Genomic DNA, 144179 nt, shown 5'->3' with positions numbered 1-144179 from the left:
CACAAGGATATGATGAATGAACAAAAACAAGGTGTGATTCCGTCTGAATATAATTACTCCATATTTATTTAAGTAAACTTATAACATATATTAAAATGTGTTAAAATACAATCTCAATTCCATAATTAAAGAGCTCTAAAATATGTTTAAAAAATATATGGGCCGGCCCTAAAATAGATTATAAAATGTTTCATCAAACATAAATAAACAAACTCAATTAAATTAAAGAAAAAGAAATACAAAGCAGTATAACAATCCCAATACTGATTGGTTAGAACGAAAGAGATATTTAATTCTTATTTCTTCGAACGTAGTAATTTAAAGGTGGTTCCAAAAGGTTTAAAAATACTGTAGGACCGAAATTCGGTTGCTCGCTGCCAGGAGTTCAGCAAACAACATGGTGCCAGGGCGCCTGTTTGTTGAAGAGGAAGCGTGTGAAAATGCTAAGTCTGCATCCGGCTCTTGGACCCTGTCTGTGAACAGTCCGAATCAAACATGATCAGAACTGATACACAGACAGTGAGCAAACTGGGCAGAAAATGCCCGCAAAATATAAGGGGAGGTCGGGGAATAAAGCTGATAGTAACTCACCAGACAGGGAAGTTGGCTCCTAGGTTCTGAAGCGTAGCAAGTCCGGATCTGAAGATCGCGGAAACGCGGGAGGCGCGGACGTTTCCATCATTTCAAAAAAAATTACTTTAAAAAAATAACTGCTATGCTGAGTACTGTACAGACGGACTAAACTACTTAAAGAATTAATAGGGATAGCATCCCTTGTCTAATCGACTACATTGTCGGTTACGGCCGGACAGAAGTCTTGTAGTACGTCTCGCCGATCCGCAGATAATATAAAACAGTCCGTCTGGAATCGCGACGCAAAGTATCCGCGGAAGGGCCACGTCTCGTAATTAAAAGGTATGCTCAATCAAAAAGGGGGGGGGGGGGGAGGGGACCAGGGCGTCCGGACCGAAAGGTTCCGAAGTTCTCCGAGTGGGAATCACAAAAAACTCTGACTTCGATATCTCGAAGGTGGTAGCACTGGCCGATTTTAGTGCTACCTATTGAGGGGTGTCTAAAACAAATAGGGATCGACTACCCCGAGGCGTCTGCTCCAGCCTGGGCCTAATGGCACAGTCGGTGCTGCTCTCTGGCGGCCTACAGGGGAAAGAAAGAGGAAGGTTGGCAATGTCGTCACCAGGTGTCGCGGGCGTTAGCTCCACTCGCTGCCGACAAGAGAATAAGTTACTATTTCTGTCGCCAGATGTCGTGTGTGGTACATATTTGCACATATGTTTTCTGTGGCAAATTGTCCTTGAAGTCGGCCATTGCCTGCCGAGTTCATGTCAGGGCAATGATCCTGGGTTAAATTCTGAGAACCGAAGGGAGCGGACTGGGAGTTGAGGATGGACGAAAAACGCAACGAGGCTGGGAAAGAGCGTCCTAATGTGACTTTCTATGAGTGAACCTAAGACGTATGCGTGACGGTAAGAGCTGTTGTAAGCTCGTCTCTGAGAAGTGGTAGAAACTCGTCCAGCGCTGTTATGACAAATTTAGTCATGCAGGGAAATTATGTTACAGGCCTGCGGGCGTGACTGCAAGCGGGAGAAATGTCATCCGGGCTGCTAACGTCTTCATTAGACTTGCAAAAGATCAGATTGGCCCCTGAGAAAAGGGTCCTCGGGCTACTGGCGCAAAGTTTAACTAAGTAGAGTACACCAGCCTAACAAAGTGTAAATCACCCTTGTGTAACCAAAAAATATGAAAAACAAGATTTCCAAAAATAATTTAAAATTATAATAAAAATTTAAAAAACGTGCCGAAATACCTAATTTCCAGCACAGTGTAACCATTTTTACTGCAACATTGTGCTAAATTTTTTTTTTTTTTAAATAAAATTAGTATCCTCAAATCAGACTAGGGTGTGGGTAACTTTACGATTAGCTTCTGGGGGAAAATGAGGTTTTAAAATTTTTATATAACATTGTTTAGCAAATTTTAATTTATAGTACTGTGCTAATACATTTATTCTTAGCTATACAACTGAAACATGTTACAGAACAACATGTAATAATTAAAACTGCTTAGGCAAAGGCATTAATTTGTAGGCTTCGCAGTTAGTTGTGACTCAAGGGTTTTACATGTGGGTTTAACAGACTAAGTATTCTCAGTGCAATGTCTGAGGTCTATCTGCATGTAATGAGCAGAAAACATAAAAGCAATCAAAACATTTTTAACTCACAGATTGGAGTTCATATTATGTTTATAATTCTTGTTTCACAGTTATTATTGCCTCTAAACAGAGGGTTTTTTAAATTCTGAATAGGGGAGGCGGTAGTTCAAACAAGGTCAAGCTGTCCATAAACAAATTAATTTCAAAGTTAGAATAGGAATACAAAATTCATCTCTGTGCAGCACAATAAAGTGAACTTCACTTAGTGCCCATTTAGAAAGGAGTAGGGAATAAGGCTAGCCCCATAAGTTACAGGCAGTAAATCTCTCATCTTGTTTGGGAAAGATAATATAGAAGATTGTGAATAGTTGTGAGAGAGGTTGCTGGATGATTGAAAGCATGGGTTTCACAGAGTTTTCTTGTGTGTGATTTGGTGGAGGTTGAGGCTTGTTATTTATGTGCAGATGGGTTGATAAATGATGATAAAGGAGGATAGTGTGTTGGAAGATAAAATGTGTTTGAATGTGTGGGGATGAATTTTAAGAGAAGCAAGCAAAGTGTTGGAGTTGGTAAGAAAACATCAGAGGAGGGCAGGATTATGTCCAGGGTAATACAGGGAAGTGTCGTGACCATCTGTTATTGGTTATGATAAAGAATAACATAGAGATGGGGATGAAGTGTGCTGTACAAAGTGTTGGAGAATAACAACACCTGAAGAGGACTTGAACATGTTGCACCAATGAAGGATGGTAAACAAAATGAAGACCAAGATTGTAAGATACACAGGAAAAAAAACTCTTAGCCCATCTATCATGTATGGGTGGGGAAGTACAGTAATATAAGTATCTGGGGATGTCACTGAGGGCAGACCATAGATGGGGAAACCAGATGCGAAAGGTAGTGAAGAAATGTGTAGGGCATTGTGTATACTAGAGGGGTGCTAAAGTACACAATAGAGCAGTTAAAAGAAAGGCATATTATATGTCTGATGTTGCCATGAACTATGACCTTTCCTTGGAAATATAGATTAAGGAACTGAAAGAAAAAAGTCCCTAAAGGCATCAAAATGGGTGTGATGTAGAGGGGTGAGGGAAGAATGGCAGTTTCTTACAATCCATTAGTAATGGTTAGGAAGCTGGGCTTCAGGAGAGAAGCTACATGGAAAGGTAGGTAAGGTCATTAAATTATATGGAGAGGAATAGAAGAGGGAGAGAACTTCAGAGAAGGTTGCATAAAGGATTCTATAGAGAAAGGAGGAACCATGAGAGAAAGTTGTGTCATCTAGCAGATGAAGGAAAGGTTATAGGGAGTGTGAAAATGGGTGGGAGAATATATTGGGCACCAGTCTGTTAATGATTGGAGCCTGGCACAGACTCTAGTCGGTAGAGCAGAGAAGAAGTTGTGAAAAGTGTAAGAGTGGGGTCAAGCCATGTGGTGTTGGCCACCTGGGATAACATGCTGAATAACACAGAAACACTATTTCAGGGCAGGGTTGGGAATACATTAAGTTTTGACCTAAAATTACACTTGAAGTTGTAACAAAAACATTTGTTAGATTGCCATTATAGCACGACAGTGTCAATATTGGGACACTACACACACTGTTACTTTCCCGACGTGGAAAGAAAATCACTAATGGCTAGTACAGAGTTTTTAACACAATGTAATTATAAAAAGATTATAGTGGTCACAAATCGGCTTAAATGATTCCAGATTCTATACAGAGCCAGGTGATACAAGTTCCTTAATGAAACAGACAAACACCACACTGCATAGGTGGGAAAAGAATTAATTGAAATATACATGTTAAATGTGAGCTGTGGTCCGACAGTGTTTTGTATTAATACGATGCTGTGATAAACTATGATGAATTAAGTTGACAAACGTTTAATGTGCCGACGCAAACTGGTCCCAAATCCCGAAAAGCTGGCCAATAGTCGAAAAAAAAAGTTCTTTCTAGGAACATTTGATTGTTGCAATAGTAGTAGTGGTACCTCTAGCACGTATTAACACCGTTAGGGATGGGTAAGGGTCCCTACCTGACTCAAGAATTTAGTTTGTTTCGAAGCGTCGAGCATGTCGCTTTGTTAGCGTGTGACGCACCCAAACATTCCTAAAGGTGAAACATGTATAGAAAAGTGAAAAGTGAACCGATTAGGATTCTGCAAAATGGATTATTCTCCAGAACGTAAGTACATTTCAGATGTGTTGCCCTTAATTTATATTATTAATTATTTTAATAACAAATTAATAATAAATGATGACATGATTTCTATATCACTTTTGAAGAAGTTTTTAATAAAAGCCACAAGTTAAAAGTCCCACAAGATCCCACTCTGAAACCAAATGGCATTTGTAGATCATTAATATTTTTAAAACATGTCAAAAAATTAGCTGCAACTAGCTGCAGCTTTGGCTTCTGTTATGATTTTTATTCGATGACATGGATGCACTGTCAAACCCACATTTTTCACATTCAGTTTTGAGTTTTTTTTTATCAAATATTATTTATAATAAATTGTGACGTACCGCCTGTGATGGTGAACTCCGGTCTCCACCTCGCCAGTACCGGACCCTGCTGCGAGACCGCACCCCTAGCCTAGCCTATGCAGGCTGACACTGCCCCCCCCCCCCCTCCTCGGCCGGCCGCAGTCAACGGCAGTCGACAATGGGTCATCAACTATAACGGACGTGCCGTTCCCCGCATTTCCCATCTGTTCAATATCAACCGTCAGGTAATTACGGGCGTGTGTATTGTGTTCAGCCACCATACCCTAATCAATAGCCTAGGAGCTTAGTAGTGCACGCTGGGGCCGACGACCCACCACATCAACGGCTAGACGCTTTAAGACTAGCCTGGCGCCCTCCTGGAGAACAAACACCTAAACAAAGACACCAGCAACTACTAGGCTCACCCCGGGTATCGAGCTCAAGGCCCCAGGTGATGGCAATTTGCGCCCATGCATGTGACAAAAATTAATAATTTCAGTGTTTTTCCATGATCCGCCAACACAAAGGAAACCAGTGCGCGTGAAACGGCCTTCTTGTGCGCGTGAAGGAATTGGGGTTAGACAGGCAGGCGCGACCAAGACAGCGAACAAAGGATACCCTCCCTTTCACTTCTGGACATTCCAACAGAGCGAGACCAACCTCCCCTTCCACCCGCCGGAGCTAACACTCTTCTCTTTGTGCGACTGTCCGGGCAACAACCCACACCCCTCCCCACGCACACCACTTCCCACACCGAGAACTTCTTTACCGCCCAACCTGCTTCTCCCACCAGCCGGAGCTATCACTCTACTCTTTGTGCGGTCATCCGGGCAGTGGCCTACCGTGCCACCCCTCCCTCCTGTGCGCGCGCACGAGTCCTCACCCCTTCCACATCAAACATCACCGAACATTGTGTGAATTTCTTTTATAGTGGTAAAAATTGTTACGCGATCTAATCCTTATAAATTATATTAGCTACACCACATCAACTCACACCTACCAGTGTTGTCAACAGCACAATTGCTCACCGGTAAAATGTTACCACACATTTCAACCACAGTCTGTGCAAACTGCTACCTACCTAAGGGCATGGACCTATTAACAGGGACACTACCGTGGCACAACACATGCCGATGCGCACCCGACACCTTAAAATTCTCGATCAAGCGGGAAACAGTAAAGCCCACATGGAATATGCAATGGAATACTGTGTGGCAAGGGGAGAACGAAGCAGGGCTACCACCAACTGCACCGCCTGCCCTAGTGACCACAGCACCAATCACGCACACCACCACAGGAAACCCATCAGATAAGATAAAAACAACAGCATGTGCAAACTGCACACAGCGCGAGCAGAAGCAAAGGCAGGCACGGGAACACACATCGCTGACCGACCTGAGCGCCATATGGGGGGCACCGCGAATGGTGACGAACACGGGTAGAACAACACTACCGGAGTTCAGTGGACTGCCACAGGAGAACCCGGGCGAGTTTCTACAGCAATGCGAGGTGAGCTTAGCGAGGGCGGGAGTACTACCTGGCGAATGGGCTAAACGTGCGAGTGAGCAGCTGCGGGGAGTGGCACGTCACTGGTGGAGCCTCTGGGGCCAGTTCGGAATGCTGTGGCCGGAGTTCACGAGCAAGTTCACGCAGCATTTTGACACCAGAGAGGCGGTGGTACAGTGTACCTCCCAATTCTACGGGAGACAGAAGCAAGACGGGGAACCAGTGGAGCAGTTTGTCGCCCACAAGCTGCAGCTGTTTCATTCCGAATGCAGAACCAACGGCAGTGCTGCCGACCATCACCACCCTGTTGCATGATGAGCTTCAGCCCTTCCTCCGCAGCTACCGACACACCTCAGTAGAAGACTATGTGCAACAGGCAGTGGCCACTGAAAAAAACCTCCAGATGGTGAGGCCCCGAAACTCATCAACAACAGACCGGGGGAACCACAGCCTAGCGTTACCGGGCTGACCAGTGACCAACCAACAAGCCAGGTCGAGTGAGCCTCAACCATCACCCAGGTGGCAGCGGGCCATCGAGGATGCACTGGCATCACACCAGAGCACCACACAGCCAGGCCACCGGGACAACCAGTCGCCACGCAACCATGAGCGGCCACCTCAGTGCCAATGGGGTTTCGCCATTGGGGCATATCACTGGCACAGTGAATGCCCACTTCCCCCACCACCACGCCAGCCGCAGACAGTGCCGCAGTCGGGAAATCGACCACCGGGGGTGCGGGACTGAGGGGCCCACCCCCCGCGAGAATGGCACCATCTGCCACAACCTTCTCGACACAACCTTTCACAACTCCCTTCTTGGCACCACCTGCCACAGCATTCTCGGCACCACCTGCCACAGCCTTCTCGGCACCACCTGCCACAGCCTTCTCGGCATCACCTGCTGCAACTCCCTTCTCTGCACCACCTGCCACAGCCTTCTCACACCACCTGCCACAGCCTTCTCAGCATCACCTGATGCAACTCCCTTCTCTGCACCACCTTCCGCAACTCTCTTCTCGGCACCACCTGCCACAGCCTTCTCGACACCACCAGCCACAGCCTTCTCGGCATCACCTGCCACAGCCTTCTTGACACCGCCACCAGTGCCACTGGCACCATCCTTACCAACAGCATTACCAGCCACAGTACCAATGCCCTCGATGCCACCTGCACCACCACCCATCAGGATGAGGCCAGGTACCACACCGATGCTGCGCCAACTGTTCCGGCCACGTGACGATCTGCTGCGCATCCCGGTGGAGGTTAATGGCCAGCCGACAGAGGCACTGGTCGACACATATGCGAGCCACGTGTTTGTCGCCCCAAGACTTGTACCCCCAGGAGCACTCCAATCCCACCGCGCCGAGCTGCGCCTCTCGACCACTTCACAACCAGGGATGACAGTGGGCCAAGCCGAACTCCAATTAGCCTTCGGGAAATGTCGACCACAGTTCTTGCCCTTGCTGTGGAGGACCTGCATGAGGACCTCGTATTAGGACAGCCCTGGCTAGCAGAGCATGATGCTGTGGTGGAGCTGAAGACTGCACGAGTTCATGTGGGAACCCGGGAGCGATACAAGGTGTATGCCACAGGCCTCGCACCCGAACCATCTGACGAACCGCTAACACTAGTGCAACTGCGTCACGATGTACCCCGCATGATCAGGCAGCTGTGGAAAAGGTGCTGCAAGAGAGGCAGGATGTGTTTGCACTCGCCGACCCCCTTTAATGCACCACAATGGCGGAGCATCAGATCCCAACCATACATGATGAACCTATTCATGAACCACCCAGGGGTTATGGCTTCAGAGAGCAGCGCACCATCAGAGAGCAGGTATCCTTAATGTTACTGGATGGCATCATCGAGCCCTCCAATAGCCATTATAATTCATGTGTGGTGTTGGCCCCGAAGAAGGACAGCTCGCTGCATTTTTGTGTGGACTTCCGGCCCCTGAACGCCATCACCACCAGCTCACCTCCGCCCCAGATCAGTGTCGAGGCCGCCATCGCAGGCTTAGGACGAGCAAAGTGTTCAGCACGCTTGACCTCAAGGCTGGATATTGGCCCGGGGACCGAGGTAAAACTGCTTTCACAAAACCAGATGGCCGGCGCTTCCAATTCAGGGCCATGCCATTCGGCTTAAAGTGCGCGCCAGCCACTTTCCAGGAGATGATGATGCGGATGCTAGAGGGGTATGTGGGACAGATTGCCATAGCCTATCTCGATGATGTCATCGTGTTTTCCGAGATAAGGGAGGACCACATCCGCCACCTTGTCCTCGTCCTAGAGCGGCTCGCGACACATCAGCTAACAGCAGCCCCATCCAAGTGTCATGTCGGGGCAATCGAAGTCGAGTTCTTAGGGCACTTGGTGGATGCAGCAGGCAAAAGCCCACAACCAGTCCACCTGCGGAAAATAGCGGAGGCGGAGGTGCCGAGGACCCGCAAACAGCTAAAACGTTTCGTGGGACTCGTTAACTGGTTAAGGGGCTATATACTGAACTTTCAAATATCATTGTTCCACTCACAGAACTTTTATCACCACAGTTGCACTACAGGTGCGATCGCACAAAATGCCTTTGACCACATCAAGGCCGCATTCAAGAGCTGCCACACATTGGCATGGGTGGACGCAGAGCCAGGGGTGTAACCAGGGAGGTTAGGGGTCCTAACCCCCCCCCCCCCCCTTAGACACAATTATTTTTCTTTTCTGAAAGCAGGTTAGCTAAAAGCCTGGGTGTCTTACTGCTATCACCGGCCACTGCACTGGAGGGGAAGAGTAAGCGAGCCCTACCGATTCTCCTTCCCTTCCCCTACCACTGTCACGAGCAGAAGCTATAAGGTTGTGACGCCGTGACGGGTCCCAAGTTTTCAAATATATTACACCTATTGTATTTAACCAGTGTGGTAATTATAAGCAGGTTGTGACTGGGTAACTCTTCAAGCTAAAGCTAATTGTTTCCAGGAATAGGCCAGTTCTGCCGAAACCCAACCATTTTTTATCCTTTTTTTTGTATTGTCGAGCTTCGAGCATAATTTATGATTTTGAGTGGACATGGACAAGCCACTTGGATTGATTAAAATACCTTTAATTAATTTCTTACTTCATCACTCAAAACAATTTTTTTATTCAAAAATTAATAATATTTTTACCATTACAATATTTAAAGTTAAGTACCAAAAACTGCTAAAATAGCACTATTTTACACCTTAAAATCCTAATTTTTCTGGGGGAAAACCACCCGACCCCCCGCTTTAATAGGGGGGGAACATGCTTCTTAACCCCTTCCCCCCCCCATACACAAATCCTGGCTACGCTACTGCCCAGAGCGCCGCCCGTACCTGTAAACCGATGCTAGTGCCCTAGGGGTGGGAGCTGTTCTGTTCCATCTGGACCAGAATGGAGACGGACAAGTCATCGACTATGCGAGTGCGAAGTAAGGCTCGGCAGAGTGTCGTTACCACAGTAACGAGCAGGAGTGCCTGGCTGGAGTGTGGGCCGTGAATAAGTACAGCCCTCACCTGGAATGAAAACCGGCGACGATGGGGGAACATGACACCTGGTGTGTACGAGATGGGACAGTGTGGTGCTGTACACCTGGACACCAAGTGGACTGGAAGAAGTACTTACCACCTGAATCCCGGGAAGCTGTACTACGGTTCTACCATGACCACGACCTAGCCAGCCATCCCTGTACTGACCAGACAAAGCTGGCTGTTTGCCAATATTACCACTGGCCCGGAGTCGCCAGCGATGTACGCGAGTACGTGCGCGAATGTCAAGTCTGTCAATCATGGAAGGCACGACGGCGAGATGGGGAAGAGCAGCAGCGGCCGCAAGAACCCACCACAGCCTTCCAGACAATAGCTCTGGATGTGATGGGCCCATATCCACGAACACCGAGGGGGAACACGTTCTTGCTTGTAGTAACTGACCTGTTCACACGGTGGATGGAGGCCTATCCCTGTCGAAATGTGCGAGCCCCTACCATCACTAAGATCCTGGCACACTAGTTCTTGCCACGCTGGGGCTACCCGCAGTCGGTCCTCTCCGACAATGGCAGCCAGTTCTTGAGCCGACCGTGGAGGACCTGGTGCGACGACCACCAAATACAGCACCACACCGCACCTGCATACCACCCGCAGGTGAACCCCACCGAACGCCACAACCAGGAGCTGAAGGTGCAGATGTGCATACACCTCAGCTCGGACCATACACAGTGGGACAGGTACATTTCAGATGCCCTGTTCTGCACGCGCCGTCGGGTGAATGCGGCAACTGGTAGAACACCCGCCGAGATGATTCAGGAACACAATCTACCCCTGCCCGGCGAATGGGCCACCCATGGAGTACCACACCCGACAGAAGACCGGAAGAGTGTGACTGCCGCTGCACAGCCAAGCACGATGAAGCATGCCAACGGCAAAAAGTCTACACCATGGAAATAACACCAACAACGAACCACACGCCACCCTCCGTACAAGCAGGAGACCAAGTTTTTGTGCATTTCCATCAACTGTCGGGCACACCACGTAATTACTGCCAAGTATTGGCACCCTGCTGAGGAGGCACCTACACTGTACTGAGATGCCTGGGCCAGACCACATACCTCGTGCACCTAGGTGGACGGCAGGTGAAGAAAATTCATCATTATGACCTGCGCCTTGCCACACTCCCGGGAGACAGGCTCCCAGAATTGCCTATAACACTGACTCCACCAGAACACCCAGCACCCAGGAGAGAGCTGGAAGATCCGACCACCCCTGAGGGTGAGGGGGACGAGGACCAGAATGGTGAGCAAGCCTCATGTTAATGACAGCCCAAACACAAACAATTACCACGAGTAACTATCACTGATGTCTCGGCGGATGAAACGACATCCGATGCAGACAAGGCACCAAGTACATCACCGGTCGTGACTGAACCGAATGAGACTGACCCCGACGCACCTGTGTCACTGACCCGGGGCGCCTGGGTCCACCTAGCATCTCTGGAGGACGCCCACTTCACTCTTCATGTGAGCGAGCCGAACGACGAGGCTGACAAACAGCCCTGCCGGCCAACCCAGCACCCGTGTCACCTGGATAATAATGGCCTCGATGAGCCAATGACCCCACAGCGACAAATACATTGACAAATACGAACAAGACTGTTCACAGGTGCAGACTCCGCGCCTGATAGGAGCAGCGACCACGCACTGACACCACCCGCAACGGAACCAGAGGAGGACCAAACCAACCAGAATTCGAGTGGTCTGGGATTTCCGAGAGGGAGAGACAGCCGTACCGACTACAACCATTGCAGACCACCCCATAAAGTGAAGAGACCACATCGGCCACCCAAACTGACCTCCGCCAACATGACAACCTGACTGGACGGCCCCAATGGGTCAGACGGCCATTGGGATACCTCACAGACTATCACCTGGGAACAATCCAGGGCGCCTGGTATGCTGATGCAATCTCCGGGTACACACAGCAGGATGATCTGTGAGCAGAGCGCAGGCCCTACCAGCTGCTGCCACGCCAAGTGCCTCCAGCTTGGACCTGCTGCCAATGCTAGGGGTGCAACCATGCTGCGGGGTACGATCGCAGGGAATGCAGGCTGACACTGCCCTCCCTCCTCGGCCGGCCGCGGTCAACGGCAGTCGACAACGGGTCATCAACTAGGATGGTCGTGCCGTTCCCTACATTTCCCATCTGCTCAATATCAACCGTCAGGTAATTACGGGCGTGTGTATTGTGTTCAGCCACCATACCCTAATCAATAGCCTAGGAGCTTAGTAGTGCACGCTGGGGCCGACGACCCCCACATCAACGGCTAGATGCTTTAAGACTAGCCTGGCGCCCTCCCGGAGAACAAACACCTCAACAGAGACACCAGCAACTACTAGGCTCACCCCGAGTATCGAGCTCAAGGCCACGGATGATGGCAATTGGTAAAAAAATATTTTTGTTAATAACCTTTAGTTTATAATTTTCAGAATCTGCAAACGATACCAAATACATTTCTTGTAAGAGAAAGGAATTTTTCTATTTGTGAAAACTGTATTAAATGAAAATATTAACATGGTGAATGAAATTGTTGAAACAGAGGTATCGAAAAAGTTTAGACATCAATAGTTGTTGCCCCAAAATTTAAAAGATGTCATTGCGAAATTGGTATCGAAGTTTAGAAAATAGTGGAAACAGGTTAATAGATTTGAAAGAAATTTCTTGGAAAAATTCGATATTTGGCTCAACATTCCTGTATATTTCACATTTGAAAATAAAGGTTCGGAGGCTTCCGCGAACAAAGCAATAGGGCGTTCTCCGTCAAGTTGGGATGATTTGAGTAACATGTCAAAAAGGAATAAAACAGAAAAGGTTCGAGAAGAACATAGCGTCAAAGCACTGGCTTACACTACACAAATAGGTCTCCGGGCTTAAGGAAATATACATGCTTCAAAATTAATTAAGGATGTCACAGAGACAGTCCATCAAAATGCATGAAAGTACCAGAAAACTATGCAACGTGTTACAGAGAATACACTGTCAGGCAACGAAGCATTATCATTAGTTATAGAAAATAAACTGTCCAAAATTCAGTATCAAGGAAGACGTTCTTTAAGCGTAGAAAAACATTTTAAATTGTACCCGCCTTATAAATATGTATTGGATTCTAAAAAGAAGTGTTACCCTGAAAATTCAGAAATTTCTGTCACTGAAAGTGGAGCTACAATTACACTTCAAGCATTGTTAAATCATACAATTGAAAGATTTTCAATGGTACAATCAGAGGTAGTTAAAATTCTTCCTGAAAACGAAGTTGTTAATTTAGAATTAGTATGCAAATGGGGATGTGATGGCACTTCTGGTCAAAGCACATACAAACAAACATTTAGCGATGAAGATGGCCATAAATCGGATGCCAACATTTTCGTTATTTCGCTCGTTCCGTTGTAAATCTATGATAAAGTCAGTTCACATGTCATCATTTTACTTATGTGGACGTTGACATCGTCCGACCGAAGGCCACCCTAAAGCCCGACCTGCAACCGCCAGTATTCAACCTCGCTAACGGAACGCGCCCCTAGCCACGGCCCACCCGAGTCAGACGAGCCACTAGCAGACAAGGTAGAACCCGGCCCCATAATAAACCGACCGACATTACAGTCGATCACTTTGATAAAACACACACAGAATATAAACAACATTATGTATAAGCTAAACGTTCGCTTAATGAAAGTGTGATGTAGGAGTGCCTGGGCACTCACGTGTGAAAATGTGTCGATACGTGTGTGAGGGTTCCCCTGGCGGCCTTCTGCCTAGATTAGTTAAGTATTTCATGTGACATAATTATTAACCCTTGTGTTTCGTTATTACCCCCCACCGGAGCAGTCCGGCAAGATACGAACAGTCTCTGGTGTGACGTATAGTTTAAAAAACATAATTCGTAAACATACTAACTCAAAATTGTAGAAGGGATGAGTAATGTTAATTTAGCCTTAATAATTAATGTAGGAATTTAGCACCCTTAAAATCTCTTATTAACATGTTAAAATGGAAAATAACGTAATGAGGTCAACCCTGGCGCGAGGGACACCGAGCCTCGGCCGGACGCCATGACACAACGGCAGTACAGCGCGACTCGTACACCGGGTCGGACGCACGTCCCACGGAGGGACATCATCAATTGTCTGCATTGAACTCACTTCTGGTAATTATAGTCACTTCCTCGAAACCTCTTTTTATTAATCTCTCCGTGCGTACCCGGTCCAAATTTTCGGTCCAGGACTTAATCCGGCCGCATAAATTTTACAACCCCCTGCACCACACTTGGTCTGCGGGGTAGTTTTCAGTATACGGCACGGGCCGCCTCCCGAACCTTAGAACTTGAATTAAAGCCAGTCGCCTCGGCGCTGACACCACCCCGTAAGGGAACTTGGACGAATTTAGCTGCGGTCCGCGCTCCACTACAGTGGACGCGAAAACCGCCTCGAGACATAGATATACGGGATTGGCCGCCTCCAATCGCCCTTACCCCTCTTTTGTGTAACCATGCCCAGAACCGCCTAGTGCCACGCTAATACGTAACATTTTAGTAATTTTGTGCGACGCCTTGAACCTGGAACATTCTTGAGTAAACTTGTGCAACGCGCCACCACGTAACATTTTAGTAAACTTGTGCCACACCTTCATTACGTAACTTTTCAGAATAACTTTGTGTAATTGTGTAACTTATGTATTGTGTGACGTCACCCTCTGTACGACGTGGTGTGTAATCCACTGTATTTTACCAAGCCCACAGTCGCATGAATAAACGATGCACGTCATTTGCCGCATTAATTCGGCGCCTAATCAATTAACCTTACAACTCCCAACCACCACCAAGTAGGGAATCCCTCATATCCCACGCAACACCGCCGACGGTCCTAGTCGGCCACGCAGGGGCAACCGACCCCACGACCCACCTATCGGCTAGAAATAGAGCTAGTCTGGCGCCCACCCGGAAACACTACATCGACAACAGCCATTCCCGCATTGAGCCGCACCGGGACTCGAGCCCGAGACCCCGGGCGACGGCAACGTGGTGGAAGGATGCATTGTGCCAACGGGAACTGATAATGGTGGTGGGGAGACTGGGCTTTACTATCATAGAAGGTACTATGGGAAAATCATGTTACGCTATCAAAGTTTATTTTATATTCGGTCTGAGCTATCTCAAACATTTCGATTTTTTTCTCAATTGTTAAATTAAAGAATGCATTATGTTGCTGGATTGAAATTTTGAACTTGTTATTATGTTTTTGCATTAGAGAAAAAATTGAAAATGAATAAGTTAAAATCACAATGCCGTCACCCGCGGTCTCGGGATCGAGATTCGGGCGGTCCTAGTGGTATCCAGTGGCTCTAATGGAAATCTCTGGTGGGCGCCATGTTATTTTGAGGATTAACCGAGGTGGTCGTGGTTTTTTGCCCCTACGTGTTCTACTAGGATCGACGGCTGTTGATGGTGGGAGGGAGTCCCTACTTCTAATAAGCACTGGCCCTAAACAGTATAGAGGACTGTTTCCTAATTGTTCAGGAGGCGTTTGCGAAATAAAGAAACGGTATTTAGGTGCTGGTTGTTTAATCTCGCATCTCACACAGTGTGGATGGAGACACAAGTTACACAAATACACTGTACAAAAATACACATTCGCACTACATACACTTGCACTGATAATTAATTACATATTACATGGATGTTAAATTGAGGCACTTGCAAACAAGGTCCTTACATTTATTTGTGGGTCGACTAAGAGTTTAGGTGGATTAACGGCCACTCCCTTGATAAGCTGTAGATATATTTGTACCCGGGCTCACCTGTGCCCACCCCTGGAGAAGCACGGCCTAGCCCGCAATATACCCTGCCACGGTTTGGCACCCCTAGCTCCAGCAGCCGATGCGTGAAGGCGTCGCCTCGTTACTTTTGTGGCAGTATGGCCGAGGGGCGGCGTCGTGGCGCCTGTGGAGGCCAGAGTGAGCGTTTCCTTGGCTGCTGATGTGGTAGGCGGGCCGAGGGGCGGCGTCATGGTGACTGTGGAGGCCAGAGTGTGTGCCTTCTATCTCCGACAACAGGTCAACTCAGGTGGTGCTCGTGGTTGGTAGACCTGGCCCCTTGTTCTTGGTTTGTCCCATGTTGAGGTTATTAATCGGTAGGGCCTCCTTTTCCGTTCCTGGATCCCGGGTGGGTCGTGTGTCTCTGCCCCCTTGCCTTCCAGTGGGCTCTCAATAAATGGATCCTCTCCCCCTGTTGTTGATTTGTGTGATGTGGACTGTTACAGCCTCCTCTCTTGCTCTGGGATGCCGGGTGGGTTGTGCGTCTCCGCCCCTCTGTCTTCCCGTGAGCTCCACATGTATGGGTCCTCGGATCGGTGATATCGGTTCGGTCGTCGCCATGATCTTTTCTGTGACTTCTCCCCGGGCAGATCGATGCGCACACGGAAGGTGGCGTCGGCGAGCGAGGCGAAGTGCCCCCATGCGCCACATGTTGAGGACTTGGGTGTCATCATATTCTCGTCTTCCGGTTCTGAGATAGTGGGGTTGGGCTTGAACCCTCCTCCACCTCGGGCCTGTCCAAGTTGTGTGAGATGTCTGTTATTGTCAGTGACCCTGACCGTCTTCGGTGAGGACACCGTTGGGTTGGTGTGGCTTCCAAGGGCGAATTCCCTTAAGTGCTGCGGCTGGCATCAGAGACGACGGGGGCGAGGCCTGGTCCCCTCCTCAGGATTCTCCCTGTGGCTCTGGTTGATGGTGCTGGCTGGCAGGTTGTGGTGGCTCTTGTTTTCGTCCACAAGGTCCCTGGGTGCCTCTGAACTTGCCTTTCGGGGCTCTTCTTTCACTGTTGAGGTTCTTGTGGTATTGTCGGTACCAGACTCCACCACAGTTACTGTTAGCTTTTGGAAAGTCAGTGGGTGTGGCCGACCTTGTCCGCGTTGGCATTGGCAGGGTGTCTGGTATGGGTCTGCCCCCTCTTCCTCGCACGCTGTGTCCGAGTCGGGGATGAGCGGTGTCCCTTCATCCGGGAGCCCTTTTCCTGGCAGACGGGCAAGTCGAAGGTCATCCCGGTGTACCTTCTTCACCTTCCGCCCTCCGAGGCATACCAGATAAGTTGTCCTACCCATTTGGCACTGCACAGTGTAGGAACCTCCCAATCGCAGTGCCAGACTGGCATAGTAGGTGCGGGTTGCTGCTGATAGCGGGTGTAGCTGTGCGAACACTTGGTCCCCAGCCTGTATGGTCGGCGGCGGGTGTAGGGTCACGGGGGTTATCTCCTCGACGTAGGCCTTTTGGCGGCGCCGGGCGTCCTCCTGGGCTGTTGTGCGGCGCTGATCGTGCTCCTCTGTGCTTTCCGTGGGGTGTGGTACCCTGTGAGTGGCCCACTCGCCTGGTAGTGACAGGTTGTGCCCCTGCACCATCTCAGCTGGTATCATGCTGGTCGCTGCGTTCGTCCGGCATCGGATACAAAACAGTGCGTCTGCCACGTGCAGGTCCCATTGCGCGTGATTCCCACCGAGACAGATGCGCAATAGGGCCTTCAGCTCCTGGTTACGCCGTTCGGTGAGGTTCACCCTCGAATGGTAGGCGGGCGTGGTGTGGTGTTCGATGTGTTGGTCGTTGCACCAGGCTTTCCACTGGTGCCACAGGAATTGGCTCCTGTTGTCCGTGAGGATGGACTGTATGTAGCCCCAGCGTGGAAAGATCTTGCTAGACAGAATCTCGGTGATGGTGGCTGTTCTTACGTTTCTACATGGGTATGCCTCTGTCCACCTCGAGAATAGGTCCGTGATTACCAGTATAAATTGTTTGCCGCGGGTTTTGCGGGGGTTCGGGCAGATTACGTCTAATGCTATGGTCTGGATAGTGGTAGTGGGCTCCCGTGGTCACTGCTGTTCTTCGCCATCTCGTTTGCGCTCCTTCTTCACTTGACTGGTCTTGCACTCCCGAACGTATTCTCGAACGTCGTGGGTGATGCCGGGCCAGTGGTAGTGCTGGCCTACGGCTCATCGCGTCTGATCCGTCTTTGGGTGGCCCGCGAGTTCGTGGTCATGGAAGAACCTTAAGGTCGCTTCCCGAGCCTCAGGTGGTGCGTAGATCCTCCAGTCGTGATGGCTTTGGGGTGTCCGGGTCATCACTGTACCGTCTCGCATGCTCCATGCCTTGTGGTCTCTGGCTGTTGCTTGCCGACAGCGTCGGTCAGGGTCCCGTGACATCTCCTGAGCTCTGAGGACACGATTGTGGACGTCGGCCGCTGTACTCGGTGGATCTTCGTTGCTGTGCACGTCGGCGGTGATGCGCGTGCATGTTGAGTCCGGTTGTGTTCGTTCGCCTTGCGGGCGAAGGGGCAGTATCCCTTCGCAGTCCTCGCCGTCTGTCATCTGGGTCTGGGCGTCAGGTTCTCGTGACAGTAGATTGGGTTGCTTTTTCTCGGTGCCAGGGACGTGTTCTACTTCGAAATCGAATGACTGAAGGAACAGCTACTCTGGCCACGCCTGCCTTTGTGACCCCAATCACTTGTTACTCGCAAAATGGCCGCTTCTTGCCCATGCCGTGGTCTGTTTGTAGAAAATGGTTGGAAACTGTTGAAAATGTCTGGTTTTCGCCACACGCAACTGGCGCCAAATGCCATCACCCGCGGTCTTGGAATCGAGACCCGGGGTGGTCCTAATGGTTTTCAGTGGCTCTAAAGAAAATCTCCGGCGGGCGCCAGGTTAATTTGAGGATTAACCGAGGTGGTCGTGGGTTTTTTCAACTGCGTGTTCCACTAGGATCGACGGCTGTTGATGGTGGGAGGGAGTCCCTACTTTTAATAAGCACTGGCCCTAAACAGTATAGAGGACTGTTTCCTAATTGTTCCGGAGGCTTTTGCGAAATAAAGAAACAGTATTTAGGTGCTGGTTTTTAAAACTCGCATCTCACATGGTGTGGATGGAGGCTCAAGTTACGCAATTAGACTGGACAAAAAAACACGTTGGCACTACATACACTCGAACTGATAATTAATTTCATATTACATGGATGTTACGTTGCGGCACTTGCAAACAAGGTCCCTACATTGATTTGTGGGTCGACTAAGAGTTTGGGTGGATTAACAGCCTCTCACGTATTAAGCTGTAGATAGATTCGTGCCCGGGCTTACCTGTGTGAGTCGCGGGACCACGAAGATAATATTAAATGGCAAAGTCTTTAAGATTGCTGTCGGCAGGGTTTGCCGTCACCCGACCTCTGGAAAGGCCCGGGAGGTACCTGACGGGCGCTACAGGCGTCGCGTTGCTGTTGTTGTCCGGAGGGGCACCAGGCTAGCAGGCTGCTAGGCCGTTGATGTCGGGCCGCGGGTACTCTGCCCCCGCGAGCCCCACCAGGTACACGGCTTGAAATCTAACCTGAATGGTTTTCCCTTGGCTGTGAAGACCGCTCGGCCATGTGGAGGACGGAAGGCTACGGAAATGATTGTAACACAAGTTGGTGAGAATTACTTTTAATTTAAGAGCTTCACCGGGGGTCTGTGTGGGTACACAATACTCTATACACGTTCGATCCGCGGTTCAGTCCTGCTACAAAAACTCTCACCAACACTTGGCAACATCTAGCGGTTACACAGTTACACTTACTAAACAATAAAAAAAACAAAAAAAACCAACACTACGCGACACTGAAATGATTACCACGGCAGTCCCATGGGTTGTGGGTCAATGCTCGCTGGAGACGGCCAGCGCCGAAAGTGAATGGATTAAGGGGGGGCTCGATGAGCGGGCTCGTAAGTTCGGAGTAACACTTACGTGATAGTGCAGCCGCAGGCATATGCACAGCGTCTTTAAATGAAATGCTCTTTCTGGAGTCGGCCAGTACTGTAAGTTTCGTGTTTCGATACGCAGCGCGGTATCACAATGAAGACGGTCGGGATAGGCCCGGTTCAGCAAAATACGCGCCGAGTCGACATGAGCAGCGGTGAATTGATAAAAGTTATTAGTTATGAAGGTATAGTGCAGAATAAAAATAATCAGTGAAACTAACTCGAATGCTGCCCACAGACACACGTCTGTTACCGGCGCAGAGTGATTGGAGACTGCCGAAAGATGGCCGCTTCGCAAGGGAGGGAACTTTCACCTTCTTTGTGAGTCGGCGCCAAAAACTTATAATAAACTAATTTGTTATAATATGAGTAAAAAACATGTTCCAGGTGCTTGATTAAAACTTTGCACCTGGTAAATAGTTGCCTAAGGCTTAACAGTTGTTTTAAATGATTTAATAATTAAAAAAATGGAACCAAGTTGGCGACTGTAAATTTACCTATAAATTTTCTCAATGTGCACTGTTTGGGTTTGAATTCCCCTTAGTTTGGCTAGACTACTATCACATGCCAATTAATCAAGGCCAGTAGCTGCTGTGGCTAGTAACGATGTTTGTTTTCTGTTCCGTGGGCGCCGCGCACACACGGAGTCTCTACTATGCACTTTTTCACTGCTTGTGATTAATTAATTTTGTCTTAATGCGTCGTTTGGGAATTGTTTTCCGTAGTCGAGCCTCCAGGGTTTGGTGTCCTGATGTTTAATTCAATTAATTGAAGTCACGCCCGGGAAGCTCACTTGACTCATTCTGGCTGGGCTAGGGGTGCGCTCTGAAAACGGGATCCGGTACTGGTGGTGCGGAGCACGGGCTTAAAGGCCATGGTTGGTTCGACGTCAGCATATGCTCGACGAATTGTGCGCAGTTCTGTTCGCGGGAGTCAGCCCGCACCATAATATGACTGCGACGCGAAGATTTGTTCCGCGACGAGCAAAAATTAAAGCGGCCGGGATAAGCCCGGCACCAGAAAAGGGCACGGGGACACACGGGGAGAGATAGGAGGAAAAAGGTTTTAGTGAATTATAATAGTTACCAGAATGACGAATCAGAAGCACAAGTTTTGAAGTCTCCCCGCGGGATCACACGTCCACCCCGGCCCGTGAGTAAAACTCTACTGCCGCTTTGTGCCGGCTTGGGAGGGGAGGAAGCGTCATGACGCGCCAAACTTTCTAATGTGCCGTTATTCCAATTTTATAATCATAATTAGTCATTATTACTTATAGAGCACTTGTGTCGTAATGACATCTGTATGAATTAGTAGGTGGAAGGCCTATAATAATAATACATAACAAAATTGAGATTAATTATATTTAAAAATAAAAAGTCAATCTGGAGACTGTCTGTCACTTGTTGACTACTCCAGTGGCTATTTGCAAGTAAAAACCGGGAGGTAAATTAGGTCGGTTAACACTGTGGTTAATTATTGGCGGAAGGCCGCAACGGACATTCTGGACGTTTATTAATTGCGGTTCCCCACGGGGAAAACCGCTGCACCCCTACGACGCACTTTCACTATTAAGTGTTGTTCTGCTAATTAAAATAAACTTAATTAATCTCAGTAATTTATGATGCGTGAGAACTGTTTGGTGGTGTTGGAATATGGACGTATCTGGGAAGGCACTCACCAGCGTCAGCGGTTTGCTTGACTCACGTGAAATGTGCTAGGGGTGCGTTCCATAAGCAGGGTTTAATACTGGCGGGTGGAGGCTGGGCTTTATGACCTGCGGAGGGACGATGACAACAATAATGTTGACGTGTCCCTGCAGCAGCGTCGGGTGATGGAGTGGCATGAGGTGGGGCGACAGGCCCCACTGGTAGGTTGGCCGCTGCTCCTTGACGCACAGATATTGGTCTAACCTGTCCTCTTGCTTGGTATGAGCGAAGATAGGGGAAAAGGGGGTAGTAACAGGAGCCTAGAGCGAAATCCCCGAAGGGCCGTTCCGAGGGGGGGAAAGGAGTCTAGAGCGTAACCCCGAACGCCACTCCAGGGGAAGAAGGATGCTAGAGCGTAATCCCGAAGGCCGCTCCTGCTAAGGATTCCAGAGCGCAATCCCGAAGGCCGCTTCGGAGGAAGAGGAGAGAGAGAGAGTAGGAAGAGGTGAGGAGAGGAGAGGAGAGGAGAGGAGAGGAGAAAATAAACACCAACTCAATATTACTGCTATATTTCCCCAGATTTCTCTGAGGTAAGGATCTCTGGCTAGGCAATTTTTTTTTTTTTCCTAGCCTAAGTTAATTCTAAGTGTGTAGGGGAGGGGCCAGGTTAGGGGAGGACCTAAGTGTGTCTCAGGCCGAAGCCTATACACCCTACCATGCGGGTTTTTAACCATGCAGGACAAGGGCGCGTGCATCATGTGCTTATTGGGGTTTATTGGCCAGCCATGGCTGCAATTGACGCCATGACTGACGCCCCATTGGTCGCCTAGCTTAGATGCTAGCTAAGAGTGGCCCAGGTAAAACTTGCATAGACACAGGGAAAACCCTGGGCCGGTTTTGCGGGGATCAATTAACATGCATTAAGCAAGCAGGTATCTACTGGACAAGAGGAAGAAGGGTCCAGGTAAGAAGAGTTGGAGGTGCTAAAAAATCAACCTTGGTGGAGTTGGGAGCTTGGGCCTTGCAGCCTACAATTAAGTTGGGAGCTCTTGGGTTATTATTAGCCAAGGGCGCAAGCGCCCCCAGGGGCGGACGACTTCACGTCAGCCCAGCCACAGCTGCCCAGGCAGCCACTGGTTAGGCACATTTCGACCTAGGTTAAATACAGCTCCTTCAGACATTGGTCACTGACAAAGCGACAATCTTTCCCCAATACAGGAAAACAGGCCATCGTGTGCCCTCCCCAGTAATTCACACACTAGGATATTATTTACTTATAACATATATAGCACTGACCACATTTTATATTATACAGTCATTAATAAATCCATATGCACTGCTATAACCGTTCAAAAGATGCGTGCTGCCATCTATGATATGTAAACGGCTCCACTCGTAGCCTATATCCCACGGCTGGTGTAGAGAAGCCTGTTGGGATACGGCTTTCTTGGAGAAGCGGCCATCTTGGTTGCAGAGAGAGGCCGAGGACAAATATAGGACACGACAATGTTTGTTTCATAATGAAATTGATTTTAAGATATTTTTTAAAGTTTTAAAACATAAGTTCATTTTTACGCTTAAAATTGTTTTCGCATTTGACATTTATATTAAGTTTATTCTAGCTGAACGGCCAAATGTTATTTTATTTTTATTATAACCTTTTAAAGGGGCCATGTGCTCTTTGCCTTTTAAAAAAAAAATTGTTGAGATAGGAATGGTTGTCACTTCATTCTTTATTAAACACAATTTTGATTGGCCGATCGCGTCCAACAACAAACTTATTTTAGAAACAGTTATATATGAAAAATATTTTATGGAAATTTAAGTCATCCAACTTTTCAAACAAACATAGGTGGCCTAGTGACGATTTCGGTGACATAACAAGCATACACTTTATTTCACACAGCATGTTGGAAAGTGTAGGAAGTGAAAATTTATAGCATGACATGTCCTTAAGGGTGTAGCCAAGAATAGGTGGGTTGCCATTAATTGCATGGGTGTAAGCTGAACGGCCAAATGTTATTTTATTTTTATTATTTAGCTGCAATTGGGTACAAAAGTGCCTGGTGGTAAGCATTCTCCCTACTTTCCCCGCACTCTTCTTCTGAACTGATCCACACTCCCAACCAATGCACACTCCTCCTCCAGCCTATTCCATTCCACTACCATCCTCACGACCATCACTTTATTTCCCCTTTCTGTCCTTCTCTATTTGAAAACCTTTCTAATATTTTAATTCCTACTTCTAGGCATTCCCATTTTGACTTGTCTCCCCAGCTCTCCCCATCCTCCCACTCCACTCAGCACTTGGTATATCTTGACCAGTCTCTCCTTCTGTCTTGTATCCTTTAAGCTCTCCTATCTCATTCCTATCATCATCTCTGTGGTACTGCACTCCCCCTTCCTTTCATCGTCCATTCTCCTCCACTTGCCCTTCACCCATCTAGCTGTTCTCCTCTGCACCCCCTCCAGCTCCTTCTCAAGTACTGCCATATATGGGTACCACACTGCTGCGGCATACTCCAGCATGGGGCGGACCATAGTTTTATAGGCCTTCTTACGCAAGATGTTGCTTCCACCCCTGAGCATTCGTCCCAGCATGCCCAGGGCCTGTCTGCTCTTCTTGACTACCTTGTCTACCTGCTCCCCCTACCCCAGGTTACCTTGCAGCACCACCCCTAGATATTTATCACTTGTGGCTTCACTTATCATGTCTCCCCTCCAGCGATATTCCCTCCTGACAATCTTCCTCTTCCTGGTAAACCTGACCACTTTTGTCTTACCCACATTTATTTTCATGCCATTATTTTCCACCCATTCTTCCAGCCTATTCAAATCATCCTGTAGCCCATTCCTCTCAGCATCCATGTATACTACGCAATCGTCTGCAAATGCCTGATATGCCCTTTTATCTCCTCACCTATATCATTCATTATTATAGTGAAGAGTAGGGTCGGATTTAGGGGAGGGCAACTGGGGCGAAAGCCCTGGGGCCTCCACAAACGGAGGGCCCCCACAAATGGACTCATACAAAAAGGACTATGGAAAAGACCAATCTCCGGAACTATTTTACTACCAAATTCTCGCAGATCAAAATTTCAGAGCTTCATTTCCAAACCTTGAAATTGCATTGAGAATGTATTTGGTTTTGATGGTTTCAAATTGCACTGGAGAGCGCTTATTTTCAAAAATGAAAATTATAAAAAATAGGCTCCAAACCACGATGGGACAAAACCGTTTATCGAAGCTTTCTCTCCTGAGCATTGAAAGCGATTTACCCTGGGAATTGGATTTCAGCGAAATCATCAAAGATTTTTCGGCGAAAAAAGCTCGGAAGGTTCCGTTCATTAACACTAAAATTTAATTTCTTATAATTCTTGTCTCCGATTATATTTATGTATGTTTTTTAAATACTAAGAGAATCTACTTGATTTCATAATAAATTATTTATTGGAAAACTCGACTGAAATAAATTGTTCATTTTATTTGGAAAATAATTTGGGGCCAGGTGGCCTCCGCTCCTCTGTAGCCCCAAGGCCTCCATACATCTAAATTCAGCCCTGGTGAAGAGCAGTGGGCCGAGCACTCTGCCCTGTGACACCCCTGATGTAACCCTTCCTTCCTCTGACATATACTCCTCCACAGGTACCTTCTGTGTCCTGTTGCTTAGGAATTCACCAATCCAACCCACCACCCTCGTATCACTTATAGTTCCCTCCACTTTAATAATATGAATGAATATGATGACTTGTCCCAGGCAGAGAGGGGTCGCTGCCCAAGAGCAGGGGAAAAACGGGCAGAGGTGAGGAGCGGGAGCGGTCCCCGAGATGGGGTTGCTGCCCAAGAGTAGGGGGGGGGGAGAGAGTGGGAGCAGTCCCGGAGTAGAGGTCACTGCCCAAAAGCAGGGAAAGGTAGGAAGGAGGAGCGGTCCTCCAGTGAGGTCGCTGCCTACCAGGGGAGGTAGGGGTAGGAGCGGTCCTCCAGAGAGGTCGCTGCCTAAATAATACTGCTCAATTTTTTTTTTTTTTTTTTTTTTTTACAAAGGGGACTCCCACTGAAGGGAGTCACCCACCAAAAAATCCATCATTTAATAAAAAAGGGCACAAGGTACAATAAAAGATTGGTACATGGGCACAAGGCCTGCAAGGTGACAATAGTCTTTATTCAACAACAAAGCAGAGCTTCCCCGACGAGGTCGTCCTTGATGCCCAGCTACTTATTGATGGGCGAGTTCTTCACGGCTGCTGGGGGGTCCTCAGGGCTCGGATGGTGCCGCGCCGGTGATGGGCCGGCGCGGAACAGCGGAGAGAAGATCATCATGGCGGCGCCGAGGAGGATGGGGTTCCCACAGTGCTACCAGTCGGCGTGGAGGCCCCAGGGTCATCTGTCTGGTCCACCGGCCGCGCCTACGTCGTCCGGCTGTCCTTCGTCAAGTAAGTGATCGTAACTGAAAAGCGGACGTCGTGGGTGCGGTGCGTCGGGCGGCGGCTCCGCCAGCTGCCGAATGTACGGATTGTCGCTACGTCGGCAACGACGGAGGAAAGTGTCGGTCGTCTGACAGAGCAGGTGGTGGAGGTGCGGAAGTCCCGTCCTGTCCAACAGTGTCTGGCGGAGCGTGGCGCGAGGGAGGCCGAGGAGAAGGCGGGCACCAAGAAAATATGAGCACGTGACAGGTCGAAGGTTGGAACGAGATGAGTGAACCCAGACCGGGCAGGCGTAGATGAAATGTGAGATGACATATGAGCGATATGCGGTGAGGCGAACTGGGAGCGGAACGGCAGAGGACGGCCTGAGTACGGTGGCCAGCTGGGCCAAGATGGCGCGGGACTTGGTGCGGACGGATTCCAGGTGCGGACGGATTCCAGGTGCGGAAGAAAAGTGAACGAACGATCGAGGGTGACCCCGAGATAGCGGAGGGTGGGCGACCAAGGGACGACTACGGTGGAGATGCGGGGGGGGGGGGGCGGTCCTGGTGAGGATGAAGACGGGAGAAAATGATAGAGCGTGATTTGGAGTGATTCAAGCCAATGCCGTGCGCAAGGAACTGGGCGTTGAGTGAGGTGAGTCCGCGGGCAAGGCGGTCGCCGAGCAGCCGCTCGGAGACGGAGGAGGCGAGGAGACAGGTATCGTCGGCGTACTGCACCAGGTAGGTCCCAGGCGGGGGCTGCAAGTCGGAAATGTGGAGGGCGAACAGGAGAGGCGAGAGAATGGCGCCCTGGGGGACGCCGGCGAGAATGGGCCGGGGTGCGGAAAGCGTCCCCTCTACTCGAACCCGGAAGGAGCGACCCCCCAGGAACGAGCAGAGGAGACGGACCAGGTGCGGCGGAAGACCGATGGCGGAGAGGCGAGAGATGAGTTGGGAATGCGGAACGGAGTCGAATGCACGGGCCAGGTCCAAGAGCACCATGCCCGTGTGTTGCCGCCTGGCGAACCCCTGCACCACCAGGAGTTCCACACGAGCAATGGCGTGGGTGGTGGAATGACGGGGGCGGAAACCGAACTGGTGATGGGGGAGCAGGTGAAGGGTGTTGACTTGAAGAAGAAGGCGCCGGTGGATGACTCTCTCTGCGATCTTGGAGAGGATGGGGAGAAGAGAGATAGGACGGTAGGAGGAAGGTAAGGATGAAGGCTTGCCGGGCTTGGGGATGGGCGAGACGATGGCGAGTTTCCAAGGAGATGGAAAATGGCAGAGGATGAACATGGCGTTAATGATGCGAGTGAGAAAAACAGTGGCTTTACGGGGAAGATGGCGCAGAACGGGGGCGGGAATGGAGTCGGAGCCAGGGGCCGAACGAAACTTGAGATGGGAGAGCAGAGAGGTGACTTCAGAAGGCGTGGCAAGCGGGAAGGGCAGGACATCAGGGAGGAGGGGGAGAGTGACGTGACGGGACAAGGGGGAAGGAGCATCATCATCGTCCGAGGACTCCGACGACAAGGTGGGGTGGGGGGCGGAGGCGAAGGTGGTGGCGAGGTAGGCGGCGACCGCCTCGGTCCGCTCCGAAGCCGTCTCCGCCACCCCGACAGGAAGAGTGAGGGGAGGGATGGAGGTGGGGACGGAACGAAGGCGACGGACGTAAGACCACAGAGAGCCAGAGGTAGCGGTGAGGGAGCCGAGGCGCCGCGCCTCCAGTCGGGCCCTCCACCCCGCGATCAACCGGCGGCACCACCCCCGGAGCACCAGGTAAACCCGGCGATGCAGCGGGGAGCGGCTCGCCTGCCAGCGACCACGGAAGCGGTTGCGCAAGGACACGGCGTCACGGAGATACGGCGGGAAGGGGACGATGAGAGGGCGCGGAGGCGCGAGCGGAATGTGAGAAGAAGCGGCCGTAGAGATGGCGTCGGAAAAGTAGAGGACTCGGTCGTCGAGTTGAGCAGGAGTGGCGAAGGGAAGCGTGAGGTCCAGAGCAGCGGAGAGTGAATCCTGGAAGCCATACCAGTCGGCGTGGATGAAGTCGTACCGGGGGAGGTGAGGGTTGGTGTGAGGAAAGAAGTGGAGCGAGCCGAGGACAGGCAAGTGGTCGGAAGTACCGGCGGTGATGGTGCGAAGGTGAGAAATGACGGGAAGGGGTGATGAGAGAGCGAGGTCGATGACACTGGGGCGGCGATGGCGCTGGGCCGGATAGAAGGTCGGTGTGGGTGGTGCGTGAAGAGAAAGGTGAGTACGCCGGAGGAATTGACGGAGGGAGCTGCCCCGCCGGTTCGCGGCAGCGCAGCCCCAAAAAGGATGGGTCGCATTGTAGTCCCCGGCCAGCACGACGTGGGCGTCGAGCCGCCCGAGGGCCACAATGTCGTCGGTAGGGAAGGGGAATTGGGGCGGGAGATAGAGGGAGACCAAAGTCAGGGAGTACGGAAAACCGTGCAAACGCACGGCGACAGCCTCGGCCGCGGGGGAAGACGGAACGAGACGACGATGGTGGGACAAGGTAGCGCGGACGAGTAACGCCACCCCTCCGCCCCGACCATCACGATCGGCGCGGTGAACGGCGTACCCCGGAATATGGAGGGGTGTGGGGGGGTCGAGCCAGGTTTCTGCGAGGAACACGACATCGGGAGAATGCACCCGGAGAAGGTGGAGAAGATCGTGGAGTTTGGGAGGAAGGGAGAAGGTGTTCCAGATAAGGATACTAAGGGGTGGGGCGTGATTCATCAAAGAAATTGAGGAGGGCTTGGAGGAGCACCTCAAATTTCTCCGATGGGGTCTGGGCACGGGAAAGCGCTGTCAGGACCTGGCGGATGAGTGGCAGGTAGTGGCGGATGAGCGTGATGAGTTCCCTCAACATGGATGTCAGCGAAGTGTCGTCTGAGTCGGCATCGGCGGGGCGAGTGGAAGTGGATGACGTGGCGGGTGGCCTCTGTGAAGAGGATGAGGGGAGGTGAGCAAGAGGTGGTGCCCGGGAAGAGGAGGAAGGCGGGTCGTGGCCCTGCCAAGCAGGAGTCCGCAGGGCCGGGAAAGTCCGAACGTCAGAAGGGAGCGGAGCAGACGGGCGCGGAGCGTCGGTCGTCATCGTCGGGTCAGCAGGTCGCGGCGGGTGTCGTCGGATGTATGCCTGTATGACACGGCAGTCCGTCGAGGTAGCAAAGTGCGGCCCGTCGCAATTTACACACTTTTTAGTCGTAGAGGTGCAGTCTCGCGACCAGTGGTGCCCAGCGCATTTGAAACACCTGGGGTCCCGCTCGCAGCGTGTCGATGGATGTCCGGTGGACTGGCACCGATAGCACTGGGGTACCCTCCCAGAGCCCCGGTAGCGCTCTACGGTCACCACCCAGCAGCCTAGCGTCTTCAGTTTGAGGAACCGCGTCGCCTCCCCTAGACCGTTGGTGCAGACGAGGAAGGGCCGGGTTGTTGAGTCGGCGGAGGTGCGGAGCGGCAAGACGGTGCCCACCGGGAGGCCGAGGTCCAGGAGAGCCTCCTTGACCTCGTCCGCGGTGGTGGAGGAGGGCAGGCGCTTGACCACAACACGGTCGGTGCGCTCGTCGGGACGCAGGTGGGTGTAGGGCTGGTAGCCATGTCTCTTGAGGTGGTCGTAGAGGAACTGATGGTCGTGAGGATTAGCAGTGTAGAAAGACGTACGGTCGTTAATGGAGGTGGCGGTGAGTGGACCGGTGAGCAAGGACTGCAAGTGTTTGATGTGGAGGAAGGGTTGAGCGGTCGGCGAGGAGCGAATGCCAATGGGTGGCATGCGAGGCGGCTTAGGTGCAGGAGGAGCAGAGGTGGCCGGCCGCTGAGACGTGGATGGCTGAGGTTGCGGAGGGGAGACAGATGTAGAAGGTTGAGGCTGGGGCGGCGCGGCAACAGTCTTATGTCTCTTCGGGTGCTGGGTACGACGAGGCTTGGCGGTGAGAGGAGGAGCAGATGATGCGGCGTCGTCGATGTCAGAGTCAGGCAAGGAGGATAAGGATCCGTAGCGGTTTTCCACTGGGACGGCGTCATCCGAAGAGAGCACGTCGCGGAGAGGCCGCTTGGTGGTCTTCCGAGGCTTCACGAACCCAAAGTCGTCGTCTGAAGTAGCTGGAGCGGCGGTGTCCATGGGGTCCACAGGCGCGTCAACGACGAGAACGGGTAAGGAGGGAGCGGCAGTCACGATGGGCGAGGTGATAGAGGCAGTGGTGGTGGTAGTGGTGTAGACAGACAGAGTAGGAGACGAGGTAGCAGTCGGAATAGTGGACAGGTCGATGCCGGCGAGGTGTTTCGAGTCGCTGACCTTGATGTTGGCGCTCTGGGGGCGGACCCCCGCCGGTGCCGAGGGCGAAGGCAGAGCCCCCCCCCCCCCCCCCCCCCCCCGACGCGGAAGAGGCCGCCACACCAGGCGGGGTCAGCTTCGTCGTCGATGGTTGCGAAGATGCAGTTGCTTTCGCTGGTCGTCCATAAGGTTTCTTCGGCGTTGGTCGGCCGAAGGCCTCGGACCGAGATCGCCTCCGCCCAGGTTCGGCATCGTCGGGTGGGGATCCATTCCAGATCCCCCCCTCGACCTCCCCTATAGGCTACGATTCGGTAGCACACAGCACTCACAAGAAGAGCATCGAGGTGCTAAGAGCTAGATCTACGACAAGAGCACCCCTGGTGGTCGACTCAGGAATATGCAGCAGCAAGTCTCGGCAGCTCGCTAAAATCGCTGAAAGGAAATCAGTTAGTATAAAGCCGAAAGTGCACTGATTTGCTTCAAATAGCTTGCAAAAATTCCCCTGAACAATTCTATGCCTTTGAAGGGAAACCAGCGCACTCCATCTACCCAGAAATTACTGGGAAGAGCTTTCTGCCTGGCTGAGCTCAGCCAGAGTAAATATACAATGGATGTATGTATTCATCAGGGAGGGCACATCTGTACCCTTCCTGTGCATACATATTCGAATTACAATACTATTTACATTCATTTGTATAATTAACAGGCCTCTTGTTACGACACTGGATATTTACATATTTGTCCTGAATTAGGTTGGGCAGGTAGACAAAGTTACCTTAATTTACATTCCCCTTTGTCTGCCATCTAGGGGCGGGTGGCGAACTAACTTTCCTCCCCATAGATTGTGTAGGAGGGGTGGCGCACTTGGGGCTTGTGCTATCATACCAGCCGAGGCCTAAATGGTGGACATGACAATGAGATTATTACAGACAATAATGTAATGGATTTTGGATGTGTAGGTAGCCCACTCCAAGTTTAATAGAAATAGAACGTGTGTTATCATTTAACACATATGCATTTTTTCTACAATAATTGAAAAAAAAATTGGTATAAAAATGGTGGGGTTAATCAGTTTTATCTTAGAATATATATACTGTATAGAAGTCGCGAGTGGATAGGATTTACTCTACGTTTTTCAGAAGCGTATGATAAGTAGCTTGGGAACTTCACCGCTGCAATGCGCTGCTGTAATGCCCTGTATCGTCTTAGTTGTTATTTACACGTTAGAGTGCAGCACTGTCGCCCGCTGTCATTCCCCGCACCCCCCACCAATCATTCACTGCAGCTCGAGGACGTTCAATGGGAGGGGGAAGGGTGTTTGAAGAGTTCAACACTTGTTCGCTAGGGACCACCACAAGTCGATGCCCTAGAGATGGTGGCGATTGCGGCGGTGAATTAACCAACTACCTCAAAACCGTATTAGAAATTTTAACCTGGGCTGGCGACTTCTATACAGTATATATATTCAAAGGTTTTATGCACTTAGGGCCGTATTTCAAGACACAAAAAGAATGGTTTAGGTGTTGAATATGCAATACCTGTACCCTAACCATATTCCAAGTGCACGATAGGACACGGCCAGTCCCTTATTTTTAGGGCACTGATTTTTGGTGTCCTATCTGTTGCCGATTTGATCCATAACTGTATATATATTTTTTCCTTTTTAATGAACTTTAACGGAACTTTTACGATTACACTTTCCTCCCCTAATATCTTAAAAAACAGCAAACATAAATACGGCCAAAAATTCATCGTTTATTCTTGTACAAACAAAATAAAAAATTTAATTTCACATTATAATTCCATAGTTTTAAAAAATAAGCTAAAATTAAGATGGATTCCCCGAAGTACAACTGTTTATAGCACAGCCTTGGTTTATAGCCTCGCACAAGTCCTCGTTTATTAAAACGGCTGCCGTTCTGATACCTTACAGGGGTTCAGGTAGGATACGTTTTGGAATATGACCCGAGAGTTAGGGTACAGCAGTTGCCCAACAAGGCAGTACATATTCGCTACCTTACTCAAACGTCTTGAAATACCGCCCTTAGTTCTACAATTGACATAGATATAAGAGAATTTTTTGGTTTATTTGTGGTTACATTATTTTTAAAACCTTTACTGAAAACTGGCTAAAATATGTTATTATAATGGTAAAAGCCAATATTTTTGTTTATCTGCACTCAGGGTAGTAGTTTTTCGTAACTTTAACTAATCTGTACATTTAACAGCCATTAAAATATTGTTCTTTTAGGCGATAGACTGTTAACCTAAAATTTGGTAGAGGATTTTCTTTGTACCACGCTTGGCAATCCTGTATAATTTAAATTTGTTTTTGTAATATGCTTCCAAATCGAAAATGGCGTCTGCGTCAAAGTAATGAAAATAAGATAGGTTTTTTTCGCCTTCAGGGCTTAGGTGCTTAGATTACTGATTAGTATTATAATCGTGTGGAATTTTTCAGGCTGTTGGAAGTATGATTGTTCAAGAACCTGTTCAAGTAAGTCTTCTTATGTACAAACGACGTGTAGCAGCAATGTCAATTTAGTTGTGTAAACGATAATAAATGTTTTACACAATGTTTAAACTTCAATGTTTTGAAATATTTGTTCTTCTATGTAGATAAATGCAATTTATGTCAGTTTCAACAATATTTTATTATTCTATGCTTAGTTTCATATGCGTACAGGTTAGTGTATTAGGTAAATTCTCTCATTTAGACGTTTGTTTTGTGTACTTGTAACTCATATTATTTCAAGGAATTATTTTTTAAAATTTCGAGTGCATTATTTTTATAGAATCTTCACACTTTTTTTCCCATCTTCCGTTATACATATGTTGGTATGTTTTGCCAAAGTAGGTGTATGTCACTTAGTGTTATTGTGTTAATAGAGAACTAATTGTTATTGTTTATTATTTTTGTCAGAAGGTTACACATGTGCATGTATTACATTTGTTTTATCATAATAAAAGCTGTTAAAAAATAATTTAAGTAGGCTAGTGTAAGATTTTGTTAATAGGCCATTATACAATTATATAAAAAGAAGTAAATATAACTTTTAGGTGTCCTGCTTTATGATACCTGTTACAACACACCAATGGAAACACTGCTTTCATTAAACATATGAGCAGGATTGTTTCTTATTCAATTTTCTTTGTTGGTAAAATATGTGTAGGTAGAAGATTTTCCAATTCTGTTTCGACTTTAATTTTATTTTCAAAAGAATGTACTGACTACATATGCAGTTGCTTACAATGGATTAAAAATGTTGTTTATATTGGAAAAAATATATCCTTAATAAAATAACCTCAAATCATAATTCTAGGTAATAAAAATTTTATAAACATTAAATGGGCTCAAATTGTCTCTTTTATTCGTTCACGACTAGCTAAATAGTTAGTTATCCAATTTAGTAATTTTTCTGCAAAATATAAACATTTTTTCTCAGAAATTATACTATTATGTTCTAGTAACAAGGCATGTTTTCAGAATTGCAACTATTAGAGAGAGTTAAATATAACTTAAGATATAATATGGTAGAAATTTACAAGTAGGCCTAATGATTGTAAAGGTATTAGTATGCATTACGAATCCATAATACCGGTATCGATGATGTTATCAACATGGTAATAGTTACATCATTACCATCCCCACATTCTTATCGAAAATAGGGCTTTTGGATGAGGAACATCAAACATGTTTGTTTTTCACAAAATTCATTTAACTATAGGAAACAACATTTCAGGTATTTATTTTTTTATTTTTTTATTTATTTATTTATTTATTTATTTTCATATCCTTTGACCCCATTTCTGGGGTATGATACATGTCAAGTACATATAGGAAAAATATATATATATATATATATATATATATATATATATATATATATATATATATACATACATATAAAGTTTCACAAAAAAAACAAAATATACAATTTCACAAAAAACAAAAGCACAAAATATATAATTTCACAAAAAACAAAAACACAAAAATATACAATTTCACATTAAAAATAATAATAATAATATACAATTACATTTTACTTATAAGTTAACATAAATTACAAGTGGGATTGAATTTACCCTATAAAATCTTTGCTATTATTTTTTATTTTTATAAAGTCTTCTACATCTTTGAAAGAGTAAAAAAACTGTTTTTCAGCTATTTTTTTAACTCTATTGCAAACAATTTTTTATTATTAATATTTTTAACATGCCGAGGTAGACTATTATATAAGCAGATTCCCACATAATTACAGTTTTTGGCATATTGGCTGGTGGAGTGAGATGGTATTCTAAGGTTGAGTGTAGTTCTTGTTTGATACGGGTGTATGTCACTATTTGTTTTGTGTAGATGTATGTTATCTGTTTATTTATTTATTTGGTTGTCTCCTGTTTTCTCCAGTACATACTAGAAGGGAGTTGTCAATATACAAATACAAACAAAAAATTAAAACATATAGACAAACACAAATCTTAAATACAAAACATAACCACACTCCTGGATACTACAATCATTGTCTTGGCAATATTATTTAGGTTGCTGATACATCCTAACCACCATACTTGCTGAAATACAAAAACCAACATATTATTATGCTTATACCCTAAGGTATTCTTCAACTGAATAAAATGATTTTTTTACCAAATATTTCTTTAGTTCTTGTTTAAACCTATTTAAATGGACAATTTCCTTAATTTCAGTTGGTAATTTATTAATTAGTTTGATACTACTGTAGTAGGGTCCTTGTGAAAATAGTTTTGGGTAAATATTTACTTGGGCGGTATTTCCGAAAAAAAATGTTAAAAATCCGAAAATACCTTTATTTTATGCTCTTCAACTTCCTCTTTTCATTAAAAGTGGCGGAGGTAAGAAATTCCAAATACTTTAGGAGATAACGAATTTTTAAATTTCATCATATGTAGTTGAGCGGTATTTGCGAAAATAAATGTTAAAAATCCGAAAATACCTTTATCATATGCTCTTCAACTTCCTCTTTTCATTAAAAGCGGCGGAGATAAGAAATTCCAAATACTTTAGGAGATATCGAATTTTTTAATTTTGCAATACAAGACCTGTGGAACCATTCGAGCGGCGCCATTTTTGTTATTTTGCCGTGTGTTCGTGAATACGTGAATCGTGAATGCGTAATTAATAAAATGGTTGATTAGGTCAGGTCAGTTACATTATTAATACTTTCAAACTAAGCCGAGATTAAAAATTATTTTGTGAATTAATTTTAATGGCTGTTTAGTTTTAAAATATTTATAATGTAACTGACCTGACCAAACAAACCCGGACAGAGGGTGAACAGTAAACTAAAATGGTCGATTAGGTCAGGTCAGTTACATTATAAATACTTTCAAACTAAGGTGATATTAAAAATAATGTGAATTAATTTTAATTATTCTTTAGTTTTAAATTATTTATAATGTAACTGACCTTACCTAACAAACCAGTAACAAAGGATGTACAGTAACAACTCACGTAAATTTTTTTGTTACTTATTACTTGCGCAACAATATCAAAATAATAAATAAAATAAGACTTTAAAATTAGAAACGTTAAAAACTCACCTAAGTTGGAGGCGGTAATTAAACACCGTTTTAAACAATAATTGAACTAAATAATCACGTATTAGTTCATTTGAATTCTGGCCTATCACGAACAATCACGTGACATCATTATCCAATAAAAAAATAGATACTCGTACTTAAAACAAGAAACAATGGTGCACGCACGCCACCGCCACAGGAATGCGCTGGTTTTGTGCTGAAATTTAAAAATTTGATATCTCCTAAAGTATTTGGAATTTCTAATCTCCGCCACTTTTAATGAAAAGAGGAATTTGAAGAGCATATAATAAAGGTATTTTCGGATTTTTAACATTTTTTTTCGCAAATACCGCTCAACTACATATGAAGAAATTAAAAAATTCGATATCTCCTAAAGTATTTGGAATTTCTAATCTCCGCCGATTTTAATGAAAAGAAGAAGTTGAAGAGCATAAAATAAAGGTATTTTCGTATTTTTAAGTTTTGTGCTGAAATTTAAAAATTTGATATCTCCTAAAGTATTTGGAATTTCTAATCTCCGCCACTTTTAATGAAAAGAGGAATTTGAAGAGCATATAATAAAGGTATTTTCGGATTTTTAACATTTTTTTTCGCAAATACCGCTCAACTACATATGAAGAAATTTAAAAATTCGATATCTCCTAAAGTATTTGGAATTTCTAATCTCCGCCGATTTTAATGAAAAGAAGAAGTTGAAGAGCATAAAATAAAGGTATTTTCGTATTTTTAACATTTTTTTTCAGAAATACCGCCCAAGTAAATATTTACCTAGTTTTGTTCTATGTGTGATTAAATGTAAATCACATCTATTTCTAGTTTGATAACTGTGTATATTACTATTTGATATTACTGTGGAGTTACGCATTGTGTAAAGTATAGTATGAAAAATGTACAGGCAAGGAAATGTCATAATATTTAATTGTTTAAACAATTGTTTGCAGTGAGTCCTTTGTGTCTTACCATTTATTATTCTATCTTTTTTTGAATTTTAAACACTTTTTTGAACAGTGATGCGTTTCCCCAAAAAATAATTCCATATGTTAATATAGACTGTACATTTGCAAAGTATAATGCCATTACAACTTCTAAAGAGCAGATTTTTTTGATAGTATGTATAACATAGCACATTGAACACAATTGTTTGTATATGGCATTTATATGTATATGCCAATTTAAATTTTTATCTATCTGTAGCCCTAAAAATTTAATATGGTCAGTCATACCATTTACAGTAGCAGAATAATGTTTACTGGCTAGACTATTTACTCGTGTAAATTGTAATATAGTGGATTTTGATAAATTTAGTACTAGTTTATTTTTTATAAACCAATTATTTGCTTCCTCTAGTATAGAATTTACTTTAGTTATTAGTTCTTTTTTATTTTCTGCTATTGCTAATAGATTTGTGTCATCTGCAAACATGATAGCGTCTCCATTTATTACTGATGTAGGAAGGTCATTTATAAAAATTATAAATAATATGGGACCTAAGATCGAGGCTTGCGGTACTCCTATTGAAATAGTCATAGGTTTTGATATAGCATTTGTATATGTACCTTTATCATCGCATTGACGTATTAATGTTACTTGTTTCCGATCTTGTAGATATGATTTAAATAATTTTAAATGTTTATCTTTTATGCCATAACTCTCAAGTTTTTTTAATAGTAAATAGTGGTCCACACAGTCAAATGCTTTGGAAAGATCTGCAAATATGCCCATAATATGGTTTTTCTTATCAATAGCTTTTAAAATATTTCCTATGAATTTGTAAACTGCTTGTTCTGTAGATTTCCCTTTTTGGAACTCAAATTGACTCTGAGATATAATGTTATTTTTATCTAGATATAATATAAGTTGTTTTGAGATTATTTTTTCAAATATTTTTGAAAAAGATGATAGAAGTGCTATTGGTCTGTAATTGTTCATATCAGTTATTGCACCTTTTTTATATACAGGAATTATTTTTGTCCATTTAAGTCTGTCTGGGAAAACACCTTCAGTTAAGCACAGATTGAATATATATGTCAAAGGAAGTTTTATAAAATGAGAACACTTTTTTAGTAGTGAGGTTGGTATTTCATCAAGACCATGAGAGTTTTTGTTTTTTAATTTTGCAATAGTCTCTAAAATATATTTTTCTGTTATTGGGGTGAAATATAAGGAATTTGTATTCCTCATTTCTAAATTTAATTCTTCACATAATTTTTGCTGATTATCAGGGGTCTTCACTCCTTTTATTAATTTATTTGGTATGGTAATAAAAAAATTATTAAATTCATTAGCTATTTGGTTACCATTACGAATTTCCATGCCATCCACATTTATAGTTATATTTTTATGTATTAATCTTTGTTTAGTTTCCTTATTGATTAATTTCCACATTTATTTATTTTTATTAGAGGAATATAGTAGCTTTTTACTATTGTACTGTTTTTTAGCTTCCAATATAAGTTTATGGTAAATTTTCTCATATTTCTTTGTATATAACTTTAATAAGTTACTGTTTGTAGATCTTTTTTCTATATGAAGAGTCTTTAGTTTATTGTATGAGATTTGCAATCCTTTAGTCATCCATTTATTTGTTTTTGTTATATTCTCTCTTACCAATTGTTTAGGGAATACATTATTAAAAAGTAAAAAGAAAATATTTGAGAATTTATTCCAAGCTATATTTGGATCAAACTGTGTATACACATCAAACCATGTCTCATCATTTAATAGTGAATTAAAGCGAGTTATATTTTCCTTGCTAAATATTCTTTTCTGTTCTACTTTTGTTAAAACGTGATAATAAACTCCTTGCTTTGGTTTATCCACCTTTATCACTTCGGCATCATGGTCTGAGATTGCAGTTACACAATTGAAGGAAAAATATAATTTTTTATCTATATTTGTTATGATATTATCAAGTATTTTTTACTAGTACAAGTTATTCTTGTTGGGTCTCTAATGGTATAGTGTAAGTTATGCTTGTAAAGTATTGTAAAGTATGCTTGAATACTACCATTTCTGGTATCCTATAATACGAATCCTAACACATATTTATTAAGGTGTCTTATTGTATACTAGAATTTTAACCATTCTAGTATATTTTGCAATTAGATACCTACCATTTGTTATTGGAAACTATAAATTTCTTTATCTTTATTTACTTTACTGACTTTTTGTGGTTTTATTTATTAATGGCGTGTGTGTGAGTGTAATATTCTATACCAAAATTAATATTGTTATCAAAAATATATATACTAGAATGGTTTTAATTGTAGTTTAATACAATGTACCAAATAAAATACTTCAGATTGATGTTGCATCCTGGAATTCTTACAATTGTAGTCTTTTATTTCAATATGTATAGCTATAGTATTTGTTTGATGAAACTGCTTTAATTTTCACTTTAGACCCTAAACTACAAGTCAACCGCTATTGCCCTAAAAACTATAAAGGTACTTTAATCACTACCACTGAATTTTGATACACATTCTAATAACATTGCTGTGCGATGTTCACAATTTCTGATAGTCTACTTTATTTATGTACCTACTCAAAACTCCTCCCTCCACATTTTTCAGTTTTCATTTCCACTCACTATACTAAATGATTTACTATGATATTCATTATAAGCTTTATATTTTCTAATTTTGAACTCTACTTTCCCCAACTCATATTACATGGCATTCATTATATCTCCTCTATTCTTTAAAACAATATAATTCCTAATGCTATTACATTTATTACTAATAAAAAAAATTTAAACAAAACATTTTGCTTTACCACATATTCCTGAATCACTTTAAAGTTTCTGATTTGGTACATTTTGTTTTACAGATTTTGTTTCATCTTTAACACTCCTAAACTTCTCGAACAAGTTTTAAAATACTTTACATTACTTACCTTAATTGATGTTAAGATACTATGTACCACTCTTAAATCATATTATCAATTGCTTTAACTTCATGGTTCTTAGAATATACCTTTCACATCATATCGTCACTCTATAGCAAGCCAATTGCGTTAACTTTCTTTATTAATGTTTTATTTTCCATATTTCTTTCTTCTTTATTTGTTCACCACTAATTATTTTATTATTTATATAATTTTATTTCTTAATATACTAAAAGTCATCACACAAACACATCTTACCTTCCAAAACAAATATCCTACTAACATCTAAAAAAAAGTAAACAAGATATTTATAGTTAGCGGTAAATATCTTAAGCTACTGTTAGTACAAAATAGTTTTAAGATTAAATTAATTTTATTAATCATGTTTTTATTACAAAGTGATATTAAAGTAATTAAGGGGAACACCAATTTGTAATTTTGAAGATTATGTTTTTGAGTTTTACTAAATAGGGGTAATTTTTGATTCAGACTTAAGTTTAAGAAATGTATACCTAATTGGGAGGGCTATGAAGATAAGGGAAAATATCAGTACTGGTAAAAATTATTATTAAAAAAAATTAGAAAACTGTTTAAAATTGTTGTGATGAAAACACTATACCTACCTACTCAAATAAGTTAATACCTAATGTAAATTAATCTTGTAGTTAGTATTTTGATTGCACTGTTAATGTGCTGCTGGTAGATAAGTGTGCCTACTAATTGTGCTCTAGGAATAAAAATGGCACATATGTGTAAATACATTGCAATTAACACATGTAATTTACCCTTAAAATTCCTTTCTCCTCTTTAATGATATTTTAGGGAAAGTTTGGATTATAATCATAGCTATCCTAAGAATTTTAACCATCAATATGTTAGAAAATGCACTATTTTCCTCTACTTCATAGCACCTCACAATTAGTGGGTTTTATCAACCTTAAATTATTTAGTAACATCGGTTAAGTAAATAAGAACAAAAACTTAGAAAATTAATTTATAAAAAAAATATTAAATTTTTTTTATAAAATTACATGAAATGAAAATTAAATACTATACAATAAACTTCATAAGATATAATAGAAACATATAAGCCCTATATTACATGACTTCAAAATATACATTTGTGGTAACCAGATAGTAGCAGTGGTATCACGTGACTACATTGTATATGTGAATGTGTTGTGAAGAAGGGGGCACATGAGAATGTAAAATATTACTGGTCGTTAAATTGACATACCACAGGGAACTAGCTAAGTAATTAATAATTATTGTAAATCAGGAAAAAAATTACTTTGTCTGATATTTCACTTACAATCAAAAGAGCAGCTAAACTCCACAGCAGTTATATTATGTGTTAAATTATATTGAAAACTCTTGAATTAGTAATTTCTTAATATTTTTTTCAAGAAACTTCATTGTGAGGAGGCTTTGCTAGTTTGTAGCATTGATTAATATTTATTTAGTTACTTTAAATTATTTTAACTCCCCATGTTTTTTTTAAATATCAAGTTTCTTAGTCTGTTAGGTAGGTTTCAAAGAAGTACTACTTATATAGCCTTACTATGTTGCTACTTCTCGAAATTTTTTATATGCATTCTCATTTCATGGTCCCTATACCCCAAAACCATCAACTCAAAAGTTTATTTATGTATGTATGTATGTATGTATGTATGTATGAATGCATGCATGTATTTATGTATATATGTATGTATGTATAAATATATCACCTTTTTAAGGACACAATAACTGCCGTAATTTTGCAAGTCCCTTCCAAACAGGTCCATAAAATATAGTAATTGAAAATCTGGTTCAAGCTCGTTTATGGGAAAAGTCGACCAAAGAGGTAGAAATGGTAAAGGTGTTTTGAAACACAGTTAACTCTCTTTAATTTCCATAATATGAAAAATGTCATCCTTTGGATCATATCATAACTTGTAGACTAATACAAAAAACCTTTGTCTAAATAAATTTTAGATATGACCAACCATAACTGCAAGGGGTGGAAAAAACAAGTGTTGGAGGCCTTACAAATTTATAACTCCCTTAGTAGGCACACCATCAAATCTTTTTGAATTGTTTGTAAATCTTATATTTTTTTTCTAAAACTTTTAATATTTTTTAAAGACAGACCATGCTTGCAAGAGTTGAAAAAAACAGGGTTAAAAATAAAAAAAAAATCATAATATCTGTTCTGTACCATGTATGATATTTATCAGTTCTTCTTTATTGTGAAATCTTAAAATACGATCTACAACTTTCGTCCTAAATTTTTTATACGCTAACCATTACTGCATCTGGTGGAAAATAACAGGGGTTGAAGGACAAAAAAATTAATAACTACCTTAGTAAGTATACTATCAAATCTTTTTAAATTGGTTGTAAACCTTATAAATATTATTAAAACTTTTGTCTGAAACAATTTTTGATACAACCAACTGTTGCTGCTAAGGATGAAATAAAAGGGGTTAAAGGTAAAAAAAAATTCACAACTGCCAAATTAGGTAAACTATAAAATTTATAACAATTAATTGTAAATCTTCTAAAGATTATCTAAAACTTTTATCTGAAACAATTTTTGATAAAACGAAACATTAATGTAAGGGTTTCAGGAAACCAGGGGTTGGAATATAAAATATTAAATATAAATTCCATACCATTTACTGAAAGAGAAAAAAAAAATCATAACTTTTTTATTAGGTATAATATCAAATCTGTTATAAATTATTGCAAAAATTCTAAACTTTATCTAAAACCTTTGGATGAAACAATTTTTGATTAAACTAACTGTTACCATAAAAACAGAGGTTGAAATAAAAAAAAAAAACTTCTTTACTATCAAATTCATTTGAATTTGTTTAAAAAAAATTGTAATGTTATCTTAAACTTTGGTTTAAAATTAATTTTTATATGACCACATATTAGTGCAAGGGATGGAAAATAGTGTTTGAAGGTGAAAAAAAACTTTAATAGGCATAATATGAAATTTGTTGTAAGCTATTCAGCGCTGGATGCAATGATTTAAAACATTGGAAACATTTTCATTGCATGGAATATAAGAAAATATTTTATCAATCATTTTGGAATTTTAGAGAACATATAGGATGCCATGTATATTAGGTTTTTAAAATGTTCCAGAAGTTTATAGAAATTTTCAGAACATTTCCTGATTAAGTAGGCACTAAAAATCTACTTTTGCCTAAAGGCTATGCTCTAAAAAATTTTTTTGTATGTAAAAACAAACTTTTACAGGTGTTTTCTTTGCCCCCCCCCCCCTCCCCCCCTTTAATAAAGTATCTAATGGTGGTGGTTGACTACACAGTAATTTTGGTAAATAATTAAGTCAGAATCACAAGAAAAACCCCTACAGTAAAATAAATAATGAAAACATAAATGGACAAACAGGAAGGAAAATACTTACTGATAAAATCAGCGAGCGGCTTTATATAATGGAAATAATAGGGATGTTTTAAAAACTGTTTCCTGAAACCTTGTCATCAAGACTGACTAAAAAAACATGCATATGCATATGTGCATATGTTTGGGGGGGTGGGGTAGGCATTCACATGAGTATGCAGGTTTTTTCTGTGTTGTGAAAGAAGTAGGTACTTAAATATTTTTGTTGGTCTGCAACAATACTTTAAAGAAGTACATTTCCAAAGTGTTTATTATATTAATAATATACACACTGTTATTTTATTTGAAAGTAACTTCTCTTTTTTGTTTCAGGCCACTATTTGGCACTGTTTAAATCATTACGCTTATCCTGATGCCATATTTCTAGCAGAACGTCTGTATGCTGAAGGTAGGAAGTTATTCCTTGTCTGAATTATTATAATTTTAAATGAAAGTTGTGAATATTTGAAGCTGTTTTTAATGTATGTATTATACTTTATTTATTATTATTTTTTTCAGTTGAATCAGAAGAGTCTATGTTTTTGCTGGCTACGTGCTATTATCGTTCAGGGAAAACATGGCAAGCCTACGCAATCCTTCATGATAAGAAACTCTCTTCGCCTCAGTGCAGATATCTTCTAGCCAAATGTTGTCTGGACCTTCAGAAGTAAGTTGATGTCTTAATTCGTTTGCATTTACAGGCATTCCTTTTTAGCCCCTAGTTTTGTATATTCCTAGTCTACATAGTCTCTTTGAGTAAAATTTTTCAACACAGAATCGTTCCATGATAAGTAATAATCAATTCTACTGTTTAAAGTCATGTAGACAGATTTCCTTTCAACTTTACTGATGCCAAACTGAATTTGGCCCAGGAGTAAACAACATGCAGCTTTTTCAAAAGAGCTATAATAGTTTTCATTTAAGAATTACTATCTATAGTTCATTAAAGTTTTTGTGTCATATTTTGTGAGCATGCTTTCCCATTGCTTAGAACTAAAAAATTTGTAATAGGTAGATATGGTTTTGCATTTGCCACAAAAATATAAGTTATAAACTTATTTAGAACCATTGGTTAGAATGTCAAATCACTTTAAAACAGCACTCACTTTTGTAGATGGATCGGTCTGAGATTCTGCCATGCATTGCAGCATTTGGCAGGAAATGATTCATCTCAGACAAGGTCTGATACAGAATATGACCAACAATATTCTTCTAGTTTTATCTTGACTAGTAACTGAAATACCTGTGCAGAAATATGTACCGGGCATTATACCCATAAGCATTACATTGCCAATGCACAGTCCTCAGCCTTTTCACTTTATTTTTGTAGTTTATTTTTTAAGTCAAATTTGCATATTTCAAATCTTTTTTATATTTCTATGATGCTCTTCAATATTGAAATATTATGGGATCATAGAGCATACTCACTTATATATTATTATTAATTTGGACAAACCATAGACATCTGATGCATATCCGTTGCTATGCAATTTCATTTTCTTGTAGGGGAAAATATGAATTCTTTAAGATCTTCAAACTCATGTTTCAAAATTTTTAATTAGTTGCATTTCAACAACTAAAATTACCCAAATTTGTGCCTTAACATGATTATATTAATTAGGAAAAATGTAGTGTCTGCTGATTTTAATTTGCATGGATGCAAAATTTGCATTTGCAAAATTGTTGTTGATGAATGATCAATTTTCAAAGAATTATAAGCATTATATTATGATCTTTGATGTCTATATTTGTTCTATTTCTATTTTTTATTTTCGTATTCTATGTCTTACCATTAAGTATTTGTAAAATCTTGTGTTGTTCAAGTTGTTGATTGTATATGTGCTTAGTTGTTTTTTGTCCTTTGTGTCTGTCCTGTCTGTTTGTAATGTCTGCATGTATGTATTGCCTATCTGTGATTGCATTCTGAGCTTACCTACATGCAGTGCCTGCATTCATATACATATTTGTTTGATGGTATTTTTTATGTTGTGTCCACCTTAAAAGTTTCCCAAATGATGGTGGGCATGGTGAAAATAAATAAACTATCAATGAAATCATTATTTTTTTTGTGTTATAAATTTCTACAAATATGGGTCCACAGATTCAAATGTACATTCATTCAAGTAGGCCGATATAGTTTTCTCTGTCAGTGATCCAGCAATTATAGGCCACTAAGAACCTTAAAATTATATGAACTATTAACTGATATTAAATGGGGCATTGGCAATGAAAAGGAGGTAAGTTAAGTGCCATTAATGCTTTTTTATTTTATTTCCAGGAAATGAATAACCAATTGCGGATTATAAATACACTACCACTGACTTATTATGTTGTATTATGATGAAATTTGTGGTATTTTTGGTTCATGTTCACTTTTGCATCTTCAGTAGATCCTTATTTTCCTGGGGAAATGGCAGTGTGGTGATATATGGCACTTATCTCCTTTACAATGTCAATGCCTCAAATTACATACTTAGATGTTAGGATGATAATATAAAATAAAACATCATTTTGAGTTTTTCATTGGTGCAGATAACAGTAAGATTATAAGTACACTAGGGTCTCGATAATCCGAGCTCCGATAATCCGAGTTCCCAATAATCCGAGTCAGTTTCGGGGGTTATGATAAAGAAAAAAATACGAATTTTGTAAACACACATACATGTAGGGACGGCCAGGGCTATGTTGAGGAGGAAGGCCCGATGGGGTGAGTTGGGTAAGTGACTGTACATAGCAGGTAGCGGCCCACCCCTGTCAGAAGTCGCAAGAATCTATTTTTAGAACATTGGGGGAAACCCCTTTTCTCCGTCGGCCTAGATCCTCCGCCCCCTCGTCACTTCCCCGCGTTCCCACCAGAGGGCAATTTTTAGTTCCCATAAGTTCTTCGCCGTGAGCACATCTATGTAGTTACGTCCCAGTTCTATTACGAACCAGTATGAGTAAAAGAAAACATACTGAAATATCATTAAGTGATAAATTAGAAGCGCTGACGCGGGTTGATAAAGGTGAGCCGCTAAAAACAATTGCGCGTGATTTAGGAGTGAGTGCTGTTACTGTGGGTGACTGGAGGCGCAACAGACAGAAATTGGAGTTATGGCAAACTCAAAAAAATCTTTCTCAGGCTACAACATCCAGATCTCGTATGAAAAAAAGTGAGTACGAAAAAACAAGTGAAGCTTTGTTTTCATGGTTTTTAGCACAGCGGCAAAAAGGTGTCCCTCTTTCTGGGCCTATATTACAAGAAAAAGCGCAGTATTTTCGTAATAAATTACAAGAAGGTGAAAGCAATTTTAATGCCAGTAAAGGATGGCTGGATAAATGGAAAAAGAGATACGGTGTGCGGCAATTGCATATCACAGGAGAAAAGCTTTCAGCTGATGCTGCTGGTGCTGAAAACTACGTTCAAAAATTTCAAAGCATGATGAAGAAGGGGGCTACACAAATGATCAATTATATAACTGTGACGAGACTGGGTTAAATTTTAAAATGATACCTGACAAGAGTCTAGCATCCAAAGACGAAATTTCCGCTCCTGGGCATAAAAGAGCAAGGAACGAATTACTGTTCTGCCATGTTCCAATGCCTCTGGGACACATAAGCTTCGTCCCTTGGTGATAGGAAAGTCAAAAAACCTAGAGCTTTTAAAAATGTAAATATGAACACACTACCCGTCGCATACAAAAATCAAAAGAAGTCGTGGATGAATACGACCATTTTTAAAAATTGGTTCTTCGATGAATTTGTTCCTTCAGTAGAAACTTTTTTAAAAGAACGACAATTACCGAGAAAAGCACTGTTGGTTATTGACAACGCTTCATCCCATCCAAACGTAGAAGAGCTTTCAAGTGATGAAATTAAAACTGTTTGCCTGCCCCCAAATCTGACTAGCCTCATTCAACCTATGGAACAAGGCGTCATTGCGACAATAAAGAAAAAGTACAGACACATGCTTCTGACATATATTTTGCAAGAAGAAGAAATTTTATTAGTAGATATGCTAAAAACAGTTAATATAAAGGACGTTATCTATTGGTTAGTTGATGCGTGGTCAGAAATTAAACAGGAAACTATACAGAAATCCTGGTCATACTTATAAAACTCAGAGTTTCACAAAGTGAAGAAGAAGAAACAGTTGAAGATGACTGTGATAATATGACTCTATTGAATTTAATGGTGGCAATCCCTGGCTGCGAAATGGAATCCAGTGCTGAAGAGGTTAAGAAGTGGTTAGACAGTGATGAAATTGAAGAATTGACGGATGAGAAAATTATTGAAATGGTCAACAAACGGGATGAGGACACCGAAAAATACGAACAAGAGGAAGAAGAAACCAACAAAAAAATTAGCCATGCAGATGGGTTTCTATGCTTAGAAAAGGCACTCGAATACGTGGAGCAGCAAAATGACGTCACGCCAAATGACGTAATGTTTTTTAAGAAGTGGAGCACACGAGCAGCTGAGAAGCGAGGAGCATTAAAAAAACAAAAAACAATAATCGATTATTTTAAAAAATAATAATTATGTATATATTTCTATTCTGCCTTTAAATATGTTTGTATTTTCTTTTTATTAAAACATCGACATATGTATTAGAAATTGATTTTGCGTGTTTTTATTCGTATTTCCAATAATCCGAGGTTCTGATAATCCGAGTTGGCCCCGGTCCCATCCAGCTCGGATTATCGAGGTTCTAGTGTATTGAAATAAGAGAGAAATTTTTTTGATACATTACATAATTTTGAATTTTTTAATCTGGATCCCTGCTATAGGCAATGGCTGATTTTTCTCAGTATACCTGGTACATAAGCTCATCTGACAAAAATTTAGTCACCTTATTGCGCACACACAGATGGATCGTTTAGCCTGTACAGATGGTGCAGTGAATGAGATCTGTGCTCAACTGCACGTACACTGCCTCTACGTGAGCATATGGCAGTAGCGATCATTAAGACATTGACGTTTCAAGCAGACAGTGGCAAAAAGGGGCAATCGTGTTTGGCCATGCCCATGGCCATATGGTGCGTGAAGTTGTTGGATTTGTTGGTGTTTCGCACAGACTGTTCAATGTGTCTACAAGCAGTGGTGTACTACACGTGGCCACGAAACACGTCACAATTGTGGTTGGAATAAGATCCTGACTGAGAGGAACCGGAGATGCATTTCACGGTTTGTGAATCAAAATCACTTCCAAACCCGACAGGAATTGTTTCATTCAGTGAATGAAGGTCCATCCCAACCTGTTAGCGAGAGAACATTGCAACAGGAACTGCATGCAGTGAACATTTGGAGTCAAGTCACCTCGCAAGAGGCCATTGCTCACACAGGCACATAAGCTGCACATATTTAATGGGCTAGAAATCATTGAATGTGGACAGTAGTCGACTGGCGGAACGTAATGTGGTCTGAAGAATCATGTTTTTGCCTGTATTCCAATGATGCATGTCATAAGAGTTCACTGAAGGCCAAATGAAGCATTTTATCCTGGATGTGTGCAAGGTCAGGTTCAAGCCAGAGGAGGGTCAGTGTTGCTATTTGTATCATGGATTGGGCCTACTCACTGCGGTGACCACTTACATGAACCAACATGTTTACTTAAACATTCATGATGAGTATACCCCAGGTTTTCAAGGTGTCAACAGCAAAGTTTATCGGGCTGGACGCATATGTGACTGGTTTTATCAAAACTCCCCCACCCTATTACATCTCAATTGGCCTGCAAAATCACCTGACTTGAACCCCGTTGTAAATCAGTAGGACATGCTGTAACAGCGGGTAAAATCCACACATCAGCATCCCCACAATTTGGCAGAATTGCACGATCAAATCCTCAGCGAGTGGCTTAACCTCGATGTGTCGTACCTGCACAACCGCGTGGACTCACTTTTGAACTTAATCCAGACGGTTAAGTCCACTGTATTAATTGATGCTTGTAATGATTTATCCAGGGGTGACTAGTTTTTTGCCTGGTGAGCTTATTGTTACCTTTTCTAACAATCTCATTAACAGAATGAAACCTAGTTAAAATAAATATATTTCACCTTTTACTAGATAAATATTCAGTCAGTTGTAAGCAGTAAATGTGTAGTGATTTTTTTTAAATGTTGAATAAAAAATGGTTTGAATCAGCACAAACTGTTATTGTAGTATGTGTGTTTATAGTAGCAGGCTTTTCATGTCATCTTCTTCCTTATTGTTAAATTTGGTTAAGAGGGTTTAATTGGTGACAATTAACTTTTTTTTTAGCTTGGTTTGTTTATTCCGAGCAGAAATTTTATTTGGTTATCTAATATATATATATATATATATGTTGTGTGGCTGCTCTTACGATGTGGGACATGTCTGGTTGTTTAATCATTACAGTTTTTTAACTTTCAGTTAATATTTTATGGAATGTTATTATGGTTTTGAAGCAGCGTAGTCTTTACAAATAATTTTTATTGTGTCTGCAAAACATTGTACAAGTATGCTATAATTTCTTGCAAGCATAAAAACATGGAAGAACAGCCAGAATATTTTCTATTTAGACAATATGGGTTGTGTCAGAATAATGGGCAAGATTTGCATGAGAAGATGGAAGTATTTGAGTGAGTGCAGTTTTTATTTTATTTCTGGCATCCTAATGCATATAGTCTTGTGTTTAATAGGTATTGTTTAGACATGGAACTGAAACACTATGAAATATAGAACTGAAAATTATAAAAGCGTATTATAAATCTAGATAACTGAAAATTATTATTTCAGAATTATTTTCAACATATTTTAATGCTAGCTAATGCTCGACATGCTTTGATTTTCCTCAATCAATTTTTTGTAATTTGTTTGGAATAGGTACTCAAAGCAAGGTATACAAAGCATCTATCTCTCTGTATATCTCTATCTCTCTAACTATATATATCTATCGCTTAATCTTTATGTGTCTCCCTCTATATATATGTACATATATCTATACAATTCAATATAGCAATAAAAATATTAAAAATGATCTTTTTACCTGTCTATTTTTTATCAATCTTATTACCTGTCACTGTGACATAGGTATATAAAAACATGTGCATATTTGAATGCAATGTCGTGTCAAAATTTCAAAGCAATCTATGATGAACTTTCAGAGATTTTAGATTTTGAACAAACAGTAATCTATATTTTTATTTATGTAGATATGGTTGTACATTTCATCAATTTTCAAGTTCTGGCATTAGGATTCCTGTCTGAATAATTCATTTTTGCTTCTTGTATCAATCTATTGACTTATGTTTTTGTTATTTAGCACAATGGTTTGTACTTCCAGAATCTCTGAAGCAGAAACTATTATCACCGGGGGAGACTTCATTAGAATGCGCACAGTAGAAGAAATTGTATCAGATTTCGGCGAGCAAGCGTGCTTTGTACTACTAATATATGCTCGTATATGCGCACAGACAGAGCGCTCGAAGAGAGCCTCTGAAGCGTATCGCAAAGCGCTCAAGCTGAATCCCTTTCTGTGGTCTGCTTTTGAAGAACTTTGCAACCGCGGCGAGAAGCCGGACCCCGTTCGAACTTTTGAAGTTTCAAATTTGGATAATTTTTCGATGTGTTATGGTGTGAATCCTGTGTTGAGTTTTGTAAATAGCTGTGGATATTTGAGTGGCTGTCCTAATATGAGCAACACTAGCAGTCCAGCCAATAATACTGACCCTATCAATAGGTGAGTGTAATTTAAGCTATGATTATTTTTTTAAAACAGAATTGAGAATTAATGTTTGACATGTTTCTGTACGTAAGATTTAGCAGATATTGTTGGTACCCTTATAAATGTGTGGCTACATTGAACTAAAAAATGATCTCTTTTTATAATTGCATGGGCCACCTTCCAATTAGTGTACTCAACATAAAACTAAAATGGTCAAAATTGAAATACTTAAATATGCTGTGGATTAGCAAATGTTTTCTTTCACTTAAGAACCAAGGTTGACAGTTGCATTTTGGTTCCAGCACACCTATCCAGGTGTTGAACTGTTTCAATTCGACATTGGGCAACGCACGGTCGTTTGTGCTGGACGAGAGCCCACTTGCAGTTGCCCTCAACAGCACCCACTCAGCTCTACCAACCTTCACCTCTGCCCGCGGGAAGAACGGGAAGTTCAGGAACCTGTTCAGTGGCGTAAATACTCCTAGGTATGGCTCTGTCTGGATTACTGCACCGTGCTACGTCACCTTGTCACTGCATTTGTTTTAAGTCATCAATCCCGGATATGTCCTTTACTTATCAAAAACATCGGTCCTATTCTGTCCTCACCAAATTCACTCAGGTTCATCTTTCCTTGCTATCTTATCAGCCCAAAAAGTTTTTTTTTTAAAGTTTTTAATTGAATATTTAAAATAAAAAATATTTTGCTTATTGATGAAATAAAAGACTAGTAAATTTCAAATAACATTCATGAGATTGTTTGTACTTTACATGTTGTAGTGTAGTAAAACTTAAGTTAAATATATTTTATTTACTTTTGAGATGATACCAGTACAATCCTAATAATGAAATTATTAATTAACCTATTTTAAAAATTTTATTTTTACAAATTATTTTAAAAAATACATATATTGGCCTTAAATTCAAGTTTTAAAGAAGGAAAAACTGTAAATTTTTTTACAGAAATATTTGAACAGAATAAGGTTTTTTTTAAAATAACTTCATTGCATCTATGTTGGCTGTGTGAAATTCATTGGGGCTTGTTAATTAATTTCAAATAACTTTAAAGGTCAGAAATTCACAAAAAACTGTAATAATTCTTTATAAAACAATTACTGGGGCTGATAACATCCAGCTTGTATAAAATATGACATCAAAGTTGTAATGAAAGCGTAAGTGGGTGAAAAATCTTTCCTAGACCTCAACAAAAAATGAAGAAAAATAAATTAGCAGCAGCTTATTTTCCTACTATCTGCCATGAGCATGACATGCATTCATCAAATGACAAAATGTTTAGTGAATATTGTATTTTTTAATAAGGATTCAAACCGAATAACTTGTATATTATTTTTCCTTCCTTATTTCAGTTTTGGTTTCCTCCCACTGGACAACACCGGTTCGGACGACTCTCTGCAAAAGGCACTAGCAGTTCTCTCCCCGAGCGTTCCTCCGTCGACTCTCATGGAAGCCAACGACCAGAAGAGCCTGGCTAAGAGAGTCAGCAGTCTCCGGGCCCATGTTGGGGTATGTGCCCATTTATTTTTCCATCAGTAGGCATGCAGTATGTTAATGACTCATGCTCGTGTGTATAACTGCATGGCAGTATTGATATTCAAATATGGTCTACATTCTATCTTTTTGTATCTGCTCAATTCAAAAGTGCATCGTCTTTGAGTTTGGGAGATTGCGAGGATTATTTGGAGACGAAGAGGTTTGTGACGTAAAATTAATTTTATTTATTTTTACCAGTTTATGTAATGCAATTTAAATGGAATGAGACCTTAATGTCTTTAAAGGGGCGCATACCTGGGCACATATACAGTGTATAGTCCATCCACGGTAACCTCCTACTTTTCTGAAGCCCTGCTTTTCACCGGATCTACTTTAATGTCACTATGTATCCTTCCGCCGTATGTAAACAAAAACATTGCCATGTGACAAATGTCAAATGGTTTGTTTACAATCACCAGCTGTCAAAACAATGTGTGTATGTATGTATATATATATATATATATATATATATATATATATATATATATATATATATATATATATATATATAAGTAATTTGAATATGATCTAAGTATACATGTATATGTTCATAACATTATTTATGATACCCAATGGTAAAAATATTAAAAAATAAGTTTGTTAGCTAAAGAAAAAACATATAATTTAAAGTAAATTTTTAGGAGAATATATAAATTTACAACATTTATGTAAGCAATAAATATCATCATTTAGTACAGTTCAACACAGTTTTCTGCATCTGAAAAAAAAAGTATTGTAAATTATACATATGGCTGTCCATCTAAGCAATCTGGAAAAGACTAAGGATTGAAGGTTTAATAAAATTAACAAATTCAGATGAAAACATTTAAAAATGAATTTTCTTCTTTTATTTAATAAACCCCTACCATTTTGCCGGTTAAGGCCACAAATAAAAATATGGTTATATACATTTTCCTGAGTATACTTATTAGACAAAATCATAATTTTATGAACAGTAAAATTGTGGTGAAGAATTGACAGTAATTTCTATACCACTTATATGCATTATTTATTTGTGGCCCTGGATGGGGACTGGCTTTTTGTTTTCCAAGTAAGTTCACTGAAAAATGAAGACACACAACAAAATAAAATGTTTCACATACACCTATACGAATCCAGAAATGAAATTTATTATTAATTTCATAATACGTGTAATATAAAGTTAATACATAAAGTTCCAGTAATCAACATACTTAATGGGAATGCATAAAAGAAAAAAAAATGTTTCAAACCCCAATACTTACAGTTGCCCAGGTGTTTATTACATACAGACCTCAATAAGAACACCCGGGTAAATCATCAAGAGGAACTGCCAGTACTTCACTGTCTCCATCTACTTGCTGTGTCGTAACCTCAAATTCTTCGCTGTCACTGTCTTCACTTGAACTATCCTCGCCGAGGTGGATGATGAGTGGAGGAATGGTGCCGCTGTCTATGTGGACTTCTCTCTCCCAGTCTGCTTGAATTAGCTTCTCCACGTGATCCACACACCTCGCCCATCTAAAAAAATTAATGTATACAGTAAAACCTCTATATAAATGACCTGTTTATAGCAAAAACCACTCTATAACAAAATATGTTTGTTTCTGTCAAAACGGCATAGTAAACAATGCATGGCATGCTCTTTATTACATACAATTTTGAACTCACTCCACAAGAAACTATTTTTAAACACAACAAAACTCATTTAATGTGTTTTCCTCAACTATCAAAGCTATTATTTAATACTTGAAGTAACATGTTTTGTTTTATGTTATCTGAAAAAAAAAATTATAGTGGTTTATTCAAGATATAATAAAGCTGTAAATATTATATATGTTATCAATAAAGGCTTAGAATGCATATGATAAAATATTTATTTCATAAGTTTTGTGTTTGTTTTTGGTTAAAATTTGTCCCAGACAAAAACAGTGAGATATAGCGAAAATTTAATTTTTTGAATAGTTTTGATGATTTACTGTATATGTATTTCACTATAATAACATAACTTTTGAAAATACTAATGTGCAAGAACTACATGTGTAAATACCTATTCAAGTTCGCTAGATGAAAATATTCAAAATTCTCTACGTTGAAATTTTATCTGAATATTGAAATCTGCCTACAGCACTGAACCCACCATAACTTTAAAGTCATTGACACAAGATTAAGCATAACAGAAAGTAATATCACAATTACTAATAAATACAAAACTATTTATGGAAATGAAACAATTGCAAATGGACTGCAATTACAAAAAAAAAAAAAAACCTTGCAAATAAGTCACCACTGTTAGATCTAGAAACTACACAGATATGTATGAATCACATGGGAATAAAATTACAAACACAAACACAAACACGAACACAAACACATACATGCAACACATTTTCAAAACGACAACTACACAAATTCAAACCACTTATTTTTATCAATTGTTTTAAAACTGTATTACTGGTATATGAATATACACAAAATGATAATCACACTATACACACACTAGCACACAAAGTTATCAAAAGGAATGGTAGGACCAGGCTGCTAGGCAACAATACTTACGTATTATGTAAAAATGTATGGTAAGGGTTTTGCTGAAGCTTGAGGAATGTTCTACAGGAAAATAAAACAATTTCTACTTCAAAAGGAATACCCCATTGGTCATGCAACATGAAAATACCTCTCTGGTGTGGAAGCATCAAGAGCCTCTTTCCAGATGGCTGCAACTGCATCATTGTCAAATCTCTTGGCCCGCCCCACGTTACTATTGTAATGGTGTTTACATTGAGCCCAAACTAGTTCGATTGCATTATAGTGGCAGTGATAGGGTGGGAGTCGTAGAATTTCGTGGCCATAGTAACGAGCCAACTCGTCTACCTCATATCTGAAAAGTGTGTTAGAACAAGGTGTATACGTAATTTTTTGCAACTATCTCACTTTTAAAGAAATGCTGTGAAAAAAACGAAATAATATACCGTATTCGGGGCTTGTTTTGTTTAGCTATTCTCAGCAGCTCCACTTTCAACAAATTATTTTCATGTTTTATCCCATTCTTCTCCAGCCACGCGATCAGTGCAGCCTTGGTCCAGTTCGTTGTAGGTGTTTTCTCAACCTACGTTATGCCAACATTTAACTAAATACTCAAGTAGCTGATAAGAATTCATGACAGTAGAACCCTGTTACAATTTTACTGCTTATAAAGTTTTCCTGCCTATAATGTATTATTTTTCAAGTCCAATATTTTCCCTATAAGGACAATGTTTTTAATTCCTGGATATAATGTTTCACAAATTATGCGTTTCGTGCTTGTAATGTTCACTTCATAAAATTTTAGAAGACGAAAAAAATTAAAAGCCTTTGTCTATACTGTCTATGTATATGTGTATGTTAGCAGTTAACTGCCTGTTGACACCCTTGGAAAACAAATAAATTCATAAATTTTTAGCCATTCTGTGTGTTTTCAAATGTATTCACTTAAATCACATGTTCAAGTGGCAAAAGAACTGGACTTAAGCATTTCCACTGTAAACACTGTCGTGAATTATGATAATTTTACAGCAATGAGACAATGTGTAAGTAAAGACAAAGCAGATAGAAGCTGGAAGCACCATGATGTTAAAGAAAAATTGTTTTTGGCTTGCTACAAGCAAATTGGAGCATCAAATATATCTTTATGCAGCTTGTTGAGTCCATTGGCAATAAATCCACACTAAAAAGTACTAAATTGAATTTCCTGCTTATGTTTTTTTTTCTTGTAGCCCCTTAAAAACAAATTATAACAGGGTTCTACTGTACTTATGCAAAGCAAACATGTGTTTTGGCATATTGTCGTAATGAATTTCTAAATTTAACAAAGCATGTTAGTTTAGTGACTAGAAATTTTTTTGAAAATATTATTTTAATTTATTAAGTAGGGCAACAGAGCATTCATAAAGTGGGTCCTTTTACCAAACAAGTAATTATGTCATTTTCAAATGCTGTTTGCAATAAAAAAAATTTATTTGGTATTTCAAACCCTCTACTAAATTAGTTTGCACTACAATGTAATTCAATTACATTATATATATATATATATATATATATATATATATATATATATATATATATATATATCTGTGTGTGTGTGTATTCAATTTCAGCTCAAACATTATAGTTTATAAAAATGTAGTGTAGGCATACTATTAAGATAACAATTATTGCTGGCAAAATGTATTAGTCTCGAATATTCGTACTTATACACAATAATAAACACATGTAAATTTTTCACATTACAATTTGAGCAATAAAAAGACACTGCTTTACCATTGCACATACCTGGGTGCTGTGATATGAAGCATTGTCCATTATGATGACACTGGGTTCCTCAAGATGCACCAACATGTCTTCAAACCACATCAAGAAAGTTTCCCCATTCATCTCGCCATGGTAGTCTGCAGTCTTCTGACCTGAAACAAAAAGTAATCCTGCTCCTGGCACAAAGCCAGTGCGCCCTCCAGCATTAACAACAATAAACCTTTTACCATCTCCAACAGTACGTCTCTTCGCAGATTGTAGACTCTTGTCCTGCCATGACTTTGATACAGTTCCTGAAAAATATATGAAATGGAAATGAAATACTTTGTATTGGACCACAGAACAAATTTTCAAATAAATTAATGCCTTGCCTCTCTGGAAAATCCATGTTTCATCAACAAATATGAAATTGGCACCTCTTTCTTTTTCTTCTTTATACTTTCTCAAGAAATCTATTCGCTGCAATACTATGTTTTCATTCTCTATCAAAGCTTTTCGTCCATCAACAGTTGTCCATGAAAATCCCATCTTCTTTAACAATTTATGAAGACTTGATCTTCCACCATAATAATCTATTTGTCTTTCCCTGATTTATTTCAAAATGGTGTCGACTGTAACATTCAAACCTGTAAATTTATTGCATACATTAACAATACATGAAATAACAGAGGTACACAAAACTAAGCGAAACCACAACCCCGTAGAAGATAATTTAAGTGCACAATTTACATTTATTAAATAGTTTTAATAAACTTACATTTCAAAATTACTTTTAAATTAATTTAAATTTTGTAGTTTGCTTAGAGGAATTCTACATTGCAGTATTTTTGTCTGCAATGATATGACGATTATATTGCGCGTTTGTATTGAAGTTGTGTAAAACATTAGTATTTCAGCATTCAATTTAGCAATCAATAAGTTACAAGCTCTACACTGTGTTGTAGGTAAATGTTTTGTATCGTGTATCCCATGTGATCCCTAGATCTTTATGCATGAACCTGTACATCCTATTGATCGTGTGGTGCATGCTTTTTTTCATTTATTCAGATCAAAGATCCTGAACATAATCAAATATTGTGGTATAGCAAGAATAATTATCATAAGTTTAATAAAACATATATATATTTTCATTATTATTCAACTTTAAATCATAACTCATTACTACATCACAGGTTTTTAGTTTTGGTTTTGTACAGGATTTTTAAACGTAATAAATTAGAAAAGCAAGCATCATCAATCACAGGATCAATATTTGCAGGATCATGCGATCAGGATCAATGTATCGAATCGGATACGCGATACTAAACTTTTACTGTTTTATAACCTTCTGTTACTTCATACACTAACACACAGTTTGTCTGGCTAAGTTGTGTTTTCATATGATACTTCATTACAATGAAGTAGGCCTATTGTTTATAAAATAACAATACCCCTATATTTTCTAAAGGGTTAGGCAGGGCATGACACTATTTTGCAATAGAATATATATTGTACTGGACCCTGCCACACAGTACAATTTAGCCAATTAAGTATCCCAATTTTTTTTTAATAACCATGCTTGCTTAGACCACAACTCACTAATTTGTAACCAATTACTGCTAAAGCGCACAACTGGATATTATTGATACTGGAAATAGTCATTATTTAACCTTCTGATACATCATAAAAGTTGAGGTTATTTAATATGTATACTGTGTATAACGATATAAACATTACTTGTAGTTTTAGAATGTAACAATTTTCTTTCTATCTTTAACCTAACCTTAAAAGGACGTGTACCTATTTCATATGTTGCACAATATTCTATATATCAATACCATATCAATAAAGAAACCTAACAAACCACCCAAAAATGTTAAGTATTTTTAAAGGACAGATGATATCGGAAAAAAACTGAACCGGTCAATCTGCATATGGATATATGAAATGAATACAATTAAGTAGGGCCTACCCCAGTGATATTGAAACTACTCTTCAGTATCAAATTTTTACCTTCAGCGTACATCCTGTAAATTGCATTCCTGATTGCATTTACTGTGAAATCGTCGACTGTGTCAAGTGACTTTCCTTCCTGTGGCCTTTTTTTCCTCTTTTTTCCTGGTGTTGAAACTTCTTCAATGTCTTTCTTGTAGTACCTAACCAAAAAAAAAAAAAACATTTGTCATAAAACTTCCGGGGACCCGTTCACAATACGCAGTTAGGCAGTGTTCCAAATATGGCATTTTGTCACAAATATTTGCTTTGTGGTCACTAAATGGAAACATGACAGACTTTGTCCACGAAATTAATGAAGTGTTTTTTTATTTATTTTGTGATCTCCCAAACAGATGAAAAACTAATTAAATGCAAATTATAAAATCACTCCCTTATGTTATAGTTAAACCTATCATAAAGTTTATAAACATCGTTATAAACAAACGTGTATCACACCCATAAAAATACTTGAAAGTGCCTATATTGTTATTGTTAGGACCTGAGTAGGCCTAATATGATTTTAGGTTAACTTTTCAACAGAGACGCCACATGGCGGTGTTGTCTCACACCAAAAAATATAAATTGGAAATAAAACACAAAAAAACTCGTGAGTTAAAACACAGGCCGACAATACTTAGGACACAGTCGATATTTTTTTTACGTGCATGAATACGAAAAAAGCCTACTTACTTGAGAACAGTTGACTTTGCGATGTTGAGAAGAAACGCGGTCGTCTGCGTAACGTCACATTTCTTCAAGTCGCCTTTTCTAATTAAAACATATAAGTTCTGAGCGACGTTAATGATGTCCATCTGACGCTGCGACGAAGTAGCTTTCCCCATCCCGGAACCAATTACCATTACAGCAATCACAAGAACCACACAAAATATCAAAACGATAACAAACTCCATCATTACAATAGTAGATAATAAATAATATAACAAAGTTAAAATACACAATATTAACACAAAATCCTGAAACACAAACTGTACGTTATTTCACGGTCAGTAATATATTAAAACACACTGCAATATGGCGTACAGACTGCAGACTGCAGACAAACGGCTGAAAGAGAAAACAAACAAGTGACTATTAACATTATTAATGCGCGACCACGGTTTCGGCACGTAATATTTTTTTACCGTTAACATAACATTTTTATTTCACCAGAGATTTAAAAAAATGTTCAAACTTAACAAATACCCAAACAAATTCTTAAATACACGCGGAAAGTCAAAAAATATATATTTTGGCTATGGAACTATTTCGTTCTAATCATTGCCAACACACCACTTCTCTCACTGTTTCATTTACACACATGCGAGATCATTAATATTAATAATATTGTACATAGATAGTTACTTTTTTTGTAAAATTTTATTTAACATCATTATACGGTAATTTAGTGTTAATGCATGTTTAATATGCATATGATGGAAAGTATTTTTGCAAACGAACCAAACATGCTGCATCCTGGTGTGTTTTTTCAAAGGTTCGTTTAAAAAAGTAGGAGGTTACCGTGGATGGACTATATATTGGAAAGTCAATGAATATTAAGGAAAAGTCAGGAAAGATGGAATTTGTTAGGGGAAGACAGTTATTTTACATGAAATGCCAGAAAAGTTATGGAAATCACATATTGTAATAATTATTTGAGGGGAAAATGTCAATCTCTATTCTGCTATCATCCAGACTATGAAGGCATTTTTTATTTCAGTTAGTGTTTTATTACATAGTCGTACACGCTATAAAATGGTGTACGCAAGGTTCTCTTTGAAATAAAGAAAGTGATGAGAGAACTAGTCCAGCTATAGGAGTAGGAAGTTTCTTTATTAATTTCAGAAAATTGCAACACAGGTAAATTATTTAAAAAAATATATTATAAGAAATTCAAAATTTTTGTCAAGGAAAAGTCAGGGAAATTTTGCTACAAATTTTGTGGACACCCAGAATAGCAATCTGGGAAAAAATATTTAAAAACGTGAAGATGGTGGGAACTGATATTCGTTAATTTTTGGTTGAATTGAAGTCTCCTGACTTGAAGGAAAGGACGAGTGTTTGAGCCAGCTTGTTGGTTCTCCCCCGACCACAGCAGCTGATCAGCCGCAAGGAGACGCCGCTGCAGCTGAGCAAGCCGGTGTTCAGCCAGTCGGGCAACACCGGCAACTCCAACATCCCGTCGTCGCCCAGCCAGCCTGTGGCCACGCCGCCACTGCAGCCCAGCCAGAATGTGCGCAGGAGCTCGCGGCTGTTCAGCAACAGCTACTCCGTCAAGGTGAGGTCAATCTGAAATACTGTTTAAGTTATAGGGGCACGGCCTGACTTTAAAATAATTAAAGCAGGATCCTTGCAAGGCAGCTTACAAGGGACCATTTAATTTCATGTGTACATTCACGGCATGCAATAGGGTGTGCTCATTGGCAAATACCTAGATTTTCGTCAGGCTATTCGTCAGTTGTACTGATAAATTGTTACAGTGAAAGGTGTTTGATTTTTCAAAAAAAAATAAAGAAAGAAAGAAGTCATATGCTAAAATAAATCCTTACAGTTCTATGAAATAATTGTTTGCTCAAAAGAAAGAATATTTTGTCCTGTAAGCACAAGCAAGCTTGTTTATGCAAGGTTCTGCCAAACAGCATACACTAAACCTCCAATTTTCCAAATTTGGATTTAACGAAGGTAGCGGTTTTTATAAATAATTTTCAGGAACTGTCTAAACATTGAAAGTTTTGACACCAAAATATAAATAATCAGAAAAAAATTTACAATGAAAGCTTTTAAATACATGGCATTATTTTTTAATGCATATTGTATATTTTGCGTTGGCTTTAATACTCTCAGTTAGGTTCCTATAGGAGAAAAAAATTGGACATTTCATTTAAAAATGTGGCGGCTGTGGCTTCTACGACGTAAATGGGTGCGCGCAAAACTCACCCGGCTAGGCTGGCGTGTGCTGGCAGCATCAAGATGTATAGTTTACCCCTTCCTCTCCTGGTAAACATTCTTCAAGGCTGAAGCTCATCCCTCCCAGAGACATAAACCATTTTGTCCTCCCCCCCCTCCTTTCTTAACATTTGAACATTCCCTTCCCTCGTACAACCATTCACAAGAAAAACTGTGAACATGGCCAAGGTTATTTTTTCTCATTGCCTTGATAGTATTTAATGTTTAATGAAATTTTACGTATTAAGACCAAATACACCCAAATAATACCAAATATATTCGGTTAAAAAATGAAACATTATTTTTCTTCAGGAGGGGGTTGGAAGGTTCAAAATGGCCACCCCCGATTTAACGAAGGTAGTGATTGTACAAATGAAATCCCTGGAACCATGAGTATACATTAAATCGAGTATATAGTATATACTACCTAATTATTACGATACGGACACAAGACTCAAATGGTATGACTACCTAAGGTTAGTACTAGTGATGGGATTTTCGATACCTCGATACCTTCGATACTTGACGGTATCGCAAAGTATTGAGTATCAAAACTGTAAGTTCGATACATTTTTTCGATACCGGTATGCTTGTTCATTTGTATTGAATTAAGTTTTGAGTCGCCATCGTACAAAATACAACTACAGTAGAACCACGATGATAAGTTCCCGTTTAATACATTGTTCAGTGTCATACGGCGATTAATTTTGGTCCCGCCGAAAGTACTATATTTACAATGGTTTACTTTCCCGGAACATACACTTATAGTCATTTGTTTTTACGAAGCGGAAAAGCCCTAAAAGTCACAAATTTTTTTGCTATATTCCTCCTGATAAACTACGTTTTAATGCTTTTATTTTGAAAAACGTTCATTGTTTACCTTTGCAAACGTATGAAAATAACTTTATCGCACCATAGATATGGATAGTATCAGGAAGACTGTGCACTTCGCTAGTAGCATCTATGGCCAGCACCAAGCGAGACTAGTGGCGCAAACTAGCAATGATTATGAAAATGGTGCACGCGCTTTACCAAGGCACGGATCTCATATTTTGTGCATTCATTAATCTTTGAACTTAATATGCCCATTTGTTATTGTTTACTCACGATCGGATTGTTTTGTATTTTACGTTTCTCAAGTTAAAATTTTATTGAAAATTTTTCTGTTGCATAAAGTTGTTTGTAAAATGAAACAAACAAGCAAAAATGTCTTATTTTCTTTTTACAATAGCCTAATTTTTTTATTTCTAATTTAGGCTTGGTGACTTTTCCCCCCCTCCAAGAAAGGACTTCAAACATTTTGTAAGGCCACTGTTTCTCATGTCAGCTTTCATGGTTGTTACAGGACTAGAAAACCGGGAAAACCGGGAAATGTCAGGGAAATTTAAATGGTCAGGGAATTCCGGGAAATGTCAGGGAAAATTCTACGAATTCTGGAAATTTTAAAGTTGCGTATAATTCAAACAAAGCTTTGTTTTGATGCGCTCGTACCGCTACCGAACGACTCCGCTAAAAGGCTGCTGCTTAAGGCACACGGCAACTGCAACATTTTTTTTTACTTGGTCTACGATTGTCCGTTGCAATAGGCTGTTACAACCACCCACCATAACTTCTGGCCAATCCAAGCACTCGTTTGTTCACTAGCGAACCCAGGCCTTCATTTGTTCGTGTTTTGCTCCTTTTTAATTTGCCCTTCAGACTTTGTATTATGTTCCGTTCCATGCAATGAACTACAGAACGGGCATGGCGTCGTTTATCTTTTGAAGGCTATTTTCACGTGGAATAAGGTGAGTACAAAGCTTATTACGTGAATTCAAAGGCGTTGTTTCAGGTGAAGTTAGTCTTTGATGTGATCATAATAAAATAAAGTACATTTTGATAAAGAGGCAATACCAATTCTCATTTTGAAAACTACCAAGCTGATACGAAAACACGTGGCTTTTGTGTGCGATTATGTTTTTGCAGGAGCCACAGTTACAGCATATCAAACCCTCTGCTAAAAATATAAATTCTGCGTACTGCATTTTGTGCTACAAAAGTATTCAACTCAGCAATATGGGTCGAAGAGCTCTCACCAGCCATGTCGAAGGAAAAAAACACATTCGCGATTCTGCCGTCAAAATAACACAAAAAATAACCTTATTTTACCTCATGTTGAAATTTTTATACTACATTTAATCATATGCACGTTAATATTTATGGCATGTAGGCCCTACTTCAAAAGAAAGTCAGGAAATTTTTCTCTTAAATTTCTGGAAAACCGGGAAAAGTCAGGGAATTCTAAGATTATATTTCTGTAGCAACCATGGCTTTACTTGATTATGGACTGTATTTTACATTTCTGGTGGTTTTATTATATGTATATATAATGATGGATTCATATCTTTCATTAATATAATGCAATTATTTACACATTAGACATTATGTATTTAATTTTAATCTGACATTGTGCTGGTATGATAGATTGAATTTATATAGTTTAAAACTAATTTATGTTATTTGTAATAATTGTTACTTAATGGGAAAATATTTTTCCCTGGAGTATCGAAAGTATCGAAGTATCGAAAGTATCGAACTGAAAAAACAATACAGAATCAAGTATCGAAAGTGTGGTATCGTCCCACCTCTAGTTAGTACAGATTTACACAATGAAATTTCCTTGAATTTTTAAGGCCTGTCTGACAAAAAATTAATGAATTTACTGTCATTTTAAAAATAAAATAAGTTTGTTTTTCAAAAAATTTGAAAACATAAATAAGAAGTGTTGAGTTGTTTTAAGTCAAAGTGGTTGTAATATTTTAATGGTACAATTTTTTTGAAACATTGTAGTACTGTACTGAAATGAAAACAAAAATGATAAACTCTGAGCAAACTAATGTGAACTTGCTGCCAGGTTCAACACCTAGAATACACATGAAAGAGTCTGAATGCGAGGCAGTCAGTTGGTGCTGGATTCCAGAATGTGCCAAATCACAAATTACTGTACTGCATAAAAAAAATGTGAGAGAGTCTTTTAGTACTCGCTACAGATGTGTAACATCTAACCTCAGTATCGAGCAAATTCATGTGTTTTCATTTGGCAAATAAACTTGTAAAATGAAACTTGGACACATAATTTAACATAGAATTCTTTAGAATAATACAGAGCATGATAAATAATTAGTATTAATTAAATAATTAAATTGTGTTTTCTGCCATCCTTTCCCAGCCTGGCTAGGTTTAACCATTCCGAGAAAGGCCCGCAGTGGAAGTTGCCTTGAACCTTAGGTTCAATGGTGTCTTACCTCAAGGTGGAAAGTAGTTAGGCAGAAAAGTAGGCAGACTGAACAACCAGCTCACAAAATTAAAAGAAATATTTTGTTCTAGGTTAACTTGGGGGTAATATTTAAGTATAGTAAAAAATAGAAACTAACTCATTTTCAGACCATCATTTATATTTGATTTTAAAACAAACTTTGTGAGTATTACAGTATTACTTATAAATCTTCATAAACAATAAATAGAATATCATGGGTTACTTGTTACGGTACATTTGTTACTTGTTACATTTGGTACCTTAAATTTTAAAAGATGGGGCCCCAAAACATTAAATAAATAATTAACGTTACTTTAAATTACTTTAAATTTATGTTAGCAAAAAAAAACAATAAGAACAAACAAAGAAAATTTTATAAAATAAATTTAGGTAGGTTGTCCAAATCATTTGCCGAAACATGCTTCATGCGAAGTATGAAAACGAAGAATCACTTTCCTGAATTCATGAGTGAGTGAATCCCGTAGCCGTCAGAAAAGGTAGAGGAGAACATCCTCTACTCCAAACAAGAGTTACAAGTTGTTCATAGCATGGCCGGCATAGGAAAGCACTCCTGATCCATGACTCGTGGGCCGCTATAAAAACATTTCAAAGACTAATTAGATGATGAAATATTTAAAAATAAATGTCCAGCATGATTTCCAGAGAAATTTGCGAAAACTCACCCAATTGGCGGCTAACCAAACTTGAAATTACCGCATGGATGCGGTGGTAAATTAGAGCAGATAATTAACACTTGTTATTCACATGATGGTCGCCAAGAAGAAGGAAGGCACCATAGATGGCATTACACAGTTAACAAAACATTGTCACAAATGCACAATTTAAAGAATAGTTCCGAAATTAGCATAGCACACTGCATTGACCAAAATATAATAATTTAATAATTTATTAAACTATAAAATAATTAAATTGGTTCAGAGTTCTTTTCTTTGATTCTTGATGCACTTAAATTAGATAGTAATTATGTGATAATAAAAATACAATACAAATGGTTTGAACTAAACATAAAGACAAAATTACAAATAAATTACCCCCATAACAGAAATTCTTTAAAAAAAATAAACCAGCGTTCAGTTTGCTGAAACAAAAAAAAAAACACACAAAGAGTTAAGCAAAACAAGTGTACGCCCAGCTAAATGCTGCAAAACGGCACAGTTTTCAACTACATTTATTGATATGAATCGCATGTAGTTTCCCCACCCACCGCTAGAATTCGCTGCAGGAGCAGCAACCTCGAGTATCGAATCATTCGATTGGTATAGCAAAAGGTAAACTGTATAATGAAACTGCTCCAATAAAAGCAAAAAAAAAAAAGAATTGAAACAATACCAAACAACGGCTTTGACCTGTCTTTACAAGGAATTTTATTAAAATACTTCCCATCTTGTTAAAAATTCTTTAAATAGTTAATATTATAATAGTCCAGGATCCAGGGTCTAATTTTGCAATTGATGACTATCAAGCTAATTTTCCGTGAGTAGCTTCATTTTGATGAGACGCCCAACTTTTTCTCTTACAAAAATTTTTGATTGCGGTAGCGAACAGGGGTAGCAGGGATAAATTATGTTGATTTGACGATTGTCAAAAATTGATTACTAACTGTTTTTTTTTTTTTTGTTAGATCTCAAGATAATTATCTGAATTATTTGGAAAAATATTGGTCCTACAAAATGTATGGTTTGATCAAAGAGTCCCCTCCTTCCAACATGTATCGATAACAATGTCATCAAAAATGATTACTAACCAGCTAATTTTTTTTTTCTGTTGCTTAGTTCATATATATATAATTTAACAGTCACATTGTCCTACAGATTGCGTGGTACATTATCCCGGTCCTCCAATTGAATACATATTTGAAATTCATGAAATTAAAAATTTATCTATTTTCTGCATTTTGCTACTACAGCGGAGTCACATCGGTACGCATGCGCAGAGCATTGCTTACTGTGTATCAGGTATTCCACGTTAGTGTCGACCATAACAGTGCAAAGATTTTTTCAGTTGACCACGTGTTTGTCTCTCGAGAAATAATTTCAAGAAATGTTTTTTGTGCAGCAAAATAATTATAGTGTGTTTTTTGTATCATTTTTTTTTGTGAAAACTCTACTTTTCGAGATAAAAGAGAAGAAGTAAAGAAATTTAATGAAGACATTTGGCTTTCTTGCAAAACTTTATCTGCTCGAAAGCATCATCAACACAAATATTGAGATTTTGTACTATTTGAAAATTGGAATGACGAAATAATAGGATATCATTCCTCTGCCTATAAAGAATTTTGAGTGAAATCTAAATATTTGTCTTATGAAAGGTAAGTCAATAGAATATTTTTTGACTTTAGTTTTAAAATAAATTAAATATAATTTATTAAGTTCATATTTTCATGTTATTATGTAAAAAATATCAAGCATTAGTATTGTGAAATTATTGTTGCATTCTGTAAATAATTTTAGAAAGTACATGATATTTTACATATTTTCTTAATAAATTTGGAGTGTACTTTTAATTTTTTTTTTAATAATTTCTCATACACAGCACTGAGCCAGCTTTGACATCATCAGCATCTCAATCTACTGGAATTATTGATCCCTTGATATCCTTAATGTCTGCTTCAAATGTAGAAGCGGACCCATGCCATGCACTTCACAATTAGTTAATTAAATAATTTTTTGTAATTTTTAGTAATTGTTCATTTTTCAAAACAATTTAATCTGAATCTACTGTTCTTGGAATGATGCCATTAAAATTCTGTTTTCAATTCTATTCGTCTAAATATAAATCTCCTAAAAGCGTTTTGAAATAATTTATTTATTTTTTAATTATGTAATCGCTTTGCATGTTATCATTTACAGAAATTTTGACCAGAGTTCGATATTAATTGATGAATCCAGTAATATTGAAGATTTGGATAATACTGTTGAGGAGGACAATGTAGATTGTGATACGGATATACAAAGTTTTGGAGATGTTGAGTCAGCAAAGAAATGCTTTTTTTTTTGTACTAAAATAAAAATATAAAACGTAAAGGGCGACAAATATATTGTCGTAAAATTAAAAACAAAATACCCTTTTCTGGAAAAAATTAACAATTATGCTACAGAACTGGGTGATATAGAGATGTTACAGAAAATTCAAGAAGAAAATGACTCTGTTAACGATACTTTTTTGTCATATCCAGGGTGTCTACTGACCCTGGAAAACCTGGAAAACCTGGAAAACCTGGAAATATCAGGGAATTTTGTAATCAGGGAATAATCAGGGAAAAATCAGGGAATTTTTTTAAAAATCAGGGAATTTTTGTTTGGTAGGTTGTAGTTGGCAATACGTTTTTTGTTTATTGATCAGCTTGCATTGACGTGGCATCATGTGTATTCCCTCCCATTTTTATTTTTAAATGGCAAATAACGAACAGTTCCCACGTCCAAATTCTTTTATTTACCATCGGATTCGGAAGTGGCATCAAATCACGTGATACAAACTGGTTCAAGATGGTCTGTTATCCTGCTGACGTGACGTGCTGCGGCATGTGCTTCCCACGTTCAGATTATACCGACAGGTGCATTTAATTTTAAGTATCTATGGATGCCCTCAACGTAAACTGGACATTTTTGTTAGCGTTGAAAATACATATTACAGACACTTTAGGTGAAGATTCACCATCGTTGCTAGAAATTGGTAGCTGTGGGCTTCATACGGTCCATGGTGCTTTCAAAACTGGAATTTCTGTTACACAATGGGACGTTTTTAGTTTTTTGAGGCACAGTTACTATTTGTTTAAGCACATATCTGCAAGGAGGGCAGATTACATTAGAATAACTGGATCAGAGCTTTTTCCCAAGAAATTTTGTGCAATCAGATGGAATACTGCAGTTGCTGAGTGTGCCATGAAAATTTTACCCCACCAAAAGAAATTTGTTAGTGAAGTTTCTATTTCATCTCTCTCTTTCAGTGTAGTGAAATGTGCTCTTGAAAATAATCTTCTAAAAGTAAAATTGACATTCTTCCAATTTTTGGCATCAGAGCTGGAATTGTTTCTCACAATGTTCCAAAGTGAAGCACCCATGGCACCTTTTCTCTATGATTCACTGGTTTTATTAGCTTTGGCAGGAAAATTTTGAAACCAGAAGTACTGAAAAGCTTTAGGGAGAAACGCAATGTATCTCGATTGGATGTAGATAACCAGGAAAATCTATTGACTGCTAACAATATCAAGTTGGGTTATGCAGTACGCCATGCCATCAAGAAAGAGAAAGTACCAGAAAAGTCTGTCCTGTTACAGAAAAATGATAGGACTTGTCTAAAGGTTATGGTAAAAAAACTTCAAGACAAAAGTCCCCTGAAGTACAATCTTACCAAGGGAATTTCCTGCTTATGTCTGTCTGTGGCTTTAAATTCGGGTGTGAGGAAACAGCGTGTGAAGTACAGTTTAGAATGTTGTCTTCAAAACAGGTGGCTATCAGGACAAGAAGCTGATAACATTGAGTGATCATATCAGTTGGTATGTTCCTTGCAAGATTCTGCAGCACTGTTCTCGTCTTTTTCTCGAGAAGACGGGCGCCTTGATCACTTGTGGATGCTCATTCTTAAGGCATATACAGTAGCTTCCAAAACAGGCCTTCTAAAGTTTGTGAGGATGGTGTTGGTACTTTCCCATGGAAATGCATCATTGGAAAGAGGATTTTCAGTGAATTCTAATCAGCTGACTGAAAACTTGCAGGAAGAAATACTGATCGCACAAAGACAGATGTATGACTTTGTTCAACGCTCTGGAGGTGTAGAGCAGTATGTAAGAAATGCTAGTTGTAGGCGTAAGGAATCCCTGCAAACAAAAAGAAAAGGAAGCTACAGACAAGAAGAAGGCAGAAAAAAGAAGAGTTGAAGAGGAGATCAAGTCATTGCACTTGAAGAAGGCTCGAATGTTGGATTTGGCTCGTTCTGAAGTAAGTGCAATAGACGCAAAAGTTGAGTCACTGCGAAATTGATAGGAGCTTCCTTTTACAAATTTTTTTTGCAAAAGGAAGTGTGTGAAATATTTGTAGCAGCATGTTTTATTTGCCATCAATTGAGTCACTTTGGCCACGTTTGGAAGAAGGTAATTTTTTTACTAATTTAAGTAAGTTTAAATACTTTGAAACCCGTCAATGTAATATTATGCAATTTTTTTCAGTTTCTTGGAATGTCGTAATTGTGTTAAAGAAAACCTGGAAAAATTCAGTTTTAGACCTGGAAAACCTGGAAAAATCAGGGAATTTAATTTACTAGATCTGGTAGACACCCTGCATATCATAACAACTGTTGTGTGAATTATTTTGCCAAATACCAAAGGAAAATGAATCCACCTCCAAATAATGATTGGGCCATGAAACGAGATAGCCATAAAATTGCCAGAAAACGATTGATTAATTATATTCAACAAGAAGTTATTAGAAATCGACGAGTGATGTCATTAGTTCACTTGAAAGATTTTTATGCTGAATTTGTACAAGAAATGTATGAAACCGCAAATTTAGAAGCTAGCATATTCAGTAATCAAGCTCTCAAGGATTATATACAAAGTTAATTGAAACACAAAGTTTGATTGGTTAATATTTTTATATCATCTGAAGTAGATATTGAAGCAATTGATGATGAAGAAATCAAAGATATATTATTTAAAAAAAAGCACAAGATTTCACCTTGAAATATTGAAAAAATATATTGAAAATAAAAAAAAACCTTTAACAGATTTCATTGATAGTGAAGTATTAAATGAAGGAGAGTGCGATGTTCCAAAATGGTTAGATATATTTTGCACTACTGCCTTGAGTGGTGTTGGCAAAGAAAGCTGCAATGGGGTTCGGAGATTGTCTTCATGTTATTTGCAGGACTCTATCTACAGCATTACAAGAGGTTCTATCAAACGGCGGAAGGAAATTTTATTTGGTATAACCATAAAAAGCCTCACAGGAAGCCAAAAAGTCGTGGATATATTAAGCAGGCAAGGTTATTGCATCACCTATCCAAGTATACTGGAATTGGAGACGTCTGCTGCATACTCTTGTTCTTCTAATAATCAGTTATGTCCTTCCGGCATTCATCCAACGTCTATATTATCATCTGGAGTAGCGTGGGATAATTACGACCAATTTGTAGAGACAAGCTCTCGTAAAAATACCTTGTATGATACAGTGGGTATCATTTATCAAAATATTCCTACAAAAGAAGAGTTGAACATCATCTAAAGGAACGATGCATCTACAGAACCTCGACAGAGTTCATAAAATAACGTTTGTGATTTGTCTGGCCATAGAAAACGTTGGTTTGAGGAAGAGTCATTTGAAAATTTACCGAATGCGAAGCAAAGTCGTTCAGAATTTTGGCATAGTAGTGAATCATCACCTGAAGATCTACAAAATTTAAGTAATTTTCAATATGGATATTTTTAATGGGTACTTTCCCATTAATTACAAATTTCAAACATGCCTTTGTGGGTAGGATATAATGCAAAAATTTTAAAAGATGACAGTAGAATTCAAAAGGTTGAGTATCTAATGCAAATTAATGATTCACCCATGGATCCAGCAGTTGTAAAAGAGAAAATGTGAAGAAGTTTGCAAATCGCTTCGGAATGCCAGAAAAATTTCTTCAGCATTACTTACGATTTAGCTATGGTCAATATTGCTTTATGGATACAGAGTGCTGAGGATGAATTTCAGAAACTTTTTATTAATTTTGGACCTTTCCACATAATGTTATCATTCATTCATGAAAGCTATCGGGAAATTTGTAAGTGGATCAGGGTTAACAAATATTCTTATAGATAGCGAAATTTTGGCCAGTGGTTCTATCAGTTCGTTTTTAAGTGGAAAACACTTTAATCGGTGCAGAAAGATTCATCCTCTACTCTCTCTTGCTTTGCAGATTTTGTATTTGGAAAGTTTTTTACAACAACATGATCAGAACTTGGAAAATATTCAAGAATACTTAGAAATATTTAATGAACAACAGAATGATGACCCACAAATAACCAATGAGAATTAAAAAAAAAAAAATATTTAATAAATATGAAGAATATAAAAATGAAACTTTAAATGGAAAGCATGGTAAAACACCTCAAATTTATTTAATTAGTTGAATATTATCTTCAATCAGAATATAGTTTTCGTAAAGGTGACTTCAATTTGTTTGTACACATTTCACCAAAAATAACAAATGTTTTTTTTTCAATGGACAACCATAATTATGCAAGGTAATGTTTATTGCGATAAGTTGATAAATATTGAAGCGACACATCCCGGATTGCTTGATGATTGTCAAAAGAGTTTCTTGGACATTCGAAGAACAATGAAACCGTTTTCAAGAATCCTGGTTGATTTAACACTCGAGCAAACAATCAATGCTGATGCCGCTTCTAAAGCTTCTGGAATTATAAACGTTACAAACTCATTCTCTGCAAGACAAAAATGGTCAATTACTCATTTACTACGTACGAGTGTTAGATCAAAAGTGATGGAGTTTTGTGTTATTAAATCAACAGATGATATTACGAAAGATTTAAAAAAGTCAACAATTAATAAATCTACAAAAAATTTAGAAGTACTGATGTAACTAACAAAGCAGTACACCAACCCTTTTGCGTTAAAACTGTCAGAAGATCATCTTCACAATATATCGAAAGGTCAGTCTGTGAACGATGAAGTATACAAATTTTTATCATCAGTTGAAATTGAGGGTGGAAAACAACATAAATATTTCATTTCTGAGACTCCAGTAACTCCAGATAGGTTTGATAAAGCCATTAACAGAAATAAAATAATTAATTTTGAGTACAAGAATACGCAAAAAGTCAAAATTAATGGAAAAGTGAAAGAAGTTAAGATACAAAGAGATGTTTTTGGTCATCTACGTTATGCGTCACTAAAAAATAAAATTGATATAGAAAAGGCATTAAGTTATCCTTTAGCCCCTATTCTGTTTTCACTCTATCATACTAATGGAACAATTTGCAAGACCCCCAAATCTGTGGTTATTAGTGAATTATTAGCATAGCAAGCTAAAATTGTAAATCCTCCAGAAGCAGACATCCACTCAGTTGATGGATTTTATTTATTACATACGTTAAAGAACCTTCCAAACATTTATGGTAAAATCTTGAAGCATATATTAAAAATACTTACATATAATAGAAAAGAAGTACATATTATATTTGACAAGTACAAAAAAACCAGTATTAAAGATTTTGAACATGATCTGAGAGGTGAAGAGACACAGTACGACGTTATACGTAAAGACAATAATCGTCCCACAGATTTCTGAAAATTATTGAGGAGTAACAACTTTAAAAACCAAAAATGAAATTGATAAAGTACGGTATGAGTTATTTGAAAAAGGGTACTAATCGAAAAATGACAATGAAGTAATTTAAAAAAAAAATCCTAGGATATGATCCTTCTAGCTTGCCACCAACGAAACAAGAATTGTTGCAACAAATTAAAAGGACAGCATTAATCTCCAATGTATGGTGTAATGCACACATGCGGTGCCCCACGGAAAAATTGCCAGAAAAAAATGGATGGACAATAATTGATGGCAAATATGAATTTTACTGGTTTGATGGTCCCCAAAGTCCATCTTTTGAAGAATTGTCTACTGACTTACAAGGTACTCTATTAATACTATTGTTATTTATTGATTGGTTATTCAGCAATGTACTTAATTTTTTCATATTATTGCAGTCAGTTGTCACAGATGAGGAAAATGAAGGAGATGAAGATGAGAGTGATGGTAGTAGTGAAGAAGATGGTTTATCAGATGAATTTGATGAATATTAAGTTTTATTGGAAAATAAAGTTATTTAAATTTAGAAAAAGATGTTTTCACCTTATGTTATGATATGAATGAGGAAAACGAAAAAATGACAATTCTTGCTGGACTAATGATAAAAAAATCAGCTGGTTAGTAATCATTTTTGACGACATTGTTATCGATACATGTTGGAAGGAGGGGACTCTTTGATCAAACCATACGTTTTGTAGGACCAATATTTTTCCAAATAATTCAGATAATTATCTTGAGATTTAACAAAAAAAAACCAGTTAGTAATCAATTTTTGACAATCGTCAAATCAACATAATTTATCCCTGCTACCCCTGTTTGCTACCGCAATCAAAAATTTTTGTAAGAGAAAAAGTTGGGCATCTCATCAAAATGAAGCTACTCACGGAAAATTAGCTTGATAGTCATCAATTGCAAAAATAGACCCTGGATCCTGGACTATAAGTTTTCCCTTTGTCTCTATGAACATTGGTTTACACCATCCGCCACAGTATGGCAGTTCTGTGTTTACACTTTTCCATTCAAAGTGCCTTCTGTTCCATTTATGAAATAACTCGTACCAAATGCTGTATACAGAGAGCTAAGATGTTTACACATCTAATATACTAAACCCCTGCTTTGGACCCAATTTTTTGACAAGGAATTTTATTAAAATATTGCCCATCATGTTAAAATTCACAACTCTAAAGTTTCTCCTTTGGTTTTGTGAACTTAGGTTTACGCCATCCACCACAGATGTCAGCACCGGTTACACATTTCCGTTCAATGCGACTTCTGTTCCATTCTTGAAATTACTCCTACAAAAAACCTTATATCAAGAGCTAAGATGTTACACATTAAAAATTGGGGATTTTGGGAAATATATTGGTCATGGTCTATTTTGGGGAACCAATCGTCAATCGAACGTTTACAAGAAGTGATTTCAGAAAACGAAATCAGAATATCTGATATGGGATTCAAATACGTCTCTGATATGCGAGTCCAGTCTTTTACCACTAGTAGTTATCCCACTCTGTTGTTATCTAATAGATGTAACATGTCAATAATTAGTGTAAATGTAACCACTATGCCACTGAGTGCTGACTGCAATCACTGCCCCCTGCATGCTTACAGAGGCATGTAAGTGATAAGTAAAGGAAGGGGTGGTAAGTGGTCAGAGTGGTACTGCGAGACAGGGCTAGCCAAATAACAGGAGTACAGATTACGTCGCATGTAAATGCCTCTACGCTGAACCTGTGACTTTTCCCGCTAGACCATAATTATAATTGCCGGTGTTTTTGAGGTTATACTTTTTTTAGGTGTGTTGAGTGTGAAATTTTATTTAGTATGCACCAGAAATGCAATGAAATAAGAGTGCATTACACAATGGAAATTTAACAGGTTGAAAGGCCGATGCACATGCACGCAGAAACTGCTGTACTTGATGTTAGTGATACTATCCTGGAATACATTTTGTAAACTTGAATATTCATAACAATATATAATCATAACTTAAAAAATACCTGTTATTTACTAGCCAGGAATATTGTGTAGGATCAAACATGGTGCCAAAGATATTTAACATTTTATTGTGTTTTTGGTTCTCTAATGCATTACGAACATGGCGCTATCTTTGAAGAATTTTTTCATACTAAAAGTGGCAGCCCAATAGATACATTAAAACAAAATTAACTTGTATCATTATAAGATATATATTATAACACTAAGTAATATGTGTGTAGATTTGTTTTTGCTTAAATGACAGAAATCAGTCTGTAAATACAGTAAAACCCCGTTTTTACACTATTCAAGGGGGTGTATGAAAATGTTGTAAAATGTGGGAATGTGTAAAATAAGGGAAATGTGTAAAATTCCTTTTTTTGCCCGAAGAACTGTTATATTATAAGACCTAAACACATTGTACTCTGGTATACACATAATTATTCATTATGAGTGTCTGACACACAGCTAAAAAGGGTTATTATATTAACACTTAAGTCCCATACTATATATATTCTGTAGAGGGTAAAAATTGGCACAGTCTATGTACATACTTCCTTACTTTAACTAGCAATTCATACTAACATTAGACATTCATAAGCTAAGAATATTAATAAAAATAATACAGATAGTAATAAAAGTTTACTATGCAAAAGTTTAATTTTTAAATGTAAAAAAAGGCAACAACTCATACAGTCTACCTACACACACACAAGGTAAAGTCACAACTACATACTATATTAAATTCCAGTTTACAATTACTACAATATAGGTTATGAAAGAGGTTTAAAATTAATTTCAGTAAAAGCAAATAAGTATGTATAGGTTACAAAAAAGAATTTACAATTATATCAACACTATGTGAAAAAATCTGAAATTTTTGTTTGCTTTAATTGTTGGCTGCTTAGTTCTTCTATTTTTTTTGTCTATATGGTTCAGCTGGTCAAACAAACTGTCAGGACGGTTTAACCCAGAAAAAATGTTTCTCAAAACAGAAACTGCTTCGAGAGCTTCATGCTTGTGAGGCATAGGGATTTCTTCATCTTCATCTTCACCACCATCATCTTCTTCAGGTTGCTGTTTCCTCATGTGCGAACTGACAATTTCATCAATTGATTGTACTTCTGTTGTTTGCACATGACTGTCAATATTGACAAAGTCGCTGAACAAACTGCCTGTCTGAATTTTCTTCCAGTCTTCTTCCTCTATGCTGCTGCCTGGTTCACTGTCCTCATTTGTAGACACTATTCTGAGCTTGGGAAACCTGCCTTCCTGAAACAATTTGGAATTGTTATTGATGCAACTTGTTTCCATGCATAGGCAATTTCATGCACTGCATCCAGAACATTGATTTTTTTTTCTTGTGGATTTTTGCCAGCATCCAAGAGATTCAACATTTTTTGGACAATCCTTTTCCTGTATTTTAACTTGAAGGCATGAATGATGCCCAAGTCCAAAGGTTGAAGCTCACTGGTGCAGTTCGCAGGGAAAAAAACAAGCTGTACATTCCTTAAATTCAAGTTTTGAGGGTGAGCTGGGCACTGGTCAAGAAACAGCAAAATTTTTCTTCCATTAACACCCATTGATGCATCCAGAGCACGCATTTGCTGTTCGAAGATTTTTGACATCATCCAGGCCTTTTGATTTGCCAAATATTTTGTTGGCAAAGTTTTTATGTTTTTAAAACACCTTGGTTTTTGTGCCTTTCCTATCACCAATGGCTGAAGTTTCTCACTGCCATCTGAATTGCTCATTAGCAAAACAGTGAGCCTTTGTTTACTAAGTTTTCCACCATGACACTGCTCCCCTTTCAAACACAGTGTTTTGTCTGGGAGTAGAGAATAAAACAGGCCTGTTTCATCCGCATTAAAAATGTCTTTCGGTGCATACCCTTGTATGTAATTGGGTAACTGCTCTTGTTTCCACACTTCTACAGTTGTAGAGTCTACACTTCTACTTTCACCACATACTGCTTTATATACAAGGTTATGTCTTTGTTTAAAACGGTCAATCCAACCATCGGATGCACGAAACTCATCTAATATTCCTAGCTGTGATGCTATAAATAGTGCCTTTTCTCTTAACAAAACACCGTTTATTATTGGTACATTTGAGGACCTTGCACCAACAAACCATTCCTTCAAAAGTACTTCAAGTTCCTCGTATGTCGATGCACAAACGTATTTTCGCTTCTTCGAAAAACTTACCACACTGCGATGCACTTTCTTCTATCATGTCGCGATTTTTCACAATTATGTTCAGTGTTGAAATCGGGATGCCTAACCTTTTGTAGCAAGGTTCAAACCATGCTAACTGCTACCATTTTTTGTAGCAGCAAACCACAGTCTGATTACCATTTTTGTTTTGCTGGGTGGATCTTTAGGTTTCACCAGTTTATTAGAAATGAACAAAAACAAGGTGTGATTCCGTCTGAAATATAATTACTCCATACTGAGGAAACTTATAACAGATACAAGAAAATATTAATGTACAATATTAATTACATTCTTAAACAGCTCTCAGGTATATTCAAAAAAAATTATTGGCCAGCCGTACATGGAATTATCAAAAGTTTCATTTACTAAAAATACATAAACCAATAAAAAAAAATACAAATATGTTTAAACTATCCCAGTATATATACTTAAAGTCCAGAAATTATGTTTATCTAATTAACTGCATCTGACGTAATTTAAAGAAAGTTCAGAAAATGGTCAAAAGATACAGAAGCACCAGAGGGCGGGGCTTCGTTTCCCGGAGATCATGCAGGAACATGATGCCAGGGCGCTTGTGTCCTGTTGTGGAAGGGAGATGAAAATGCCAATTCGGCGTCCGGCTCTCGGACCCTGTCAGACAGGGGAGTTGGCTTCTGTTTACCAATGCGTCGCCAGCCAGGAACTGGATCCCGCGATTACGCGGCTGGGCGCGGTTGATTTCTTCATTCCAAAAAAAATTAAAAGAAAAATAACTATTACATTTTGTACTACGCAGACGGACTAAACTACTTGAAAAAGATTATAGGGATAGCATCCCTTATTTAGTCGACTACATAGTCGGTTGCGGCCGGATGGAAGTCTTGCAGTGTCTCGTCGACTCGCCGATAATCGCAAAATGGTCCGTCTGCAGTCGCGACGCGAAGTGACCTGCGGAGAACCGCGTCTCGTAATTAAAAGTAAATCTTGAATCAAAAGTGGAGGGGAGGGGGCTGGGAGTCCGGACCGAAAGGTCCCAAAGTTCCCCGAGTGATCGTCATAAAAAAAACTCTGACTGATGTCTCGAAGTTGGTAGCACTGGCCGACTTTAGTGCTACCTGTTGAGAGGTGTCTGAAAATAAAAAAAGAATCGACTCGCCCAAGGCGTCTGCTTTTCCAAGGGAATAAAGGGGCAGTCAGGTGCTACACTCTGGCGGCCTACAGGGTAAGTTGGCTGGGCGGTTAGCGAGTTTGCCGCTAGGTATCGTGTGCGGTCCATCTTGGCACACACATTTTTTATGCAAGGCGTCCTTGGAGACGGTCGCTGTCTGCTGGGGTCTCTGACCGGTCATTGGTCTTAGATGAATTCTTAGAACTGAAAGAGAGGTGGGTGGGGGGGGGGGGGGGGGGGTAAAACGCAACGACGCTGGGAACAAGCGTCCATGACGTGCTTCTCGAGGAGAGAACCTAATACGTATTCGTGACGGTAAAGGCTATGGTCAGCTCGTCTCTGAGAAATGGTAACAGCTCGTCCAGAGCTGCTGTAGGCGGTTTTAGTCATGAAGTGATGTAACGTTACAGGCCTGGGACGTGCCTGTAAGCGAGGGAAATTTTAAACTGGCTGCCAGCAAAGTCTTAGATCTGCAAAAGATCCTATAGGTCTCTGGGAATGGTGCTTCAGACTACTGGCACAAAGTTTAACTTAGGGGAGTACACCAGCCTAACAAAGTGTAAATCGCCCTTTAGTAACCAAATTATAGAGCAAATAAAATTTCCAAAAATAATTTAAAATTATAATAAAAATTTAAAACAAATTGTGTCGAAATGCCTAATTTCCGGCACACTCTCAGCGAGTGAAACACGAGTACTGACATGTTCTTCCATGCACTTTAAAAACTTAAGTTTTTCGTCAATCAATAATGTTTTACGTTTTTTACCTGTTGCCATCTTGTTAAAAACACAGTAATTACAGGGGTAAAAAACGTTTTTCCTTTCACGATACTGCCGACCACATTGTCAATAACAGACTTGACAAAGATACATGCAGGAAATCCTGAATGTATAAGTTATTGATTAACAGTAGGGATTTCTATAAACTATAGCACTAGCGTCACGTGCTAACGTTCGCGTGAAGTCCATGATTATACCAGTGTTGGCAGCCTGTTAATACCGTTTTTAATAGAAGAGAACTTCGAAACATTGACGAGATAAAGCGCTAGTGTTCCCAACAGCAGTTAGGATTTTGTATTTCATACAAAAGTTATATCTTCAAAGGTAAGACGTCCATGACAAACACGGGAATAACGAATTTATGTAGGTCATTGCAAAAACAAACAGCGTAAATAGCGGGAAGTAGGTTATGGGCTTGTTGTAATAAACGGGAATTAATTGCATTGCATCAAATGAGGTTAAAACGGGCCCAAAAAAAATGGTGCAAATAACGGGAAAACGTAAAAAGCGGTAATGTAAAATCGGGGTTTTACTGTACTTCCTACAAACAAACCTTAACCTTATGGAATTGATTCAACATGTAAGATTTAACAGTAAAAATTTCATCACGAAATTCTTTTATTTTTCATGACGTCAAATATATTTAGGCTAACAATTTCTGTGTATCTTCAGTATGACAAACGCTGCACTACCTCTACATTTCAATGTTAACCAAGGATTGTCAAAATTTTAATGTGTATGTTTTATGTTGTCATTATATGACTATAAATAATAATATAAAGTATTAAAGGGTAGTAGTACTATGTTTACTAAAGAAATATATACGGATGAATCACACGGGTCCATCATATTTTTGAGATTTCATATTTTCACAGATGGCAGCACCATAGTGACACATTTCCGTTCTAATAGACTCCCGTTCCATTCACAAAATTACTCCCACCAAATGCCTTCACAGAGAGCTAAATTGTTTACACACCAAAAAGTGTGTGTCAATGAAATACTTTGGATCATGAAAAATTGCTGTTTACTTGAAATATTATAACCATTTTGGCTTAAAACTGCAGAACACTTCTTATTTATGCTTTCAAATATTTTTTAAAATACCAATGATGTAGTTTTAAAAATGACTAGAGATTGGTACGAGACACGAAAAATCGAGCTGAGTCAAACAAGTAGTAAAAGCTCAAGTACTTTATACTCGACAGGACGAGACTCGACGACCTTTCTTTATAACTCGTTACATATTTGACATGTGCAACAAGCATAAAATCACGTAACATTGTTTTACAAACACATCCCAATGTTATGTCATATTTATATTTGTGCAGTTTTCTTTAAGAACACTGCCCGAAAAAGTACAACATTTCTTCTGCAATTTGTGTTTTAAAACACTGGAAAAGATGTTATTTTCTCCTGTGTGTCAGAGATTTGTAACACAGCATACTAGCATTCATTGATAATATTTTGTCTCAAATTTATGTTTTTTCTACTACAGCAGCGATCTATAGAGAATATTACACCATTAATCTTAATATCTTTGACTACCTAGTAAAGTGGGTGATGCATAATTTCTATAAGTGGGGGGATATAATTAAAAGTTATTACATATTTCACATATAGTGTAATGCTATTAAAATTCTTTAAAAGGAATTTTTGTTGTGATGTTTGATGTATTGCCGTTTTTGAAGTCAAGACATTCTTTTCTATTCGAAAATGGCAGAAAAAAAAGGAAAATAATTCAGAGGTAATTTTTTGTTATTTAAATTTTTGGTTTAGGTAAGATTATACTTTATGTGCATGATATTTGCACGTCCATTTAATGACACTGAAAAAGTACTTGAGTAGATAGCGTTTTTTTTTGAGGGAAAATGTAAGAAAATTCTGAAAAATGAATATTTGAGTACAAATATTGCTAGATTATGCTGTAAATGAATTTTTTTTTAAAGTGACCGGTTTCTTAAAAAACTTTTAGTCAGGAGGGTTGTGAAGTTTAGGGAGATATTCCTGAAGGAAAGTCATTATAAATTCAAAATTATTGTGTTTTTACTTTGTTAATCAGTAGATCACTGTTTTAATGAGTGGTTAGTTTAGGTTCATGAAAACAGAGTGAAATTGGAGAACAATCGGTTAGGGTGGGATAGCTACATTAAGAATACATTGACACATGAATTTATAAGGTAGCTATTTTAAACCTTAACTATTACTGTTGTATGTAATTTTAATATAGCTAACAATTTTTCAGTATTTTTAATGTAGCTAACACAGCCAACCATACTCATTATTTGTAATGTAGCTAACCTAACCTAACTACACCTACTACCTATTTAAATAGGTGAACTACTGGTAACCTACCTACTTCATGCATCACAATGCTCTTTTAGAAAACATGTTCAGAGGTTCAAAAAAGAATATTGGATTTTTTCCTTGGAAATTCGCTCTCCTTAAAAATCCCACCTAGAGAAATTATAGGGTTAAAATTATTATAATGAGGAAAATATTGTTTAACTATTATTATTATTATTATTATTATTTTCTCATATTTAATTCACTTTGCCACACAATTTTCCTTAACTTCAAAGGCTTTCACTTTTACATAGTTTACCAGAATTCATTGGTGTTTAATTCAAAAAGAAATTGTAAATAGGTTTTATTGATAGTTGTATTTTATGTTCACTTGACACATGACTCACTCTTTGCAGACATATATCCTCCTCAGACCTGAAACTATTTCCTCAAAGGAAAACCTAGTTTTTCTTTAATTTTTGTGTTACAAGGGACCTCAATAATACAGAAAAAATTTTGGTTCCAATATTTTTTTATTTTAAATTACCAAAATCATATGTCCTGCTATTTGGACATTGGAACATAGTTTCACTAGCAGCAATAATCCTTAAAAGCACTCGTGCAAGCAAAAATTTACAAACAATATTTTAAACGCAACTATAGAAGACACATACATCAGAGCATTTTTAACACAAATAAAAAAAATCACAGAAGGACACGTGTGATTATAAAGAATTCAAAAAAAATTGTCTAGAATTACTGCTCACAATGGAATACAACATGTAATACTAAATGCAACTCTGCCATATTTTTGTTTTTAGAAATAACTTGAACTCAAGAAGAACCATGATTATTATTAGGAATGAAATTCAAGAAAACACTGTCGTGAAGGTGAAATACGCAGAAAAACATCACATGCCAAACATTTGAAACGGGGTTTTCCAGAACAGTTCTGGTTTCTGCACCTCATGAACTTGTTGCTGTCATTTACACTGCAAATCGGTAAATGTTTATTTCCTGTCAACCGCACATCCTTTGTTGGGATCGCTACACATCTCCTTTTCTTTGCAGGCTCCCAATCAGATTCTGTTTGCTCTTCAGCATTTGTGTTCACTTGAGATCCTTTAGCCCCTATGCCCAGTGATTCACCAATATACAACCTAAAATCCAGGAGATCCATAACTGCAGACTTCTTCTCACCCAGCGATACTCTATCTCGCACATATTCTTTCCAAGCATTTGTAACAGCCAGGTTGATCATATGAAAAAAAGAACCTGACAGTCCACTTCTTTGTACGCATGCAGATTCTGTAAAAAGAAATAAGTCTATCACATAGGTCTACTCCTCCCATTGACTGGTTGTACTGAAACACTGTATTAGGACAATCTACAAGGATGTACTTTTTCTCTCTCTTGTTCCACCGTCGTACTTGTGTCACAGGTTGGGCACCAACAGCAGTTGATGCTAACAGTACAGATTTATTATCTCTCCACTTGATTAGAAAGATCTTAGAATCTTCACGAACTAACTGTTGGAAACTGCCCCTGCCCTTTGTTTCAAGTTCCTTGTCGGACAACAGTTTCTTCGTTAGATTTTTATTTATTCTGTTGGCAGAAATGGTACCTGTGCCTCCAATATTTTTCGTTAGCAAAAAATTCAATAATGGCAAAGAAGTGAAATATCTATCAAAAAACAGTGAATACCCTTCTGGAATATCAATAGCTAACCTCTTCACAACAGACCCACCTATTCCCAAGTGATAATCAAGCTTGCCTTCGGGCATGTGTTTTTACCTTGATACACAAAGAAATCATGAACCACACCATCACGAGATGCCAAAACGAAGGATTTTGAGACCAACAGGGTTATGCTTACCTTTTACAAACTGCTTCAACTTTGTTTTACCTGTAAAATGTATCATTTGTTCATCTATAGATAACTCTGAGCTCAGGGGGATCTGTTTACATATATTCCTCACCACATTTAAAATGGGTTGAACTTTCCAAAGACAATTATTTGTCTTTTCTTCTTCTGTAACAGACATATTATCCACCAAGTGCAAGTAATTTCTGAGTGTAAACATTCTATCACGTGGCAATTGTGTGATCGAAGGAACTTTCAACCCATATCTGTAATACATTTTTAACCTTGGGAGACGTAAACAACCCATGGCAATGTGAGCACCAACAACCTGTTTGTACTCTACTGGTGTTGTGCCGTCATAATTTATTATTATTATTACTACCCGCGTCGGGAAATGAACAGTGTACTCGGGTGTAACAAGCTGTCAGGTTAGCTTGCACAACACGGTACCTACAATGAACGTCACGTCAGCCGGCAGGACTGACCTTGGCGCGCAGCGCCTTTAACTAGGGGTGTGGGGGGGAGGGAGTATCTTGTCCAGCGGACACGTCTCTGTTGATAAGCCACGCGCGCGGGCTGAGTTGCGTGGGCGGGCAGCCAGCTGCCTCACAGCGCGCGCTCAAATGTAAACACAGAGACTGAAGTGCAGCAAAACTTATGATAATTTTAAAATTCAAAGGTTAATTTAGCTACTATTGTATCAGCGGACAGTTCACAAATTACTTACTACAAAAAGATTCTAAGTGACACAAAAAAAAAATATAAAATTTTTTTTTTATTCAATTTTTTTTTTTAAATTTTAATTTTAGGTATGACCTTTCAACTTAGGTATGCCTATAGACGTAACCACGCTCTGCTACCATTTTGTAATACCCCAAGTGTCTTAAAGAATAATTAAGTAATTAGATAAAAAGATTTGGAAACTCTGAATACTGGGGCCCTCAATTAATAGCTATCAAAGTCAACATCAGAGGCGACACTAGGAGTAAACAAAGAAAATTTAGAGACTCCCTACGAACACTTGGGAGAAAAAGGATCGTTATTATATATTAAATAAATAAAAACAACTGTTACATCTATAGACTTCCTTATTTTATTAAATATTGTTCTTTCTTTTTTTTTATAGATTAAATTTTCCTTAGTAACATCTGTTTTTCATTGATAAGTGATCTTACTTAAATTCCTCACAATTACTCTTATTATATTATATTCTTTGAACTTATTTACTATCGGGCCGGCCCTGAATGTTTAACAAAAATAACAATACTTAAGAACATTAATGAAATCAACATTGGTAACTTTAAGGGTTGTACATATAGTCCTTGCAAAACATAATATAAATTTCTTCTCCTCGACTTGCTTTTACTGTCCGCTGTCTTAACTGGGTTACACTATTTTTTTTGAGTTCGTAAATAGAATAATAGAATTATGCGGGTATCATCCGGGGCTGTAGGTAGACGGTGATCGAGGTAGTAGGTCTAAAGATGGTGGATTCTGCTCAGGAACCGACTCCAGTGGGTCCTGGCAGAGGATTTTGGCTGCCCCAAACTTGGAACCCTGTCTGAAACAGAGGTCCAAATTCTAAAGAATTAGACCTGTTTCCAGACAGTATACTTAAATGGCGCAAAAGGCCAATAGAAGGAAAATTAAAGGGGGGGATGACGTCAAGACTTACCAAAACAGGGTGTTGGTCTTGGCGCTCAGGAGAGGGCGTCTCGTCTCCGAAAACCCGAACCACGATGCGCGGTAAACACGGAAGTCATCATGAGTTAAAAAAAAATGTATATATATAATTTAAAAAAACCAAGGTTCTCTACTTTCAACTAAACTACTGACTGGTTAATATTAATTTTAGATAGGGACTTCATCCCTCTAGTCTAAGAAGACTACATAATATACGATGCGATGTCGATGATTCGCCGAAGATCACAGTTACAAACGGTACCAGTCAGTCAGGAGGCGCGCACCGAAGTAAGTTCAGAGCGGGATATCACCAGAATATCATAAGCGCGGGGTCTCTAGAGAATGGGAGGGGGGGTAGGCTCTGAGCCGAAAATTACCTAGTCCACCCGAAGGTGTCCGGCATAAAAAAAATTAGATCTTACTGGAGTGACTGCGCGACTGAGGCGCTATCTTTTGGTGGCGAGAAGAAGTACTAATAAATCGACTAGTGACCGACGTAAGTGTCAAGCTAGGGGGTAATGGAGTAACCAGTGGTGCCACCTAGCGGCCAGAGACATAAGGGGGAGAGAGGTTGTCGTTACCTCCGCGCGAGCGCTGGTGTCGGCGCTGCCGACGCCCACAAGTGGCGTTAGAGACCACAGCCGTCGCTAGATGTCGTTAAAGTGCAGAATCGTAACTGCGGCTGTCAAGCCTGAGATGGCCTTGACTTCGGTTAACGTACCCGTGCGGTCGTCGCTCCTGGCTTCTCTTCTGAGAAGAAAGGGTGGGTGAGCAGGAGGGGGATGACTTCAAAAAACGCATGGTCTGTGGGACGCAAGGCCCACGGGATCCTCCTGTCGTGTCTTGCTGCTAGTGAACCTTATACCGATTCGTGACAGAGTTAGCAGGGCTCAGCACTGCTTCACAAGCTGCTCTAGGCAAAAGTGGTCACGCGAAGAAATAAAGTTACCGGCCCTCGACGTGCCTGGAGGTGGGAGAAATATTAGCCAGAATGCTAGCCTAGCATGAGGCTGGGAAAGAAAATCAGCTCGCCTCTGAGAACAGAGGCTGAGGGCCTGGCCGTAAAGAAATAAGATGAGTAAAAAAAAATAAATTTCCAAAAATATTTAAGATTACAAAATTTTAAATAAAACGTGCCTAAATCCCTAATTTATGGCACAGTGTCAATTTTAGTTGTTTAGTTGGATTGTCTTGCATGTGACGTCTGTTACTTTGATCTGAGATTCTGTTGTAAAAGTCGTCTGGAACATACTGCTCAAAATAATTGAGGGGCGTAAAAAACTTCCTGTTGCCAACTTCCCATTCTTGGTTCCCTAGCAAAGAGATGTATGCATCAAAATACTTGCAGTTTTTCCAAAGCATGTCTCTTGTTACTTGGCCAATATTCTGTTCTTGGTTGACCTAAAAATAAAATAAAACTTTTGGTAAAATCTACCATTGCAAAAAAAATACTAGGCCTAGACTACAGTCTAAAAAGTAAAAGTAGAGAATACAAAATGGCACAGTAACTAGAGGCTGAAACCTTATTCATGTTTTATTCATAAATACAATAAATTATTTTCTAAACATTTTTCTATTGACAAAATTGTATAGTCCACTTTCATCCATAACAGGCTACCATTTTGTGAGTACAGAATATTGAAGATTATTGGTTTTTTACGTTCCTGCCAGTACTACAATAGTTATACATACACTTCGTCAATAGCAAGAGTAAATTTTGCTGCACAAAGCTGCCCCAGGCAACTTGCAACAGTAAACACAAACACTGTGCAAAAGTGGTTGATGTGATGTCACTTCCTGTTAAGAGAAACAGGGTGAACCGCAGATTTGTGCAGATGTCTGGTTTCGTACAGCTTGTGCAAATTGGGGCATGTAAGAGAAATGAACCCATACTTTCATCAATGACAATCACCACTCTGGCTCACATTTGCCAAAATTTAGAAAACTATTTTTACTCCACTACTGACCAAACATTAACATAAACTGGATAATTATATATCAAGAAACACATTTACTTATAGGTAGTTCATCAGATTCACTTTCTGATTCTGTTCCAGAGTCATTGTCGCAAAATGAACTCAATGTTCGTCTCGGGCACATCGGGTACATAATTTGGATCAGCATCATCATCATCATCTATATCAATATCACTATCCTCTAGTGCCTGAAGGATGCCATCATTCACAAAATCTTCTTTCACTACAACAAACACACAGAAATTATTTTTTTTAGTTGAAAATGTATTTTGAGATTATATTTTTTATAAACAAAAGCAGACCCCAGTGTCCAGGCTGCTGGACATACATTTAACACGCAATGATTACAAACATAAACACAAAGAAATGGATACATCTCATATTCAGGATGTAGAGAAAATATTCAAGATTAGAGGTCAATAAGCACAACATTTTTTTACAGCGGCTAAATAATTTATTTTTACCTTTTCTCCTGCGGTTGCATGAAGTTCGTGTGCCACTAGTAGACGCCATATTTGAAATGTCAGTGTAGCCAACTAAAACTCTACACAACACGATGCGAAAAATTCCCAGCTGAAACAAGTGTTCAGTAAGCTGGACAACTGGTAATTGCTTCTGTTCTTTATCTTGCACAGAAATACTAGCAAACATAAGTAAAAACTGTCCAGTCTGCTGTACACCTGGGCTGAGGAGGCTATGAATTGTAATAGAATGCTAATGATAAATTTACATAAATACCAGGACAATAAAGTTAATCTCTAAAATATCTGCAATACTCGAGCTCTGCTCAATTTTTAAGAACTTGACTACTAAAAATTTATCAAGTCTTGCTTGACTTGACTTGACTCAAATTATTACTGGACTTGACTTGACTGGACCCTAAAATTTGCAGACCAAAAAATTTGCATTTTCCATCTTTAAAAAGAAATTAGTTTTTTTTTTTCTTCAGGGAAACTGAAAATTTAAGTAAATTTCAGTGAAAATCTGTAACAACCTTAGCTGGTCAAAAACTTTTAAGTCTCATGACCATATTGTAAGAATTTGCAGGTACTCTCGCTGTGAGGCATTACCTTACATAAGTAAGCTTGCTTGTGCTCACTGTACAATTAATTTTTTCTTTTGAGTTTTAAAAGTATTTGATTAATTTTGAAGGTTTTTATGCTAGCACTTCTAAGTTATTTCCTTGGAGTGGAGCAGAAAAGGGGGGGGGGGGGCATATTTGGCATATTGTGATCTTCGTGATGTGTAGAAACCCTTTACAAATTGTAAGGTAATTTACTTTTGTAATATGTACATGTTCTGCCACATTCTTTATATAACTGTATAACTTAATAGTTTGTTCTGTAATCTGGTATGATATTTGTGTGAATACCTGTGATTTCGTATATTCAGACTATGTAAAAATTCTATAATTTTGAATTGTACTGAGAGAGTTTGGATTATTCATTTGATGCAAGTTTTTCTTTAATTTCTTTCCTTAGGAAAACAACAAAAGCCCAAATAGAAACAAATTTGTTACACCAAAGTCACCTTCTCGTAAGACCAAGTCACGGATGTCGAAAACAAATTTGAACAAAACAAGTTTCAGTGACTTGAACGAAAGGAATCGCAGTGAGAAGGAAAAGTCTGAAACCATAACTTCATCAGAGAGCAGACTCATTACCAACACTTCCATGCAAAATGTGGCACAGAAGGCACTTTTGCTACAAAAACAGTCTGCTGGTAAGTGTTGTCCCAAGCCAAAATTTTAATTCAACAGTTTATTTCATATTAACACATTACATTCTAATTTCTCGGAGAGGGGGGAATGGTTGTGAATTGTTAGTAATTTTGAAAATTTGGTGAAACCATTGTTATTACATTACTTCTTGTAGATTTATTTCCCCAAATATGATTTTCAGTTAATTTTACTGTGTAGTGAAGTTATAACAATTTTATGGTGTATATATTCTGAGGTCCTTTTAAAATTTTTATAACCAAGATATTTTTAGTTGCTGCATAGAGTTTTGTTAATGTAAAAATTTTCTGTGACTGGTTGTAGGCAGATTGTCCTTGAATGTTATATAATGTAAAGCCTTTCCATTATTAGCTTAAGCTTCAAATTCAACTCCGAAAAAAAAAATTGAATATTTTTAATGTAAAGCTTTTCCATTATTAGCTTAAGCTTCAAATTCAACTCTGAAAAAAAATATGAATATTTTTAAAAGAACTGGAATTTATTTGGCAATATTGCATTTAATTTAATTTTTTTAATGCTTTATTTGCAAAAAATCTGGTTACTATATTTTTTATTGATGATTAAAGGATGTCCACAATCTGGAAAGTTAGGGAAGTTTGAGTTGGTATGGGAAAGTCAGGGAATTTGCTTGAAATCCCAAATAAGTCATTTAAATTCCCAAGTGATAAGGAAAAATGTCATGCTCCATTCTGCCATCACCCAGACTTGAGAAAGCATTTATTTTCAGATGATGTTTTAGAGCGTAGTTATACACACTAGACAGTGAGTGGCATATGCAAGGTTCTGTTTAAACTAGGCCAGCTACGGAAATGGTGAAGGCTGAATTTTATTTATTTCTTTCAGAAAATGGCAAAATAGGTAAGTTATTTAAAAAAAATATATTCGTCAGTAAAATTTGTAATTTTAGTCATGGAATGTCAGGGAAATTTTATGAGAGATGTGTGGAAACCCTGGATTGTTACTGTGTACTTGACAATATAGAATATTATTGTCTAACAAAGTTCCACGTATTGGTTCGCCGACACAAGAAAGGTATGTTCAGAGTTACTTATATTTATAGTGACTCATGCCAAGAGCTGGTGCCAGCAATGTAAGGCCTGGTTTAAAAACGATGCAAATGCAAGAATGCAATGTAAGTGGTATTCAACTTCTATCTTTCTTGCGTTTTGGCTTGTGATTCTGACGGCCATGTTAGAAGTAAAGTTTTCCAGAAACCGTTACAGACGCAGATGTTTGGTGCATAGGAGCCTACAGTGAAAGAAAATAACACTTTTAAATCAAATTATTGACAATATCTTTTGTTTGAACCGTTTTACAATTTCAAGTTAAGGGTTGACGATGTGTTGCGACTCGCATGCTTCATTGCGTGTTGGTCGTTGTGACGTGATCGCCGCGTAGTTTATAAACCTGGCCCCTGCTGTGAGCGCATGGCTCGTGGTTCGCAGAGGGCCTGATGCAGCTGCTACGTGAGATGGGCACGGCCTACCTGCACCTGTCGCAGTTCAACTGCCACAAGGCCATCGAGTGCCTCGACAACCTGCCGCCGCAGCAGCGCAACACTGGCTGGGTCCTGTGCATGCTGGGCAAGGCCCACTACGAGCTCGCTCAGTTCAAGGAGTCCGCCAGGTGGGTGACCTGTCTACCAATTATCTTGTGATCATTGGCAGATTCAAAAAATAAATAAAGTTTAAGATTTTTGTTATAATGTTATAGCAACTTACTTAAAGGACACAGTAGGTTGGAAGTCAGCTGCAACATTGGATCTTTTCAATACATTTATTACACGATTGTAAGTGAACACTGATTGACATAACCACGCTGCAACTCTACCATACATTTTTTTCAGAGTTTTTCTGAAGCTGATCTGCATAAATTGTTCACTTGTAGGATAGTAGTTTACATTGTCTCTTGCTATGAATTGTAATATTGAAGCAATATTCTGGTTTCTTACTGATTCACACACTGATTAAAATATTCTATTAACTTATATTACTATCCATGAATTATAATATTACAACTCTTCATGAATTATCATATAATTTTTTAGTACTCTTGTAGAACATGTATTAAATAAATAGTTCACTCATCCTTCAATAACTTTTATCACAATTAATTATAATTTTTTACCACTCACCACCTCCGGCTAGCTCAAAATTAGGTGATGAGTGAACATACAGGTTGGTAGCAGGTCACGAAGTAATTCATATGCAATGTTTTATGTATTACTTGTTTTTTTTATTCATGTAAAAATCACAATATCTTCTGTACAACAGAACACAAAAATTAAATGTACATATGGAAAAGAAAAAAAACACGTAGACTCTTCGTACGAATTACATCCTGTGGTTGTGATAAATCACATTACATTGCCCGGATAAGTTCCGGGCAGCGACGGCTAGACAAAACCCTTTTCGCCTCGCTGTGGGCTTTGCCTACGACTACGGTCAAAAATAAAAAAAAAATAAAAAAAGAAAGTTATAATTTATCAAAATGTCCGGGGGAAAAAAGTTATTAGGCGTTGTCCGGACCGTAGCCGCAAAGTTGTATTTTAACAAACGATCATTACTATGTTACTCAAGCCATCGTCCGACCACGACCTCTTGTCACTGTGCTCGGACAATGACTAACTATACAGCCTTCCTTCCCTTTGTGCGGGCAGTGTCCTGGGCTCGCTGACGTGATTCTCAGCCAATCACGGCGCATGGCAACAGAAACTTCCACGAAATGCTTACTTCTGTTCCCACGACCCAGCAATTTTTTCTCTTTCTCACACTCCCGTGTAAAACAACGTGTAAAACAAAGCCTCGGTTTTGGAAATAATGTAGGAGAATTACGTCAGCACGCCTTCCCACACAAAGAAGCCAGCAAAAATAAAATTACTTGAAAAATAAACTTATGAATTATCAAAATAAAAACATTAAACCCTGTGAATTACGTTCACAATAACTTCTAAAAGGAAAACCTTTACATCTTACCTGAAATATGACAAAAATTTATAACAAACTATTATTACTGGATTGCACGGGTTGTTACAAATTGTCTAATTATACTTCTAACCTACAGAATCGTTTCTTAAGACTGATCTAGTTCTGCAATCTTTCTTGTTGATTTCACATCAAACATAAAAAAATATCAAAATATTAATTCCTTGCACAAACTGTTGTCTTTACAATAAAAGATAGATGTGTACAATTTTTGCGCAACTTCCTTTGCAATCGTATTTCTGGAAAACCATGTATTTAACAAACACTTCAAAGTAAACCAACATTAAGCACAATTTTTCATATATCATAGAAAGCTCTTGCATAGATAGTATTTAGTACAAGTATAATTGTTGTGGAAATGTTAACAATGTTATCTTGCCAGATGAACGGGTGGACTGAAGCAAGAGAGTGCTGTAGCTGCTTCAGGGAGGTGCGGGAGCGGGAGCGGTACCGCTGCCAGCTCATGGAGCTGTACAGCACGGCTCTGTGGCAGCTGCAGCACGAGGTGGCTCTCTCCGCGCTGGCCCAAGAGCTGGTGGACCAGGACCGCAGCTGCGCCGCCGCCTGGTGCGCCGCCGGCAACTGCTTCAGCCTGCAGAAGGAGCACGACAGCGCCATCAAGTTCTTCCAGAGGGCCGTTCAGGTACACTGCTTGCCATTCTACTGCCTAGTTGCTGGCCACCATCTCCTTGGTAATTCTTTTTATTGGGTACATTCACATTTCCTCAGGAATTGGTTTTTTTAACTGTATGCTATGAGTGGTTTCTTTCCCTTATTTTACTGGATTTTATTTAGTGTTGTGTATTTGTTTGTTTGTGTAAGTTTGTGTGTCTCTCTCATTTAATTAACAGAAATGTAAAGTTGTCTGATGTGTAAACTTTCTTTTAAATATTTTTTCAAAGGTTATAAACCGTTATCTGTTCATCTTCGTAGACGCTGTGTACCGGTTATAAAAATGTAGCCTGCTCTAGTTGACAAACATTCATATTTGGTCATGTTTATTCCTGCATAGAACGCGTGCACGTAGTCGAATATCGATACAGATAGCTCATCAATTGCATGCAACGTGCGCGCTCTGTCTAGTGCCGAGTTAACTACATTTGATAGCCCACACTCTTTTGTGGTAAGTGTGTACTGCAACGATAGTTATAGCCAAACATTGTACTGGAAAGTTGTCTAAAAACAGGAGACACGTTACACAGCGCATTCTAGCGGAAGTGCCTGATCCTACCGCGTTAACACATTTGCGTTAAGGGTATTTTGGCAATTTTGAATGTTGTTTTATTCCCAGTTGTATGGAGTTTTAAATATCTATTATGGCTGGAAAAATTTGTGCAATGTTTGGTTACAACAGTTTCGATGTTGCTAACTGCTCAAAGTCGTTTTTGAAGTTAAATATCTTTGGGCTCGTTGGTACTGAAGTCGTCTGCGTGTGGCAGCATTAACCTATATATATTCGTTTATATGAACACCGGGGGACATATCAGTGTGCCAAATAAATCTCTGTGATGGTAAACGTTTTCTGGAATAAATTGTATAGACTTTAATAGTGACACAAAGAAATAGTAGCAACTTAAAAAATAACATAATAAATACAGGGATTACAATGTTAAGACTAAGATCCTTAGTTTTGCAGCCTCCAAGAAAATTATTTCTGCCATGAATATCGTAGTAGATAAAAAAATATATAAACGGCAGAATTGTAAACAAAACTTTAAATTTTGTAAATATGATGATTTCTTATTTAATTTTAATTTTGAAATTTTCAAAACTAAATATTAGGTATATTTTTAAACGGTACACGGCTGTTACTTTGCACACAACTTAAAGGAGGTACAATGAACAATTCTGCCGATTAATTTTTTTAATACAACGTACAGAATTTAAATAATCTGAGTATAAAATATTGTGATTTAACTGTCACTTGCCGCTGATGAAAGGAACGAGTTCAACAGTTTGCCGCTAGAGCTCCGATTAGTTCCGAGTTTACTCACTAGATGCCTCGAATATCGCAGGAGTTCAGGCGGGAATATTATTGCTTCGAAACGGTCAAAACACAACACTAGTATCAGCAATAGTAATCAATGAATTGAAAACTGTCTCACGTTGTCGACAATTTCTATAGATATATTTGTCAGCTTTTCAGTGATGTAAATTATAATTAATATGCTTCACTTGTCGTGACAAATTTATTCATAGAATATTTTTGATTTAAAATCATCTAACTACAATTACTGAATTGTTTTAGTAGATAGAGATTTATTATAATAGTTGGGCACCTTAAAAAAACTTATTTTGGAAATACTAAAGTGCTAAATATGATATCTAACCTGTTTCGTTTACATGAACGTCGCAAATTACATTTATTACAACATTATTTCACATATTATCTTAGTGACTTCATAATGTATTTTGATATGACTCTTTACCGTAACACATGAATGAATCCTGCAATCACGGTGTATTAAAATAATAGCAAAATGGTTTCATATAGTAATATAACTTCCAAAATCAATTTAAATTATTAAATTATTATTTATACTTCTATTCAAGAATCGTACATTCAAGACAAATACATAATGTTTAAGATTTTATTAGAATATTTAAATAATTATTGTAAAAAAATTGATTTGCAAAATGACAATGATTTTGTATAAATTTATTTAATTATATTTCTTTAGTTATAATTTATTTAATTATGTTTCTTTAATTATATTTGTACCTCGACTTTAGCTCTGGTAGTATGGGCTATACCTCTGGGTGTAATGTTACATAAATGAGTTATGATCAAAATATTAATAGTTAGTATTGCAACTTTATAGAGATGTTAAAAAAAAATTAGTAACTGAAGGACCAGCTGCCTATGGCAACTTCCTCCCGTAATGATTTAGTTATGTATATAACGATACAAAAATAAGGGACAATCTCTCGATGCTGTCGTTCAAGTATGGTTAACTAAAGGTTGTTTAAAATTACCTTTGGTTTTTAACAATGGATTTTTCACTACCCAAGCATTTATTGTATCACTAACCTTGAGCAGTTAAACATTTTCGTTAGTTACACAAGTTCGTTAGAAACGCAGTTACAAGGCAGTGGCGATTCTTTTTTTTTTTTTCTCTTCTGGAGTCATGTAAAATTATGTTTGTAAACAAATATTGGCCAAAAAGAATTATATATTTTTCAATTTAACTTCGGCTACATTATTTGCAACTATAAATGATCATAGAAACATAAGTTCCACGTGCGCGCACACACGCACGCATATGTATACATGTAAATACTTTTGAACAAGTGAAATGAGGAGTTTTAGCAAATAAACATTCAGGTAATTTTCCAAAATACAATTTTAAAGAACTTTATACTGTGTTCTTACATTTGCAGTTAGATTTATTTAAATTCTTTGGCAAATATTACAATTTAAAAACTTTTTTAAGTATGTCCCGTAATTTTTTTTTAGGTAATTTTATTTGTGTTACAAGAAACTGAAGACCTTGCTGAAGTAAAATTATTATGTATATAAAATGTGTTTAAATGGGTGTGTAATACTTAGATGAAATTGATACAGAATTATATGAAATAAAATTATATTGTTTTACCAGCCTTTGAGCTATCTAGTTTACGTGAAATTGTTATAATTAAACTTTAGGGCCTAACTTTGAATTGCTCGAATATGCAAAAAGTAGTTCACTCGCTCACATACTGGCCAATACAAATTCCAACCCATTGCCAAAAGGGCTGGAAACTTGAAATTTGGGTCGCAGCCTCAATGAGGAAATTCGGAAAAGTACCAATTTTTATTTTCTAATTATTAAAAAAATAAAATTAAGAAATAGGCACGCACCTTTAAAATCTGTGTATACCTTCTTTCGGAAGAACGTTGTTGCAGAAATTATTGTTTACTTCTCATGCTTGTACAAATTGAACAGTACTGTAAATGTATTTGATGACATAAGCAATAATAAGTTATTAGCTGATATTGAATACAAACAATTTTTTTCGTGACTAAAAAAATAAGGTTCTCTGCTTGGCGAGTGATAAAATTATACTAATGTCAAAAGGATGTTATCGGGAAAAAATAAATGAAGTTTTTTTATACCACTGATTCACTACCCATAAAATCAAACTGCAAAGTCTTTGAAACTGGTATCTCACACAAGAAATATAAAACATATTCGTGCTTCATTTTGTATAAAAATAAAACACATATCATATAATATCGGGAGACAGCCTTGAAAATCGTGCATATCACCAGCATGGCCAATCAGACTCATAGTAATGTTTACGATGGAAATATTTTCGGGGTAGTTTTACGCTCAAAATTAATACAAAACCAAATCAGCAATCCTTGTATGATCATTTATAATACTACAAAAAAATCTTCCATTTCCTTCGAATTGTATTGAGCACTAAAATATTGATTTACTTTTTGGCCCAGATTTTATTTGAAGATACTCTGTACAGTTCCGCTTGTTTGCATTGTTTATTTATCAGGTTTAAATCATGGCCAAATTAATTGAAGTGTAACACAAATTATTTATGTATGTGTGTCTGGTTTGGAATCAGTATGATGTACTAGAAAAACTATGTCCTATCAGTGTAATGAATGGTTGTACCCATATAACCATTGAATATTTATGAAACATTTTATTTCTTTGTTTTTAAAGCCGCAGACTTGTATTTTATTTATTTCATTTAGACAACATGCGTCCGTGTTTTCTACATGGCACGCTCTGTAATATTTTGAATGTTATAGTAATTTTGGCTTTTTAAAATCTGTGATTTATGTGCAGTAGAGTAATTTGTAATTTTTTTATAATTTATTTTCATATTTTTAATGATCCATTTACTAATAGTATATACATTTCTCCATTTATTATAATAAACACATACAGTACAACCCGGTTATAACATTCCCGTTTTTAACATTTTCCCGCCTATAACACCATAATTTCATCGTCCCGTCATTTCTCCATTTATCACAATGCTTTAATTTCCCGCCTGTAACAATATTAAAATTTCTACATATCGCCTTTAACGTTCAAATGTGCTTTGATAACTGCCACATTTTGCAGTATCCCTTCCTTCAAAGTCATAATTTAGAGCGAAACCATAGCTAGAAAATACAGCACGCATATACAAACATCAGATGTTTACATTTGAGTAGTTCACCATAGACGTGGTACACACGCACTCCACAACTTGCACCGGATCGACTATCAATATGGCGTCCTGTTCGCGCTTGTTAGCCTATGACTTGTTCCTTTATACTTATGATGCGCATTTTGTGCACTGATACATGGTCGGAAACAGTGCTACTATAGTCTATGGTGCTGGTTTTTTTTTCAAAGGTTTAACATCTTGAGATGGTTAACTGTTCTATGGATATATTCACAGCTTTTGTTTGTGGTTAACCTTTACCGTAATTATTTTGTTTTTTACTTATTGTAGTCACGGTCGTATTTAATTAAAATACGCCATATTGAAATTTTATTCAGGTTTTTGTACGGTTATGATGGCCGATAAATATAAGCGAAAATATATTCTGTAGCTGAAAAAATTCAGTTTATTAACCAAGTGGACAGGAACCCCAACAAAACGCGTGTTGTGATTGCAAAAGAGTTGAATATTTCTGTTTCGACTCTGAACTGTATCGTACAAAACATTTTTTTTTCTTTAGCATATCATTAGGTATTATCTATAAATAAAATTAACCAATTTTCCACTCTATTGCTGTACTTAGTGTAATACTCCTGTATTTTGTGTTGTTTTACCTATACTTTTTAATTTAATCAATCCACGCGTAATTTTTACAAAGTGAAGATGATTTCCTGCTTATAACATTTTCCTGCTTATAACATTTTTTTATGTTGGTCCCTTGGAGAATGTTATAACAGGGTTGTACTGTATTCCATTATTGGAATTCGTTCAGAATGGGTATCACAAGACTACAAAAACTATTCTCCTGCATAAGAAAGGTGATAATACCAGTAAAGAAAATTATCGTCCGAGAGCAATTACGTCTTATATCTAGGGACACCTGTATTTTGCGAATACATTTCGTGTCAAAGTATTTTACAAAACACTAGATTTTTCTTGTAATTATTGGCTGTGGTCGGAGAAGGCTGTTTTCCCGCACTCGACGGGGCCAATGAGGACATAGTTACCGTACCAAACCTCTAAGAAAAAAGCTACAGTTATGTGTGAAATAGCCTCATACGAGATGTATTCGCGAAATACAGGTGTCCTTACTTATATCGAAAAATATTTGAACATTGTATGATAATTTTAAGTATGAAAAGTGCAAAATACTTTCAAATTTAATACATGGTTTTACATCAACTCTAAGTACTAAAACACATACGGCTTATTTTCTACTAAATAAATCTATACACGGCAACTGATTATGAATCAATTGAGTTTTTTTATAAAGCATCTAAGGCCTTGATTGTTTAAATATATTGTTGGATAAATTAACTAAACTAGGAATACTATCAAATGCACAAAAATAGAAGAGTTTGATCTTAATGATATAAAGCATAATCTATCTATTTAGCACAGCCTGAATAATTCATTCCCCATTGTCAAGACTAAAATTAAAAAAACTGCGAAAGAAGCAGTATAAAATAACTATCTCATTATCTTTGCGGGTGACTCAAACATCATACAAACAAAACGAAATATTCTTAAACGCAAGAAAACATATTTTAAACACTGTAAATAACTTAGATTTTAAATCAAAGGATAATTATCAGTCTGTATAATTTAGTTAACAACGAGTTGGAAACAGAACATCAAACATATATCATAGGTGTTACTACCAACAGAGAACTCTCACAAACAATACAATTCCTTTCTGCACAACCTGCAAGCTCCGGTACCTTCTGTAAAAAAAAAAATATATGTAAAACTTTTCCGGAAGTCGTACCATGGTAACGACTAAAATATGAAGCCTTACTTCTAAATCTACTTATCTAGAGAACAAACTGTATTACATTATTTTCATGATTTAAACGATAGCAAAACTAACACCTACATATGAACAGAAGTTTGCTCTTTTATTCATTTTTTTAGTTACGTGATAATTTTTTTGAGTTATAAAGAAATTCAACTTGAGCAGTAAAAAAGAAAGGCTTTTAATGAACAAACCAACTCAATCATTATAGATAACTGTTCAAACCATTTAAGATTCATCCTGTTACATAATTTTTTATATTTAAATACATCTAATGTATAAACAAACCTGAAAAAAAGGCAATAAATTCAGATTGACTTCATTATCGAACTAGAATAAAACACAAAATACACTTCCAGAGAACCACCAAATATATTGCGTAAATGTTTATGCAATGGAGTTAAACTTTAAAATTGCCTTTATTTTTTCAAAAAAATAATTTAAAACTCCAAGCAAATGTAAGAACACGTCTTCTAGATATAATGGAAGATTATAATGCTGTGTCCGAATTTGCCTGAAGAATATACTTGTAGATACTTTGGAAGTGACTTCGCAAGACTGTCAGAAATGGACATGAAGTATGCTATGCAATACGCAAGTAAATGAATCTGTGTAATTCTCGCGTACTTCCAGTTGAAAATACGTCTTCATTTGAAAAATGTTTGGTCATATTTTATATATCATTCAAATAATTTAAGAGGTCGTAAAATAAACATCATTTATTTTGTATTTTACTGGTATCAATAAATAAATTGACAAAATTAATTTATGGATGTTTAAAACGAAGTTTCAACAAACACATGTACATATTTAGCCTACCGATCGTTACTACAAAACAAAAGTACAACAATAATGTAAGTTGCCGTAAATTCACTTGACAGCGATGAAGTGTTAAAAAAAGGACTAATTTCACATGCGTTTAAAAATAAAATCTAAACATCCTTTTTGGCTGGCTAAACATTGAACCTATCCGGATTCGTCAAAGGCAAGTGAAGTATGCAAGGTTGTAAACATGTAAGTGCATTTTTTTCTGATTAATTTTAATAAAATTATGTATATCTCCAAAAAATGTTCAGTCAAAATTAGTATTGTATTGGTGTTTGTATTAAAATATAATGTTGACCGGGTATATTTTTATTGTGTTTTAAGATTTGTTGACTTTTGTGCCTCATGTAGGTACTTTTGGTGAAAAGTGAAAATGTAATTATGTATTATTATGAGGGCCGAAAGCATAACTATATGTTCGTTGGCCGAAATTGAATTGTAGTTATACTTGCAGACCTGCCAACTCTCACGATTTTGGTGTGAGGCTCACGATTTTAAGGTCCATCTCACGCCCTCACGCCAAAATAGTGTTTCATCACAATTTTTCGGGGCCCCAAGATTTTGTTTGTAAAAGTTACAAAACAAGTTTTACGAAAGCTTACAGTAACGAGTTTTCATCAATACTCGAGTCACGTAAAGGAAGCAATTTTGCGTTTTGTAGCGTGTGCCGTGCTGATTTTTCTATCTCGCATATTGGAAGAGGAGACATTGTCAAACATGTCGCTACAAAAAAACCCAACTAACACGTGAAGTGTATTGCTACCAATAAAAAAATTAATTTTGCTGTGAACAGTGATAATAGTGTTACACGAGCAGAATGTTATTTTACATCTTTTAGTTGCGGCCCTGCATGATCACTACACGACAGCGCTAAATTATGTTCACCTAAATTAAATCTGCAACCTATAATTTGTTGAAATAAATTTTGAAGCAGAGACCATGTAACATATGTACAGGTATGTCACTTAAATTTAAAGATTCTCATTGGTTGTTTTTTTTATATCTAACCTGTATTTATGGGCCTGAAAATTTTTATCGAGGACCTCATGATTTTTTTAATTTGAATGTTGGCAGGTCTGTACTTGTATATCTAAGAAAAAGATTTGTATTTTGTATGAATGTAAGTATTTTATTATGTAAATTTTTATTACTTAAACAAATATTTCGTACTCATAATATCTAGTTTCCATTTGTCTTAAGACATAATCAAATGATACACTCAGCAAAAAATATATATTGGTTCACAATTTTTCATTGTTACAATATTTTAAAATTTAAACTTGCTATTCAGCAATATCAACTTCTAAAACGTGAGTAAAAATTATCATTAAATTATATCAATGGCATATTTATTGCATTAGTATTCCTTGCTCCTAATCACTTACTCTGATTGATTACCTTCTGTATAACCTCAGTGATCGTAATTTATGTACACCTTTTCCCCACTAAGACAATTCAGGTGCAGATTCTGGAGCAGTGTTTTTTTATGTACGAATGTGTCAATAAATCCATCAGTTTAGTGGTGGTGTTGAGGGGGGGGGGGGATTACTACTCTTAAAATATCACTTTATCTGTATGCATGATAAAATATCCTTTCGTTAGCTCCCTCCGAAATATTCTTATACAACCTATGACATGTAGCCTACTCCTTAGATATTTTACTTCCAACACGTTTGATTGCGTAGAGAAGGCGATTCTTCGAGTATGTGGCCCTTTCAGAATTAAATTATTATTATTAGTTACAACTGATGTTTATTTCGAGCCTCTTTGACTTCCAGTTCATACATAAAAGACGAACTACCAGTGATGCTTGACGTCACCAGTAGGGATAGCGTGAAGGAGCTCCTCATTTCACCAGACGCGACTGACATACACAAGTATGTATTTATATTGCAATAATAAATTACTAAATTATAGCTTAATTTTTGAAAATATGATTATGTTTTTTACAAGAAGTACGAATGCCAGGACATTTACTAATAACATCGTTTTTAAACATCACATATAAAAACGGAAGTGTAATTAAAAGCCACAAGCTGCAGGTCAGCTAAAAAAGCAAAGCAAACATTTTTCTAGCTCTAGCCTCATGTATACATACTTAAAAACATAATACATTTAAAACACTAAAATTAATGCAATAACCTGCAATATTTTGAAGACAGATATTCAGCTACAAAAAATTCTCCGATAGTATAAAAAGTTCGCCTGTATATATAGTTGCACAGAAAAATACAGTCCTAATCAGATATCAAATATAGCAAATAATACCGCTTTGCAACATGTCATGCTATTAGGTGGTCAACGTTCAACTGTTTGTGTAATACATATACGCACACACCTGTGACAAAATGCGTAAAGAAATAAAATTTGTAGAAGCGCAAAACCTTTGTTGTACACACACACACACACACAGTTAAATATTTTTTTTTTACGGGGGCAGGAAAACTACATTACTGGCCAACTTATTTGAATGTAGTGGTTAGCTGTGAACGAGCGTTCTTGCAAAAGAGATCAAATCTGATAGTTTTGGCCACATAATCAACGCAGTAAAACATACAATTTGTATATCGTATATGTGTAGTGCACCAAATTAATATTTATTATAATTACCTTGGGTTGCACTCGGTTACGTACGGGTTTCTAACTGAAATGTACCAAAAATAGTAATATTTATTCTCTTGCGCTTTGTTGAGGATTCAGTATTCTTGGGTGGGTGTGAGGGACATGGACAGAGTGGCAAAGGGATTGGAAATCTAATGCTCGCCAAGGCAGAGTACACCCTTCCCCCACACCCCTCTACATGACCGGTCGTAAACATGACACCCCGCTGGGCGATAAGAATTCTGAGAACAGCGTCCTCTTTCCCACCCCCCTTCCTTTTTCCGCGTGTCGCTACATCATTCAACCGTACTGCTAGTGCGCTCTGTTGAGGACGTAGATAACTACGCGTGTCTTTGCCCACTCGCGAGAAACTCAGGATCTTAGCCTTAATAACCTAATATTTTACCATCATTTTATGTTGGTATATCTAGCATTGTGGTTTTATGCATAACAGATAATTGGAAGTTCTTGGGATCAAATCCTTGTCAATCACAATATTTTTAAACTTTTTTTATATGACTCATTATTACATTTTAACACCGTAGTTAAAAAAAAAACTATTACTTCCTATTTGCTTAAGTAATTGTTATAATAATATCTTTAAATACATAGCTCAGTCCCTTGGATTGGTTATTTTACACTAGGTAGGCATATAACATTAATATTTTTTTACTGCCAATGTTACATCCGATGTTGGCCCGGCTAAGCAATACAGAATAGTAACAAAACACTTTAATCACTTGAAAAGTTTATGTTTACAGTAAAATCCTGTTAATACTTTTTCAAGGGACTTGATGCTAAAAACTTCTTAACAGGGAAGAATTCTTGAAAAGGAAATAATTAGTTCAAATTCATTTGCTACATAAAAACAAATTTTGCTTAAATTACATATTGTGTTAACTCATAATAACACTTACCAATTATCGTTGTATGGTGGTAAACTATGTAATTATATCAGTAAATTTAATTATTTAAAATGAATTTAATTTAATAAGCACATTAAAAAAATTATCAAAACACTAGCAAAAAAATACAGTAACTAACATTCACTGTTTTGAAAAAATACTGGGTCAGAGTTGTTTGTTGAACACATTTTTGGACTGACGCATCAAAAAATTGTCCAGTTCCCTCAAAACTTCCTCTCACTATCTGGAACATTTGGTGTTCAATGAACAAATAACCTCAGCGTGTCCAGGTGGTAAGTTGGCATGGAAGTGGAATCACCATTGCTGTCACCATTGCCAGTCTCATCTTCAGCTAAATCCTTGTTATGTGCACATAAATCTTCGATGGTTTGTGGCTCGCAAGGTAGAACCACATTTTTAACTGTGACACAATCTTCAAAAATGCATGAAAAATTTAGTTGCTCTTGAAGAGTTTCCAATTGGCACTGCAAGTAGAAGCACATGCAATTGGTTCATTGTCCTCACATGATTCTTGAGGGAAAATATTGTCAACTTATTGAACACCAAAGCCTGCTTTTCTGAAGCAATTGCTAATGGTGGTTGGTTCAAGCTGTAACGTTTTCCACCCCCGACTCACGTTTGTTCGGGCGCCATTGGTTGTTGCATAACTTCCCAACCAAAGGGATTTTCCAGCGGTTCAGTGGTTACCGAAAAATGGCTACACAAGAGTTTGTCGCATCACTTCCACTCAACCAACTCGCAACACGTTGATCCAGTCCTTTTGCAGTCTCGCTTCCTTACTCCTCCCCTGTGCACCTTACACCCACGTTTTCTCACAGCGTCCCCTCCTCCATCTTGACCTTCCTCTTCCTCAGTCCTCTCTTCCGCCGGCAGTCTGTATCCCTCCGCCACACTCCAAATGAGGGAATTTGACTTCACCACTGTTTAGCAAGCTCACTTATTCTAACGAAGTCTAATTTCAGAAAATGTTTAACCACTATTATTGACGTCCTACAAGTTAGTTCACACGCAAAAGTTTCAAGCTAAAAATAAGTGGATCAGGGCGCAAGAAAGTAGTTCCTAGCCAATAACAGCCCCCTGGCTGTAGACAATACTGCTATCAAAGTTGGAAAAAAGTGGCTTAACTGCCATTTTATCAGGGCATGGGGGTAAGCTGCAGTCCACCTCACAAAGCCTTTCCCATGAAGTAGCAAGAAAATGTTTGGTGCGCAGGATGTTGATTTTATAACCACTTATTTTGGTTTTTTTTTTTTTTTCATTCTTGTTATGTCAACACAATGCACTTACAAAAATGCTGTTTCAGAATTTTTATAATTCTATGGTCCATGGGTTGGAGCATGGATGTTGAATCTGGCGAGAAAAATTTAATCTGGATGTTTCTAAGTTTGGATATTTCCTTGAGTTGATTAAAGCAGTGATTCATGAAAAGCAAAATCTTCTGATTTCTGCACCCCATCTTTGCATTCAAAGCTCTCACATAGTCTTCAAAAATGCTGCCTGTCATCCACGCAGACTTGTTTGCCTACTTGCACGGTAATGTCTTTATGTTGTTAAAACACTGTGGTTTTTTTTTTGTTTCCCAATTACCAGCAATGGTAACTTTTCAGTGCCATCCATGTTAGCACCCAATAACACTCTTTCCTTACTTTGTTTGCCTTCGTGGCATGTTTCACCTTTTAAAACAAAGGTTTATCCGAAAGCTTGTTGAAAAACAGACCACTTTCATCCACATTGAATAAATTTTTTTGTTCAAAGTACTTTATTATTGCAGGCAACTTTGTGTTTGTCCAACTCTGGACAGTATCATCACACACTCTCAGATTACCCCACTTACAGTTCAATAGACAATTCCCACTCTGTTCTTAAATGTCGAGCCAGCCATTTGAAGCATGAAATTCAACACTTCTGTTATTTACTATTTGTAAAGCTTTCTCTCTTAAAATTGGGCCGTTCATCAGAATTCCAAGTGTCCTCTGTTTTTAAACCACGCGTAAAATTTCAACCTCTTCGTATTTACCAACCTTCATTTTTTTACACTTTGACAAAACACTAGTAGCCAAAAGTTGGTCTCGCTTTATCATGATTCCATTCAAAATAGATGGTGGCATCCTAAGTTTTTTTGCCATACTGAATCTTAGTATCAAAGGATTCGTATGAACTTCTGAAATTATTTTCAGTTTTTTTTTCCAAACTATAACACCTTCTCTTTAATGGGTCCTCCACTACTTGTAGATGCCATAATGCACTGTTATCCATGACACCAAATGTTTATTATGCTTGATAACCTTATAATCGCACCTAAAACGATCAGAAACCTAAAAAACGAGTAATGGGTGGTGGTAAATATGGTTTGCTGTGTATTTGTCACGTGTTATAACTCGAATAGGGAAAATGGTGTGCAGATGGAATAGCCTCTCAGTCTATACGAATACAAGCAGATGATTGGTCGAAAAATAAACTTGTAACAACGTGGCACACAAGTTTTTACGGTCATTTGTGTTTCTCATTCGTCAGATGCTATGCCTCCAATGGGGGAAGAGGCATGCAGATGGAACAGCCTCTCAGTACCTACAAATGCATGCAGATTATTGGTCAAAAAATACACTTGTAACAGCGTGGGGCATGCTGCAAAGTTTTCGACGGTCTCGTGCAGTTCAAATTATTTCGTTATCGTTTGGCAATAAGTAAATTTTTAAAAATTAATGATAAAAATAGTTTAAAAGTTTAAAGATAAACTTTTTTTTTTTTTCATACAAACGCTGAACATGTTATGCATGAAGCATCTATTAATGCAAATGTTATGACTGGGAAAAATTAACATAGGGATATATGGAAGTGATCAAGGAAATAATTTTGTGAACTTAATAGGTAAGTGGGAAAACTTATTACGCGGGAATGTATTAAGCAAGTTTTACTGTATACACAATGATTTTGAAGTTTGGTTTTTTAAGTTTGTATATTTGCCAACATCGAAGATAAATTAATACCTTTGGATAAAAGTTTATAATGTAGTTGCATTAAAAATGGAAGAGTTCAAAGCAGTCTTTTATTATTATTCCTCATAAAAAAACAGTAGATCATAACTTACATAACAGGTCCAGAAGATGTATCGCATATTCATTGTAGCACGTCGCTTGATTAACAAAAAATAAATTCAAGTTTCTTTGTTTTACTGTGGAACAAAGGTACCAATAAACTTGCAGAAAATATCCCGGGAGGGCGACAACGATCACCCTAGGCCGATGCCAACGCCTGTGGTCAAAAGTTTTAAAAGTCCAAAAATTAATATAAAAAAAAAGTTATGTTTCAGCCTGGCCCCGACCAGCAGGCGTGAAGTTAGCTATTTGTAACTTTACTTCATTGTTTCCGGAGAGCTGCAGACGACGCAGCCGTACTTGCGACAATTGAGCGACAACTAACAAACAACGAAGTTGTCTTCCCTTACAATGGGGAGACAACCCAATGTCAACTGACCAATCACAACACAGATCCAGATTACCATATAAGAAGAAATACTGGAAAAATGTTTTCCTCTGAAAGTCTGGGAAAACATATCGCACCAACTCATGGCTCGCTCTGATTGACTGGTGAGGCAGTGCCCAGCGTAAGTTTTGGTGCTCATGTGCTGGGTTTTCCCAGTAATTTGCTGGCAACAGTGTACCGTACCTGTGTCTTCCTTTCTTTTGAAACCTTCTAGAAACTTTCTACCCAAAATAAGCTAAAAAAATTTGACAAAAAGTAATTAATACACATGTTAATTTTAAGTGATTAAATAAATTACAGTGAAACAAATAATATTAAAACACACTACATTCAAGTTTATATAGAACCTAACCCAAATCAATAATAATATTAAACCACAAAGAAAATAACTTAAAATACTATACATAATAGAAGAAACACGAGTACAAAATAATTATTAAACGTTCAGAAAACATCAAATGTTGTTGGTAGTAGGGGGCAGGAATTCTGTGATGTTACAACAATAAAAATAAATTATATACGTATATTCAAAATGATTGATTGGGTATACGTGAATACATTTAAGAAAGATTTTATGTTTGTCTGCAATATTTTTTAAATAAAAATTTATTAAATTTTTATTCTGAGCTTGATGAAATATTGCATACTTAAACTTCAAAACAAGAAGAATATCACTGTCTACATAAGATTCGTAAAAACCACCTACATTACCCTTTCCCACCCTTAAAGCGGAATGGTACTTGCTGAAATGTTGTACAACTGACGTTTAAAATACATCTGAATGTGAAAAAAAAAATGTGTCTATAACCTTTATAGAAACAAATCTAAATTAAATTACTGAGTATGAAGTAGAGAAATTATATAACTGCAACATTTATGATTTTAAATATTTTTTTTTAAATATAGTATTTTTTTAAATTCCTCTCATTCTATTTGATGACTGCTAAACAGCATTACAATACTTTAAGTAGCATAACAATAGCACACTGTTTGAACAGTTGATGCAGTTAGGTTAGCTACATTTCAAATTTTGTATAATGTTGTAAATGTTGGTTAAAGAGTGAGTGAGAGAGAGAGAGAGAGTGTGTGTGTGTGAGTGTGTGTGTGTTCATGCGTGCGTGCGTGTGTGAGTGTGTGTGTGTTCATGCGTGCGTGCGTGTGTTGGGCGTGTGGGTGCGTGTGTGTATGAGTTCAAATGAGCATCTATATTATGAAATAAAATTTTACAAATTTTATCATATTTCTCGAAATTATTATCAACATAATACTCAATTTACAAAAATCCAGGTTTAAAGGTAAGTGTAGAGAAACAAAAACTCTTAACTTGTAACACAAACATTTATAAGCTGGCGGACCGCAGGCGTCATATTGCCAACTATGATTTGCTGTGCACCGAACTCAATTGTCTCTAACATCTGCATCTGAGAATTATAGGCCGTTATATCCTGTATTGGCGCATCAACTTCTGGTTTTATTGGATATATAAGCTTACCTTCAACTGCAGTCATGTGTCCACTACTTCATAGAAGTATGACTATTTGAAATTTCCAGTCATCCCAGTTGGAATGGCCTTCCAGCTTGTCTACATTCGTCTTCCAAATAGTATTCTCCATGATGATGCTAATTATGAAAACTGAGACAATAAACTACACAAAAAGGCTACAAACTCGTAGGCACCACGCCACTGATGCTGTACCTGCCATTTGCAGTTGTACACATAACACATTAGGCCTCTTGACTAATGTACCTTTGCATTACAAGAAATGCAAACGGCCAAATTGGCCAACAACTCCCGTTAACTGGGCCCATAACCTGTAAAGAAATGAAAACTCGTTGGCCGTGCTGTAGCGATTTTAATACTGACTGAAAAAACACTGTCTGATACAAACCGTAGACCATAGAATAAAGAAGCGCAGCGATAAATAAACAGTGCAGCCAACTACACAAAACTAAAATTCTTACTGGATTACAAATAATATAGTCCAACAGTAAGTATGTTAGTATTTTTCATTGTTTAAGTTGTATGATCAGTTTCATGTTCAAAGTTAGGTCATTTTTCATGATCGTTATATTAATATATTTTTGTTGATTACGAAAATTTGTTTTGATTATGAATAAATTGTTTTCATACAAATATATGCAGTTTAAATTCATTAATCTGTACCAACAAGATTTAAAATGACGAGAGAAAATCTGTGCCATAATTGCTCATTGTAATACAAGGGAATTTGAATTTTGCGGGCGTTCTTCAGGCCTAGCCGCTAGGATCGTTGCAGTCGGGTGTCGTCAGCATTCGCCATGTTAAAAGGCCGGAGTTTCCTAAATTGTCCTACTGCAATATTTGGCTATGCATTAGTTCCGGCTCACGTTCAGGTAACGGTTTTATTGCATGACTTATTAATCTAAATTGTTAGACATGCTTTAGTATACTCTACTTTTTAAATAAACCTAATTTTCATGAATAAGTTTTTATTTTTATAAATAACTTTTCCTCAAACAAAATGCTTTTTTCGCATAAAAGTTGCACCTTTTACTTTTCAAACTTGATTTCAGTATAAAATGTGCGACAAAATAAAACGCTCTATCCCTAAAACTCTACTTTAAAATCAGTAAAGAGCTTTTTCTCGCTTTCTAGGGCTCACTCAGGTTAGATATTTCAGGACATTGGTCACACAGTTAGAGCCAAATTGGTGAGCCTCGACTTGGGCCCTACCCTTTTAAGAAATATTGTATTCTTCATTACATTAGCCTTTAAATGTTTTCATTATCCTTACATTGTGCTTATTGCTTCTATGCTTAATATTATAGCTTTAAGTGAAATGTTACGATGTTACGAGCCATTACTATTAGGTGTATTATATTGTTAGATGCGTTTATACAAATAAAAACTGTTTATGCTATGCTGCTTGTGTCAGAAGTAATATTGTTTTACATGTATGTATTCGTGTGGCTACTGACATTTTAGCATGTAAATTAATTCATGGTTATTAGTCTTTGCTTTTATCTCTAAATTACTGCATTTGTTGTTGCAGGTTGACCCTTTGTTCGTTTATGCATACACACTGCTAGGACATGAGTTTGTGACCACTGAAGAACTGGACAAAGCCATGAGCTGTTTCAGAAGTGCAATTAGAATTGATTCGAGGCACTACAATGCAATGTGAGTACGGCTTGTGTTTCACTGTTTTTATTTGTTACAAATTAGACAGGGTGTCTACTGACCCTGGAAAACCTGGAAAACCTGGAAAAATCAGGGAATATTGTAATCAGGGAATAATCAGGGAAAAATCAGGGAATTTTGTTAAAAATCAGGGAAATTTTATTTGGTAGGTTGTAGTTGGCAATACGTTTTTTGTTTATTGATCTGCTTGCATTGACGTAGCATCAAGTGTATCACGTCCCATTATTTTATTTTTGGATGGAAAATAACGAACAGTTCCCACGTCCATTTTCTTTTATTTACCATCGAATTCGGAAGTGGAGTTAAATCACGTGATACAAACTGGTTCAAGCTGGTCTGTTATCCTGCTGACGTACGTACTGCAGCATGTGCTTCCCACGTTCGGATTATACCGACAGGTGCATTTAATTTTAAGTATCTATGGATGCCCTCAACGTAATCTGGGCATTTTTGTTAGCTTTGAAAATACATATCACAGACACTTTTGGTGAAGATTCGCCCATCGTTGCTAGAAATTGGTAGTTGTGGACTTCATACGGTCCATGGTGCTTTCAAAACTGGAATTTCTGCTATACAATTGGATGTTTTCAGGCACAGTTACTATTTGTTTATGTATGTACCTGCAAGGAGGGCAGATTACATTAGAATAACTGGATCAGAGCTTTTTTCCAAGAAATTTTGTGCAATCAGATGGAATACTGCAGTTGCTGAGCGTGCCATGAAAACTTTACCCCACCTAAAGAAATTTGTTAGTGAAGTTTCTATTTCATCTGTGTCTTTCAGTGTAGTGAAAAGTGCTCTTGAAGATAATCTTCTAGAAGTAAAATTGACATTCTTCTACTCTTTGGCATCAGAGCTGGAATTGTTTCTCACAATGTTCCAAAGTGAAGCACCCAGGGCACCTTTTCTCAATGATTCACTGGTAGACAATTTATTAGCTTTGGCAGGAAAGTTTTTGAAACCAGAGGTACTGAAGAGCTTTATGGAGAAACGCAATGTATCTCAATTGGATGTAGATAACCAGGAAAATCTATTGACTGCTAACAATATCAAGTTGGGTTATGCAGTATGCCATGCCATCAAGAAAGAGAAAGTACCAGTAAAGTCTGTCCTGTTACTGAAAAATGATGTTAGGACTTGTCTAAAGGTTATGGTAAAAAAACATCAAGACAAAAGTCCCCTAAAGTACAAACTTACCAAGGGAATTTCCTGCTTATGTCCGTCTGTGGCTTTAAATTCGGGTGTGAGGAAACAGCATGTGAATTACAATTTAGAATGTTGTCTTCAAAACAAGTGGCTATAAGTACAAGAAGCTGATAACATTGAGTGATCATATCAGTTGGTATGTTCTTCGCAAGATTCTGAAGCACTGTTCTCGTCTTTTTCTTGAGAAGACTGGCGCTTTGATCAATTGTGGATGCTCATCCTTAAGGCACATACAGTAGCTGCCAAAACAGGCCTTCTAAAGTTTGTGAGGATGATGTTGGTACTTTCCATTGGAAATGCATCATTGGATAGAGGATTTTCAGTGAATTCTAATCTGCTGACTGAAAACTTGCAGGAAGAAATACTGATCGCACTAAGACAGATGTACGACTTTGTTCAACGTTCTGGAGGTGTAGAGCATGTTGATATCACCAAGTCCATGTTACAGTATATAAGAAATGCTAGTTGTAGGCGTAAGGAAGCCCTGCAAACAAAAAGAAAAGGAAGCTACAGACAAGAAGAAGGCAGAAAAAGAAGAGTTGAAGAGGAGATCAAGGCATTGCAGTTGAAGAAGGCTCGTGTGTTGGATTTGGCTCGTTCTGAAGCAAGTGCAATAGACGCAAAAGTTGAGTCACTGCGAAATTGATGGAGCTTCCTTTTACTTATGTTTTTGTAAAAGTAAGTGTGTGAAATATTTGTAGCAGCATGTTTTATTTGCCATCAATTGAGTCATTTTGGCCACATCTTGAAGAAGACATTTTTTTTTTTTTAATAATTTAAGTGAGTTGAAATATTTTGAAACCCGTCAATGTACTGTTATGCAGTTTTTTCAGTTTTGTGGTATGTCGTAATTGTGTTACAGAAAACCTGGAAAAGTTCAGTTTTAGACCTGGAAAACCTGGAAAAATCAGGGAATTTCATTTACTAGATCTGGTAGACACCCTGATTAGAGCATTATGAGCTTTAAGGTATATGTTTCTTTATCTTCTAATTACAGGTTGTGAAGTTAAGTTTTTTTTTTGTGTTTATCCTTTGTTGTTCCGGATTTCATGTAATGATTACATTTTCATAGTATGCATGTCAAAAAATTTAAGTAATGAATTTCAATTACCATTTTATAAATACAACCATTGGTAAGCAAGCACATTTTTCATATCCAAATTCCAATACCTTAAAAATTTCTAAAAGTTCTAATTGTTACAAATTGACTGTAGATTCCCACCTGAGGTGGGTTCTAAATGGATGGAATGGGTCTGACACTCATAGAAGCCAGCTGTCCTGTTCGAGGGACAAACCTGTCGTTCTGGCCAGCCTGAAGAATGCGTGATGTGAGATGGGATATGGAACAATAACAGAACAAATTGATGGGGGAAAACTCACATGCCATGGCAACGTCCATTATGTTTCCCACTTGCGAAAAATCTGGGTTTGACCCCGCCGAGTATTGAACCCGGATCGCCGTGAAGGGAGGCGAATGTTCTAACCACTCTAACACAACACCTCTAAAAATCAGTTGAGCAGATGATCCATAATTTTAAAACACTGATTTTAAGTTTGAAGTACACATCTCATAATTCAAAAGATGACAATATGGGTTTGAATGTAAGACAGTATTAATTTTTCAATGAAAATAATTTAAAGTTAATATTTAGAATTGTGAATAGTTGCAATTATTTGTATACACCTAGTTAAAACTAACTACCATTATTAAATGAAATATGGTCGCAGAATTGCCTCTGTCTGGCTCTCTGCTTCGATGCCAAAAGAAGCTGTATTTATCTAACATTGCTATCCTTGTTTCAGATATGGCATTGGAACAATATATTCTAAGCAGGAACGATACAAGCTGGCTGAAGTATATTTCAGAAAAGCTCTGGCCATCAACAGCCAGAGTTCAGTACTTCTGTGTCATGTTGGTGTGGTAAGTATAGCAACATGCTAGCAACGTGGGAATGTGTTGTTATCTCAATAGATTGTGAATGCAATATTGATGAATACTTGCAAATATCAAATATCTGCCAGTACTTCCACCATAGTGAAATTCAAAGGTGTCTCAGAGTGAATGGTTCTTTTTGTTATGTACGTTGAGTTTTCCTGGATTTTTATTATTACACTAAGAAAATCTCTGTATGGAGATATATTAAATTTGTAGGTGTGTACCCAGCTGTGGAAATTCAGAAAATAACTTTGACGTGGTACTCCAGGTCACGAAAGTCCCAAAAAAAGGAAATGAACCATAACATTGGTCAGAAAGGCAAGATAAAGCCCCAAAATAAACAGCAACGGTGCTGAAAGTCATGAAACTTTAATTCCCAGCAGCCTTTTGCTCTCTCACATTTTTTCACCACCTCACTGTAGTTTATAGACACACATTAAATATAAATAGGCTAATACTGTCCATTTAAATAATGTGGAAATGATCTCTGAAAAAGGATTTAGCTTTCAAACTTAAAAATATCAATACCTTCCTGTGAATTTTAGAATATTTCATATTGTATTTGCTGATGTTAATTTTGGTTGTGTATTTATTTGAAAACACTTTGATAAAACAAATCAAAAAGAAAATTTTTGTTTAAAGATGGAAGAGTTCTGCTATTGGTACTTCAGGTATTTTTTAGACACCTTGTTTTAAGGGGGACGCTGAATTGCGCCCCATTGGAAGGGGCGCCTTTCAGGTTTTTTCAAGCACACACACAATTATTTAAATCCTGATAGGCTGCCTTTCCAGAACATGTTATAGACTTCATTTTATGCCTAAAAGAATTCTGAAATGTGCCCCATTTGAAAGGGTGCCTTTCAGGATTTTCTTCATATGCAAAAGAATATGTAAAATCCTGATAGGCTGCCTTTCCAGAACATGTTACAGACTTCATTATAAGACAATCATTATCCTGAAATATGCCCCATTGGAAAGGGCGCCTTTCATGTTTATCTTCATATGCAAAAATATTTGCAAATTTATGAAAGGCTGCCTTTCCAGGGCCAGAATTTTGCTTTGTTGTTTGCCGGAAAATATCCAGAATTGTGCCCCATTGGAAAGGGTGCCTTTCAGAAATTATTAGTTTTCGTTAGATCCTTGTGGGCACTGAATTTTGCCTCATCGGAAAGGCCGCCTTTCAGGTTTTTTCCGTGTACGCTTACAGTTAGTAAAATCCTGATGGGCTACCTTTCCAGAGTTGGCTGTTCGCTTTGTTTTAAGCGAAAGAAAACCCTGAATTGTGCCCCATCGGAAAGGCCGCCTTTCAGGTTTTTTCCTTGTACGCATACAGTTCGTAAAATCCTGATGAGCTGCCTTTCCAGAGTTGGCTGTTCGCTTTGTTTTAAGCGAAAGAAACCCCTAAATTGTGCCCCATCGGAAAGGCCGCCATTCAGGTTTTTTCTTGTACGCAATGAGTTCGTAAAATCCTGATGGGCTACTCAAAGACAGTTTATACTCTATTTTATTCCAAGACAATTTTGAATTGTCTCCTGTTGTTGAATGATCAGCGCAGATAAAACCCTTTTACACACAAAATGCAATCAATGTATGTCTATACAAATTAATATTCAACTTAAGTAGGTGTATTTGGTAGGTCCTGGTGCACCGGGTCCAGGTGCGGGATTCGGGGATTTAAGGCGGCCATCTTGGATTACGTCACTTCCGGCAGCAAAAACACCTCAAAGGACCTCATTTTGGACAAAAAAAAGTCCCTATTTGGAGGGTAAATTTCGCTTTTTCAAAAGAAAATTTCCCTTTTCGAGAAAATATCCCCCTTTCTTCTGCTGTAGGATATCCGGAGATGCCAGATCCGCAGGAGGAGTCGCAAGAACCGCAGGAGGGGAAGGTCTCGCAAGATCCGCAGGGAGGGTCAATTCTCCTCTTTTGCGGAGTGCTAGTTTAACCTGTAAATCCCTATACCTGTCATTTCATACATTTATTAGGGCTCAATTTTAGGGAGTCATGGTGGCCATCATGGATTCTGTCACTTCAGGCGACCATCTTGGATTTGACCTTGACCTTTGACCCCAGCGGCCATTTTGTTTTCTAGAACATACCACCATTTTGTTTTTCTCGAACATTCTGCCATTTTGTTTTCTAGAACATTCCACCATTTCAAGTTCCGTCCGCCATCTTGAATATCTTTATTTATTTTCAGATTTTAATGAAAAAAATTCATAATTATATAAAAAATTAAATAATCAAAATTTTAAAATAAAATTTAAAAAGATATATTATTTAATAAAATTTTAATTAAAAACCTACACATCAAACACCACACTCCTCTACATTACGAATACACCTTCTAGCAACCCATTCCTCTGTTACAATTATATCGTCATCGAACACCCCACTCATCCCTGTTACAATTTTTCGTTACACCGCATTCTTTAAAATAAATTTATTATCAAAATAAAAATATATACCATTGTTGTCTGCCGGAGGCAGCCATCTTAGTTAGTGGAGACTGCCATCTTGATTTCATCTGATGGATGTTATCGGGTGTAGATATCTAAAGTACATTAGTGTATGTAAGGTCGAGTTTCAATTCTCTACCAACATTATTATGACCCTTATAGACAAAAATCCACAAAACTCCACAAAATCCACAGTCATTTTGTTGTTGTAACCACCATTTTTTCTTAAAGTCTTATTATTTATAGGTTTTAACTAAAATATATGTTATCAATACTATCTTTGTGGATGCGATAGTTAAAGTAATGATAATTTTAAAAAACATTTATTACTCCATCTTAGCGGACCAGAAATTTTTCAGAGTCCTAACTCACAAGTAATATTCTCTTCTAATGTTTGCGTACTCGTGTTTTAAATGCTGCATGGAAGCAGATATTTTTAATGTCTGCGTATAATTACATTCCTAAACAAGTTCATGTTTGCGTGCTCGTGTTTTAAAAGCTGCATGGAATCAGATATTTTTAATGTCTGCGTATAATTACATTTTACCATTCTCTAAGACATTTATAAGTATTAGTACCTTGGATGACATAGGTGTTATGTTAAAATAATAAACAATTTGACCGAAGCACATTCAGAGAAAAGGACGCACAATCGGAAGCACTATCAACAAAAAGGAAGCACATTTGGAAGCACAATCAACAAAAAAGGAAACACATTTGGAAAGCACAATCAACAAAAAGGAAACACATTTGGAAAGCACAATCAACAAAAAGGAAGCACAATCAAACATTTTACATTTCAACTTAATGTCTGATCACTATAGTGTATATGATGCACTTACAACACTCACCTCAGCCATTACCTACTGCCGCTACGAGATGCACTTCCTATCAAATAAAAATAGTATTTTTTTAAGTCGTGGCAAGAAGTCAAAGTAAATAAAATATCAAAAAAATATTTAACACTATTTAATAAAAAAACACACAATCCTTCGCACCATATTTTCCCCCTTGTTAACACAATACCATTCAGAAGGCGTTACCAACCCCTTTCACAACACCCTGCTCCGCAGTACTTTCCATACTAGCCATCAAATACTTTGTCCACACAACTATACAAGCATCACACAGCTCCAAAGTCGATAATTGAGGAATAAGTGCCTAATATTCCCTCACCACAGCGCCAATATCCACCACAGTCAGAGTGGAGGTGTTCACAGGTACAACTGCGATGTTTTCCCTGGACTCTTCGTCTTCATCCATCGCAAGAGCTTCTTCCCGACCGCTAGCCTCTTGACAGCACGCATAGAACTCCTCCTCAACAATTTTCTCATCGCTGGCAAGACACATCTTACTAGCTCTGTTGATAACTACGAATGATGCATCCTAAGGGTGCAATTTTTCAACTGTCCCCACCTCTCTACCCTTTCTATTGCAGTCCTGTTCGTGCGTGCCAAGCACACACGTCACTGACGCATGGCCTTTGACGTCAGCAGACCTACCCCCTCCCCCCTCACCCTGAACCATCCACACTCCAAATAACTGCATCATTTAGACCTCATGCCACACGTCCCCAGCCTCCTAATACCATTTTAAGCACCTTCGACGAACATCCCAAACTCTGGTAACTAGTGAAAAGTTTCAAACAGTACATTAATAAATACATTTTTTAATTATTTTAGACTTGCATTTATTAATATAAAAATTTACAACATTTCTAAATATTAAAATTTATATGACATCCGTAGATTTTATCCAACTGATTTTCACATTTATCGAATCCTAGCCACTTCACAAACAAGACATCATCTTTCTAATATATCAATTTTTCTACTTAATTATTGCTTTGGTACTTGGTAGGCTGAATTTCTTCCCCATAGAATCCGCCACGTATCGCCGAACCTCGTAAATTTTCCAAGTAGTAACATCTCTTATGGTAATTACGTATTTTAACAACATGAATATTTATGTCGACCTTTTATAAATACACACAAAATATTCCATTTTAGCTCTAAGGTTTACTACGCCTAGTTTATTTGCATCAAAATAAACAGTTTCCAGGAGTGAGTTATCTTTTACATTAACAGACACCATGACAGTTTTTCTGTATTTTCTGTAACATATAAATCCAATATAACTCCCTTTTGCTGCGAACTCCCTTCACATGGCTTCCTTTAGAGTAGGAATAAATCACTTATCCACCCATCCTTTTATCTCTGTGAACATAGTTTAATCATTTATTCCGAACAAGCCTACAAGACTTCTTGGCTACAAAGCTACAAGCTACAAGGTTCCAATCGGCTACGAGTCTACAATATTACCAGGCTACAAGATTACGAGGCTAAAAGGATACATAAAAAACACATAGAAAAAAATCTTTGGATAAAAATACCAAATCAGCAAATTTAAAGCTTACTGTAAAACAGAAGCATCCCTGAAATGTGTATTTTATGCTTACTACAAGACCAAGTGGTTTTTGAACCATTACATATTCAGCCCCGGCTACAGACTTGACAACAAACAATCAACAAAAGGAAGACATTTGGAAGCACAATCAACGAAAAAGGAAGCACAATCGGAAGCACATTTAACAAAAGGAAGCACATTTGGAAGTACATTCAACAAAAAGAAAGCACAATCGGACGCACATTCAACAAAAAAGGAAGCACATTCATAGAAAAGGGCGCAAAATCGGAAGCACAATCATAGAAAAGGACTCACAATCGGAAGCACATTTGATGAAGAGGAAGCACAATTGGAAGCACAATAAACGAAGAGCTAGCAGTATTACGAGATCTCAGTCTTAGTTTGAATTTAGTTTACAAGAAATTAAACATATTTTTTTTTAATCTAAATATTTCATCTATTTTTCAATAGTACACACGTGACAGTTAAACAAATTATAATTGTATGTAGCCAACTTTCCGCAGTTCTTTAAGTATCGACGATACTTCGTCGATATGCGAGTAGTTTCCTCTACGAACAGATGCCACCAACAGTCTCAGGCAATCAACTAATATGTTAGGATCTTCACATGTCATATAATCAATCTCTTCTGCTACGTTCATCTTTCCTGCATGTTTATAGTAAATATTATTATCTCTGGTGTCTTCCGTTTTAACACCAACCTCAAGGTAACTTTCGTCATCGAGCCAGTGTTCATCAATAGCTTGATCAGGATAATTTATTTTATTACGACGTTTCCATCGTTTCGGTCTCAGGACATCGTCACTGTATTCGATCTTGTGAGCTTCAAGTTCTTAATCATAGTCTTAGTTCTTAGGACAATATCAAATTAAGCATATAGCAACCCCCAATTATTAAATTAAAATAAGATAAAAAAATTCACTACGATTTTACCAACGTAAATAAAAAACAAAAAAATATTAAAGACAACAAGTAAAGTGCATATCTCATACATGTTATTACAGTTTCCTACACATGGAGAAGCAATCAAAATGTCTCAGCCTGTAGCTTTTATCAAAATACTTGCTGCAGTAGGTACAATGTCAACCGGTTCGTGATTGATATTTGATTTCCTTACCTTCACTAGACTGTACACATTCGATAATAGACCAATAGCAACTACGATATTTTCTTTATACATCATATTTTTATTTGGGCATTGAAAACAGTTATTTAGCAAAATTTGATTTATACCATTTTTGAAAAAAAGAAATTGTTAATTTTCTACTCACCGTCATATTTGGTTACATGCAGTGTTGTAAAAGTAGCCGTTGTTTTATGATAGTAAACGACTCATTTGTAAATCTAATTATGTGGGAATTCCACCCGATTTTTTATTTATTATTTGTAATTTGATATGAGGAATTAACACTTAAAATAAAAACCGAATGCAAATGCATGTATCATCACAAACCAATTGTATGAAATTAAATTTTTTTGCTTGACTAACCAGAAGCAACGTGGAGAAAATCACTAAAATATTCTCAAGAAAAACCATCAGCACACGTAGAATACCAATAAAGTCTTGCCATGAAAAAGGCTGAATTGCACGGAGAAAATCATAAAATTCTTGTCAGGTAAAAAAGCAGAAGCACACGAAGAAAACCAACAAAATTCTGACACAGTAAAGTTGAAGCACACATAGAAATCCATCGAAATTTCACGTGAAAAAATAGGAGCACTTTCAGAAAACTATCAGGGAGAAGATGTCGTTTATAAACATCATAAATTATAAATTTTTTTAAAAAGTTCAAATTAAATCCTGCTTACTTGCTTTACTTGTTGTCTTTAATATTTTTTGTTTTGTATTTTATGTTGGTAAAATCGTAGTGAATTTTTTATCTTATTTTAATTTAATAATTGGGGGTTGCTATATGCTTAATTTGATATTGTCCTGAGTTGGTTTGAAAATTTTTTAGTATGATTTATGAGTTTTATGTTTTTTTTGTGTGTGTTAAATTATTTACTCACACTGTCAAGTGAGTAGGTATTGTTTTCGCTTGAGTCCTATAATAAGTTTCATGTATGTGTTCAGAATCTAAAAATTTAAAAGATAAAATAATTTTTAATTTTTTTTCCCGTCAAAACTACAACTACATGTCGAGTATTGTCATGTAGAAGTTTAACTGTGTGTGTAGATAATATATGTGTGCTGAGGGACTCTTGCGTCCACGATGCCGTGAATTTCTTGAGACTGTTGTGGATAATTCAGGTTCTCAGATATTATTGAGAGATGAGTCATAATTCTGAAAGTACCTCGCGACCCCATAGTTAATTGGCGAAGCCAATAGTGGTTGTACTTGGTCCAAGCTATAGTGGTTAATCAAACTTGTTGCATGGTTGCTACATGTTTTTACCCCATACCACTTCACACATCACAGACCTACCAAAACTCACGAGTTGATATGAAAACCTGCACATGAGCTACGTTTTATGCTGAAATTGTAACAATTTTTAGGTTTGGTTGGTTTCAAGCAAGGGGCTTCTTTGTTATATTGAGGGGTAGTATGATTAGTTGTAGTTTGTGGGTTAAATTTTTGGATTTTGTGTAAATGAGTGGATTTAAAGCTGTGTATTCATTTTTTTTCCTTTTGTAGATAGCTATCTATATGATCTTTTAAATAATTTTGTTAGCTATCAGAACTTTGAACATTATTTTCTGCTAGCTTCTTCTGTGTACTTAAACTTTTGTGTGAAAATGTAACTATGTAGGGCTTTGAATATTTTCAGCTTAATGCTTCTCTGTACTTAAACATTTGTGTGGAGAGATGGTTGTGTGGACTTTGAATATTTTTCAGCTAAATGCTTCTCTGTACTTAAAAATTTGTAAAAGTTACCAGTTACCAGGACTTTGAATATTTTTTGACTACTTCTGTGTAACTTGTCAGTTATAGTACTTTAACATTTTAGTGATTTTTTAGGTTATTTTCGGGCAAGGTAGTGCTAACTTAAGGATTGGTTTGTTGAAGCTGTAGTTTGTAGGTTTGAAGTTATGTATGCAAACATTTTCATGTAATGGCTAGCTACATTGTTTTCTTAAGTCTTCTGTTATATTTCTCCGTACGTCGGGCTTCCTTCGCGTGTTCCGTGCATTGAACACAGACTACCTAGTTGTGATGACATCAGCCATGCAGAAATGACGTTTCTGCCCTGCTACCTATATGGTAGCTAATAACTGCTACCGTTATGAACGTCAGTGTGCTGACAACCTGCAGCATGACCTCAAGCAGTGTTATCTGTGTGGAAAGATGGTTGCTCGCAGTGATAAATTGTGGTAATATCTTACAACATGTACTGGTGCTGCCCTCGCGGCTTCAGTCACCTGGTTTAGCTTCTGCTTCAAAACCTTTGAAAACTCCAGCCGTGTCATACATCATGAGAAGACGGCTTGCGGTCTCAACCCTAGCCATAAAATGTATTCGTGTGGGAACTATGCTTAAGTTTTCGCCATGGCTGGTAAGTTGAAAGCACATACCAAAGTGTGCAAGGGTCCTGATCCACTATCAACTAAGAAGCAGAGAATGGTCGCGCTTAAGCCTGTAGTTAACCTAAGTCAAGCACCAGCCAAACATAGCTGGTGACAGAGGTGGGTTTTGGCCAACATCCACGGCCTCATCTTTGCAAAAGTGGGATTCTGGGGCAACATGAAGACTTGTGTGGTAGAAAATAATACCAGTTCTGCCAAGGATACATGTACATACTTGGACTCTATCAAGGATAAACTAATAAGCCAATACATAGAGGAAATTGAAGAGGATGGTCCACTCGAGTATTACATCGTGCTTGAGAGCAATTGTGAAAAGCCATTGGGTACGTGTGAAGACCAGAGGACTTTCAAAACCACGAATGTTACACTCTTTGCAGTTCGTGAAGTGGAGGATGTCATTACTGAATACAACTACAGTAAGTCCTCGGTTTACGTTGGGGTTACGTTCCTGAAAACCGCGACGTAAATAGAAACGACGCAAAATGAGCCATGTTTCATGCCACCGGCCGACCACGGCCCAAGGTCGGCCGGAAGCGCTGGCATACAGACGTGACAACGGGCAATTTTATCAGCAAATTACAACCGACAGCGTGGGAAACAAGTCCAACTAGTACTTCTCAGCTTTATAGAATGGTTATTTAACCAGCTGCTTTATTACCTTTATTGATTGAAATATAAAAACAGATATATAGTCGTTTGGAAGACATCTTATGAAGAAAAAAATCATAAATTGCAGTGAGCTGATACTGTAGGCCTACTACAAACGCATTTAATCACGATAAAGTTAACAACGGCACGTTTAAAACTCCGGCCAACTCAATGATATCATAGCGACTGAAGTGTAGAGCTGTAGCAAACCGTATGTATTCGTTACTGAGTAACGGGTGCGGCATCTAGTAACGAGTAACGAAACGTTACACACGAATGCATTTCGTTACTCGCATTTTTCGTATGTTTTACGCATACGCATGCTTATTCGTTACAAAGAACGATGTTTGTTTATTAAGAAAAGTATAATTTGGAAATTCGTCGTCCAAGTTTTTTACTGTTTATTAAAGGTATTGTGTGTGTAGACAAAGTTTGAGATTGGAACAGAAACAACGTAAGAAAGTATTTTTTACAAATTATAAATATGTATGTTTTTGTTTTTTATTATCGCGTATTTTCACGTTTTTTGTTCTTATCTTAAAAGAGATATTATAATAAAGCTGCTCTAATGAGATTTTATTGTTTCTTGGTTAACAAAAGCTGTTAATTATCAAATACTTTTAATTGTTTATATTCGATTTGTTATTATTTACGCGACGTCATACTGTACGCGTACGAAATACGACTCAATTCGTTGCTGTTACATATCATAGCATGTTATGCGGTATCAGAAGTAACGAGTAACGATACGAAAGTAACGAGTACTAATTGTTATAGTAACGAATACATACCGGTACACTTTTTTTAGTTACTTTTACACCTCTACTGAAGTGCCAAGGAGTTGGATGAAAAGGGGTAGGAGAAAGAGCTGTGTCGTTGCGGGAAGTAGATAACACTTCTACGTGCGAGATACGTGGGTGGCCGAGCGGGCGGGCTGGTAGTATTGCATCACCGCGCGGAGAGCAGCAGAGAGCAGCAGAGAGCAGGAAGCGTCCCTCATGATGTATGATAAGATAAGGCGGTGAACGTGTAGCTTACGCTACATAGCATAAATTAACTACCGAAGGAAACAAAGAATTATAAAAGAATTATATACGGTGTTTTGGTTAAAATAAAGATTTACGGTCATTGTAAACGACGTTATTGTGAATCGGCGACAACTTAAATTGAAACATGAGTACTCAAACATTAGAGACGTTAATCCGAAACGACGTAAATCGGTACGACGTAAATAGAGGACTTACTGTATAAGATATCTAAAGAGGAAGAAGACTACATATGAAAGGGGTCTAGATGGTCTTTGTCTGGTGTTAAGCGACTACAACTACACATTAACAAGCTTGATCCACTTCGAGCTAGCTCCTACATCGAAATACCTACCTGCATCAAAGAAAAATATGCGGTGGTCAATCTGTAAATACTTAGATGAGCACATACGTTTAAGAGTGCAATCATGGTCAAGTTAGATGAGGGTGAGCATCTGAGCATGTTAATCAGTGTTACAATGACTTGGAGGGGATGTTCAACTTCACTAACATCGAGTTTCCCAATCCAATACGTCAGATCCTTCTGTTCTAGAAACAGAATCCTGGTGCCTGCATAAACTTCTATAGCATCGACGAAAACCAGATGATTGTAACATCACGAGTCGCTCTAGAAAAGAAAAGAACATCACTTCAAACTTCTGTTCTTGGTCTTGAAATATGCGGTTTTTGTCAATTGTGTGGATTATTGTTTGAAATATGCTTATTTGTGTTTCAAATATGTTGAATTGTGTTTGAAATATGAGTATTAGTGTTTTAAATGTGTGTTCACATTAGTAATAAACACATCAGTATTCTTATAGAGGAATGATTCTTTAAAAATTATTATATTAATAAATGCAAGTCTAAAATAAATAAAAAATGTATTTATTAATGTACTGTTTGAAACTTTTCACTAGTTACCAGAGTTTGGGATGTTCGTCGAAGGTGCTTAAAATGGTATTAGGAGGCTGGGGACGTGTGGCGTGAGGTCCAAATGACGCAGTTATTTGGAGTGTGGATGGTTCAGGGTGAGGGGGGAGGGGGTAGGTCTGCTGACGTCAAAGGCCATGCGTCAGTGACGTGTGTGCTTGGCACGCACGAACAGGACTGCAATAGAAAGGGTAGAGAGGTGGGGACAGTTGAAAAATTGCACCCTTAGGTTGCATCATTCGTAGTTATCAACAGAGCTAGTAAGATGTGTCTTGCCAGCGATGAGAAAATTGTTGAGGAGGAGTTCTATGCGTGCTGTCAAGAGGCTAGCGGTCGGGAAGAAGCTCTTGCTATGGATGAAGACGAAGAGTCCAGGGAAGACATCACAGATGTACCTGTGAACACCTCCTCTCTGACTGTGGAGGATATTGGCGCTGTGGTGGGGGAATATTAGGCACTTATTCCTCAATTATCGACTTTGGAGCTGTGTGATGCTTGTATAGTTGTGTGGACAAAGTATTTGATGGCTAGTATGGAAAGTACTGCGGAGCAGGGTGTTGTGAAAGGGGTTGGTAACGCCTTCTGAATGGTATTGTGTTAACAAGGGGGAAAATATGGTGCAAAGGATTGTGTGTTTTTTTATTAAATAGTGTTAAATATTTTTTTGATATTTTATTTACTTCGACTTCTTGCCACGACTTAAAAAATACTATTTTTATTTGATATGAAGTGCATCTCGTAGCGGCAGGAGTTAATGGCTGAGGTGAGTGTTGTAAGTGCATCATATACACTATAGTGATCAGACATTAAGTTGAAATGTAAAATGTTTGATTGTGCTTCCTTTTTGTTGATTGTGCTTTCCAAATGTGTTTCCTTTTTGTTGATTGTGCTTTCCAAATGTTTCCTTTTTTGTTGATTGTGCTTCCAAATGTGCTTCCTTTTTGTTGATTGTGCTTCCGATTGTGCGTCCTTTTCTCTGAATGTACTTCCGTCAAATTGTTTATTATTTTAACATAACACCTATATCTTCCAAGGTACTAATACTTATAAATGTCTTAGAGAATGGTAAAATGTAATTATACGCAGACATTAAAAATATCTGATTCCATGCAGCTTTTAAAACACGAGCACGCAAACATGAACTTGTTTAGGAATGTAATTATACGCAGACATTAAAAATATCTGCTTCCATGCAGCATTTAAAACACGAGTACGCAAACATTAGAAGAGAATATTACTTGTGAGTTAGGACTCTGAAAAATTTCTGGTCTGCTAAGATGGAGTAATAAATGTTTTTTTAAATTATCATTACTTTAACTATCGCATCCACAAAGATAGTATTGATAACATATATTTTAGTTAAAACCTATAAATAATAAGACTTTAAGAAAAAATGGTGGTTACAACAACAAAATGACTGTGGATTTTGTGGAGTTTTGTGGATTTTTGTCTATAAGGGTCATAATAATGTTGGTAGAGAATTGAAACTCGACCTTACATACACTAATGTACTTTAGAAACCTACAAGCTGGCAGTCTCCACTAACTAAGATGGCTGCCTCCGGCAGACAACAATGGTATATATTTTTATTTTGATAATAAATTTATTTTAAAGAATGCGGTGTAACGAAAAATTGTAACAGGGATAAGTGGGGTGTTCGATGACGATATAATTTTAACAGAGGAGTGGGTTGCTAGATGGTGAATTCGTAATGTAGAGGAGTGTGGTGTTTAATGCGTAGGTATTTAATTAAAATTTTATTAAATAATATATCTTTTTAAATTTTATTTTAAAATTTTGATTATTTAATTTTTTATATAATTATGAATTTTTTTTCATTAAAATCTGATCATAAATAAAGATATTCAATATGGCGGACAAAACTTGAAATGGTGGAATGTTCTAGAAAACAAAATGGCAGAATGTTTGAGAAAAACAAAATGGTGGTATGTTCTAGAAAACAAAATGGCTGCTGGGGTCAAAGGTCAAGGTAAAATCCAAGATGGTCGCCTGAAGTGACAGATCCATGATGGCCGCCATGACTCCCTAAAATTGAGCCCTAATAAATGTACGAAATGACAGGTATAGGGATTTACATGTTAAACTATCACTCCGCAAAGAGGAGAATTGACTCTCCCTGCGGATCTTGCGAGCCCTCCCCCCTCCTGCGTATCTTGCGACCCCCCCCCCCCCCCCCCCCCCCGGGGATTTTGCGGATCCTCCTGCAGATCTTGTATCTCCAGATATCCTACAGCAGAAGAAAGGGGGATATTTTCTCGAAAAGGGAAATTTCCTCTTCAAAAAAAAAAATTTCCCCTCGAAATAGGGACTTTTTTTTGTCCAAAATGAGGTCCTGTGACGTGTTTTTGCTGCCGGAAGTGACGTAATCCAAGATGGCCGCCTCGAATGCCATAATCCCGCACCTGGACCCGGTGCACCAGGACCTACCAAATACACCTACTTAAGTTGAATATTAATTTGTATAGACATACATTGATTGCATTTTGTGTGTAAAAGGGTTTTATCTGTGCCGATCATTCAACAACAGGGGACAATTCAAAATTGTCTTGGAATAAAATAAAGAGTATAAACTGTCTTTGAGTAGCCCATCAGGATTTTACAAACTCATTGCGTACAAGAAAAAACCTGAATGGCGGCCTTTCCGATGGGGCACAATTTAGGGGTTTCTTTCGCTTAAAACAAAGCGAACAGCCAACTCTGGAAAGGCAGCCCATCAGGATTTTACGAACTGTATGCGTACAAGGAAAAAAACCTGAAAGGCGGCCTTTCCGATGGGGCACAATTCAGGGTTTTCTTTCGCTTAAAACAAAGCGAACAGCCAACTCTGGAAAGGCAGCCCATCAGGATTTTACGAACTGTATGCGTAAAAGGAAAAAACCTGAAAGGCTGCCTTTCCGATGGGGCACAATTCAGGGTTTTCTTTCGCTTAAAACAAAGCGAACAGCCAACTCTGGAAAGGCAGCCCATCAGGATTTTACGAACTGTATGCGTACAAGGAAAAAACCTGAAAGGCGGCCTTTCCGATGGGGCACAATTCAGGGTTTTCTTTCGCTTAAAACAAAGCGAACAGCCAACTGTGGAAAGGTAGCCCATCAGGATTTTACTAACTGTATGCGTACACGGAAAAAACCTGAAAGGCGGCCTTTCCGATGAGGCAAAATTCAGTGCCCACAAGGATCTAACGAAAACTAATAATTTCTGAAAGGCACCCTTTCCAATGAGGCACAATTCAGGATATTTTCCCGCAAACAACAAAGCAAAATTCTAGCCCTGGAAAGGCAGCCATTCATAAATTTGCAAATATTTTTGCAAATGAAGATAAACATGAAAGGCGCCCTTTCCAATGGGGCATATTTCAGGATAATTTATGTCTTAAAAGGAAGTCTGTAACATGTTCTGGAAATGCAGCCTATCTGGATTTTACAAATTCGTTTGCTTATGAAGAAAAATTTGAAAGGCACCCTTTCAAATGGGGCACATATCAGGATTCTTTTCGGTTTAAAATTCAGTTAATAACTCGTTCTTGAAAGGCAGCCTATCAGGATTTATATAATTGTGTGTGTGCTTGAAAAACCTGAAAGGCACCCTTTCCAATGGGGCGCAATTCAGTCGCCCCGTTTTAAGGAGTGACCACAATGCAATCAGTTAGGGTAAAAAATTAACCATGGATATTCAACTTGCTTTTCACAATTATCAGATAACCTATATATTTGGCAATGAAATTTGCTTCAAAACAATAATTTAAATGTAATGGATATATATGTTGGATAATCCATAGAATTTGTCCTAGATGAAAAAAAATAACAGCATGAAAATGCAATCATCCAAAACAGCAGGTGAAGCCTAGTCTTAAATTCACCACATTGAGAAAATATTATGGCAGTCATGTTCTTTGGTCCTTGAAATACCATAAAATATGTTTCTTTATTAGTTAACTGTAAGTTACATTACATGAGAATTTTGAGACTGTGAGCTGTACCAAATGAAGAAATAATAAATAAACTATGAATTTATCCTGTTCCCCCATTCTTGTTTTAAACTCTGAGCAAGCTTTAATTTTTTGGCTGTACAACAGGGTGTCTACTGGAGCACGAAAGTCACCCGAAAGACCAAAATTAGAATTTTTTTTTGTCACTATAGAGAAAGGTGTTTAATCCGGCACGTGTAGGACAATAGCTATGCTGGAATAGCTATTTTCTGGATTATCGAATTTCAATGCAGTTTTAACTGGCATACCAAAGAAAACAGCAAATGCTGTACTAAAATGATAATCAACAGCCAGAATCCACCCTAAAAGATCTGAAAGTGAGCAGTTCAGTGTGCTGGCGAACGGAATGAGCCAAACCACATAGTGCCGGATTAAAGACCTGTACGTGCTGACTAGTGGGCACCCTGCACGCGAGAGCCAGTGGTGTTCTGACTGGTCGGCTCGCACCCACAGGTGCAGCACGCACTGCAGAAGACGGACGCAGCGCTCCAGACACTGAACTTGGCCATCAGCAAGGACCCGGCGAACCCCCTGTGCAAGTTCCACCGGGCGTCCATCTATTTTGCGGTCGGCCGCCACGTGGACGCGCTCAAGGAGCTGGAGGAGCTCAAAGAAATGGTGCCTCGCGAGTCTCTGGTCTACTACTTGACCGGCAGGGTTAGTGTTCACCACCGAGACCATTGGGGAGAGTCTGGTCTCCCGCTGAGGCCAACTGGGTTCCATTCCCTGCAAAGTCAACCGTTGCCATGAACCGATTGGTATTCTCGGAGCACCGGTGTTTCCGACCACAAGTTCATTCCATCGATGTCCCGTTCTTGTCTCATCAGCTCCAGTTACCTCATTTTCGATGTAACGTTAAATTCTAATTCATTTGTTTGTTCGACCATTCATTAATTCACAACTAGGTTTTTGCAAATATCAGTTTTTAGGCAAATACAAATGATGATTTGGTATAGTAAGAATGAGAATTGGAATCCCACCAAAATATTTTTTTCGCAGCACATAAATATACTATTCGTATTCAAAACTTTGACTATTTGCACTGGCCTATTCACAACAGGTGCAGATTAAAATTTGATCGCAATGTGCAGTGTTATTTATTGTCACATTGTCGCATGCCCACGAAGCCGAGGGCTTCAGTAGTGGGCTTGACACTAAAAGAGAAATACATAGATAGTCCCAGCAAGTGCGCGGACACCCCCCTCCGTCGGCACCAAGAGCGGGCAGCACTATCTGAGGTGGGGATCACAGCAGGTAGGCGCATCCACTCCTTGCCAACATACGTAGGGTGAGTGAGCCGTACACTTGCAGCAACCAAAACAGGACCAAATAATTATAAACTATACAACAGAAGCAGCAACAACAATAAAAACAGAATGGGTCAAAAATAAACTTAAAAAAATAATAATAAACAGTTAAACACACAATTAATATATTATAGGGGTAGAATAAATCCAAAAATGAATAAACTGGACAAAACAATTGATAATCAAATAAACTAATAATATCATGAATTATACATTTTCAAAACTTTTCAACTAGATATTTATTTATTTAATATAATAATGGAAAATTTAAATTGAACACATTATAAATTGAACACCATAAATTAAACACAATAGGTAGAGAAAAGAAAGTGAACGGTAAAGTAGAAGAATTCCTCAAATAAATTATTTAAAATCGTGTTTATTAGAATTTGTAATAAGTCAGTAGATAAGGTCATTGTTGATTTGAACTGTGCACAGGGTTGATTGTAAACTGCTGTTAAATTGAGGAATTCTCATTCCAGTGTTTTTGATTAAATATTGACATTTAATTTTGGAACTATAACAGTTAAGTACAAAAGAGCATCTAGAGGAGTCGAAGCAGTATAAGGAAATTTAGTTGTATTAATTGATTCTGTTATTTTATTTTGAATTTTTACTAGTTTTTTTGCTTTCAGACAATGAAATATAATTCCAAATGATTGAGCAGTAATCTAATTTAGATCTTATCAGTGCATAGTAGAGTGAAATAATAGATTCAGAAGTGGTACCATAGAAAGTAATATATTTAATTAAAGCTATGGTTCGACGAGAGTTTTAGTACAAATAATCTACATATGTACATGCTTTTGAAAAAATAATTTCAAATCTAAAATTATACCAAGATCTTTTATAAAGGAGGTTTTGGGGATTAAGGTTGTAACCGCCCTGTTGCTTTACTCCAGCAACACTGCAGTCAACAATCTGTCCTCACACTCTTTTGCCAAGGAGGGTCAAACTTCGTGCGAGTGGCACAATCCCACCACACGCGACTATACAAAATATAGTTCTCCTTTTCATTCCGCAAGTGTGAGATGCTTAAAACCAAACAATGTAAGAGCAGGATTCAAATTCTTTAATTCTCTCATGGCTGTTACTGAGTAGCATGATTCAAACTAACTCCTAAGAACATTAAACAATAACTCTATATTTACATGTACATTTAATTCACTTTATTGGCACAACAAAATATTAAATGAAAGGTCCTTGAGTCTCTATAGTTCCTGTGAGCGCACTTTTACGGTATTATGCAAGAACTCGTTTGCTGTCTGTCTCGAGCAATCACGGCCTAAGTGGGTACTGTTGCACCTCTCGTTAAAAGCATCCAAAAAAAAAAAGTACATCCACTTCAAAAACTAGTAAGACACGGGCCCGCCCTTCGCCTATTCTGGCAACAAGGTGCATGTGCGTCGACTCCTTTCTGTATATGCGTTGACTGGGGCCCCAGCTGGTCGTTCACACGGGTCGCGGTCGCTCAGCTCTCGCCGGCCCATGTTGCTGTCGTCGCTGGCTCGCGAGTCCCGTCTCACCAGCTCGCGCGTCACAGCTCTGCGCGTCACTCCGCCACGTCATCGTCGTGCACCTTCGACCGTCCTCGGGATTGATCGGAACACCCAATACCCACTCAACACTTGGTGTCCGTTTAGCAGACGATTTCAGTTTCATTTTAGCATCCTAACGACATTACTTTAACAAAATGGCAAAAACCAATAAAAATGACCATTTTCTAATTAAACACAAAAATAAATACTTCTTCAAAGAAAATTAACTCTCGTAGGCAACAGCTAACTAAACAATGAAGAAAGTTACAGAAACCAGTAACAAGGTATTTTCTGACTTGTAGTCAAATTTAACAGAGTGATATTTCTTTGGAAAAGGTTATCATCTTGGTTTTTTTTTAGTGTTAAGTTTAACCAGATTTTCTCTGCACCGAATTAATATCATTTTGAATTAACAAGCAGTCATTATTAGTGATAAATTTCCTATAAATTTTAAGGTCATCAGCAAAGAGAATTCCAAATGTGTGATTAAGTACCTCTATGACTACTAATGTCCATAATGTTTGTTGAAAGTTCATAAGCTAATTTTAACCTACATTATCACAACTTTGTTGTTTATTTTTCTATACAGTGCTGAAATAAAGTTATAGATCAGGATTTCTTAATAATTCTTTGGTGCTGCATATTCTTTCATGAATGAGTCAAAGAATCAAAATTTTTAGTGATTGATTCTGAAACTTTAAGTGTGTTCACAGTTGGGCTCTGCCGTGTAAAGCAACATGCCTGTGCAATGAGCTTGTGCAATGTTTTGACATGCCTTTGCCTTCGCGGCGTGTGACACAGTGTGTTCCCATTTTTATTTTGGTGGAGAGGAGAGTGGGAGAGTGACTGGTGGGGACCATAGTTATTTCTTCTTACCTACCTCTAGTTAATGTTTTGCTAGGTATAAAAAATTGTATGTAAAATTTATTTGTCTTGAAATTTTCTGTGTTGATTTTCAGGTTCATAAAAAGTTAGGTAATACTCATTTGGCATTGATGCACTTTAGTTGGGCTACGGATCTTGATCCAAAAGGTGCAAACAGCCAGATCAAAGAAGGAATTGATCCCGCACTGACGAGGTCGCAAGTCGAAGATGACTCTTCTACACCAGCAGGTACGTGGCATACGTAAATGTTGTCTTGTGTACAAGTCTTTGGAAGATATCGCTTGAGTATGAGTTACATAATAATTTAAGTAGTGGAGTGTGTTTGAGTTACTTGTTATATTAATTCTTGCTTGCATGACTAAAATATCTTAGTATCTACGGTAGTTGGTATCTGAATGGTTCTGAGCCCCATTATAATCTTAGAGGTCTCTTCGTCTTAAGAGGCCCGCTTAGTCAGGGGGTGTATTTATGTTAGTGAGATGGAATGATAAGTGCGACACTCGCTGGTGCTCCTTCTAGAGTGATATCTCCTCTTAGCGTAAGGTCTGAACTGGCGCAGTGGTAACCATAACATATGATGGAGAAATGAAGATAAAGATTTAATGCAAGTCCTTTGAGTGCTTTCGAGTATCTGTACTGGGTCTTTCATGTCTAAAAATTGTTCTGAAAACCACGTTTTAGCTTCCACTGTTCTAAAAGTACAGTTTAAAAATAATGAAAATCAGTAATCAAACTACTAATTCTCCCCCCCCCCCCCCCCCCCTTTTCCCTCCTGTTTTCTTAATTGCTTTTCGTAAATAGACCCTACTCTGACATCTTGAACAGTTTTCAGATCGCCAGGTTTCTTCTGAAGCTCTGGCACTGTGTGTGTGCCCGGGTAGGCGGGGCCCTTACGGGTATGTACGTAAACCCCAATCAGATCAATAACTTGTATCTGAAACATGAAATATCTGAGTGTTGTTATGTTGCAGGAGAAGACTTTCCAAGTGAAGGCAGCTTGGCAGTGGCGACTCCTACACTGCAGCGGTTTGTCCCAGCGAGCTACAGGACGCCAGAAAGCGACGACAGCATATAACACACTTTGTTAGTAGACTTCTGTGATACATCTGTTTCATATCTACATCATTTGCTTATGTCAAGTTTGGGTTTTGCATGGTTTAAAAGAATTGCGTCTCTTAATTATGTTCATAGGAAAATTAATTGATTGTTAACTAGGCCTGTGTGAATATTTGAATTTTCGAACACAAATAATAAACTATTCGTAATTTCGACCTTAAATATTAACACTTCAAAATAACGAATATTTGTTTGCTTACGAATTCTTGACATAGCATACCTCGTATACCAACGTTGACCGCTGAGATTTAGTAATTTGTGCAATATGTTTTTTTATGTTTAATGGGATGGGACTTCGTAATCAAAATCATTATCAATAAGCAAAGTTTTAAACTTGCAACAAGTATTAAATTTTTTTTTCTACTGTCGCTAAACAGTTACGGAAAAAATTTGTGTAAACAATTCAAAACACTGCATATTTGTCATTTCAATCTTGAAAACAAAATATTGTTTGTATTCTTTTTGACACACGTACTAGAATTGGGACAAAAATAAACGTCAACAACCTTGGACTACAACACCACAAAACACAGACACTCCATTAAGATGGGTATTAAAATAAGTAATTGTCTTAGTTTCGACGGTGTATAAATTGATTGTCATGATGAAACAGATGTGACTAAAAAAAAAATAAAAATAATGGTTTAAGATTCCAGATAAAATTAGCAAAAAATGTGTTTATAATATTATTGAACTAAAATACACTTTACCTAGCTGCTTTTAACAATGAAAATTCGTGAATAACTAGGGTTTAAATATGTAAATGTTAGCTCTTTCAATCATTAATTTGGGGATACAGCATTTTAAAAAAAAGATTCACTTCTTCGTAAAATAGATTGCTATGGATTTCAAAGTACTGTATTTGTGGTTCACGAAAATTATTGATAGTAGTGAAAAATAGGTGAATAGAAACTGAAATGAATGTTTGGTTGTTTGGTTAGGTTGTTAGGTTAGCTGCATAATTAGAAAAACATTTTTTCATAATTTAAATATTTTAACAAAAAATTTCCATATAATTATTGTAACTAACTTAACTTAACCAACCTTTCACTTTAGTATTATTTGTCTAATTTTCCAGACGTTATGTGATGTGAAAAAATTGTTTTTAGTGAGATTATAATTTTTATTCTTACTATTTGTGAATAATTTGATATTTGAACTAGAAAACTGATATTCTCAGAGGCCTATTGTTAACCCATAAATTTATGGAGTCCTTGATTTTATATCTTTTACCCATCGGCCATTACAAATTTGAATTGGGAGCAGTTAAAATTTGCATGTTTTGCCCCCCTCCCCCAAGAAAATGTAAATCATAGATGTAAGTCTGTGATGGAGATATTTTTATTTTATAGGGGAAACATAGGACAAAAAAATATTTAGTAAAATACAGTAAATCCTTGTTAAGAAATTTTTCAAGGTACTTATAAATTTAGACTTATGAACAGGAAAATTTTATCAAAAGGTAAAAAATAGTAATTTTTTTAGGTCCAGTACCAAATTTTTAAACTTATTATGCAGAAAAATTTCTAAAGTGGGATTTTTTTAAGAGGAATTTACTGTATATATAAATATGTAGTAATCACAAATTTTGTAGTATGAAAATGTTTCCTTGATATTGTACTTTTGATCTTGGGCTGGATAGAAGACCATAATTTACATGTCTCCTTGTTAAGGGGTTATGAAAGTTCATTTTTCGTTTGAGGTAGAAGTTACATGTTTTGAGTCAAGTCTAGCTGAGTTCAGCATTTATACATCAGAGAGTCGATTCCAGACTTGATTATTTTTCAGACCAAGTTTAGGTAAAATTAAAGTATTTTGCATTAGTGGCCGGAGTTGACTGAGATTTACTATAGTTGCCTGCGTGTTGATCTATGGGACACCAGTTTAGATGTAAGAATCTTTTTTCATAGGAAAATTATCAATTAGTATTCTTTGTGGAGTTTTACTTACCTGATGTTTTATGTATTATTGTTGGCAGACTAGCTTGGACATCTGTGTAATCAGAAGATGCTATCTGCTATCCCACGCATTACAGTTGGTGCCACCGGACTGTGAGATGCCCTATGATCGTTTCCATGTTTGTGTTTTGTTGGGTCTTCATCCTATACTGCAGCACCGGCACACCACATGATGGAGCTATACGAGAGCGAGCATTCCTAGTTTCAGTTTCCAGTTTTGAGTTCAGTTGAAATAACATCACCCGAAGGAGTATGAATAGATACAACACAGTACTTGCACTACAAATCGAACAATCAACGGTGTTGCAATATCTGGAGTAGAACATCTCAAATTCCCTTAAATGATTTTTAAAAATCATCCATTTTGTTTTTTTTTTTAATGATTCTTTTATATAATAGTGTACATAATTTTATTTTCTGCTGTAATAAATGATTTGTATTTATTGACACCTGTAATGTTGTAAAATTTTGAAAAAAATTGTTTTATGAGAAATTTTGTTGTCGAGTGATATTTTGATTCGGGTAACAATTTTTTTTCTGTGGAATTTAGTTTCCATGGTTGTAATTCTTTGTTTATTTACTGTTTTGGAGTTAAAAAAATTATTAAATTTTGATTCAATCACCTGCATTGTGTAAAAATTGTTGCATATTCCCTACATTTTTGAAAACATCAAATAACCAAATGACTCCCTATGCAGTAAAATAAATGGTGTTTGAAAAGCTTTATCTATATATTGAGTTACACATATAGGTGCCAATCATATGTCTGCTAGCTTTTTTTTAATAAAAACTGGCAATGCCAATGCTCTAAGTAGCAAGTGTACAGTAAATCCCCATTACGATCCCTTACGGTTCTTGGGAATAGGAGGTCCTAATAAACATTTTGGATCATAATTCTAGAAAACTTTTATTTGGGTGAAAATTTTATACATTTGTAGCAACCAAGATATTACGTTATCTGAACACTGCAGAATAATATACACACACACACACACACATATATAAAATGTATTCTAAGAAATAGTACAGTGTTTTAATGTGGTACCCTTCAATTCCATTTAATGTACAGTAACACAGTAAGTCATTTAACTGGTTATGTTCTCAAAAAATGTCGGATTAAGCATGGTCTATTAATTTGCATCTTCTTTTAAAGATCAGTTTCAAAATTCCAAGTTAAGTTTTTGATCTTCCAAAAAGTCAACATTTTGCAGTATATCTCAGAAGTGGTAGGCATGTTTGAACAAATGGTACTGTGCATTAAATTTTCAGGTTTTCTTACTGTTTCGTGCCAGAAATTTTTTTAAGTGCAGGTTTTCTCCAGCATCAGCTTGTAGTATTTTATTTTACTGCATGCTTTGTGTTTCATGTTTCCATGCAGTTTGCAGCAGTGATTTTAATTTATTAAATCATACTTTCTGACAAACTTAATGCAAGACCATCTCTGTTATTCTTGCAATTGCTGTATCACATGGTTGGTTTATCTCTTCTTATTTGACAAGTGCAAAATATCACCTCCTTTAAGAACAAACATACACACATGCTGCAGTTAAATGCACAAACATTAGAGAACCTTTCACTTCCAAGTTCTGTCACTTCTTTATATGTCAACTGGTTGGCTATAATTTGGGTTAGGTGCATCAGGTTTGGGCAGATAAAGTGAATCTACAGTGTTTGAAGGCTACCGGCTAGACTTATATGAATATACCGTGTTTATGTTAACCATTACAGGTGTAAACAAACACCAGCATTTGTTCTGTTAGCCTTACTTATAAGTGATGAAATGATAATTTTGAAAAACATCCTACTTGATAAATTAATTGTTGGTGAACTAATTCTTATTTGATGAAGAAACAATTTGTGTGGCTGTACTAAATACTGTGGTCAATCTTGCCACATATAGAACAGGATTTACTGCTTTACTAACTGAATTTTAGGGAAACACGGATTACTTGAAGCATTACCCCAATGTTGGCAAGTAAGTAATACTTATTTCAGCAACTATGAATTTAAAATGGTACTTAAGGGCTCTGCCTACCTGGGAACTCTTAGCGGTGTGCAGAGTTTCAGAAAAAAACACGCAGGTTTAAAACTGCTCATGATATCCGAGTGGGGTCTATTTACGAAAGGCGTTCAAGAATACACTGAGAGTAGATAAGTTGTTCTGTTTCAGGATTTTGTTTTCAAACTACATTTTTTATGAAAGTGAAAATGGTGAAAACTTGTGTTTTTAGAATAATATTTAGGCATTGAAACACCCAATACAGATTCTTGAAAGCACTTGAGGAACTTGCTTAACATCTTTATCTTCATTTCTCTGCCATATGATGTTAAAATAACACCTCTGATTTCATAGTTGCCCTGTGCATGACGAGAAAACTGTACGCCAGTTCAGAGCCTTACGATACCGCGCTAGAAGTACCAGTGAGCGTTGCGCTTATCATCCCGCCTTGTACACCCCTGACTAGGCGGGCCCTTTAATTACGCGTAAAGCAAAATAATTTTAGCATCCGTAGTAAACATAAGGCTAGAAATTACAATGTCCATTAAAACAAGTGTCTTTTAGTGTCAGTTTAAGGACGACCTCTTATGTATACGAATTTTGTTGCATTGCATAGATATTTTAATAATATGGATGTGATGAATCCTTAAACGTTTTAAAAGTTAAAATACAGTAAAACCTTTTTGTTACAACCCCATTTTTTGCGACCACCTCTCTATTACAACCAAATTTCAAGGAACCGTTAAAAAAATTGCTGAAAATCCGAAGAAAATCAGACAGAAAATAAGTTTCTTGTGGTGAGTAGCGTGTTATTGCATTTCTCTTGCCCAGTGCTGTACTGCCGTAGGCAGTGCATAATCTAAAAATAGATACCACTTCCTGTCGACCGCTGTCAGCGCTTAACAACCCCCATTCCACGTCCTTTTGCCGGAAGGGTGCAGATAAAGGTTTTTGTGGCAACGTGTTTACGTTTAGCTTTTTGCGAGTGTCTAGTGTGGTACGCAGTTAAGGCAAAGCTACCTGCTGGATTTCTCTTGATTTTGATTACTATTGGTTGACAATGTTTGCTTAGTTTTTGAAGTCCTATTTGGTATATATTTCTGGCTTGAATTTGTGAACTATTGTTGATGACATTCAGGTTTCTTTTCTTTTTTTTTCCGATTTTGTGTATTATGACTTAATAAATAAAATACCATTAAATATTAATTACTATTAATATCTTCAACGCAGGAAAAACCCTCCAGCCGCAGCGTGTGAACATGGTAGTCGGCTGCTCGCTCGCCCTTGCTCACCCTCTCCCCGTACCGTGCGCTGCGGCCGATCTCGGATGTTGCTTGTACATGTTAACAATCACGTTATCTGCTTCATTTTAACGAGGAGAGTAAATATATATTAAAACTGTCAGAAAATTGATAAAAGCTTTGTGTGTCCGCAAAACAGGGCACAACACTGGCCCGCCAGTTGTTTTCATTCAAAACGTGGCTAAAAAACTTGCATGGATCAGGCTGAAAACATCCGGCAATACGTGTAGGTTATAAGGAATGAATTGGTTATGAATTGAGATGTTATGTTTTTCGAGTAGATATACACAGCGACCGACTGGATGCAGGCCCGCCTCGACTTGTTTTAACTGCGCAGCGATGTTTATTTTGACAGCTGAAGCAATTATCTTTTTTCCGTGGGTTGATAGAAAAAGGTTGCTTCACCCAGCATAAAAAAAAAACCTACGCCACTTATTCCCCAAGCAGGAAACACACTGGCTGCCATCTGTCTCCCCCGCATTTATCTTTCTTCTAACATTCCACGTCTCGCCTCTCGCGCGAGCATTAAGGAAGCAACCACGCATTGGGCCGTTTTATGCTTTGTTTGGTGACAGTAGCTTGATTTTATTCGGTATATTCCTTTTCATAGGACTCTTGCTATTAAAATACATTTATATTTAAGTTTGAAAGCTTGTAAATTCCTTGCCAGAGATGACTGAACTTGAACTTGGTGTGAAAAGTGCCATATTTTGACATACTTTTTTTTGGGCATGTTTGGTGCGGAGGGAGGGGTCTGAAAATATTTACAACGATCTTACCCCTCCCTCACCGTATTAGTACCCCATTCATAATAGCCAAATTTTACGGGAGAAGGGAGGGTGAAAAATGTATTTTCTCACTGAAGGTTTTTCAAAGGGGAGTGAAGTTGGTGTGTTATAAGGGAGGACACTAGATGGTTTGTGTGTCTGGGAGGGATGAGCTAGCCTTGAAGAATGTTACAGAGGGGAGGGCGTCATGAAGCCACTGCCGCCAACCAGCCAGGCGAGCTTTGTGTGCACCCACTCACATTGCAGAACCTACCGCTGCCATATTTTTAAAGGAAATGTCCCATTATTTTTTTGTTATTCCTACATGAACATTATTGTAAGTATTAAAGCTGACAAAAAATACGCTGTGTGTTAAAATTAACAGATTTTAATAATCTTTCATTTGTTTTTTTTTTTTTTTTAATTTTTTTTTCCTGATTTTCACATTTTGGTCAAAATGTCCAATTTTTTGACGGTTCCCAAGAATGTATTGGTAAAATCACTGCTTCGTTAAATCCGGGGTTCGTGACATCGGGGTTCTAGTGTATTTAACTACGGCAAGCAGAAAACGTACATGTAAACTAACCAGTAAAAATAAACTGTCTTTTGACATATTTTCTTTAGAGGTGGCCTGTAGGGCGACGGACTTGTCATGAAGGTTGAAGTGGGTTTAAAGCAAAGCCGTCTAGCATTGTGAGTGACAGCATCCTGCCATTGTACGGCTGGTTTCTTAGCGAGTAGTGGTTTGGGGGAAGGGGGGGGGGGGGGGGGTTGAAATCAACTGAAAATTTCGGAAAACATCTATTACGACCCCCCCCCCCCCCCCCCCTCTATTACGACCCTATTCCTGGGAACCGTGAGGGATCGTTTCAGAGAGGTTTGACTGTACTTAGAATATAAGTTCATGTATTTTTATGACATAAATAAATATTGTGTAGATTCTTTATGAAATTAAGATTCAGATTCAGATTAAGATTAAGATTAAGATTAAGATTCAGGCAGAAAATTGGACTTTAATTATCTTGGTACATTAATAATATTGTTCTGATATATAATTTATTGGTATAAAACTGTGGTTAGAAATGAAACTGGTCTAAAGTAAAGATTCTAACATCCTTAACAATAAACAATATACATGCTCATTCTTAATATTTTTAGTGCTGTACGTATTTATCAAACCACAAACCAAGACCATCCCCGAGTTATGAAGTTAACGATTTTATAAATGCAATCCATGAAACGGTGAGCGTATGTAAAATCAAGATTATAATGTAGTGAGTTTTGAGTGGCTTACAATGACAAAATTGTTCTATCACACAAGATTACTGTGTTTGTAATATTAAGTATGGAACATCTTATAGTTTGTGTGAAATTTGTGTTAGTGATTTTTTCTCTCCTTGAAAATAAATTATTACATTATTATTAATATGTTTATGTGAATTTTTTTGGAATGCCAAGTAAGCAGATTCAGTGTTTGTGGTTGAGTATGTAGTGGAGCTGAATTAAATGATTGGGATTCATTTCGTTATTGGAACACATTTCTATTGTGGTAACATGTCGTAACACACAGTTATCACCAAAGAATTTCATCGTCCTATAGGTATTACTATAAAAAAAATATGCTTGAGCTTATTTTTTCCTAGTAATGGGGTTAGAAGTGGACAAGATGACTTGCTCTGATAGTAGCGTATGCTAACACCACCAATTTTTTATTAATGCTGCTCTAAAAAATAAAGATGTAGCAATAAAATCAAAGCTAAATGTTATTACAATACTTCATGTAATAAAATCTGGTTTCAGAACGAAAATAACGTTGTGGTGATAGTGTTATTTTAATCCTCAATCTTCTTGTTTAAACAATTTTTTTATAACACAGTATAAACTGCACATTCAACGGAAAATTTTTAGTTTAATGAGGAAAATTAGTATTTTTTCCTCAATAAATGATATGGTGCATCTTAAACTATTGTAGCGAAAACACAGTGTTACATTATACACGGAATACTTTTTCTAAGCTGGAAATAAACGTAGTTGTTTACATTGTGATAAATTTCAATTTGCATTTTTTAAAAAGATATTTAATCTTGTTAACACAGGCTTTACTGTTGAATTTTGGTTTTATTTCGCTAAACAAATATATTTCGCTGTTTTGTCGCTAATTGAGTTTAATTTCAGTATTATTTTGGGAAATGCTATTCACAAAATTTTCATGCCCCTACTTATTGTATACTACTCTTGTACAGCAACAAAAAATTACAACTGTCAGATGAGACAGACAGCTTGAAATGTCATCTTTCAATCATGAGGTTGCTTTGCCTTCACATAGTTCAGATTGAGAAAATACTTTATCCACATTAAACCATCTTGATTATAAATTTCATTTAATGTAAACTATGCAGTTCTTGTTATTCTGTAATTTAATGTAGTAATTTGACAAGTTATTCAGGAATTTTAATGTCCTTAGTATAATAGTGCCTTTTTTGTCATTCAGAATTATTTAAGGTTACCTAACATTCCATGACATTCATAGTTTTCTCCTGCAGAGATAAAAAAAAAAATCACATTAAGCTGCAGTATTAACCTCATCATTTACATCACTATGGAAAAGATCCAAGGCACATACATACCTGCAAAGATAGGAAAATGCTAAGGGACAGGAATTTCCCAAACATAATAAATGACAGAATAAGTGAAACTTTATGTAAATGTACAAGTCCCACTACAATAGTGAAATTTTCACCCAGAAAGATCTGATTCGGCATATAGGCATTATACTCGTAAGTTCCATAAAAAATTGGTTTGATTAAATGAAACTTACGAGTAGTTTCTAGTATACATTTGCCATAATGATATTATACCACTTAATGTGATATCACTAAGTAAAGAACATTGCCACAAACACCAGGAATAGTGACTGCTAGTGCATACTGATAGCAACCAGTTTGGGAAAAAAGTGGTATCGTCACGCAATGTCTGCAGCTCATCACGTAGTCGTGGGTGCATCTGTGTTAGCGAAGCGGGATGATACGTGTGATGCTTGCTGGTGCTTCTAGCACTGTGTCTGGCTCTGGGCTGGCGTGCAGTTTTCTTGTCGTGCATAGGACAACTATGAGATTTGAGCGGTAACCATAACATTATAGAGAGTAGAACTAAAGATAAAGGTGTAATGCAAGTCTCTTAGGTGCTTTTGAAAATCTGTACCAGGCGTTTCATGCCTAAAATTTATTCTGAAAATACAAGTTTCCTCCATTTACAATTTTCTAATAATACAGTTTAAAAATGAGTTATGTTAACAGACACCACTCTGATATCTTGAGCAGTTTGCATGGTTTTTACTGCACACTGTATTTGTGACCAGGCAGGTAACACCTCTCAGCCTTTTTTTTTTTTTCACAGGGGATAGTTAGTATTCACAGAAACAGATTAGAAGGATTGGAGGCGGTGAAGAAACCATACAGGTCTTTCCTCCCCCTTGTTTGGTCTCACACTCCAGAACTTCTACCTGCGCCCACTGATTCCCTTTGTTCCACATCGTGACACGAACTGTCCTTCCCCTCTAGTCGCAGTTGTCATCGTATCAGCTAATCAATCATTTATCAGCAGTTTTTTTTTGTAAACTTTTACAAAATAATTTTGTCAAAGTTTAAACATTGAATGGGGTCCCTTTGAGGTAACGAGACTTGGTGCAAATGATTTCCTGATTTATTGCAAACAACTGTATTGAACAGATGAACAAAAGCTTTAGGCCTAAAGCCTCGAGATAAAAGGGTTCTCTGTGCTCATAAATATGATTCTTATAGGCAAGGCTATCGAGAAAAATCAAGTGTCCAGGGACAAATAATTTTGTTAGGTCTTCTCCCTATTATTAAATGTACAACTTTTCAAACCTCACAAATGATGAGAAAAAAAATCTCAAGACTGTAACCATGCCTCTGGAAGTGATCTGGGTGCATTAAGATTTTGTACGAATTATTTTAACAATGGGCTTGTAATTTTGTCCTGTCGGGGTCAATTCAAACATTAAAAATATCTTGCAACTCAACCGGGGTTGTGATTTTTCCCTTTCTGGTGCCTCCCTCGCGATGGCCCTATGTGCAGTTGGTTTGGGAAATTTTATAGAAGAATTTTGTTTACTATTTTGGCATCATGTTTAAAATTAAATTGCAACACAAAATATGTTTGTGGCTGCTTTTAACTTTCTGAATAAATAGAGCTTAAAAAATCCAGCCTCTTTATCCATTTCAATTTATGTAATTTGTATATTTATACGTGCAGAAATAATTATGTTTGTCAGAGATGCAGTCATATAGTATGTTCTGTCTGGACTTGGCCCCTTGCAGACCATGTAGAACAATTGTCACCACTATCTTATCTACTCAACTGTATCAACAAATCTGCAAATATTTGCTGTTTTTTTGTTCAAATAGCAGGCCAAGAAATTAACTCTTCCCTCCTATATCTGTTTTTTTTCCTGTTAAACTACTATTAATGACGGGTTGTTATTTCGTATAATTATTTAGTTGGTTCTAACAGAATCTGTAATAGATAATAATATAATAATTAAAATTATAAATGTAAACTAACTACAGGTTAAGGGTTGAATCTCTGTGCCCAACATTATTCTCTAGTGCAGGCTTCTTATTGCTTGATATTGACTGATTTATATGTATCAAGAATATAACATCTAACAAGCTGCGTTTTTAATCCTTTTTTAATATTTCAAAAGTTATTTTGTCATTTAATTTTTTTAAGCTTGACAATAATGATAGAGCATGTAAGTAATTTCTCTGTTTGAAACTCAACAAATTGCACATTTATACTCAAATTTACATATGTATATTTTGTATCTAATTAGTTTATTGTAAGAAGACAAATTGCCTGCTTGAAAGGTTCTGATTAAAATCTAACTTTTTGATTCAACCTTTCTGACTGTCACATATCTGAGTATACTCATTCATATTGGTAGCTTGCAGTTTCCAAATAATTGGTAATGGTCAAGTACAAATTTTTAAAATGAAGTATTTTTTAAAAAATTAGTGTTTGCAATATTTTTTTAAGATTTATAAAGTGGATTGGTTATTTTTAGCAATTAAAAAAATTGATTATACTAAGCTGTAATTACAATATGCTCAATGTCGTTATAAATTTAAAAAATTCTCAAATTATTACATACATTAATTAATGTACATTCTTTTTTTTTTACTAAATATTTTTTTAAGGCCTAATCAGATGAACATACAGCAAGTTTTTCTTATCTTAATAATTATCTTTTACATTTTTCCCCAGCTGTTTACATTTGTCTGTATATCCCAACTCCCCATAATCTCACAGGATGGGAACTTACACTCCAATGAATTAACTGAGTTACCACAAATCCAAATTTATAGCACTCGTGAAATACTGTGGATTATGTTTCTGAACTATTATCGGAAACCTTTTCTCTTAAGTTAGCCCAATAAAATTATTGTATAAGCGCTTTAGGTGCCAACAAAAAATAAGTTGGCTACTTTGAATTAATTCGGGCTCTGGTTTTATAACTAGATGAACTTGCTTGCTTAGAATAGTATCCAACTTCTTAAGCTAGCGAAACATTTATGTGAAAATTAAAGGTTACAGCGGCGTGTGTGTTATTTTCATGTGAATAATCTTGTTTTTTGTGTATCTTGTCTCTCGTGTACTTGACTGTTCTTTGCTTTTTCCAAAGAAATATATCGAGGAATCCTAGAGCTGCTCAAGATATTCAAAAAAAAGTCTTGTAGTAACAATCCAGCAAAAGGTAGTGTGTGGAATAACTTAAGATCATGTTGATAATGCACAAATGATTT

At 37.8% G+C, this 144179-nt stretch overlaps 2 protein-coding genes across 6 annotated transcripts; one reads left to right on the top strand and one right to left on the bottom strand.

Moving 5' to 3' along the window:
- Window positions 1-32141: 32141 nt before the first annotated feature.
- On the top strand, window positions 32142-139127 carry LOC134546226 (cell division cycle protein 27 homolog). 2 transcript variants are annotated; one of them, XM_063388859.1, is made up of 16 exons: window positions 32142-32306; window positions 43001-43076; window positions 43187-43334; window positions 49956-50351; window positions 50639-50821; window positions 51701-51857; window positions 60223-60402; window positions 88109-88349; window positions 89811-89991; window positions 91767-91992; window positions 109169-109296; window positions 112327-112444; window positions 127937-128140; window positions 131288-131441; window positions 132185-132296; window positions 134308-139127. In XM_063388859.1, the coding sequence occupies exons 1-15, from the start codon at window positions 32283-32285 to the stop codon at window positions 132286-132288; spliced, it is 2520 nt and encodes an 839-aa protein (XP_063244929.1). In that variant the 5' UTR covers window positions 32142-32282; the 3' UTR covers window positions 132289-132296; window positions 134308-139127. The 2 variants fall into 2 exon arrangements, with proteins under 2 accessions (XP_063244929.1, XP_063244928.1); XM_063388858.1 differs by having other exon boundaries at window positions 60220-60402.
- Window positions 52378-59298, bottom strand: LOC134546227 (uncharacterized). Of its 4 annotated transcripts, XM_063388861.1 has the most exons (7): window positions 58818-59298; window positions 58146-58288; window positions 56570-56779; window positions 56175-56446; window positions 54836-54972; window positions 54541-54744; window positions 52378-53384 (listed from the first exon to the last, which is right to left on the bottom strand). In XM_063388861.1, exons 3-7 carry the CDS (start codon window positions 56679-56681, stop codon window positions 53159-53161), a joined length of 951 nt encoding a protein of 316 aa, XP_063244931.1. In that variant the 5' UTR covers window positions 56682-56779; window positions 58146-58288; window positions 58818-59298; the 3' UTR covers window positions 52378-53158. The 4 variants fall into 4 exon arrangements, 2 of the variants coding, with proteins under 2 accessions (XP_063244931.1, XP_063244930.1); XM_063388860.1 differs by having other exon boundaries at window positions 56175-56779; XR_010079109.1 differs by lacking the exon at window positions 54541-54744 and having other exon boundaries at window positions 56175-56779; window positions 58818-59297.
- Window positions 139128-144179: the final 5052 nt, after the last annotated feature.

The sequence above is a fragment of the Bacillus rossius genome, chromosome 1 (assembly GCF_032445375.1).
Source record: "Bacillus rossius redtenbacheri isolate Brsri chromosome 1, Brsri_v3, whole genome shotgun sequence".
Taxonomy (NCBI): domain Eukaryota; kingdom Metazoa; phylum Arthropoda; class Insecta; order Phasmatodea; family Bacillidae; genus Bacillus; species Bacillus rossius.
The sequence above is the reverse complement of the archived record's forward strand: the minus strand, read 5'-3'. Positions and strand labels throughout refer to the sequence as shown.

Excerpts from the sequence above, each read along its gene's own strand:
- LOC134546226 (XM_063388858.1), top strand. The coding sequence starts at position 32,283 with ATGATTGTTCAAGAACCTGTTCAA. Across the intron at positions 32,307-43,000 it reads TTGTTCAAGAACCTGTTCAA|GCCACTATTTGGCACTGTTT; the intron begins GTAAGTCTTCTT and ends TTTTTGTTTCAG. Across the intron at positions 88,350-89,810 it reads GCTACAAAAACAGTCTGCTG|AGGGCCTGATGCAGCTGCTA; the intron begins GTAAGTGTTGTC and ends CGTGGTTCGCAG.
- LOC134546227 (XM_063388860.1), bottom strand. The coding sequence starts at position 56,681 with ATGGGATTTTCATGGACAACTGTTGATGGACGAAAAGCTTTGATAGAG. Across the intron at positions 54,745-54,835 it reads CAAAACAAGCCCCGAATACG|ATATGAGGTAGACGAGTTGG; the intron begins GTATATTATTTC and ends CACACTTTTCAG. Across the intron at positions 53,385-54,540 it reads GATGCTTCCACACCAGAGAG|ATGGGCGAGGTGTGTGGATC; the intron begins GTATTTTCATGT and ends TAATTTTTTTAG.